The following is a 144,179-nucleotide window of genomic DNA, read 5'->3' as shown; positions in this document are numbered from 1 at the left end:
AACGAAGCATGTGTGTTTAGTTCGTCCGCCAGGTCAGAGGCAGTAGGGATGATGACCAGGTTCTCTTGATAAGTGTGTGAATTGGACCATTTTCCTGTCCTGCTAAGGATTCCAAAATTAAACGAGTAGTTTTAGGTGTCAGGATAAATGTAGGTGTCAGGATAAATTATAGTACTGAATATAGAGGATTCATGGTTCATGGTTAGAGGAGAAGGTTGTAGACTACTGAATATAGAGGATTCATGGTTAGAGGAGAAGGTTGTAGACTACTGAATATAGAGGATTCATGGTTAGAGGAGAAGGTTATTATAGACTAGAAGGTTAGAGGAGAAGGTTAAAAGTATAGTATTTTCTTTAGGAATGTAGGGGAGAAGGGGTTATAGACTACTGAATATAGAGGATTCATGGTTAGAGGAGAAGGTTATAGACTACTGAATATAGAGGATTCATGGTTAGAGGAGAAGGTTGTAGACTACTGAATATAGAGGATTCATGGTTAGAGGAGAAGGTTGTAGACTACTGAATATAGAGGATTCATGGTTAGAGGAGAAGGTTAGAGGAGAAGGTTATAGACTACTGAATATAGAGGATTCATGGTTAGAGGAGAAGGTTGACTACTGAATATAGAGGATTCATGGTTAGGGGAGAAGGTTATAGACTACTGAATATAGAGGATTCATGGTTAGAGGAGAAGGTTGTAGACTACTGAATATAGAGGATTCATGGTTAGAGGAGAAGGTTGTAGACTACTGAATATAGAGGATTCATGGTTAGAGGAGAAGGTTATAGACTACTGAATATAGAGGATTCATGGTTATTATAGACTACTGAATATAGAGGATTCATGGTTAGAGGAGAAGGTTGTAGACTACTGAATATAGAGGATTCATGGTTAGAGGAGAAGGTTATAGAATATAGAGGATTCATGGTTAGAGGAGAAGGTTATGAACTGAATATAGAGGATTCATGGTTAGAGGAGAAGGTTATAGACTACTGAATATAGAGGATTCATGGTTAGAGGAGAAGGTTATAGACTACTGAATATAGAGGATTCATGGTCAGGGGAGAAGGTTATAGACTACTGAATATAGAGGATTCATGGTTAGAGGAGAAGGTTGTAGACTACTGAATATAGAGGATTCATGGTTAGAGGAGAAGGTTATAGACTACTGAATATAGAGGATTCATGGTCAGGGGAGAAGGGGTTATAGACTACTGAATATAGAGGATTCATGGTTAGGGGAGAAGGTTAGAGGAGAAGGTTAGACTACTGAATATAGATTATTCCTGGCCAGGGGAGAAGGGGTTATAGACTATTGATTATAGATTATTCCTGGTCAGGGGAGAAGGGGTTATAGACTACTGAATATAGATTATTCCTGGTTAGGGGAGAAGGTTGTAGACTACTGAATAGAGATTATTCCTGGTTAGGGGAGAAGGTTGTAGACCATTGAATATAGAGGATTCCCGTTGCAGTTAGAGCAGCTATTGTGCTGTTTCCTCCCTCATGTTGTTGGAAACCAAAGTGAAAGTGTTGTAGACCATTGAATATAGAGGATTCGTGTTATGAAGATCGGGAAAGTGATGCTTCATGATAATCATAAATGTGAATTTTTTTGTCCAATAAACTAATGACTTGCATGGACACATAGTTATGATGTTCAGGATGGGGGGGGGGGGGGGGGGGGGTCAAATGTGAAACAATACCGGACCAAATGAACAAATAATCAAACTCTGATTTCAAGGTATTGCTCAAAAATGTGTGTGAAATTCCATTTATACGAACATGGGAGTGTCCTAACAATCATGCATATCAGTTCAGTACCCACAGCGTAACAGAGAAAATAAAAATTGAGAACATATTTATTTGGGAGATATATATTTATTTGGGAGATATATATTTATTTGGGAGATATATTTAGAAGAACAGACATGCTTCTGTGTTGGACTGTCATCAACACCCAAACAGATTTTTAAAACAGAAATCCGTTGCAGTGCGTCTGGTTTAAAGTAACCTATTTTTCCCAAATGAGAACCATCCCACCCATCTGACACTCTAGGCAGGCTTTCAAGCAAATGTTCAACACTATTTGAAAGATTTTGAATAGTATTTGAACCCAGCGTGTCCGCTGCTCTCCCACGGGTCCTGGCTCTGAGCCAGCCCTGCAGGATTAACACTGTGGCCCGCCCCTGCAGGAGAGACAGACCAGCCAATGGGAGAGCGATTCAGAGCTCTGACTAATTCAACTGGTCGACTAGGGACAAGGGGGTGGGTGTTCCTGTCTAGATACTGTGGGATGTTGACAGATAATCACTGACGGAGGAGGAGAAAGGAGAGGATGACACTGGAGGATCGAGGAGGACGGAGGAGAAGAAGAGAGGACCAGAGGAGGAGGAAGAGGAGAAGAAGAGAGGACCAGAGGAGAAGGAGAGGACCAGAGGAGGAGGAGAGGACCAGAGGTCCAGAGGAGGAGGAGGAGAGGACCAGAGGAGGAGAGGACCAGAGGAGGAGAGGACCAGAGGAGGAGAGGACCAGAGGAGGAGAGGACCAGAGGAGGAGAGGACCAGAGGAGGAGAGAACCAGAGGAGGAGAGAACCAGAGGAGGAGGAGGAGAGGACCAGAGGAGGAGGAGGAGGAGGAGAGGACCAGAGGAGGAGAGGACCAGAGGAGGAGAGGACAAGAGGACCAGAGGAGGAGAGGACCAGAGGAGAAGGAGGACCAGAGGAGAAGGAGGACCAGAGGAGAAGGAGGACCAGAGGAGAAGGAGGACCAGAGGAGGAGAGGACCAGAGGAGGAGAGGACCAGAGGAGGAGGAGGAGAAGAGAGGACCAGAGGAGGAGGAGAAGAGAGGAGAGAGTGGCTGGTGTTACTTACAGCTGATCTCTGAGTGAGTTCTCTCTGGTCTGGGGTGTTTGTTGATGGAACGGATGGTGTGTCTCACGACTGAAAGAGACTGAGGAGGGAGGGGAAGAATAAGGGGGGAGAAAGAGAGTAGACAGACTTCAAAATTAGATATGTTTCAAAGTGAAGGAATAAACTACTCAGACCCCTTGACTTTCTCCACATTTTGTTACATTACAGCCTTAGTATAAAATTGATGTTTTTCCTTATCAATCGACAAGCAATACCCCATAATGTCAAAGCAAAAAGGTTTTTAGAAATAATAACAAACTAATCACATTCACATTTAAGTATTCAGACCCTTTACGCAGTACTTTGTTGAAGCACCTTTGGCAGCGATTACAGCCTCGAGTCTTCTTGGGTATGACGCTACAAGCTTGGCACACCTGTATTTGGGGAGTTTCTCCCCATTCTTCTCTACAGATCCTCTTGAGCTCTGTCAGGTTGGATGGGGAGTGACGCTGCACAGTTATTTTCAGTTTGGGTTCAAGTCCGGGCTCTGGCTGGGCCACTCAAAGACATTCAGAGACTTGTCTTGTCACTCCTGCGTCGTCTTGGCTGTGTGCTCCGGGTCGTTGTCCTATTGGAAGGTGAACCTTCGCCCCAGTCTGAGGTCCTGAGTGCTCTGGAGCAAATTTTCATCAAGGATCTCTCTGAACTTTTCTCTGTTCATCTTTTCCTCAGTCCTGACTAGTTTCCCAGTCCCTGCCACTGAAAAACATCCTCACAGCATGATGCTGCCACCACCAACATGCTTCAGGGTAGGGATGGTGCCAGGTTTCCTCCGTACGTGATGCTTGGCATTCAGGCCACAGAGTTTCATCAGAACAGAGAGTCTTGTTTTTCATGGTCTGAGAGTCCTTTAAGTGTCTTTTGGCAAACTCCAAGCGGGCTGTTATGTGCCTTTGACTGAGGAGTGGCTTCTATCTGGTCACTAACATAAAGGCCTGATTTTTGGAGTGCTGCAGAGATGGTTGCCCTTCTGGAAGGTTCTCCCATCTCCATAGAGGAAGTCGTGAGCTCTGTCAGAGTGACCATCTCCCTGACCAAGGCCCTTCAAACCTGATTGCTCAGTTTGACCGGGCGGCCATCTCTAGGAAAAGTCTTGGTGGTTCCAAACTTCTTCCGTTTAAGAATGATGGAGGCCACTGTGTTCTTGGGGGGCCTTCAATGCTGCAGAAATGTATTGGTACCCTTCGCCAGATCTGTGCCTCGACACAATACTGTCTCGGAGCTCTACGGACAAATCCTTCGACCTCATGGCTTGGTTTTTGCTCTGACATGCACTGTCAACTGTGGGACCTTATATAGACAGGTGTGTGCTTTTCCAAATCATGTCCAATCAATTGAATTTACCAGAAGTCCACTCCAATCAAGTTTTAGAAACATCTCAAGGATGATCAATGGAAACAGGATGCACCTGAGCTCCATTTTGAGTCTCATAGCAAAGGGTCTGAATACTTATGTAGATAAGGTATTTCTGTTTTCAATTTTTTATAAATTTGAAAATAATTCTAAAAACCTTTTTTCGCTTTGTCATTATGTGGTATTGTGATATTGTATTGTGTTTATAGAGTGCTGAGCATTTAAAAAAAATCTATTTTAGAAACAGGCTATAACTTAACGGCACAGCCAGAAGAGTTCTGGCCACCCCTCATAGCCTGGTTCCTCTACAGGTTTCTTCCTAGGTTCTGGCCTTTCTAGTGAGTTTTTCCTAGCCACCGTGCTTCTACACCTGCATTGCTTGCTGTTTGGGGGTTTTAGGCTGGGTTTCTGTACAGCACTTTGTGACATCAGCTGATGTAAGAAGGGCTTTATAAATACATTTGATTGGTTGATTAACAACATGTGGAAAACGTGAAAGGGTCTGAATGCTTTCACTGTAAATGCATAGCATGACACCACAAGAGTAAACAATGTCATAACGGTGAGAGAGACAGAGAAAGTTATTGGAATGCACTGTATATGGGGAATAGGGAACCATTTTAGCCACAGACAAACAGACAGACAGAGCTGTGGTTAGTTTTAGTACCAGACAGACAGGGCTGTGGTTAGTTTTAGTCCCAGACAGACAGGGCTGTGGTTAGTTTTAGTCCCAGACAGACAGACAGGGCTGTGGTTAGTTTTAGTCCCAGACAGACAGACAGGGCTGTGGTTAGTTTTAGTCCCAGACAGACAGACAGGGCTGTGGTTAGTTTTAGTCCCAGACAGACAGACAGGGCTGTGGTTAGTTTTAGTCCCAGACAGACAGACAGGGCTGTGGTTAGTTTTAGTCCCAGACAGACAGACAGGGCTGTGGTTAGTTTTAGTCCCAGACAGACAGACAGGGCTGTGGTTAGTTTTAGTCCCAGACAGACAGACAGGGCTGTGGTTAGTTTTAGTCCCAGACAGACAGACAGGGCTGTGGTTAGTTTTAGTCCCAGACAGACAGACAGGGCTGTGGTTAGTTTTAGTCCCAGACAGACAGACAGGGCTGTGGTTAGTTTTAGTCCCAGACAGACAGACAGGGCTGTGGTTAGTTTTAGTCCCAGACAGACAGACAGGGCTGTGGTTAGTTTTAGTCCCAGACAGACAGACAGGGCTGTGGTTAGTTTTAGTACCAGACAGACAGGGCTGTGGTTAGTTTTAGTACCAGACAGACAGGGCTGTGGTTAGTTTTAGTCCCAGACAGACAGGGCTGTGGTTAGTTTTAGTCCCAGACAGACAGACAGGGCTGTGGTTAGTTTTAGTCCCAGACAGACAGACAGACAGGGCTGTGGTTAGTTATTTACCTCCAGGTCATCGTCATCCACCTCAGAGAAGTGTTGGTGGTTGTCTGGGTTGTTCATCTTGTCCAGCAGCTCCACAGCTACTCTCCTGGTCAGCCCTGTCTGATCTATAAACAAATGCTTCAGCACAGACAGATGGGAGTGACAGACAAGTGGAGGGGGACAGACAGACAGGTGGAGGGGTACAGACAGACAGACGGAGGGGTACAGACAGACAGACGGAGGGGTACAGACAGACAGACGGAGGGGTACAGACAGACAGACGGAGGGGTACAGACAGACAGACGGAGGGGTACAGACAGACAGACGGAGGGGTACAGACAGACGGAGGGGTACAGACAGACAGACGGAGGGGTACAGACAGACGGAGGGGTACAGACAGACGGAGGGGTACAGACAGACGGAGGGGTACAGACAGACGGAGGGGTACAGACAGACGGAGGGGTACAGACAGACGGAGGGGTACAGACAGACGGAGGGGTACAGACAGACGGAGGGGTACAGACAGACGGGAGAGACAGACAGACTTTATTAGTAATCTTGTGACAATAACACAAGATGGCCGGCACACTAACGCTCTGAATAGCAGCTTTCAGAACGGACAACTATTAACTAGGATCAACCTCTGACAGTCCAGAAGCACGAGAAAGAAGAGATTAACACTTTCCTTTTCATCTCAGAGGAAGAGTCTTGTCAACACTAATGATCCAGAACATTTGTAATGATTAACTTGATTAATTAGAGACGGTCTAAACTGGTTTCCCCCCCGACCCTATTCCTCAACCAAGAAGCCCTTTCGATGAGGATTTGTTACTTACCGATAGGAGCTTCTCTGCTGTCGGTCTCTTCTTTGGGTTCTTGGTCAGAGAGACTTTCACAAAGTTATGGAAGGCTGTGGACCTGGAGGAGGGGGGGGGGGGGGGGGAGAACTGTTACTGACTGCAGCAGTATAACAGAATAAACAAACAGGGGGGGGGGGAGAGAACTGTTACTGACTGCAGCAGTATAACAGAATAAACAAACAGGGAGGGGGGGGGGGGCTGTTACTGACTCTAGTAGTATAACAGAATAAACAAACAGGGGGGGAGAGAACTGTTACTGACTGCAGCAGTATAACAGAATAAACAAACAGGGAGGGGGGGGGACTGTTACTGACTGCAGCAGTATAACAGAATGAACAAACAGGGAGGGGGGGGGGGACTGTTACTGACTGCAGCAGTATAACAGAATAAACAAACAGGGGGGGGGGGGGGGACTGTTACTGACTGCAGCAGTATAACAGAATAAACAAACAGGGAGGGGGGGGACTGTTACTGACTGCAGCAGTATAACAGAAACATTAAACGAACAGGGAGGGGGCGGGGGGGGTAAATGTTCCAGGTCACAGGTGTAACAGTATAACTTTAGACCGTCCCCTCGCCCCATACCCGGACGCGAACCAAGGACCCTCTGCACACATCAACAACAGTCACCCCTCAAAGCATCGTTACTCATCGCTCCACAAAAGCCGAGGCCCTCGCAGAGCAAAGGGGGAACCACTACTTCAAGGTCTCAGAGGAAGTGACGTCACCGATTGAAACGCTATTTAGCGCTGCACCAGCGCTAACTAAGCTAGCCGTTTCACATCCGTTACACAGGCGTACTGTACTCACCACTTAATTTTATCTTTCAGCTTGGGAGGCTGAAAGCTGCTCTTTGACATGAGAAACAAGGCCCTGGAACACAACACATCAAATCCTGTTATAAAACATTCTCTTACTTCACCACCACCAGTGTTCGTTCTGAGGTGAGTTTCCCAAAAACCTTGCTAGCATTAAGCTCGTCTTAAAGGGCCAAATGGTAGACATTAGAGATCTTAGGGCTACAACATTTTTAGGAAACTCGACCCCTGTCGTTTTAATTGCATCAGATCAGAGAACGGCTTAGTGATGAAAAGATCAGAGGGAACATTATCAGAATACAAAAGCAGGAATTGGATCAAATCTGGGACAGAAGTTGATTATTAGATGGGTGAGGAATTGGGGCAGATACAGCAGTTGATTGGTGGATGACATGTGTATGGAAGTGGAGGGGCAGGAGCGTGACTCATTGGCTGACGAGGAAGAAATGAACGTAACAGACATAAAGAGACGCCTGAGCGGAGTTTCCTCTTCCTCTTTTCAGGGGAAAAATACTGTATCCCTGAAAACAGGCAACATCCGCTTTCTGACAACACCTCCAAGGCTGATGAGGAAGTGGAGCAGAAACGGCACTGATGAGTGAGGAAGTGGATGGCAGAGTTAGCCCCGATTGGCTGATAAATGAGGAAGTGGAAAAAGAACAGTACCTCATTGGGTGCAGGTCAAACATAGGGGGCTGCAGCTCGGCCAGTTCTATGGAGGTGATGCCCACGGCCCAGATGTCACACAGCTGGTTGTAACCTCCGTTCTTCTCTACTGCTGCTACCTCCGGGGCCATCCTGCACAGATAACACACATATTACACATCTCAATCTGCTGCCCCCTGTGGGGTAGTTAAATTATCACACTGCTGCCCCCTGTGGGGTAGTTAAATTATCACACTGCTGCCCCCTGTGGGGTAGTTAAATTATCACACTGCTGCCCCCTGTGGGGTAGTTAAATTATCACACTGCTGCCCCCTGTGGGGTAGTTAAATTATCACACTGCTGCCCCCTGTGGGGTAGTTAAATTATCACACTACTGCCCCCTATGGGGTAGTTAAATTATCACACTGCTGCCCCCTGTGGGGTAGTTAAATTATTACACTGCTGAACCCTGTGGGGTAGTTAAATTATCACACTGCTGCCGCCTGTGGGGTAGTTAAATTATCACACTACTGCCCCCTATGGGGTAGTTAAATTATTACACTGCTGCCCCCTGTGGGGTAGTTAAATTATTACACTGCTGCCCCCCTGTGGGGTAGTTAAATTATCACACTACTGCCCCTTGTGGGGTAGTTAAATGCCCCCTGTGGGGTAGTTAAATTATTACACTGCTGCCCCCTGTGGGGTAGTTAAATTATTACACTGCTGCCCCCTGTGGGGTAGTTAAATTATTACACTGCTGCTCCCTGTGGGGTAGTTAAATTATTACTGCTGCCCCCTGTGGGGTAGTTAAATGCCCCCTGTGGGGTAGTTAAATTATCATACTGCTGCCCCCTGTGGGGTAGTTAAATGCCCCCTGTGGGGTAGTTAAATTATCACACTGCTGCCCCCTGTGGGGTAGTTAAATGCCCCCTGTGGGGTAGTTAAATTATTACACTGCCTCTCCCTGTGGGGTAGTTAAATTATCACACTGCTGCCCCCTGTGGGGTAGTTAAATTATTACACTGCTGCCCCCTGTGGGGTAGTTAAATGCCCCCTGTGGGGTAGTTAAATTATCACACTACTGCCCCCTGTGGGGTAGTTAAATTATTACACTGCTGCCCCCTGTGGGGTAGTTAAATGCCCCCTGTGGGGTAGTTACATTATTACACTGCTGCCCCCTGTGGGGTAGTTAAATGCCCCCTGTGGGGTAGTTAAATTATTACACTGCTGCCCCCTGTGGGGTAGTTAAATGCCCCCTGTGGGGTAGTTACATTATTACACTGCTGCCCCCTGTGGGGTAGTTAAATGCCCCCTGTGGGGTAGTTACATTATCACACTGCTGCCCCCTGTGGGGTAGTTAAATTATCACACTGCTGCCCCCTGTGGGGTAGTTAAATTATCACACTGCTGCCCCCTGTGGGGTAGTTAAATTATCACACTGCTGCCCCCTGTGGGGTAGTTAAATTATCACACTGCTGCCCCCTGTGGGGTAGTTAAATGATCACACTGCTGCCCCCTGTGGGGTAGTTAAATTATCACACTGCTGCCCCCTGTGGGGTAGTTAAATTATCACACTACTGCCCCCTGTGGGGTAGTTAAATTATCACACTACTGCCCCCTGTGGGTGGGGGAGGGATGGAGAGAAAGGATGTGTCCCGAATGGCACGCTATAAAAGTAGCTCCCTATAATGGGAACAGGGAGCCATTTGGGACGAACAGCCTCAGGGAAAGACTCACCATTAAGGAGTCCCGACAGAGGACTGTCTCAGAGAAAGACTCACCAGTAAGGAGTCCCGACGGAAGACTGTCTCAGAGAAAGACTCACCAGTAAGGAGTCCCGACAGTGGACTGTCTCAGGGAAAGACTCACCAGTAAGGAGTCCCGATGAAGGACTTCCTCTTGGCAATGGTGGCTGTTATTTTGGCTGCTACTCCAAAATCCGCTGGAACAACAAGTGACAGGTCCTTTCAGATTATATAAACACATTACACACAGCTGAGGGTCATGAGATCGACCTTTACGGGTCTTCAAGCATGGATGAATAGCTCACCTAGTTTCACATCCCCGTTGTCTGTTAAGAGGATATTAGCACCCTGAAGAAAAGAGACCAAAACAACAAACTGTTAAAGTCTCTCAGCAGCACAGCAAAGATCCTACAGAACTTTAATTACTGATCAAACAAGATGGTGATTTTGTGGAAAGAGGACATGTGCGGTGTTATTGCATCTTTGACTGGTTGTGATAAAGTGATTGTAATTCCGTAGCTAGCAGGTATTGTATTTTCACTGTGGGGCCACTGTGAGAGAGTTGGTATTGTGTGGTGACTGGGTTGGCTTTTATTGACAGCTGTGTCTGGATGCATTCTGCAGCGAGAGAAAGAGGAGAGAGAGAGGATGAGGAGGAGAGAGGGCAAGAGAGAGCAGAGGAACGAGAGGAAAAGAGAGAGGTCGAGAGCACAGAGAGAGAGAGAAGAGGGCGAGAGAGCACAGAGAGAGAGAGAAGGGGGCGAGAGAGCACAGAGAGAGAGAGAGGAGAAGAGAGTGCGAGAGAAAGAGAGGAGAAGAGAGGGCGAGAGCACTGAGAGAAAGAGGGCGAGAGAGGAGGAGAGAGGAGAGGGCGAGAGAGCACAGAGCGAAAGAGAGAAGAGAAGGCGAGAGAGCAAAGAGAAAGAGAAGAAGAGAGAAGAGGGCGAGAGAGCAACGAAAGAAAGAGGAGGAGCGGGTGAGAGCACAGAGAGAAAGAAAGAAGAGGGCAAGAGAGATGGAGCGAAAGGAGCAACAGAGAGCGCGAGAAAGATTGGTAAAGAGAGCAGAAATAAACATTTGTTTCCCATGCCAATAAAGCCCTGTGAATTGTGTGTGTGTGTGTGAGAGAGAGAGCGCACAGACAGTGGAAACAGGAAACGACTTTCTCTGTGTACGATGGTAAAGCTGAGAGATCCTCTGTTAAACACCACCACAAGAGAACAGATATGACACTTTGGGCCGAGAGTCACGAACTGGGACGTGGCCAGTAAGTCACAGAAACACAACTTGTAAAAGTGTGTTTCTTATTGGATAAGCCCAGGTAAAACGCCCTCTGTGTTTCAGTCCCTTCTCTACCATCTGAAGTCTAATAGTTCTGAGTGGTTCGTGCTATTTTGGAGGTCGGGGGTTCGGTTTCTGTTCGATTTGTTTAAAAGATGTCGATGTCGGTTTTGATTGAGTTGAATGCTGTTAACACAGAATAAAACAATTAATACAATTAAGTCCCATGATGGTATTAACCATCATTTATTCACATTAATAAAATATGACATTTGTTTTATTCGATGACTATTATTATTATTATTATTATTATTATTTCAGTCCAAGTCATCATCTAACCTGTATAGAGATGCTGCCTGTGCTGTCTGACAAAATCAGTCACACGCAACCACAGTACCCTACTCCATACCCCCAGTTAGCCACTCATTCTTCCTGTGGTTTTTACTCAGTCTGCAGACATTATATGCCACCATGCTTCTCAGGTAGCCTAGTGGTTAGAGCGTTGGGAGTTGTAACTGAAAGGTTGTAAGATAAAAATCCTCGAGCTGACAAGGTATAAAAATCTGCCGTTCTGCCCCTGAACAAGGCAGTTAAAACCCCCACTGTTCCCTGGACGGCCGTCATCGTAAATCACAATATGTTCTTAACTGACTTGCCCTAGTTAAATAAAAGGTTCAAAAACATTTTTTTTTTTTATTGAGGTTAAGATTGAAGACCGTGTTCTGACACTGTAAGTCACACCTCTGTCTACAAGCGAAGAAGAAGGTGTGAGAACAGCCAGACAAGACCTTCTTTCCTTTTCGTTATGAACTAGCGGCGACGTTTCAGTGAGCCAGTCTAAAGAAGACAGATGGTTTGGTGCCAAACCTTGATGTCACGGTGCATCTTCCCCTTGCTGTGAAGGTATCCCAAACCCTGTGAATGAAAACAGTCACGTGAGACTGGGTTGGGATGACCAACGTTGGACACATCCAGAAGAGTAAAAGTAACAAGTTAGTGTGTAACTAGGGCTGATTTCCTGGATCGAGATTAAACCTAGGTCTATTTCTTATGTATCAGGCATCAAAGTGCTGATCTAGGATCAGATCATCCCTGTCCATATAACCTATTTCTTATGTATCAGGCATCAAAGTGCTGATCTAGAATCAGATCATCCCTGTCCATATAACCTATTTCTTATGTATCAGGCATCAAAGTACTGATCTAGGAACAGGTCCTCCCTGTCCATATAACATCATTCATTGTGATGTAAAAAAATAAATAAATAAAAAATAAAATAAAACTCTGATCCTTAAAATCAGCTGCTCTGAGAGGGCTGCAGGAGTAGGCTGAATCTATGTCCAGGAAACTGGCCCTAAGAGGGTTGAACTCAGTGTAAATTACCTGTATGGTCTCTCGGCAGACGTAGGCGATCTGTGGCTCTGACAGAGGCCCCGTCACTGGGAAATTAAAACATGATGCTTATTCTGCTGCCATTCCTATAGTTTATTACACACAGTATATACCAAAAGTATGTGGACACCCCTTTAAATTAGTTTTTCCCCCAGCTATTTCAGCCACACCCGTTGAAGACAGGTGTATAAAATGATCGAGCACACAGCCATGCAATCTCCATAGACAAACATTGGCAGTAGAAAGGCTGACAAACATTGGCAGTAGAATGGCCTGACTGAAGAGCTCATTGACTTCCAATGCGGCACCGTTGAAAGTCACTGAGTCAGTTAGACACATTTCTGTCCTGCTAGAGCTGCCCCCCATTCAATATTAAGTGCTGTTATTGTGAAGTGGAAACGTCTAGGAGCAACAACGGCTCAGCCGTGAAGTGGTAGGCCACAAGCTAACAGAACGGGATCGCAGAATGCTGAAACGCGTAAAAAAATGTGTCTGTCCTCGGTTGCAACACTCACTACTGAGTTCCAGACTGCCCATGGAAGCAACCTCAGCACAATAACTGTTCTTCAGGAGCTTCATGAAATGGGTTTCCATGGCCGAGCAGCCGCACACAAACCTAAGATCACCATGAGCAATGCCGAGCGTCGGCTGGAGTGGTGTAAAGCTCGCCACCATTTGACTCTGACGGAGTGGAAAAGCGTTCTCTGGAGTGATGAATCACACTTCACCATCTGGCAGTCCAACGGATGAATCTGGGTTTGGCGGATGCCAAGGAGAACACTACCTGCACCATAGTGCCAACTGTAAAGTTTGGTGGAGGAGGAATAATTGTCTGGGGCTGTTTTTCATGGTTCGGGCCTCTTAGTTCCAGTGAAGGGAAATCTTAACGCTTCAGCATACATTCGAGAAGATTCTGTGCTTCCAACTTTGTGGCAACAGTTTGGGGAAGTCGCTTTCCTGTTTCAGAGTGACAATACCATCATACATAAAGTAAGGTGCATACAGAAATGGCTTGTCGAGATCAGTGTGGAAGAACTTGACTGGCCTGCGCGAGAGAGAGAGAGACAGCGAGAGAGACAGACAGCGAGAGAGAGAGAGAGACAGACAGCGAGAGAGAGAGAGAGACAGACAACGAGAGAGAGAGAGAGACAGACAGCGAGAGAGAGAGAGAGACAGACAGCGAGAGAGAGAGCGAGAGACAGACAGCGAGAGAGAGAGCGAGAGAGACAGCGAGAGAGAGAGCGAGAGAGACAGCGAGAGAGAGACAGCAAGAGAGAGAGACAGCAAGAGAGAGAGACAGCAAGAGAGAGAGACAGCAAGAGAGAGAGACAGCAAGAGAGAGAGACAGCAAGAGAGAGAGACAGCAAGAGAGAGAGACAGCAAGAGAGAGAGACAGCAAGAGAGAGAGACAGCAAGAGAGAGAGACAGCAAGAGAGAGAGACAGCAAGAGAGAGAGACAGCAAGAGAGAGAGTGGTTAAGAGCGTTGGGCCAGTAACCAAAGACTTGCCGGTTCAAATCCCCGAACCGACTAGGTGAAAAATCTGCAGATGTGCCCTCGAGCAATCCACTTAACCCTAATTTGCTACTTGTAAGTGGCTCTGAATAAGAGCGTCTGCTAAATGATTAAAACGTAAAAAAAGAAACGAGAGCGATATGAGCAGAATAACAACTCACCGTGATATATGTCCTGTAGAGATCCTCCACCACAGTACTCCATACAGATCCACAGCTTCTCCCGGCTGATACAGGGAGGGAGAGGAGACAGTTTACAATGACTTCAGAATACTAGTGTGTAGAAGACAGACACAAAGGAACATTATACGTCTCTGATTTACAGTGGATTGGTAGTGTCACGGCCCCTCTGCATTGCAGGGGCAGTTCCTCCTGCAGGCAGAGGAGGGTCGTTAGTGATTGGAGCCACCTGGGCTCAGGGCATTTAAACTGCTGCTTTACTAATCACTCGTTTCTCCCTCTGCTCCTCCAGGTATGATCCTGTTTTGTTTGTTCCTTTGTAGTTTTACATAGTTTTCCCTCAGTCAAATTCACACACACAGATTCACGCATCTCTGCACTTTACATACACCTCACATTATGATACTTTCACACCTCATTCCTTTTCCTTTGTTAAAAGTTAATAGTTTTCGGTTTATAATAAAGAACCTTTTTGATTGGCCGATACCTGTTCGTGTCCCCTCATTTTTTGCCACAGGCTATGAGCCGGGCCTGTGACCGTAGGAACCACGTAGCTATGAAAGACCTGGCCTTACTATTCTCTGAGCTGACTGGTCTGTAAAGCTACATTATTGTGCTCTGCTGGTTGGCCTGCTGTGATAAAGCGTAGGTTTCCTCCTGACTAAATGGACATATAAACCAGATCAGAAGCTCTTAAGTCCTGTTCAACCTGCTGGAGGCCCCAGTTCCTGGCAGTACAGGGCTGGGTCTGTGTACAGTGCCAGTATGCTCTTCCTGCTGAGCATTTTCCAACAGATTGTTTTAATCAGCTTTTCCTCCTCATAAACCCAAAGTAGGGGGATTGTAATCACTTCACTATTAAAATAGAATAATGGATTTTTGTCAGATATCTGGATAGTGGAAATATGTTTGTTATTTATACAGTACCAATCAAAAGTTTAGACAGCTACTCATTCAAGGTTTTTATTTGTACTATTTTCTACATTGTAGAATAATAGTGAAGACATCAAAACTATGAAATTACACATATGGAATCATGTAGTAACCCTAATAAAAAGTGTTAAATCAAAATATATTTTATATTTGAGATTCTTCAAAGTAGCCAGTACCCTTTGCCTTGATGACAGCTTGGCATTATCTCAACCAGCTTCATGAGGTAGTCACCTGGAATGCATTTCAATTAACAGGTGTGCCTTGTTAATTTGTGGAATTTCCTTATTTAATGCGTTTGAGCTAATCAGTTGTGTTGTGCTTCTACACCTGCATTGCTTGCTGTTTGGGGTTTTAGGCTGGGTTTCTGTACAGCACTTTGAGATATCAGCTGATGTAAGAAGGGCTATATAAATACATTTGATTTGATTTGATTTGTGACACGGTAGGGGTGGTATACAGAAGATAATCCTATTTAGTAAAATACCAAGTCCAAATCATGGCAAGAACAGCTCAAATAAGCAAAGAGAAACAACAGTCCATCATTGCTTTAACACATGAAGGTCAGTCAATACGGAACATTTCAAGAACTTTGAACGTTTCTTCAAGTGCAGTCGTAAAAACCATCAAGCGCTATGATGAAACTGGCTCTCATGAGAACCGCCACAGGAAAGGAAGACCCAGAGTTACCTCTGCTGTAGAGGATAAGTTCATTAGAGTTACCAGCCTCAGAAATTGCAGGCCAAATAAATGCTTCAGAGTTCAAGTAACAGACACAAACATCAACTGTTCAGAGGAGACTGTGTGGAATCAGACTTAAATGGTTGAATTGCTGCAAAGAAACCACTACTAAAGGACACCAATAAGAAGAAGAGACTTGCTTGGGCCAAGAAACGAGCCATGGACATTAGACTGGTGGAAATCTGTCCTTTGGTCTGGAATTTAAATATGAGATTTTTGGTTCCAACCGCCGTGTCTTTCTGAGACGTAGAGTAATCGAACGGATGATCTCCGTGAAGCATGGAGGAGGAGGCGTGATGGTGCTTTGCTGGTGACACTGTCGATGATTTATTTAGAATTCAAGGCACACTTAACCAGCATGGCTACCACAGCATTGTGCAGTGATACACCATCCCATCTGGTTTGGACAATGAGGCTGTGTAAGGGACATTTGACCAAGAAGGAGAGTGCTGGAGTGCTGCATCTGATGACTTGGCCTCCACAATCACTCAACCTCAACCCAACTGAGATGGTTTGGGATGAGTTGGACCGCAGAGTGAAGGAAAATCAGCCAACAAGTGCTCAGCATATGTGAGAACTCCTTCAGGACCGTTGGGAAAGCATTCCAGGTGAAGCAGGTTGAGAGAATGCAAAGCTGTCATCAAGGCAAAGGGTGGCTACTTTGAAGAATCTAAAATATAATTCAGACCCTTTACTCAGTACTTTGTTGAAGCACAATTGGCAACGATTACAGCCTTGGGTCCTCTTCGGTATGAGGCTACAAGCTTGGCACACCTGTATTTGGAGAGTTTCTCCCATTCTTCTCTGCAGATCCTCAATGGAAACAGGATGCACCTGAACTCCATTTTGAGTCTCATAGCAAAGGGTCTGAATACTTCGTTAGTTTTTTTTGATAAACACCTGTGTTTTCCGTTTGTCATTATGGGTTATTGTTTATTGTTTGTTAATCAATTTTAGAATAAGGCTGTAACATAAAATGTGGAAAAAGTGAAGGGGTCTGAATACTTTCGGAATGCACTGTACATCTATGAGCAGGGCTGGGCCTATATAAGTCTATCATCATGGCTGGCATCACGTCACTCAGCCACAGACCTTCACCCCCTGACGTCACTCAGCCACAGACCTTCACCCCCTGACGTCACTCAGCCACAGACCTTCACCTGCTGACGTCACTCAGCTACAGACTGCTAGAAGGTATTGAGGTAGCTCTGGGCCCCTGGTATTGAGTGTGGTCTTGGCTCTTACCAGAGGTAGCTCTGGGCCCCTGGTATTGGAGTGTGGTCTTGGCTCTTACCAGAGGTAGCTCTGGGCCCCTGGTATTGGAGTGTGGTCTTGGCTCTTACCAGAGGTAGCTCTGGGCCCTTGGTATTGAGTGTGGTCTTGGCTCTTACCAGAGGTATCTCTGGGCTCCTGGTATTGGAGTGTAGTCTTGGCTCTTACCAGAGGTAGCTCCCGAAGTAGGCCACTATGTTGTGGTGCATGCATTCCTTCACCATGAAGATCTCCTGCTGGATGATGGAAAAGTCATCCCCTGGAAGCAGAGAGACAAACGCAGCCAAATCAGATGTAGAAAAACACACAGACAGAGAGACACGCAGAGAGAAAGCCAATAATATTCCCCTTTGAGTAATGATAGGACTTGACAGAACTACAGCAACAGCAAACCATAATGTTATCCTTCTAGACTTCATATTGAAACAGTGACCATCAGACCATAATGTTATCATTCTAGACTTCATACTGCAACAGTGACCATCAGACCATAATGTTATCCTTCTAGACTTCATATTGCAACAGTGACTATCAGACCATAATGTTATCATTCTAGACTTCATACTGCAACAGTGACCATCAGACCATAATGTTATCATTCTAGACTTCATATTGCAACAGTGACCATCAGACCATAATGTTATCCTTCTAGACTTCATATTGCAACAGTGACTATCAGACCATAATGTTATCATTCTAGACTTCATATTGAAACAGTGACCATCAGACCATAATGTTATCATTCTAGACTTCATATTGCAACAGTGACCATCAGACCATAATGTTATCCTTCTAGACTTCATATTGAAACAGTGACCATCAGACCATAATGTTATCATTCTAGACTTCATATTGAAACAGTGACCATCAGACCATAATGTTATCCTTCTAGACTTCATATTGCAACAGTGACTATCAGACCATAATGTTATCATTCTAGACTTCATTTTGCAACAGTGACCATCAGACCATAATGTTATCATTCTAGACTTCATATTGAAACAGTGACCATCAGACCATAATGTTATCGTTCTAGACTTCATATTGCAACAGTGACTATCAGACCATAATGTTATCATTCTAGACTTCATATTGAAACAGTGACCATCAGACCATAAATGTTATCATTCTAGACTTCATATTGCAACAGTGACCATCAGACCATAATGTTATCATTCTAGACTTCATATTGCAACAGTGACCATCAGACCATGTTATCCTTCTAGACTTCATTTTGCAACAGTGACCATCAGACCATAATGTTATCATTCTAGACTTCATATTGAAACAGTGACTATCAGACCATAAATGTTATCCTTCTAGACTTCATATTGCAACAGTGACCATCAGACCATGTTATCCTTCTAGACTTCATATTGCAACAGTGACCATCAGACCATAAATGTTATCCTTCTAGACTTCATATTGCAACAGTGACTATCAGACCATAAATGTTATCCTTCTAGACGTCATATTGAAACAGTGACTATCAGACCATAAATGTTATCCTTCTAGACTTCATATTGCAACAGTGACCATCAGACCATGTTATCCTTCTAGACTTCATATTGCAACAGTGACTATCAGACCATGTTATCCTTCTAGACTTCATATTGCAACAGTGACTATCAGACCATAAATGTTATCCTTCTAGACTTCATATTGCAACAGTGACCATCAGACCATGTTATCCTTCTAGACTTCATATTGCAACAGTGACTATCAGACCATGTTATCCTTCTAGACTTCATATTGCAACAGTGACTATCAGACCATAAATGTTATCCTTCTAGACTTCATATTGCAACAGTGACTATCAGACCATAAATGTTATCCTTCTAGACTTCATATTGCAACAGTGACTATCAGACCATAAATGTTATCCTTCTAGACTTCATATTGCAACAGTGACCATCAGACCATGTTATCCTTCAAGACTTCATATTGCAACAGTGACTATCAGACCATGTTATCCTTCTAGACTTCATATTGCAACAGTGACTATCAGACCATAAATGTTATCCTTCTAGACTTCATATTGCAACAGTGACCATCAGACCATAATGTTATCATTCTAGACTTCATATTGCAACAGTGACCATCAGACCATAATGTTATCCTTCTAGACTTCATATTGCAACAGTGACTATCAGACCATAATGTTATCATTCTAGACTTCATATTGCAACAGTGACCATCAGACCATAATGTTATCATTCTAGACTTCATATTGCAACAGTGACTATCAGACCATAAATGTTATCCTTCTAGACGTCATATTGCAACAGTGACTATCAGACCATAAATGTTATCCTTCTAGACGTCATATTGCAACAGTGACTATCAGACCATAAATGTTATCCTTCTAGACTTCATATTGCAACAGTGACTATCAGACCATAAATGTTATCCTTCTAGACTTCATATTGCAACAGTGACCATCAGACCATGTTATCCTTCAAGACTTCATATTGCAACAGTGACTATCAGACCATGTTATCCTTCTAGACTTCATATTGCAACAGTGACTATCAGACCATAAATGTTATCCTTCTAGACTTCATATTGCAACAGTGACCATCAGACCATAATGTTATCATTCTAGACTTCATATTGCAACAGTGACCATCAGACCATAATGTTATCCTTCTAGACTTCATATTGCAACAGTGACTATCAGACCATAATGTTATCATTCTAGACTTCATATTGCAACAGTGACCATCAGACCATAATGTTATCATTCTAGACTTCATATTGCAACAGTGACTATCAGACCATAAATGTTATCCTTCTAGACGTCATATTGCAACAGTGACTATCAGACCATAAATGTTATCCTTCTAGACGTCATACTGAAACAGTGACTATCAGACCATGTTATCCTTCTAGACGTCATATTGAAACAGTGACTATCAGACCATAATGTTATCATTCTAGACTTCATATTGAAACAGTGACTATCAGACCATAATGTTATCATTCTAGACGTCATATTGAAACAGTGACTATCAGACCATAAATGTTATCCTTCTAGACTTCATACTCAGTGGAGGAAAAGTTAAAAACACGTTGAACTGGACACCCACAATATTTGACAGATCACTAAATCTTTCCCCTTGCCTTGCCAAGCTCCAAACCACAGACCATTTTACTCCTCCGTTTCAATAACGACTGGACGAATGACTACTTGTACAGGTTTATCATAGCACAGCACGCAGCATTTAAACTAAAAAACCATGTCCTATATACTATCATGTACAGTGTTCACGTAATATCTAGTGCAGACAGTCTGTGACTCGCTTGAATTCCTAGAAATACACACTTGAGTGTTTAGCTAGCTTCTAGCTGCTGTAAAGAATAAAGTACCACTACTACCACTAACATCTAGACTGGGTATCGGTTTAGTTGTGTGGACTTAATGCATCCCTTTATTTACTATAATATATAATTCTATATTATTTTTGTCACCCCTTTCGGTAACAGGAAGTAAGAGTCTAAAACTACGCACTGCAGCGACACCATCTGCTCTCAATTCAGCAACAGTGAGATGGCGTGTGAGACAGAGGTTTGGCATCTCAACTGGCACCTTATTCCCTATGGGCTCTGGCCAAAAGTAGTGCACTATACAGGGAATAGGGTGGCATTTGACAGTCTCCTTCTTGGGTCTGTCTCTGGCTAAGAGACCGGGCCCTGGAACATACCAACCAGGGCGCTAGTTGGCGCTAGTTGGAGACCAACCAGGGCGCTAGTTGGAGACCAACCAGGGCGCTAGTTGGAGACCAACCAGGGCGCTAGTTGGAGACCAACCACGGCGCTAGTTGGAGACCAACCACGGCGCTAGTTGGAGACCAACCACGGCGCTAGTTGGAGACCAACCACGGCGCTAGTTGGAGACCAACCACGGCGCTAGTTGGAGACCAACCACGGCGCTAGTTGGAGACCAACCACGGCGCTAGTTGGAGACCAACCAAGGCGCTAGTTGGAGACCAACCAAGGCGCTAGTTGGAGACCAACCAAGGCGCTAGTTGGAGACCAACCAAGGCGCTAGTTGGAGACCAACCAAGGCGCTAGTTGGAGACCAACCAAGGCGCTAGTTGGAGACCAACCAAGGCGCTAGTTTGAGACCAACCAAGGCGCTAGTTGGAGACCAACCATGGCGCTAGTTGGAGACCAACCAAGGCGCTAGTTGGATACCAACCAAGGCGCTAGTTGGATACCAACCAAGGCGCTAGTTGGATATCAACCACGGTGCTAGTTGGAGACAAACCAGGGAGCTAGTTGGAGATCAACCACGGCGCTAGTTGGAGACCAACCACGACGCTAGTTGGAGACCAACCACGACGCTAGTTGGAGACCAACCACGACGCTAATTGGAGACCAACCACGACGCTAGTTGGAGACCAACCACGACGCTAGTTGCTTCCTCACTCTGCTAGGAGACGACCATCAGCTGTGGTTTGTAGACTAGAGAGCTGCGGACACATCATCATGTACCAGGATTGTTTTTAACGTGGTGGTACTGCTGAGTAAGGCGTTACATCTAGGAGCTACAATATTTACACATATTATTTTTAAAAAGGGTGGCGAAACATCTCTATATTCGTTGGAGAGAACCCCGTCATATATAGTTATTAAGATCGTTGTGTGTGTGTGTGTGTGTGTGTTGTGTGTGTGTGGTGTGTTGTGTGTGTGAAGTGTGTGTCTGTGTGTGGTGTGTGTGTTGTGTGTAAAAAGCTCAGTAAAAAGAGCAGCATAGCTACAAGCTGCAGCAGACTCAAGTAAAAGGTTTGCTGCCTTTGGACTAGGGGGATGTGCACGGACTAGGGGGGATGTGCACGGACTAGGGGGATGTGCACGGACTAGGGGGATGTGCACGGACTAGGGGGATGTGCACAGGGGGGGATGTGCACGGTTATTTGAATATTCAAACAGATGTCGGTGTTCGAATACTGGTGTGAAAAATGATAGGCCTATTTTAAAAACACTGAAAAGGCTTATTCTAAATTAAATGTAAAAAAAATATCCATGTGACATTGTTACATTACAATGGATATACTGTACCGTGACATTTTAAATTATTAATTGAATAAAACAAAACTTGTCAAATGTAGTTATGTGCGCCCGAGAAAAATAAATGAAAAGATCGGGTAGCCTTCACGTGTGTAGCTTGTTGTTTATCTTGGCCAATCAAAGCAGCAAAGAGGTGTAACGTGTAGCAAGTGGAGTGCGAGTTCACTAATACAATATAAGATGGAATAAAATGACAGGATTTATAAGTTAGTGAAATGAGAAGGAGCAGGCTTCAGCAAGGGGCAAACAACAGGTAGGCTGCTTTATCTGAAAGGGGTTGGGAAGGAAAAAAAAGAACATGAGACCTCAATTAGCCTAGCTAGCTATAGCTGTCTAGGTTCTCTAGGCTCCTCCAGTCAAGACAGACAGTATTACACGGGCTGATGAATACACTGAACAAAAAAATATAAAAAAAGGCAACATGCGACAATTTAAAAACATTTGACTGAGTTACAGTTCATAAGGAAATCTGTCAGTTGAAATAAATAAATTAGGGCCACGGAGAGGCGCAGCGGTCTAAGGCACTGCTTGAGGTGTCACTACAGACCCGGGTTCGATCCTAGGCTGTGTCACAAACTGCCGTGACCGGGAGTCCCACTGGGCGGCGCACAATTGGCCCAGCATCGTTCAGGTTAGGGGAGGGTTTGGCCTTAAGGGGATTTACGGGGTTCTTATCGCGCTCTAGTGACTCCTTGTGGTGGGGCCGGGCGACTGCAGGCTGACAATGGTCATCAGTTGAACAGTGGTTCCTCCGACACATTGGTGCTGGCTTCCTGGTTAAGCGGGCGGGTGTTAAAGAAGCGCGGTTTGGCGGGTCCTGTTTTAAGGGGATGCGTGACTCGACCGTCGCCTCTCCCGAGCCCGATGTAGAGTTGCAGTGATGAGACAAGATTGGATATCACAAAGTTGGGGAGGAAAAGGGGAGAAAAAAAATAATAAACTGCTAAAATAATTTCCTAATAAAATAATATTTACCACCAAAATTATCTATAGACTTCACATGACTGGGAATACAGATACAAATCTTTTGGTTACAGGTGCTTAAAAAAAAAAAAAAGTAGGGGCGTGGATCAGAAAACCAGTCAGTCTGACATCTCCTTTGCATAGAATTGATCAGGCTTGTACACAGTGTCACTCTACCGTGACAGACAATCACCATTTACTGCTGCAGAAGTGATACTTTGCCTTCATTTTTTCAATTCGGTCAGGGGAGAGAGGGACAGGTCTAGCCTGGTCCCAGATCTGTTGTCTCCTCCTAGCGCCCTGGTTGGTCTCCAACCCATGCCCTGGTTGGTCTCCTCTATAGCCTGGTCCCAGATCTGATGTCTCCTTCTATAGCCTGGTCCCAGATCTGTTGTCTCCTTCTATAGCCTGGTCCCAGATCTGTTGTCTCCTTCTATAGCCTGGTCCCAGATCTGTTGTCTCCTTCTATAGCCTGGTCCCAGATCTGTTGTCTCCTTCTATAGCCTGGTCCCAGATCTGTTGTCTCCTCCTATAGCCTGGTCCCAGATCTGTTGTCTCCTTCTATAGCCTGGTCCCAGATCTGTTGTCTCCTTCTATAGCCTGGTCCCAGATCTGTTGTCTCCTTCTATAGCCTGGTCCCAGATCTGTTGTCTCCTCCTATAGCCTGGTCCCAGATCTGTTGTCTCCTTCTATAGCCTGGTCCCAGATCTGTTTGCTGCTCATTGTCAAGCAAGTGACAAGGGAGTTGGTGTGATAGCACAAACACTAAGGCTGGCACTAAGGAGATAAAGAGGACCGGTTCACAGACAGGGCGGGTTTGATAAATGGGGAAGATGAAGAGCTGGGCCAGTATTAAAGTGTCTCAGAAGAAGAAGTGCTGATTTAATCGTATTCATAACCCGTCCTATGCTTTTATGGATACAGCCCTGACGTTCCAGTGGGGAACATTTTGAATAGAAGACGGCTAGTGTGACTTAAAAAAAAGAGTCAGGGGCCTCCCGGGTGGCGCAGTGGTTAAGGGCGCTGTACTGCAGCGCCAGCTGTGCCACCAGAGACTCTGGGTTCGCGCCCAGGCTCTGTCGTAACCGGCCGCGACCGGGAGGTCTGTGGGGCGACGCACAATTGGCGCACGTCGTCCGGGTTAGGCCGGTAGGGAACCAGCGAATCCTGTGGCGGGCCGGGCGCAGTGCGCGCTAACCAAGGTTGCCAGGTGCACAGTGTTTCCTCCAACACATTGGTGCGGCTGGCTTCCTGGGTTGGATGCGCGCTGTGTTAAGAAGCAGTGGTTGGGTTGTGTATGGGAGGACGCATGACTTTCAACCTTCGTCTCTCCCGAGCCCGTACGGGAGTTGTAAGCGATGAGACAAGATGGTAGCTACTAAAAACAATTGGAGACCACGAAATTGGGGAGAAAAAGGGGTACATATTCACAAATTAGCAGCCCTGTCTACTGAAGTGAAGACGTCCTCCTGTGGGCTCTGTGGCAGAAACACAGACAACCGGATGTCTGTTGCAACGGGCTACCACAAAAATGGCACCCTTGTTTCTTTTTTTTTTTAAACGTAAGTAACTTTTCTCAGAGCTGTGAGAGCAAGGTAAAGCTGCGTGTGGCGGGCCGGGCGCAGTAACCAAGGTTGCCAGGTGCACGGTGTGTGTGTGGTGTGAATGGCCCATCAGCGTTAGCGAGCTAGAGAAACAAACAAGCTTTATGAATAGCTCTCATTACTGAGAATCACCCGGCGAAGCTCAATTTAACGCTAAGCTTTAAATCCTCTTAGCAGTACTGTAACGCTCTCGTCTCTACTGACACTAGACAGACACATACACTAAATCTGTACTACACTACTCCATCCTCAAGACAAGAGGGGCTTCACAGTTCAGTGTTTTTACTGGCAGAAACTGAGGAATTCTACAGAAACCAGTAACATACATACATAACAACTGCTAGAAATAGGCGAATGTAGTAGTTACCATTCATATAAAGCACTTCTGAGATGGCTTACATTTATAGGAGGTGAGTCCATAGGCCTACAAATAGAGGTAAGAGCCCAATGTCAATACAACGGCCGTTCTTATTGCCCAGAACTGTAAATGTCTTGTTTTAACAGGGCAGAGATCACCTGTTGACCCTGCCATTACAGATTTAGAGCAAATAAGTAGTCAGGGAAACATAAACATTTGAGCAAGAGGCCCATTTCAGTGAGTTATTGGAGACGCCGAAGAGCACAACAAGGTCTTCCTCCCACATGGCACCCTACTCTCTAATATAGGGACAACATACCCATAGGTAACAATATATATATATATTTTTTTAAACAGTACCACATCTAGAGGGAATAGCAGAGAGAGAGCGACCAACAAGTAAAACAACCCAATGTTCTCATGTTGCTGGAAGCCTCAAAGACAGGTCACTTCCTGTCAGAATGAGCACTTCCCTAAGAGATTAAGAAACCAGTTGTGAGTCTTAAACGGCACCCTAGTACCTATGGGGGCTCTGGTCAAATGTAGTGTACTATATAGGGAATAGGGTGCAGTCTTTGGACGTAGGCACCAGCCCTACGCAACAACCACACAACTTTTTAAGAGACATGTTGTTTTTCTCACACCTCTAGTCAGCGTAGCAGAAGCGGTGAAATTGGAGGAACACAAACGATATATTATTTATTTTAAACTTTTATAGCACTTTTCAAATTCAATTTCAAAATGGCATTACAATAAAATAAAATAAAAACATTGAAATGCTGGAGATTGAAAGCCTACTAGGGCGGCTTCAGAGGAAGTTTCGCCGATAAGCGATATTCAATCATTTAAAAAAATGAAAGAAAAGATCTCCTTATCTGAACAGAAGCATACGATTCCCTTGGTTACTGACAATCTCATGATGTGTCATTATGGTCATAATGTAAGAAAACACTTGAAACATTATTTCTTGGACAATTGTGCTTTTGGATGGCAATTTGAGAAATGGCACTAATTTCCCCACTGTAAAACAGTATATCGGTAAAGTTTTGTATACAGGTTAAAAACTTTTTAATTATTATTTTAAAAATTTAAGAGCAGTTTGAAAGATATGGCAAATAGAAATCAAACCGGATGGACATCAGAAAAAGATGGGAGAGGTTGGAGGTAGAGGAAGGACAGGAGAAAAAATGAACAAAATAGAACTATTGTAAAATAGAGTGTCCATGATATGTATAAAGTATGTATGAGCTGAAAATACAGGCCTCAGCGCTGATGTTCACTAGTTTACTCCAATTGGGGGAGGGTAATTAAGAAAAACATATATTTTTTTAAGATGTGACTATTTATATGTGTATGTACAGTTGAAGTCAGAAGTTCACATACACTTAGGTCGGAGTCATGAAGTCTCGTTTTTCAACCACTCCACAAATTTCCTGTTAACAAACTATAGTTTTGGCAAGTTGGTTAGGACATCTACTTTGTGCATAACACAAGTCATTTTTAAAACAATAGTTTACAGACAGATTATTTCACTTATAATTCAGTGTATCACAATTCCAGTGGGTCAGAAGCTTACATACACTAAGTTGACTGTGCCTTTAAACAGCTTGGAAAATTCCAGAAAAATGTCATGGCTTTGGAAGCTTCTGATAGGCTAATTGACATCATTTGAGTCAATTGGAGGTGTACCTGTGGATGTATTTCAAGGCCTACCTTTAAACTCAGTGTCTCTTTGCTTGACATCATGGGAAAATCAAAAGAAATCAGCCAAGACAGAGAAAAAGATTGTAGACCTCCACAAGTCTGGTTCATCCTTGGGAGCAATTTCCAAATGCCTGAAGGTACCACGTTCATCTGCACAAACAATAGTACGCAAGTATAAACACAAGAGACCACGCAGCAATCATACCGCTCAGGAAGGAGACGCATTCTGTCTCCTACAGATTAACTTACTTTGGTGCGAAAAGTGAAAATCAATCCCAGAACAACAGCAAAGGACCTTGTGAAGATGCTGGAGGAAACATGTACAAAAGTATATACATCCACAGTAAAACGAGTCCTATATCGATGTAACTTGAAAGGCCGCTCAGCAAGGAAGAAGCCACTGCTCCAAAACCGCCATAAAAAAGCTAGACTACAATTTGCAACTGCACATGGGGACAAAGACCGTACTTTTTGGAGAAATGTCCTCTGGTCTGATGAAACAAAAATAGTAATGTTTGGCCATAGTGACCATTGTCATGTTTGGAGGAAAAAGGGGGAGGCTTGCAAGCCGAAGAATACCATCCCATGATGGCATCATCATGTTGTAGGGGTGCTTTGCTGCAGGAGGGACTGGTGCACTTCACAAAATAGACGGCATCATGAGGAAGGGAAAGTATGTGGATATATTGGAGCAACATCTCAAGACATCAGTCAGGAAGTTAACTTATTTGGGATAGGGGGCAGCATTTTCACTTTTGGATGAAAAGCATGCCCAGAGTAAACTGCCTCCTCCTCAGTCCCAGATGCTACTCATATGGCAGGCAAAAACCTGAGAAAAAATCCAAATAGGAAGTGGGAAATATGAGGTTTGTAGTTTTTGAACTCAGCCCTATCGATGTACACCAATGTAACAGTATAACTTTCATCTGTCCCCTCGCCCCTACCTGGGCTCGAACCAGGGACCCTCTGCACACATCAACAACAGTCACCCACGAAGCATCGTTACCCATCGCTCCACAAAAGCCGCGGCCCTCGCACAGCAAGGGGAACCACTACTTCAGGTTTTAGAGCGAGTGACGTCACACGATTTAAACGCTATTAGCGCGCACCACCGCTAACTAGCTAGCCATTTCACATCAGTTACACTCACCCCCCTTTTGACCTCCTCCTTTTCCGCAGCAACCAGTGATCCGGGTTAACAGCATCAATGTAACAGTTTAGACATCAGTCAGGAAGTTAAAGCTTGGTCGCAAATGGGTCTTGCAAATGGACAATGACCCCAAGCATACTTCCAAAGTTGTAGCAAAATGGCTTAAGGACAACAAAGTCAAGGTATTGGAGTGGCCATCACAAAGCCCTGACCTCAATCCTATAGAAAATGTGGGCAGAACTGAAAAAGCGTGGCCTACTAACCTAACTCAGTAACACCAGCTCTGTTAGGAGGAATGGGCCAAAATTCACCCAACTTATTGTGGGAAGCTTGTGGAAGGCTACCAGAAACATTTGACCCAAGTTAAACAATTTAAAGGCAATGTTACCAAATACTAATTGAGTGTATGTAAACTTCTGACCCACTGGGAATGTGATTAATGAAATAAAAGCTGAAATAAATCATTCTACTATTATTCTGACATTTCACATTCTTAAAATAAAGTGGTGATCCTAACTGACCTAAAACAGGGAATCTTTACTAGGATTAAATGTCAGGAATTGTGTAAAACTGAGTTTAAATGTATTTGGCTAAGGTGTATGTAAACTTCAAACTTCAACTGTATGTATGTATGTATGTATGTATGTATGGGCACCGGTTTGAACTTGTTATCAGTATAAAAGACACCTGTCCACAACCTCAAACAGTCACACTCCAAACTCCACTATGGCCAAGACCAAAGAGCTGTCAAAGGACACCAGAAACAAAATTGTAGACCTGCACCAGGCTGGGAAGACTGAATCTGCAATAGGTAAGCAGCTTGGTTTGAAGAAATCAACTATGGGAACAATTATTATGAAATGGAAGACATACAAGACCACTGATAATCTCTCTCGATCTGGGAATCCACGCAAGATCTCACCCCGTGGGGTCAAAATGATCACAAGAACAGTGAGCAAAAATCCCAGAACCATACGGGGGGACCCAGTGAATGACCTGCAGAGAGCTGGGACCAAAGTAACAAAGCCTACCATCAGCAAGGGCATTGAAGATGAAACGTGGCTGGGTCTTTCAGCATGACAATGATCCCAAACACACCGCCCGGGCAACGAAGGAGTGGCTTCGTAAGAAGCATTTCAAGGTCCTGGAGGGGCCTAACCAGTCTCCAGATCTCAACCCCATAGATAATCTTTGGAGGGAGTTGAAAGTCTGTGTTGCCCAGCAACAGCCCCAAAACATCACTGCTCTAGAGGAGATCTGCATGGAGGAATGGGCCAAAATACCAGCAACAGTGTGTGAAAACCTTGTAAAGGCTTATAGAAAACGTTTCACCTCTGTCATTGCCAACATAGGGTATATAACAAAGTATTGAGATAAACTTTTGTTATTGACCAAACACTTATTTTCCACCATAATTTGCAAATAAATTCATTCAAAATCCTACAATGTGATTTTCTGGATTTTTTCTCTCTCGTTTTGTCTGTCATAGTTGAGGTGTACCTATGATGAAAATTACAGGCCCCTCCCATCTTTTTAAGTGGGAGAACTTGCACAATTGGTGGCTGACTAAATACTTTTTTGCCCCACTGTATGTATGTATGTATGTATGTATGCATGAATGAATGTAAGTACACACACACACACACGGTCAAACATTTTACAACACCTACTCATTCAATGATATTTATTTGTACTATTTTCTACATTGTAGAATAATAGTGAAGACATCAAAACTATGAAATAACACATATGGAATCATGTAGTAACCTAACAAGTGTTAAACATATACAAATATATTTTTATATTTCAGATTCTTGAAATAGCCACCCCTTTGCCTTGATGACAGCTTTGCACACTCTTGGCATTCTCTCAACCAGCTTTATAAAAGGTACCGGGAATGTATTTCAATTATCAAGTGTGCCTCCTTAAAATGTTAATTTGTGGTATTTCTTTCCTTCTTAATGCATTTTTATTTAACCTTCATTTAACGAGGCAAGTCAGGTAAGTTGTACCTAAGAAGGTAAACTAAACTATTCACTGTCATATTTATACAGGACATAGTTGTTTTTTTTGGTGGATATTGGGCTCCCGAGTGGCGCAGAGGTCTAAGGCACTGCATGTCAGTGCTCGAGGCTTCACTACAGAGCCTGGTTCGATTCCAGGCTGTATCACAACCGGCCGTGATTGGGAGTCACATAGGGCGGCGCACAGTTGCCCCAGCATCATCCCGGTTTGGCTGGGGTAGGCCATCATTGTAATGAAGAATTTGTTCTTAACTGACTTGCCTAGTTAAATAAAGGCTAAATTTAAAGAAAATATCCTGTAAACCACAAATAAATGTTCTTAAAATAATGTTTAATATTTTGAGTTTCTTTAAATCCTTCAGAGTTAATTCAAAAGGGTCATTTTCATGCATATTCGTAAGTAGAGAGGAATTGTAGTTATATCCAACTCACCTGGCTCCAGTTTAATAATCTTGACAGCAGCAAGCTCTCCCGTTTGGATGTTTCGAGCCTGAAAGAGAGAGAGAAGAGAGTGTGAGAGAGACATCACCAGACAGTCCAGCATTAGGTCATGATTCAGTGTTTCCATCTGGGCCGGAGGAAGTTGGTCGCCATCAACCTCAAATCCAGCTCAAGACGCTAGGCTAGGATATGTCTCCTAAAGGCATCCTCGTACAGAGCATTCAATGGGGCTGCGGTTTTTCATACCGGTACTGACCAAACCAGAGAGACATCACCAGACAGTCCAGCATTAGGTCATGATTCAGTGTTTCCATCTGGAGGAAGTAGGTCGCCATCAACCTCAAATCCAGCTCAAGACGCTAGGCTAGGCTGTCTCCTAAAGGCGTCCTCGTACAGAGCATTCGGGAAAGCATTCAGAGCCTTTGACTTTCCCACATTTTGTTACGTTACAGCCTTATTCCAAAATGGATTAAATCGTATTTTTCATCAATCCACACAATACCTCATAATGCTGAAGCAAAAACAGGTTTTTAGATAAACATTTTTTTTTTATACAAACTATCACATTTACACAAATATTCAGCCCATTTACTCAGTACTTTGTTGAAGCACCTTTGGCAGCGATTAGCCTCAAATCTTCTTGGGTATGCCGCTACAAGCTTGTCACACCTGGATTTGGGGAGTGTCTCCACGTTCTTCTCTGCAGATTCTCAAGCTCTGTCGGGTTGGATGGGGAGCGTCGCTGCAAAGCTATTTTCAGGCCTCTCTAGAGATGTTTGATCGGGTTCAAGTCCGGGCTCTGGCTGGGTCACTCAAGGACATTCCGACTTGTCCCGAAGCCACTCCTGCGTTGTCTTGGCTGTGTGCTTAGAGCCGTTGCCCTGTTGGAAGGTGAACCTTCTGCCCAGTCGGAGGTCCTGAGTGCTCTGGAGAAGCTTTTCATCAAGGATCTCTGTACCTCTTTCCCTCGATCCTGACTAGTCTCTCAGTCCCTGCTGCTGAAAAACATCCCCACAGCATGATGCTGCCACCAAGATTCACCATAGGGATGGTGCCAGGTCTCCTCTAGATGTGACGCTTGCATTCAAGTCAAAGAGTTCAATCTTGGTTTCATCAGACCAGAGAATCTTGTTTCTCATGGTTTGAGAGTCTTGAGATGCCTTCTGGCAAACTCCAAGCGGGCTGTCATGTGCCTTTTACAAAGAAGTGGCTTCCGTCTGGCTACTCTACCATAAAGGCCTGATTGGTGGAGTGCTGCAGAGATGGGAGAACCTTCCAGAAGGACAAACATCTCCACAAAGGAACACTGACAGAGTGACCATTGGGTTCTTGGTCACGTCCCTGACCAAGGCCCTTCTCCCCCAATTGCTCGGTTTGGCTGGGCGGCCAGCTCTAGGAAGAGTCTTGGTGGTTTCAAACTTCTTCCATTTAACGATGAAGGCCACTTTTCTTGGGGACCTTCAAATGGCACAGAAATGTTTTGGTACCCTTGTGCCTTGACACAATCCTGTCCAAGAGCTCTACGGACAATTCCTTCAACCTCACGGCTTAGTTTTTACTCTGACATGCACTATCAACTGGGGGACCTTATATAGACAGGTGTGTGCCTTTCCAAATCATGTCCAATCAATTGAATTTACCACAGGTGGACTCCAAACATGTTGTAGAAACATCTCAAGGATGATAAATGGAAACAGGATGCACCGGAGCTCAGTTGAGTCTCATAAAGGGTCTGAATACTTATGTAAATAAGGTTTCATGCCTTCCGAGTGGCGCAGTGGTCTAAGGCACTGCATCGCAGTACTAGCTGTGCCACTAGACATTCTGGGTTCGAGTCCAAGCTCTTTCGCAGCAGGCCGTGGCCGGGAGACCAATGGGTCGACGCACAAGTGTCCCAGCGTCGTCCGCTTTAGGGGAGGGTTTGGCCGGCAAGGATGTCCTTGTCTCATCGCGCACTAGCGACTCCTGTGGCGGGCCGGGCGCAGTGCACGCTGACCAGGTCGCCAGGTGCACGGCGTTTCCTCCGACACATTGGTGCGGCTGGCTTCCGGGTTAAGATGGCGGTGTGTCAAGAAGCAGTGCGGCTTGGTTGGGTTGTGTTTCGGAAGACGCACGGCTCTCGACCTTCGCCTCTCCTTCGCCTCTCCTTTGTCTTAGCCAAGTCCCACCACCCCCACACAGCCAAGTCCCACCACCCCCACACAGCCAAGTCCCACCACCCAAGTCCCGCCACCCCCACACACACACACAGCCAAGTCCCACCACCCAAGTCCCGCCACCCCCACACACACACAGCCAAGTCCCGCCACCCCCACACACAGCCAAGTCCCGCCACCCCCCACACACACACACACAGCCAAGTCCCGCCACCCCCACAGCCAAGTCCCGCCACCCCCACAGCCACACAGCCAAGTCCCACCACCCCCAAGTCCCGCCACCCCCCCACACACACAGCCAAGTCCCGCCACCCCCACACACACAGCCAAGTCCCACCACCCCCCCCCCCCCCACCCACAGCCAAGTCCCACCACCCACACACAGCCAAGTCCCACCACCGCCACACATGGCCAAGCCCCCCCCCCCCCACCACGCACACGTCTCCCTCTCTGGTATTGCACTCTGATAGAGATGCTCAGTCTACTTTCATTGAATTTCCACAAAGGGAGGATTCATCGCTCCAAGTGGTCCAGGAACTACCTTCCTCTTCAAACCGGTGTGACATTTCTCAAATTTAAGTTTGCATATTACAACAAAATCAGCCCAGGATAAAATCTGAATAAGCAAAATATTGTCAGTTTAATCTTCAGTACTAACCCCCCCCCCCCCCCCCCATATTTATGGACTTGGGACAATAAACAGACAGAGATAGCTGAAAGTCCAGGGATAGAATTGAAGGATTTTGGGCACTGTCAAGCCTGGCTAGTAGACCACAATGTTATCTAGATCAGTTATAAAAACCTGTGCTATGAGATATCTTAAAAAGACCCAATTGTACTTTTTGGCAGGCTAGTTGGAAACATTTTCTACGAGCCTGGTCTGATAAGTACTAGCTTCGGGCTAGCTTAAAATGTCCATCCCTGGATGAAACACACTCATGAAAAGAGAGAAGAGCCAAGTAACAAAACAACCAATCAAACTCAACCCTCATGGGTTTACTTCCTGGTCCTCTCAATTTGACAAATATCTCTGTCACATGGGGCGGCTCTAGCGGTTAGAGCGTTGGACTAGTAAGCGGAAGGTTGCAAAGTTCAAACCCCCGAGTTGACAAGGTACAAAATCTGTCGTTCTGCCCCTGAACAAGGCAGTTAACCCACTGTTCCTAGGCTGTCATTGAAAATAAGAATTTGTTCTTAACTGACATGCCTAGTTAAATAAAGGTTAACAAAAAAAAAATCAGTGCCCTACAGCAGACCAAAGTCATTGTTTATGGGAAGGACTTTTCAAATTTGAAGTATTTCCCGCTGACAGTACGGCAAAAAACACTCCCATTCTTGGGCACATGTTTAGACAAGGACCTGATCGCCTTTCACTCTGCCTGCCGTAGTCCCGGACCGCATGTCAAATGGTACCCTATTCCCCTATTTAGCCCTAAGTGTCCTGGTCAGAAATAGTGCACTAAAAAAAATGGGGAATAGGGTGCCATTTGGAACTTGGCGTACGTGTTCACGGCTCGGGGGAAAATACCAGGCACTGCATTCCGCCAGTGGACTGCCTCGGCTGTGGGGGCTCTGTGTCTGGGGTGGGACTAGCCTTCCACAGATTACTTAGTGAGGCGAGGGCTTGACAGACTGGCTGCTTCAACTATCACACACGGGAGCAAATTGGTAGCCAAGTCATCCATTACAAAGAGGTAAACAAGAACACTTAAAAAAAAGAAAAAAATAAGAAAAATAAAAAAGTTTGAAATGCTGTCTGCACACTTGTGATTTTGAACTTGGGAACAGACAGGAAAATGTCTCGATTGGAAGGCTCAAATTTCGATCCAATAAATTGTCCCTTTGTTAATACTCTCTCCTCATAGCTTTGCCAGGAAAATGAGAAACTGGCGCTGGATCGCACCTATCTTTCACTACCAATCCATCTAACTTCTACTATAGCCACATGCTCCAAAAAACAATAACTGAGGGGGGGGGGGGGGGGTTGCAGTACAATGCTTTATTACATGGGTTATTTCCCAAATGGCACCCTATTCCCTAAATAGTGCACTACTTTACCAGGGCCCATAGTGCTCTGGTCAGAAATAGTGCACTATATAGGGAATAGGGTGCCATTTGGGAAATAACACCCTATTCCCTATATAGTGCACTACTTTACCAGGGCCCATAGTGCTCTGGTCAGAAATAGTGCACCATATAGGGAATATGGTGCCATTTGGGAAATAACCATGGGTTACAGATGCATCCTACAATAAATAAGTCTGGTGGTCCATACTGGGGAAACCAAATACAACACAGGGTTACTATGATAAATGACCTGACAAAGTTCATGTTTTTCTGGCAGCGAATAACATCAGAAAGGCATTGGGTTGCCCAAATGAATCCTTCTTCCCAGTTTTAAAGCAGTGTACTGTGTATATCATCGCTACCATAGAATGATTCTGGTTTCCGACTGTACATCCAAGTATGTGGAACTGCTAAGCAATGTTCTGACAACGTCATCGAAACATACGAAATACCTTTTTTTTCAATTTTACCTTTATTTAACTAGGCAAGTCAGTTAAGAACAAATTCTTATTTTCAATGACAGCCTAGGAACAGTGGGTTAACTGCCTGTTCAGGGGCAGAACGACAGAATTGTACCTTGTCAGCTCGGGGGTTTGAACTTGCAACCTTCCGGTTACTAGTCCAATGCTCTAACCACTAAGCTACCCTGCCGCCCCCACCTTCAGAGTAAAGATATTGGTTCAATCCAACGGTGTAGCTACTATCGGATATAAAAATAGGTTAGACGTAAAAACTTCTATTCAATGTCGTTGCTACATCACGTGTGGAATTTTCCTTGTTGCACATAAAAGACAACAAAAAAAACAGGAAATCAGCTCCAAGTGATTTTTTAAATTTAAGAAATCTGTTCATGTATTCCCACGCAATAGTACAAATGTAAGCAAGGTTTGAAATGACTGTTTTAGTCAAACATATCTGTTTGTGGCTTCTTGCGGTCAATTTGCCAGTCTACAAATGATTTGTAATTACGTTCCGCCCCAACTCACCCTCCAACTATCCGCTCCAGAAAAAAAACGAAGAAGAAAAAGAAACAGCCAGCGGGTGAATCTAGTTGAAGATCCCTGGGGTAGACTGCCGTGTCCTTCAGCTACTGTATTTGGAACCCAAAACACCAGAGCGATAACATGGTGGGGGGGGGGGGGGGCAGATGCTAAACTCATTAGGAGTAAATGAAAAGGTAAATGAAAGCCTTTGTGGTAGGTGACTCACCACTCTAAATAAATCCTCTATAAAACTCCACAAGACAGGTCCCGTCAAAACAGGCAAAAGTGAATTAAGAAAAACGGATAACTAAGAGCTTGATAACATACCTAGGTATATGTTTCCTATTGACGTCAGGCTGCAAAGACATAGTTTAAAACAGATAACGAAATACTTCACATGCCATGTAGACGAGCATTCACTTTAGTTTCCATTCAAAAACTAAAATGCCCCTGTAACTACTGGCAAACTGGCAACAGTAAAGGTTCAGTGCTTTGCATCAATGTGCTAGTAGGCTATACAACATACACACCGCCATCGCAGAACTTCACTAACATCTTGGATATAAAAGCTTTAACACATTGAGAGAAAGAGAAATGAACTACGGGCCTGGGGGAGTGTAATCCTACCTTGACAACTTCATGTCAGTAGCTCTGGCCAGATTTCAATAGGAATTAGATAGGGGATAGAAGCACTCAAGCACAGGGATCTCGTGCCTCCCAACAGATGTGTGTGCTTGTTTTGGTTAGACAGAGATCTAAATTCAGAACACCCAAATCTAATACAGACTGTTTATTCAGTTTGATGGTAGCTTAAAAAAAATACCTTGTACACATCTCCATATGTGCCGCTCCCAACTCGTTGAATAAGCTCGAAATCCTGCTGTGGGTTTTTTCTTTGAATTTCTCCACTAGGTCTTGGAAAGATATCCATAGCAGCTAGCTAATTGGCTGGATAGCTTGTCAACACCTAGCTACTTTACATTTAGCTAGCTAGTTAGCTTGTGCAAATACACGTCACTATCATTCGAGAGGAGTACTTCAAGTTGTGATAACTTGCTTCTCTAAAGCTGCAGAAGTGCTGCTTCCAAATCTGGCCTCTGGTCCATTTCCTGCCAATGAGACAGAGAAGAAAAGTTAATGAGGAAACCTCTAGCTAATAGCTTGGTGCCTTGAACTGCACACACACAGTGTTGCTAAATACTGCACAATTTAAACACTTTCCAACCAACCCCCTCCCCACCCCCCTCCCAAAAACACGTTAAAATTGGACTATAAATTGTGCCTTCCATTATTATACTAATGCTATAATGTTTATTATACTTTGAGATTTACTTTATGTTCGTATTCTTATGTTTTGTCATTTATTTTTGTTGTTGCATTGTTGAGAAGGTACGTGCAAGTAAGCATTTCGTTGGACGTTGTATAGTAAGTTATACTATGTGTATCCTGTACATACTAACGTTATTAATGAAACTTTAAGCTACAAACCACAGATATAATTTCACAACAAAGACCGTCAAGAATCAACTGATTTGCTGACCAGCCGGTTAGGTAGAGGATAGCAAGCTAGCTAACAGTAACTAACTTCCAAACGGCTAACGTTAGCTTACGAAAAAAAGTCAGCAGATAAATAGAGATTGATAATTGAATGTATATAACGTTATAGTTCAACAAAATTGCTTAACCCTCTGTAACGTTAGAGAGTTAATCAAATTAGCTGGTTACTATAGCTACCGGAGCGATATTATTAAACTGTTTTTTCCAAAACATTAGCTAAACTTCTGGTTTTCATCCTTCTTCTCTAATAAAATATACTAATTCAGAAAATGGGACACCAGACGAGTGCAATTAACTACCATGTAGAAACTAACAAGTGTTTCGGCCTTCCACTCCATGACCAAGAATAGTCAGCCTGGCTAGCTATCTATTTAGCATTACCCCGCAACTAACATGCGCTAACTAGCCGTTAGCTAATCCAACGTCTGCTCCACTTACCAATTACTCCATATACGTTTGACATACGAAAAGTCATATGTTCAATTCCTTTTCATCCCCCCAAAAAAACAAAACAAAAAAACATACAAGTATTATTTATAGAAGTGTAAACTTTTTGCTGGCTGCTCACTCAGCAACGGCAACAAAAAAAACGTATCTCGGCTGGAAGTCCCAACCTCACGTTTTCGACGTTAACACGTCATTTCCTCCTGTTGACAGTACGAGCTGCTACTAACTAGGGGAAATATACTTTATTGTCACCTCACGTTTTCGACGTTAACACGTCATTTCCTCCTGTTGACAGTACGGGCTGCTGCTACTAACTAGGAGAAATTTACTTTATTGTCACCCATGCGTTCAACTGTAAACGCTAACTAGATTGCAAGAATAACAACAACTAACATCATTGAATCGATCAAAAAAAATCTATTGAAAGCATTGTTTTTGTCCAGACGAAATGACTGTCACTCTGATATATGACGCGCGACTACTGCCACCTAGTGATGCAAGCAAGCAACTGTAACAGAGAAGAATAAAACAATTCCTGTAGATATTACAAATAAAATTAGAGATTAATTTGGGATCTTCTGTGATGAGACCATTCATATTTAATTGTTGAATTGTATTATTTTTTAGAGTGGTAATTACACTTTCTTCTTCAGCTCTCTACTCTACTCACATATTTTCATAAATATTTTCCAACCTCATATTTAAAAAGCTCCCAGTTATTACTGTATGAATTGTCATTTATAGTTCTAAGTATTGTGAGGTGTCCTCAAATCTTCTTTTTTTTGACTCTCTGGGGGATGTGAAATCAATTGGGGAGGCTGAGGGGGAACAGTTTAATCACCCTATTATATTTGAACACATCATTTATTCTATTGAACACCTTAAAAATAATAAGTCTCCTGGGACTGATGGTATACCTGCTTAGTTTTACACAACGTTTTCTCAATTTCTGTTAGAGGTCTTTTCTGAAAGCATTGCAAATAATGCTCTCCCTCCCAGTTTGACTCACGGTCTGATTACATTAATACCTAATCCCAAGAAAGACTTGCTTCTCCTCAATAATTGGCGTCCAATCTATCTGGTCAATAACGACTACAATAACGACTACAAAATATTAGCCTCTATATTTGCAAAAAGAATAAAGGCAGTATTGGACTCAATTATAGAAGAGACCCAATCTGGCTTCACGAGGAACAAACATATATGTAATCATATCCGACTGGTGACTATTCTGATCTAATCTTCAAAGATAGTTTTATTGTCTTCATAGACTTTTATACAGCCTTCGATACAGTGGAACATGAGTTTATATTTCTCTCCCTGGAGAAATTTGGTTTTGGGGAATTATTTTGTAGTACTATTAAAACTATTTTTAATCAAATCAAATCAAATTGTATTGGTTGCATACACATGGTTAGCAGATGTTATTGCGAGTGTAGCGAAGTGCTTCTAGTTCCTCCAGTGCAGTAGTATCTAACAAGTAATCTAACAATTCCCCAACAACTACCTAATACACACAAAACTAAAGGGGTGAATGAGAATCTGTACATATAAATATATGGATGAGTGATGGCTGAGCGGCATAGGCAAGGTGCAATAGATGGTATTTTTTTTATACCATATACAGTATTTACATGTGAGATGAGTAATGTAAGATATGTAAACATGATTAAAATGGCATTGGTTTAAAGTGACTAGTGATCCATTTATTCAAGTGGCCAGTGATTGGGTCTCAATGTAGGCAGCAGCCTCTCTGAGTCAGTGATGTCTGTTTAGCACTCTAATGGCTTTGAGATAGAAGCTGTTCTTCAGTCTCTCTGTCCCCGCTTTGATGCACCTGTACTGATCTCGCCTTCTGGATGGTAGCGGGGTGAACAGGCAGTGGCTCGGGTGGTTGTTGTCCTTAATTATCTTTTTTGCCTTCCTGTGACATCAGGTGTTATAGGTGTCATGGAGGGCAGGTAGTTTGCCCCCGGTGATCCATTACATGAATGGGAACAGCTCCGTGAAGCATGGCACTTCTCCTAGATTTGATTTGAAAAGAGGAATTAGGCAAGTGTGCCCACTTTTGCCTTACCTCTTCCTGCATGCAACCCAACTTCTTACAAGTTTTGTTAAATCAAGTGATATAAAATGGATCTCTATAGCTGACAGAGATATTAAAAGGGATCTCTATTGCTGACAGAGATATTAAAAGGGATCTCTATTGCTGACAGAGATATTAAAAGGGATCTCTATTGCTGACAGAGATATTATCATAAGTCAGCTTGCAGATGACACCACCCTCATTTTGAAAGATGCTGACCAGATTCCTAGAGCAGTCGATGTGATAAATATTTTTTCCAAAGCATCTGATCTTTGTCTAAACCTTAATAAGTGTTAATTGTTTGCCCTTAAAGACATGTGATATGCAATATTCTAGTCTAGGAAAAAGTAACGTACCTTGGGATAACCATATGTAAAGATGCTCATTCAATTAAATACCTATTATTGAAAAAAAAAAAAAGTTCAGAGGGATTTATCCTTGAAAGGCCGAGTATTGCTTTCTAAAGCAGAAGGTATCTCCAGACTTACTTATGCAGCCCAGTCCCTACATACAGCCCAGTCCCTATATACAGCCCAGTCCTTATATGCCTCCCAGTCCCCTACATGCAGCCCAGTCCCTACATACATCCCAGTCCCTACATGCAGCCCAGACCCCTACATTTAGCCCAGTCCCCTACATACAGCCCAGTCCCTACATACAGCCCAGTCCCCTACATGCAGCCCAGTCCCCTACATGTGTAACGGATGTGAAACGGCTAGCTTAGTTAGCGGTGCGCGCTAAATAGCGTTTCAATCGGTGATGTCACTTGTTCTGAGACCTTGAAGTAGTAGTTCCCCCTGCTCTGCAAGGGCCGCAGCTTTTGTGGAGCGATGGGTAACGATGCTTCGTGGGTGACTGTTATTGATGTGTGCAGAGGGTCCCTGGTTCGCGCCAGGGTATGGGCGAGGGGACGGTCTAAAGTCGCAGTACAGCGCCCTTAACCACTGCGCCACCCGGGAGGCCTGAATAATACTTTTAAGTGTCACGGTTCTCTTCTGGTGAAAGAGAGACAGACCGAATAAAGATGAAAATAGAACACTATACAAAAACAAGAAATGTGGAACAACCGAAAACAGCTCCCAATCAGAGACAATGACTAACACCTGCCTCTGACTGAGAACCATATCAGGCCCAAACACAGAAACAGACAAACAAGACATCCAACATAGAATGCCCACTCAGATCACACCCTGACCAAACAAAACATAGAAACATACAAAGCAAACTATGGTCAGGGTGTGACATTAAGATAAAGATGAAAGAATCCAACTTCAATTTGGAATTTCGTCCCTCATTATATCTTCTCTCGTTACTTTGTAACTATAGTAACTATAACATTAAACAGATTCCTACTAAATGATCTGCTTTTCATAGACTAATATTCTTAGCGTGGTTGTTAATATATAAACATAATTTTCCCCTGCGTAGGTATTTCATATGTAACAATAACAATGTTTTGTAGAGAAACAAGTTTTTATTTTTAAAGAACTGGTTTAATAATCATATCCTGCTGGTGAGTCAAATTTTGAATGCAGAAGGATTGTTACACAATTATGAGGATTTTTTAAAATCTTGTTACAATATCCCTGTTACACCTAGAGAGTTCGCCATAGTCTTTAATGCTATTCCATCTGGAACTCTCATGTTGTTTAGAAGTGTAACCAGACCTCTATGTCACAACTTACTGGAATACATTTGTCAATAATATCGGTTGGGGAAAAAAGTATGTTTAGTACCACACAAACACCTGCTTGTTAACAAGGTGAAAGAGGTCTCTTTCAGAGCGATCCATAAGTATGACCCTGTGAATCATTACCTGAAAAAACTCAACAAAAAAAAAGACATTAACATTAACTGTAGTTTTTGTGTTGAGCATCCAGAAACAGTTTAGCATTTATTTTGGCAATGTCTACATTTAAAGAAACTATGGAAAGATATTCATAGATTTATAATTGTTAATATTCTTGATGACTTTTGTTTTTATGGTAAAATGTGCTGCTTGGTTTCCTTAACTATAAAAAGGATATAGAAAAACAATTTTACCTCATAAATCTAATTATGCTAATGAAAAAGGTAATATTCATATATGTAAATTCACTAATATAAAACCACTCTTCTGTGTTTCCTGTAAGGAATTCTAGCAGTACATTAAGACCATTCAACATTTGTCTAATAAGAACGCTCTTAAAACAATCCACATGTGTGCATCCTCTAAGGTCTTTGTATAATCTGTCATTTGTTGCATATATTATCATTGTCTGTTTGTATACTTCTTGTATGTATTGTTTACTGTTTTCTTCTGCAATAATTAAAATATATATATACATACACTACCGGTCAAAAGTTTTAGAAGACCTACTCATTCAGTCCAACTCATCCAAGCCATCTCAGTTGGGTTGAGGTCAGGTTATTGTGGAGGCCAGGTCATCTGATGCAGCACTCCATCACTCTCCTTGGTAAAATAGCCCTTACACAGCCTGGAGGTGTGTTGGGTCATTGTCCTGTTGAAAAACAAATTATTGTTCCACTAAGGCCAAACCAGATGGGATGGCATATCACTACCTAATGCTGTGAAAGCTATGCTGTTTAAGTGTGCCTTGAATTCTAAATAAATTTCAGACAGTGTCACCAGCAAAGCACCCCCACAACATCACACCTCCTCCTCCATGCTTCACGGTGGGAAATACACATGCAGAGATCATCCGTTCACCCACACCGCGTCTCACAAGGAAACAGCGGTTTGAACCAAAAATCTCCAATTTGGACTCCAGACCAAAGGACAGATTTCCACCGGTCTAATGTTCATTGCTCGTGTTTCTTGGCCCAAGCAAGTCTCTTCTTCTTATTGGTGTCCTTTAGTAGTGGTTTATTTGCAGCAATTTTACCATGAAAGCCTGATTCACGCAGTCTCCTCTGAACAGTTGATGTTGACATGTGTCTGTTACTTGAACTTGAAGCATTTATTTGGCCTGCAATTTCTGAGACTGGTAACTCTAATTAACATATCCTCTGCAGCAGAGGTAACTCTGGGTCTTCCTTTCCTGTGGCGGTCCTCATGAGAGACAGGTAACTCTAATGAACATATCCTCTACAGCAGAGGTAACTCTGGGTCTTCCTTTCCTGTGGCGGTCCTCATGAGAGACAGGTAACTCTAATGAACATATCCTCTACAGCAGAGGTAACTCTGGGTCTTCCTTTCCTGTGGCGGTCCTCATGAGAGACAGGTAACTCTAATGAACTTATCCTCTACAGCAGAGGTAACTCTGGGTCTTCCTTTCCTGTGGCGATTCTCATGAGAGCCAGTATCATCACAGCACTTGATGGTTTATTCGACTGAACTTGAAGAAATGTTCAAAGTTCCTGAAATGTTCCGTATTGACTGACCTTCGTGTGTTAAAGCAATGATGGACTGTCATTTCTCTTTGTTTATATGAGCTGTTCTTGCCATAATATTGACTTGGTCTGTTACCAAATAGGGCTATCTCCTGTATACCACCCCTAACCTTGTCACAACACAACTGATTGGCTCAAACGTATTAAGGAAAGAAATTCCACAAATTAACTTTTAACAAGGCACACCTGTTAATTGAAATGCATTCCATGTGACTACCTCGTGAAGCTGGTTGAGAGAATGCCAAGAGTGTGCAAAGCTGTCATCAAGGCAAAGGGTGACTATATCAAGAATCTCAAATATGAAATATATTTTTTATATGTTTAACACTTTTTTGGTTACTACATGATTCCATATGTGTTATTTCATAGTTTTGATGTCTTCACTATTATTCTACAATGTAGAAAATAGTACAAATAAAGAAAAACCTTTGAATGAGCAGGTGTTCTAATACTTTTGACCGGTAGTGTATATTGTTTAAAAAAAAAATGTTTTTTTTAGTTAGCAGTATCTTTATAACGCCCCCCGCGCACCCCCCACACAGCACCTACTGGCGGAGGATACAGATACTGCACACCCAACTCCCGTCAGCTTCAGCATCCTCCCTTTTATGAGCCTTCTCCCTCGGTGTCGGATTGAATAGGCTCATCCATTGGTCCGGTGTCTACATGACAGCCGTTTAGGATTGCACATACAGTCAACAGCAAGGAACACCATGGCGAGAAACCGTAAAGACAGAGACAGCTGGGGTGAGTGGTTCATAATTATGAAGACTACTAAATTGGTCATCTGCAGACCGCATAATGAGGGGTTCACTAGGCTACGGAGAGGCTCAGCAATGCAGCTGAAGGGGTTTGTGTAGGAATCGTGATGTAGCAGTCGTTGCCATGTTTGCATGTTGTTGTCAGAACAAATCGTTATTATATATCTATTCAATTCTCAAACACAGCGGAAACGCTGGCCTGGACCAGACCCAACCAAGTCCCACTGATAAACTAATATAAACCCAAGCCAAGCGTCTACTATATTCACTCTACAGGCCAGTGCAGTGTCTGTCTAAGCATCCCGATCCACGCACCCTTTGGAATTATTCCGGCATAGAATAACGAACGACAGCAGTACAAACACAACTCTAGAATGAACCAGTATTGGATAATGAAATACCTGTCAAGGCGATGCTACAGGCGATAGGGGGTACGGGTGAACCTGAAGCAAACAGATGACATCGTCCTTACCGTTACATTTCACTCACAGCCATCGACATGTATATCTTTGGTTTTTTTCTATTGATGTTTTTCTCATATCTGTTTGATAAACACCAATTGTGCCACATCATTTGGGTCTGTTATCACATAGTACAAACGAGCTTGTTATAACCATCGTCATTAGACAGACTAAGAGCTGCCCAGGCATAATGTAGCATATTATGATAGCTAAGAAGACTGGGTTGGAAACCGTAGGGTGGTATGAAATGCTATTGCTTATTATCCGAGAGAACTGAGTAACCATGAGCATGGACCCAGTTACATTTACCGTAGAGTAGACCTAGACTCTGGCTCGACTGATGTCTGAAGCTGCGCTGAAACAAGAGCATGGACCGAGTTACATTTACCGTAGAGTAGATCTAGACTCTGGCTCGACTGATGTCAGAGGCTGCGCTGAAACAAGAGGAACCATGAGCATGGACCCAGTTACATTTACCGTAGAGGGCCCAAATGACACCCTGTTCCCTATGTAGTGCACTTCTTTTGACTGTGGATAAGGGCCCAAATGGCAACCTATTTCCCTGTGGGCCCTGGTCGAAAGTAATGGACCACATAGGGAATAGCTATTTGGGTTTGTAGCATTGGGTTCCAGAGTGGCGCAGCGGTCTAAGGCACTGCATCTCAGTGCTCGAGGCGTCACTACAGACCCTGGTTTGATTCCAGGCTGTATCACAGCGGTCTAAGGCACTGCATCTCAGTGCTCGAGGCGTCACTACAGACCCTGGTTTGATTCCAGGCTGTATCACAGCGGTCTAAGGCACTGCATCTCAGTGCTCGAGGCGTCACTACAGACCCTGGTTTGATTCCAGGCTGTATCACAGCGGTCTAAGGCACTGCATCTCAGTGTTCGAGGCGTCACTACAGACCCTGGTTTGATTCCAGGCTGTATCACAGTGGTCTAAGGCACTGCATCTCAGTGCTCGAGGCGTCACTACAGACCCTGGTTTGATTCCAGGCTGTATCACAGCGGTCTAAGGCACTGCATCTCAGTGCTCGAGGCGTCACTACAGACCCTGGTTTGATTCCAGGCTGTATCACAGCGGTCTAAGGCACTGCATCTCAGTGCTCGAGGCGTCACTACAGACCCTGGTTTGATTCCAGGCTGTATCACAGCGGTCTAAGGCACTGCATCTCAGTGCTCGAGGCGTCACTACAGACCCTGGTTTGATTCCAGGCTGTATCACAGCAGTCTAAGGCACTGCATCTCAGTGCTCGAGGCGTCACTACAGACCCTGGTTTGATTCCAGGCTGTATCACAGCAATCTAAGGCACTGCATCTCAGTGCTCGAGGTGTCACTACAGACCCTGGTTTGATTCCAGGCTGTATCACAGCGGTCTAAGACACTGCATCTCAGTGCTCGAGGCGTCACTACGGACCCTGGTTTGATTCCAGGCTGTATCACAGCGGTCTAAGACACTGCATCTCAGTGCTCGAGGCGTCACTACAGACCCTGGTTTGATTCCAGGCTGTATCACAACCGGCCGTGAGTCCTATAGGACGGTGCTCCAGTTGGCCCAGGCGTCGTCCGGGTTAGGATTTGGTCGGGGGGAGGTCGTCATTGTAAAATAAGAATTTATTCTTAACTGACTTGACTAGCTAAATAAAGGTAAAATAAAATAAATTTAAAAAATAACATTTATGTGGAGAGAACAAGTTTGTCTGTTAATTTCTGACAGGCATTGTTGCTATGGCCTTTTGTTAGTGAGAATAAATACATGCCCCAGTCTAGTCCAGACCTGAGAAACATCGGAGGATAGGACTGTTTAAATTATTAGCTGTATTCTGAACCCTTCATTCATTTTAATGCTCCAAAACAGTCCCTTCCCACCTACAGTATTAGTCAGTTTTGGTTTAATGTGATTTGGTAACTGTCCCAAATTACACCCTATTCCCTATGTAGTGCACTACCTGTGACCAGGGTCCAACAGGGCTAGTATGTAACGTGGTGCACTTCATAGGGAATAGGGTGCTATTTGGGACACACTTTGCTATGTTTGTTATGTCATACAAATCTCTCATCTCTTACGTCATCTGATCTTACAAATGCAGAATTAGAGCTTGGAGTGGTTGTGGTTGATGATATCCTTAGATTGTTGTCAGAGAGAGAGAGAGTTCTGTCTATCAACACTTCTCTGTGTTAGCAGCCAGCTAACCTGTTCAGGCTAACCCAAGACATTACTTCGAGGAAGGAACATGATGAAATATTGGCTATTGTTAACCACACACACCGATGGACAGCCACCAACACCGTACCGTGACTCTATGTCCCTCAGTCTTCTCCCTGTTAGTACACTAGACTAGCTAGGAATTTGCAGCCTACATAACCACCAGGCCTCTGGAGACTGTGGAGAGGCAGGCAGATTGGAGACTGTGGAGAGGCAGGCAGATTGGAGACTGTGGAGAGGCAGGCAGATTGGAGACTGTGGAGAGACAGGCAGATTGGAGACTGTGGAGAGGCAGGCAGATTGGAGACTGTGGAGAGACAGGCAGATTGGAGACTGTGGAGAGGCAGGCAGATTGGAGACTTTGGAGAGGCAGGCAGATTGGAGACTGTGGAGAGACAGGCAGATTGGAGTCTGTGGAGAGGCAGGCAGATTGGAGACTGTGGAGAGGCAGGCAGATTGGAGACTGTGGAGAGACAGGCAGATTGGAGACTGTGGAGAAGCGGGTCTCTAGAGACTGTGGAGAGGCAGGCAGATTGGAGACTGTGGAGAGGCAGGCAGATTGGAGACTGTGGAGAGGCAGGCAGATTGGAGACTGTGGAGAGGCAGGCAGATTGGAGTCTGTGGAGAGGCAGGCATATTGGAGACGCAGGCAGATTGTAGGCAGACTGAGTCACTGCCTTCCCGGAAAGGAAAGCTTTTCTCTCTCTCTCTCTCTCTCTCTCTCTCTCTCTCTCTCTCTCTCTCTCTCTCTCTCTCTCTCTCTCTCTCTCTCTCTCTCTCTCTCTCTCTCTCTCTCTCTCTCTCTCTCTCTCTCTCTCTCTCTCTCTCTCTCTCTCTCTCTCTCTCTCTCTCTCTCTCTCTCTCTCTCTCTCTCTCAGTCCAAATGCGCAAGGGTTACATCCCAAATAGCACTATATTCCCTCTGTAGTACACTACTTGTGACCAAGGCACATGGGGCTCTGGTCAAATGTAGTGTACGATGGTAAGGAAGAGGGTGCCTTTTGGGAAACAAACTATATGGGCTGAGATGATATCGATGTGTTAACCACACCGGATAGACAGCTATTATGGTATTAACAAGCCTCTAACACGGCCTGTCATTACTAAAAGGGGTCATTTCCGTATTTGAATTACATTCGCACACAGTATACTGTGAATGGTGTATTGTTTGGGTTGATTAGACTATGTCTGTAAAGTATAAAATTGATCAATTTTGTTCGCTTTTGATGGCTACCTCTTTGCAGCTTCTTCTTTCTCTGTTTATAGGATATAAAGTGTTTCCCCATTTCCCCTGTACCTCACAGGAAGGCATCGGGGTGCCTAATGTTGATTGGTCAATCGATAACTGAGGGTATTATAGAGTGTGCAGTTGTGTCAGAAATGGCATCCTTTTTCCTGCAGGGCACTATCAGGTTTTGAAGGTGAGACCCAGATGCAGTCTGTGTCAGAGTAACAATGTTTATTATGGCAACAGGTCAAGGCAGGTAGGGGTCGATAACTAGAGTAGTGGGGGAAAGGATCAGGACGGCAGGCAGGCTCAGGGGCAGGCAGAGTGGTCAGGCAAGCGGGCTCAGTGACAGGACAGGCAGAGTGGTCAGGCAAGCGGGCTCAGAGACAGGACAGGCAGAGTGGTCAGGCAAGCGGGCTCAGAGACAGGGCAGGCAGAGTGGTCAGGCAAGCCGGCTCAGAGACAGGACAGGCAGAGTGGTCAGGCAAGCGGGCTCAGAGACAGGGCAGGCAGAGTGGTCAGGCAAGCCGGCTCAGAGACAGGACAGGCAGAGTGGTCAGGCAAGCGGGCTCAGAGACAGGGCAGGCAGGCAGAGTGGTCAGGCAAGCCGGCTCAGAGACAGGACAGGCAGAGTGGTCAGGCAAGCTGGCTCAGAGACAGGACAGGCAGAGTGGTCAGGCAAGCTGGCTCAGAGACAGGACAGGCAAGGCTCAAAACCATGAGGGCGAGGAAAAAGCGAGACTCGGGAACAGCAGGCGTTGAGACAAAAACCGCGTGTTGACTTGACAAACAAGAAGAACTGGCAACAGACAAACAGAGAACACAGGTATAAATACACAGGGGATAATGTGGAAGATGGGCTACACCTGGATGGGGGTGGAGACAATCACGAAGACAGGTGAAGCAGATCAGGGTGTGACAGGGCACAACAGCTGACCAGAGCATCCTAAATGGCACCACATACAGTCGGGCTCTGGTCAAGAGTTGTTCATTATACAGGGAATAGACAGCCATTTCAGCTGCACTTGGGAACGTTACAAACATAGGATGTGCAATATTCTTTCATTTTTACATTCCCTCCCCCATCATGTGACATCCCACATCATGTGACATCCCCCATCATGTGACAGGGTCCTTCACAGACAAAGCCACCTATGACTGGAGCTCGGAGGAGGAGGAGCCTGATGGAAGTGCGCGGCCCATCCAGGTGCTGGTTGTCAAGGACGACCACACCTTCGAGTTGGACGAGGCGGCGCTGAGCCGCATCCTATTGGCCGAAGAGGTCCAGAACAGGGAAGTGGTGGCCATATCTGTGGCTGGGGCGTTCCGCAAGGGCAAGTCCTTCCTCATGGACTTCATGCTGCGTTACATGTACAGCCAGGTGAGTTCAAAGGTCATGCTTGTGTAAATGATGGGGATTGGTAACCTCACTCCAGGTTGAAATGTCTCCACCCACGCCGCCAAATGATCAAATCAACTCAAAGTTTATTTGTCACGTGCGCTGAATACAACAGGTGTAGTAGACCTTACAGTGAAATGCTGAATACAACAGGTGTAGTAGACCTCACAGTGAAATGCTGAATACAACAGGTGTAGTAGACCTTACAGTGAAATGCTGAATACAACAGGTGTAGTAGACCTCACAGTGAAATGCTGAATACAACAGGTGTAGTAGACATTACAGTGAAATGCTGAATACAACAGGTGTAGTAGACCTCACAGTGAAATGCTGAATACAACAGGTGTAGTAGACCTTACAGTGAAATGCTGAATACAACAGGTGTAGTAGACCTCACAGTGAAATGCTGAATACAACAGGTGTAGTAGACCTTACAGTAAAATGCTGAATACAACAGGTGTAGTAGACCTTACAGTGAAATGCTGAATACAACAGGTGTAGTAGACCTTACAGTGAAATGCTGAATACAACAGGTGTAGTAGACCTTACAGTGAAATGCTGAATACAACAGGTGTAGTAGACCTTACAGTGAAATACTGAATACAACAGGTGTAGTAGACCTTACAGTGAAATGTTGAATACAACAGGTGTAGTAGACCTCACAGTGAAATGCTGAATACAACAGGTGTAGTAGACCTTACAGTGAAATGCTGAATACAACAGGTGTAGTAGACCTTACAGTGAAATGCTGAATACAACAGGTGTAGTAGACCTCACAGTGAAATGCTGAATACAACAGGTGTAGTAGACCTCACAGTGAAATGCTGAATACAACAGGCTCTAACCAACAGTGCCAAAAAGGTATTAGGTGAACAATAGGTAGTTAATAGGTAAAGAAATAAAACAACAGTAAAAAGACAGGCTATATACAGTAGAGAGGTTATATACAGTAGAGAGGCTACATACAGTAGAGAGGCTATATACAGTAGAGAGGCTATATACAGTAGAGAGACTATATACAGTAGAGAGACTATATACAGTAGAGAGGCTATATACAGTAGAGAGACTATATACAGTAGAGAGACTATATACAGTAGAGAGACTATATACAATAGAGAGACTATATACAGTAGAGAGGCTCTATACAGTAGAGAGACTATATACAGTAGAGAGACTATATACAGTAGAGAGGCTATATACAGTAGAGAGACTATATACAGTAGAGAGACTATATACAGTAGAGAGACTATATACAGTAGAGAGGCTATATACAGTAGAGAGACTATATACAGTAGAGAGACTATATACAGTAGAGAGGCTCTATACAGTAGAGAGGCTATATACAGTAGAGAGACTATATACAGTAGATACAGTAGAGAGACTATATACAGTAGAGAGGCTATATACAGTAGAGAGGCTATATACAGTAGAGAGGCTATATACAGTAGAGGGCCATATACAGTAGAGAGACTATATACAGTAGAGAGACTATATACAGTAGAGATACTATATACAGTAGAGAGACTATATACAGTAGAGAGGCTCTATACAGTAGAGAGGCTATATACAGTAGAGAGACTATATACAGTAGACAGGCTATATACAGTAGAGAGGCTATATACAGTAGAGTGGCTATATACAGTAGAGAGGCTATATACAGTAGAGAAGCTATATACAGTAGAGAGGCTATATACAGTAGAGAGGCTATATACAGTAGAGAGGCTATATACAGTAGCGAGGCTATATACAGTAGCGAGGCTATATACAGTAGGGAGGCTATATACAGTAGAGAGGCTATATACAGTAGAGAGGCTATATACAGTAGAGAGGCTATATACAGTAGAGAGGCTATATACAGTAAAGAGGCTATATACAGTAGAGAGGCTATATACAGTAGGGAGGCTATATCCAGACACCGGTTAGTCAGGCTGATTGAGGTAGTATGTACATGTAGATATGGTTAAAGTGACCATGCATTTATGATGAACAGAGAGTAGCAGAAGTGTAAAAGAGGGGTTGGCGGGTGGTGGGACACAATGCAGATAGCCCTGTTAGCCAATGTGCGGGAGCACTGGTTGGTCGGCCCAATTGAGGTAGTATGTACATGAATGTTTCGTTAAAGTGACTATGCATATATGATAAACGGAGAGTAGCAGGCAGCTTTTTGGGTGGTGCAGCTGGCTTAAACGTTTGGGAGGGTCACATGTATTTGTGAGATAGTGGTTCTCAGCTCCAGACCCAGTGCTGGAGATACAGGAAGTGTTAATGTTCAGAGAACACAGTGATGTCATGACTGGCATGGGTTCGTGTCTCTTTGATCCAGCAGTCATACTTGGCTTTTGGGACTGGCATGGGTTCGAGTCCCTTTGATCCAGCAGTCATACTTGGCTTTTGGGACTGTCATGGGTTCGAGTCCCTTTGATCCAGCAGTCATACTTGGCTTTTGGGACTGTCATGGGTTCGAGTCCCTTTGATCCAGCTGTCATACTTGGCTTTTGGGACTGGCATGTGTTCGTGTCCCTTTGATCCAGCAGTCATACTTGGCTTTTGGGACTGGCATGGGTTCGTGTCCCTTTGATCCAGCAGTCATACTTGGCTTTTGGGACTGGCATGGGTTCGTGTCCCTTTGATCCAGCAGTCATACTTGGCTTTTGGGACTGGCATGGGTTCGTGTCCCTTTGACCTGGTTAGGACCCAACTCTCAGCATGAAAGCCACATGCTGTAAACTTTCCATCAGCGTCCTGCAGTGACATAATGTGATGATTAAGATTATCGGATGATGTGGGATTTAGGTTAGGGAGTATTGGTGCATTCCCAGAAGCATTTAACTGTGCTGTCTTTCCCTGCTTTTAGTCTCTGAATTCACTCATTTGTGTATATATATCATTGGCTGGCCTGTATCTATGTATTGTCTCATGCTGGTCTATATTGGGGCGACACGGTAGCCTAGTGGTTAGAGCGTTGGACTAGTAACCGAAAGGTTGCAAGTTCAAATCCCCGAGCTTACAAGGTAAAAATCTGTTGTTCTGCCCCTGAACACTGTTCCTAGGCTGTCATTGAAAATAAGAATTTGTTCTTAACTGACTTGCCTAGTTAAATAAAGGTCAAATTAAAAATAAATAAATTAAATATCATTGGCTGGCCTGTATTGTCTCATGCTGGTCTATATCATTGGCTGGCCTGTATCTATGTATTGACTCATGCTGGTCTATATCATTATCTATGTATTGACTCATGCTGGTCTATATCTGTGTCCATACTCCCCAGGCATCTGAAGAGTGGCTGGGGGAGGCAGAGGAGCCTCTGACTGGGTTCTCCTGGAGGGGTGGATCTGAGAGAGAGACCACAGGGATTCAGATCTGGAGCGAAGTCTTTCTGGTGGACAAGCCAGATGGACGCAAGGTACCAGAGCCTGACCTGTTGTCACTGTTTGGTTTTGTACCAAATGGCACCCTATTCTCTACACCGTGCCCTACTTTTGACCAGAGCCCTATTCCCTATATAGTGCACTACTTTAGACCAGGGCCTTATTCCCGATGTAGTGCACTACTATAGACCAGAACCCTATTCCCTATATTGTGCACTACTTTAGACCAGAGCCCTATTCCCTATATAGTGCACTACATTAGACCAGAGCCCTATTTCCTATATAGTGCACTGCTTTAGACCAGAGCGTAGTGCACTACTTTAGACCAGAGCCCTATAACCTATATAGTGCACTACATTAGACCACAGCGTAGTGCACTACTTTAGACCAGAGCCCTATTTCCTATATAGTGCACTACTTTAGACCAGAGCCCTATTCCCTATATAGGTCACTACTTTAGACCAGAGCCTTATTCCCTATGTAGTGCACTACATTAGACCAGAGCCCTATTCCCTATGTAGTGCACTACTTTAGACCAGGGCCCTACTCCCTATGTAGTGCACTACATTAGACCAGAGCCCTATTCCCTATGTAGTGCACTACATTAGACCAGAGCCCTATTCCCTATGTAGTGCACTAAATTAGACCAGAGCCCTATTCCCTATGTAGTGCACTACTTTAGACCAGAGCCCTATAACCTATATAGTGCACTACATTAGACCAGAGCGTAGTGCACTACTTTAGACCAGAGCCCTATTTCCTATATAGTGCACTACTTTAGACCAGAGCCCTATTCCCTATATAGGTCACTACTTTATACAAGAGCCTTATTCCCTATGTAGTGCACTACATTAGACCAGAGCCCTATTCCCTATGTAGTGCACTACTTTAGACCAGGGCCCTACTCCCTATGTAGTGCACTACATTAGACCAGAGCCCTATTCCCTATGTAGTGCACTACATTAGACCAGAGCCCTATTCCCTACATAGTGCACTACTTTAGATCGGAGCCCTATTCCCTATGTAGTGCAGTACTTTAGACCAGAGCCCTATTCCCTACATAGTGCACTACTTTAGATCGGAGCCCTATTCCCTACGTAGTGCACTACTTTAAATCGGAGCCCTATTCCCTATGTAGTGCACTACTTTAGATCGGAGTCCTATTCCCTACGTAGTGCACTACTTTAAATCGGAGCCCTATTCCCTATATAGTGCACTACTTTAGACCAAAGCCCTATTCCCTATGTAGTTCACTACATTAGATCGGAGCCCTATTCCCTACATAGTGCACTACTTTAGATCGGAGCCCTATTCCCTATATAGTGCACTACTTTAGATCAGAGCCCTATTCCCTACATAGTGCACTATTTTAGACCAGAGCGTAGTGCACTACTTTAGACCAGAGCCCTATTCCCTGCATAGTGCACTACTTTAGATTGGAGCCCTATTCCCTACACAGTGCACTACTTTAGATCGGAGCCCTATTCCCTATATAGTGCACTACTTTAGATCAGAGCCCTATTCCCTACATAGTGCACTATTTTAGACCAGAGCGTAGTGCACTACTTTAGACCAGAGCCCTATTCCCTACATAGTGCACTACTTTAGATCAGAGCCCTATTCCCTATATAGTGCACTACTTTAGATCAGAGCCCTATTCCCTACATACAGTGCCTTGCGAAAGTATTCGGCCCCCTTGAACTTTGCGACCTTTTGCCACATTTCAGGCTTCAAACATAAAGATATAAAACTGTATTTTTTTGTGAAGAATCAACAACAAGTGGGACACAATCATGAAGTGGAACGACATTTATTGGATATTTCAAACTTTTTTAACAAATCAAAAACTGAAAAATTGGGCGTGCAAAATTATTCAGCCCCCTTAAGTTAATACTGTGTAGCGCCACCTTTTGCTGCGATTACAGCTGTAAGTCGCTTGGGGTATGTCTCTATCAGTTTTGCACATCGAGAGAGTGAAATTTTTTCCCATTCCTCATTGCAAAACAGCTCGAGCTCAGTGAGGTTGGATGGAGAGCATTTGTGAACAGCAGTTTTCAGTTCTTTTCACAGATTCTCGATTGGATTCAGGTCTGGACTTTGACTTGGCCATTCTAACACCTGGATATGTTTATTTTTGAACCATTCCATTGTAGATTTTGCTTTATGTTTTGGATCATTATCTTGTTGGAAGACAAATCTCCGTCCCAGTCTCAGGTCTTTTACAGACTCCATCAGGTTTTCTTCCAGAATGGTCCTGTATTTGGCTCCATCCATCTTCCCATCAATTTTAACCATCTTCCCTGTCCCTGCTGAAGAAAAGCAGGCCCAAACCATGATGCTGCCACCACCATGTTTGACAGTGGGGATGGTGTGTTCAGCTTTGTTGCTTTTACGCCAAACATAACGTTTTGCATTGTTGCCAAAAAGTTCAATTTTGGTTTCATCTGATCAGAGCACCTTCTTCCACATGTTTGGTGTGTCTCCCAGGTGGCTTGTGGCAAACTTTAAACGACACTTTTTATGGATATCTTTAAGAAATGGCTTTCTTCTTGCCACTCTTCCATAAAGGCCAGATTTGTGCAATATACGACTGATTGTTGTCCTATGGACAGAGTCTCCCACCTCAGCTGTAGATCTCTGCAGTTCATCCAGAGTGATCATGGGCCTCTTGGCTGCATCTCTGATCAGTCTTCTCCTTGTATGAGCTGAAAGTTTAGAGGGATGGCCAGGTCTTGGTAGATTTGCAGTGGTCTGATACTCCTTCCATTTCAATATTATCGCTTGCACAGTGCTCCTTGGGATGTTTAAAGCTTGGGAAATCTTTTTGTATCCAAATCCGGCTTTAAACTTCTTCACAACAGTATCTCGGACCTGCCTGGTGTGTTCCTTGTTCTTCATGATGCTCTCTGCGCTTTTAACGGACCTCTGAGACTATCACAGTGCAGGTGCATTTATACGGAGACTTGATTACACACAGGTGGATTGTATTTATCATCATTAGTCATTTAGGTCAACATTGGATCATTCAGAGATCCTCACTGAACTTCTGGAGAGAGTTTGCTGCACTGAAAGTAAAGGGGCTGAATAATTTTGCACGCCCAATTTTTCAGTTTTTGATTTGTTAAAAAAGTTTGAAATATCCAATAAATGTCGTTCCACTTCATGATTGTGTCCCACTTGTTGCTGATTCTTCACAAAAAAAATACAGTTTTATATCTTTATGTTTGAAGCCTGAAATGTGGCAAAAGGTCGCAAAGTTCAAGGGGGCCGAATACTTTCGCAAGGCACTGTAGTGCACTATTTTAGACCAGAGCGTAGTGCACTACTTTAGACCAGAGCCCTATTCCCTATATAGTTCACTACTTTAGACCAGGGCTCTATTCCCTATTTAGTGCACTACTTTAGACCAGAGCCATATTCCCTATATAGTGCACTCCTTTAGACCAGAGCCCTATTCCCTATATAGTGCACTACTTTTGACCAGAGCCCTATTCCCTATATAGTGCACTCTTTAGACCAGAGCCCTATTCCCTATGTAGTGCACTACTTTAGACCAGTGCCCTATTCCCTACATAGTACACTACTTTAGACCAGAGCCCTATTCCCTATATAGTACACTACTTTAGACCAGAGCCCTATTCCCTACATAGTACACTACTTTAGACCAGAGCCCTATTCCCTATGTAGTGCACTACTTTAGACCAGGGCCCTATTCCCTACATAGTGCACTACTTTAGACCAGGGCCCTATTCCCTACATAGTGCACTACTTTAGACCAGAGCCCTATTCCCTATATAGTGCACTACTTTAGACCAGAGCGTAGTGCACTACTTTAGACCAGGGCCCTATTCCCTACATAGTGCACTACTTTAGACCAGAGCCCTATTCCCTATATAGTGCACTACTTTAGACCAGAGCGTAGTGCACTACTTTAGACCAGGGCCCTATGGGTAGATTCTGTATGATGACTACAGTTAAAGGTCCAATCTGTGATTTTTGTCTTTACAGGTGTTTTTTCATCATGTTAATGTATCATACAGACGGTTCTATTGACATGTAGAGGTAACTGCCAAAGTAAAGGAAACGCCTGAGTAAATGAGGGTTCTGGTGGCTCTGTTATGGTGCCGGGGGGGTTTGCATTTTCCTGGCATGGTTCAAGGTCCACTCAGCGCCTTAGAGGACAAAGGTAAACACCAATAAAAAAGGACTGCACAGCCATTCTGAGTGATCCCCTTCAACCAATGGGAAATCATTTCTATCCAGATGGGAGTGGTCTCTTTCAGGATGATAAACGCCCCCCATCCTCATGGCCACCAGTGGTTACTGAATGGTTTGAGGAGCATGAAAAAATACGTGTACCATATTTCAGTTTTCGTGGAAGGATTGGTGTCGCATCCTTCCTATAGAGTTCCAGACACTTGTAGAATCTATACCAAGGCGCATTGAAGCGGTTCTTGGGACTCGTGGTGGCCCATCACCCTATTAAGCCACTTTATGTGTGTGTGTGTGTGTGTGTATGTGTGTGTGTGTGTGTGTGTATGTGTGTGTGTGTATGTGTGTGTATGTGTGTGTGTATGTGTGTGTGTGTGTGTGTGTGTGTGTGTGTGTGTGTGTGTGTGTTCGGTGTTCTTCATTTTGGCGGTTACCCGTACACACCAATTGATACTTAAAGAATATCCCTTATGAATTCAAGGACACCAACCGGTGTTCAGTGAAGACTTAACGTTCTCCTGTCTCGTCCCTCAGGTGGCTGTTCTACTGATGGATACTCAGGGCACGTTTGACAGCCAGTCGACGTTGAGGGATTCAGCCACCGTGTTCGCACTAAGCACCATGATCAGCTCCATGCAGGTACAATAGCTCTTGATAGACCTTGACGAGGGTAAGATGAACATAAATAATGACATTTCTTAGAGACCTTGACGAGGGTAAGATGAACATAAATAATGACATTTCTTAGAGACCTTGACGAGGGTAGATCTTCTCTGCTATCCAGGATTACCTTTGTTAGCCCCCCCAAAAAATAAGACATTTTTTTAATGTAGAAAATGTAATAACTTTCAAACACTTGTATGTTATATTATTATTATTATTATTATATATTATGTTATATTTCCCAGGTGTACAACATCTCCCAGAATGTCCAGGAGGATGATCTTCAACACTTGCAGGTACAGTAGACGGATTGATTACATCACCTACGGTATCACTGAGGTCTTTTACTGTGGAGACGTTCAGATAGAGGATGACCCCCACCCCACCCCACAGAAAGGAACTGTTTCTCCTAACATGTTCAATAAATTCACTTTACTTTAAAATTCCTGATTGTGATCGATGTTGTCTTCTCCTGTTTGTAGCTCTTCACTGAGTATGGTAGACTGGCCATGGAGGAGACATTCCTCAAGCCATTCCAGGTAGGACATTTCCCTTCCTGTTCTTCCGTTCTGGCCTTGCGCAACCAGACCATAGACTTTGATAGACATCTCTAGTGACCCAAACGCCTGTTTTTGCACGGGCAGCGCCATTGAAGACTTGAAGTAATCAACTGAGTGGGACTTCCTATGGATTAAGAAAGAATCGCATCAGGAGGGATCAGCCAATGAATGTAACTCCTGCGCAAACATTCCATAACAGCAGGATGAAGTAAATCACCAACCTTGTCTTTATACCTGTTCAGACAACACCCTCCAGGGGGCAGTATGCACCTTTTCAGTTTGTTTACCGACTCATACAAGTAGTAGAAGAAGAAATTGACTACTTTAAAATTGAGAATTCCCCTAATGGCGCTGCCCATCCTGTCACAGAAGCCATTATCATACAGATACAAATAAATGCCCTCTATCTACCTCTATGAACCAGACTGCATGCTGTGAAACAGAATTATGAGCTTACGCAATAAGGCTGGTTTAACAAGGCTAATTGGGGCGGCAGGTAGACGAGTAGTTAGAGCGTTGGGCCAGTAACCGAAAGGCTGCTAGATCGAATCCCTGAGCCGACAAGGTGAAAAACCTGTTGTTCTGCCCCTGACCCACTGTTCCCCTGAACAAGGCAGCTAACCCACTGTTCCCCTGAACAAGGCAGCTAACCCACTGTTCCCCTGAACAAGGCAGCTAACCCACTGTTCCCTGAACAAGGCAGCTAACCCACTGTTCCCCTGAACAAGGCAGCTAACCCACTGTTCCCCTGAAAAAGGCAGCTAACCCACTGTTCCCCTGAACAAGGCAGCTAACCCACTGTTCCCCTGAACAAGGCAGCAAACCCAATGTTCCCCTGAACAAGGCAGCTAACCCACTGTTCCCCTGAACAAGGCAGCTAACCCACTGTTCCCTGAACAAGGCAGCTAACCCACTGTTCCCCTGAACAAGGCAGCTAACCCACTGTTCCCCTGAACAAGGCAGCTAACCCACTGTTCCCCTGAACAAGGCAGCTAACCCACTGTTCCCCTGAACAAGGCAGCTAACCCACTGTTCCCCTGAACAAGGCAGCTAACCCACTGTTCCCCTGAACAAGGCAGTTGACCCCACTGTTCCCCTGAACAAGGCAGTTAACCCACTGTTCCCCTGAACAAGGCAGTTAACCCACTGTTCCCCTGAACAAGGCAGTTGACCCCACTGTTCCCCTGAACAAGGCAGTTAACCCACTGTTCCCCTGAACACGGCAGCTAACCCACTGTTCCCCTGAACACGGCAGCTAACCCACTGTTCCCCTGAACAAGGCAGCTAACCCACTGTTCCCCTGAACACGGCAGCTAACCCACTGTTCCCCTGAACAAGGCAGCTAACCCACTGTTCCCCTGAACAAGGCAGCTAACCCACTGTTCCCCTGAACAAGGCAGTTAACCCACTATTCCCCTGAACACGGCAGCTAACCCACTGTTCCCCTGAACACGGCAGCTAACCCACTGTTCCCCTGAACAAGGCAGCTAACCCACTGTTCCCCTGAACACGGCAGCTAACCCACTGTTCCCTGAACAAGGCAGCTAACCCACTGTTCCCCTGAACAAGGCAGCTAACCCACTGTTCCCCTGAACACGGCAGCTAACCCACTGTTCCCCTGAACAAGGCAGTTAACCCACTGTTCCCCTGAACACGGCAGCTAACCCACTGTTCCCCTGAACAAGGCAGTTATCCCACTGTTCCCCTGAACACGGCAGCTAACCCACTGTTCCCCTGAACAAGGCAGCTAACCCACTGTTCCCCTGAACAAGGCAGTTAACCCACTGTTCCCCTGAACAAGGCAGCTAACCCACTGTTCCCCTGAACAAGGCAGTTATCCCACTGTTCCCCTGAACAAGGCAGCTAACCCACTGTTCCCCTGAACACGGCAGCTAACCCACTGTTCCCCTGAACAAGGCAGCTAACCCACTGTTCCCCTGAACACGGCAGCTAACCCACTGTTCCCCTGAACAAGGCAGTTAAACCCACTGTTCCCCTGAACACGGCAGCTAACCCACTGTTCCCCTGAACAAGGCAGTTATCCCACTGTTCCCCTGAACACGGCAGCTAACCCACTGTTCCCCTGAACAAGGCAGCTAACCCACTGTTCCCCTGAACACGGCAGCTAACCCACTGTTCCCCTGAACACGGCAGCTAACCCACTGTTCCCCTGAACACGGCAGCTAACCCACAGTTCCCCTGAACAAGGCAGCTAACCCACTGTTCCCCTGAACAAGGCAGCTAACCCACTGTTTCCCTGAACAAGGCAGTTGACCCCACTGTTCCCCTGAACACGGCAGCTAACCCACTGTTCCCCTGAACACGGCAGCTAACCCACTGTTCCCCTGAACACGGCAGCTAACCCACTGTTCCCCTGAACAAGGCAGTTAACCCACTGTTCCCCTGAACAAGGCAGCTAACCCACTGTTCCCCTGAACAAGGCAGCTAACCCACTGTTCCCCTGAACAAGGCAGTTAACCCACTGTTCCTAGGCTGTCATTCTTAATTGACTTGCCTACTTAAACAAAAACAAATTATTTAAAAAATAATTCAGTTTACCAGAGCAGGAACTATTTACAGAGCCTTCAGAAAGTATTCAGACCCCTTTGACTTATTCCATATTTTGTTGTGTTGCAGCCTTTTTTTTCTTCTCAGGACAGTGACACAATCTCAATTTAATCTTTTAAAAATATATTTTTTTAAGTCAAGGGGTGTGAACACATTCTGAAGGAACTGTACATCCTCTCTACTTTGGTTTGTGTAACAGTATAACTTTACGTCCGTCCCCTCGCCCATACCCGGGCGCGAACCAGGGACCCTCTGCACACATCAACAACAGTCACCCCTCGAAGCATTGTTACCCATCGCTCCACAAAAGCCGCGGCCCTCGCAGAGCAAAGGGGAACCACTACTTCAAGGTCTCAGAGCGAGTGACGTCACCGATTGAAACGCTATTTAGCGCTGCACCACCGCTAACTAAGCTAGCAGTTTCACCTCCGTTACAGTAGCATCTTGCTGTCACAAACTTGCCTTGTTTATTTTGAAACACTTTACTCTATGTTAGTCAGCGCACCTCTACATACATTTTTAGAGGTACTGTACATCAGCTCATGCTGTTTACTTCCTACTGCGTGGTAACTTAGTGAACCTGTGTGTCGTTTCAGTCCATGATATTCCTAGTCCGGGATTGGAGTTTCCCTTACGAGTTTGGCTATGGACAGGAAGGAGGCATGAAGTTCCTGGAGAAGAGGCTCAAGGTCAGAGGTCACAGATTATTTTTCGTGGAGCATCTAAAGATAAAAACAACAACAACAACAACAGTTATATTAACAGTTTGTCATTCATTGAAACTGAAAGGGATGCTATTTATTCTACATAATTATGTAAGCTGTAATAATAATAATAATAATAATAACAATAATAATAAGAATAATATAAGCAGATGTTTTCATCCGAAGAAACATACAGATCCCTGTGATCCCCTGCAGGAATGGATCTCACAGCCTCGGCATCAGTAGTAACAACACTGTTACCAACTGTGGTTGTGTCTCTGTCTGTGGTTGTGTCTGTGTCTGTGGTTGTGTCTCTGTCTGCGGTTGTGTCTCTGTCTGCGGTTGTGTCTCTGTCTGTGGTTGTATCTGTGTCTTTCTGGGGTTGGTCTGTGGTTGTGTCTCTGTCTGTGGTTGTATCTGTGTCTTTCTGGGGTTGGTCTGTGGTTGTGTCTCTGTCTGTGGTTGTATCTGTGTCTTTCTGGGGTTGGTCTGTGGTTGTGTCTCTGTCTGTGGTTGTATCTGTGTCTTTCTGTGGTTGTGTCTCTGTCTGTGTTTGTCTGTGTCCGTCTGTGTCTGTGGTTGTATCTGTGTCTTTCTGGGGTTGGTCTGTGGTTGATGTGTGTCTGTGGTCATGTCTGTGCATGTCTGTGGTCACGCGTGTCTATGGTTGTACGCGTCTGTGGTTGTCTGTGTGCCCATGGGTGTCTGTCTGTGGTTGGTCGGTGGTTGTACGTGTCTGTGGTCGTCTGCGCGTGTCTGTGGTTGTCTGTCTGTGGTTGGTCTGTGGCCGTACGTGTCTGTGGTTGTGTGTGTCTGTGTTCTAGATCTCTGAGAATCAGCATGAGGAGCTGCAGAACGTTCGTAAACACATCCACTCCTGCTTCACCAACATCTCCTGCTTCCTGATGCCCCACCCCGGACTCAAAGTGGCCACCAACCCCAACTTCGACGGCAGACTCAAAGGTAAACTACGTCACGATCACCCGGTCTTAATACACACACAGCACAGTTTGTTTCCTACAAAAAATATACAGTAACTGTCTGATCAAATTCCATATAATAGAGAAGGTTCAAGGAATTATGAAATTGTCACACCATGACAAGAAGGACACTAGTAGTTTATTTTTCTATAGGCCGACTATTCCTCTCCCTAACCTGTGTGCAGAGGGTCGTTGGTTATCGCCCAGCTCAGGGTCATCAGCACTACTGTTATACATAACGACCTTTCCAATCTTCTCCCTAACCCGTGTGCAGAGATCGACCGTGAGTTCATCAACAACCTGCAGGTGCTGGTCCCGTGGCTGCTGAGTCCCAGGAACCTGGATGTCAAGGAGATCAACGGCAGCAACATCACCTGCAGAGGCCTGCTGGAGTACTTCAAGGTTAGAGACAGAGATTTTAATTGAAGAGATGATACTGTATGTATCTATATGATACAGTATGTATCTATATCTATATGATACAGTATGTATCTACATCTATATGATACAGTATGTATCTATATCTATATGATACAGTATGTATCTATATCTATATGATACTGTATGTTTCTACATCTATATGATACAGTATGTATCTATATCTATATGATACAGTATGTATCTATATCTATATGATACAGTATGTATCTATATCTATATGATACTGTATGTTTCTACATCTATATGATACAGTATGTATCTATATCTATATGATACAGTATGTATCTATATCTATATGATACAGTATGTATCTATATCTATATGATACTGTATGTTTCTACATCTATATGATACAGTATGTATCTATATCTATATGATACAGTATGTATCTATATCTATATGATACAGTATGTATCTATATCTATATGATACAGTATGTATCTATATCTATATGATACAGTATGTATCTATATCTATATGATACAGTATGTATCTATATCTATATGATACAGTATGTATCTATATCTATATGATACAGTATGTATCTATATCTATATGATACAGTATGTATCTATATCTATATGATACTGTATGTATCTATATCTATATGATACAGTATGTATCTATATCTATATGATACTGTATGTATCTATATCTATATGATACAGTATGTATCTATATCTGTATGATACAGTATGTATCTATATCTATATGATACTGTATGTATCTATATCTGTATGATACAGTATGTATCTATATCTATATGATACAGTATGTATCTATATCTATATGATACAGTATGTATCTATATCTATATGATACAGTATGTATCTATATCTGTATGATACAGTATGTATCTATATCTATATGATACAGTATGTATCTATATCTATATGATACAGTATGTATCTATATCTGTATGATACAGTATGTATCTATATCTGTATGATACAGTATGTATCTATATCTATATGATACAGTATGTATCTATATCTATATGATACAGTATGTATCTATATCTATATGATACAGTATGTATCTATATCTATATGATACAGTATGTTTCTATATGATACCGTATGTATCTATATCTATATGATACAGTATGTTTCTATATGATACTGTATGTTTCTATATCTATATGATACAGTATGTTTCTATATCTATATGATACAGTATGTATCTATATCTATATGATACTGTATGTATCTATATCTATATGATACTGTATGTTTCTATATCTATATGATACTGTATGTTTCTATATCTATATGATACTGTATGTATCTATATCTATATGATACAGTATGTATCTATATCTATATGATACAGTATGTATCTATATCTATATGATACAGTATGTATCTATATCTATATGATACAGTATGTATCTATATCTATATGATACAGTATGTATCTATATCTATATGATACAGTATGTATCTATATCTATATGATACAGTATGTATCTATATCTATATGATACAGTATGTATCTATATCTATATGATACAGTATGTATCTATATCTATATGATACAGTATGTATCTATATCTATATGATACAGTATGTATCTATATCTATATGATACAGTATGTATCTATATCTATATGATACAGTATGTATCTATATCTATATGATACTGTATGTATCTATATCTATATGATACAGTATGTATCTATATCTATATGATACTGTATGTATCTATATCTATATGATACAGTATGTATCTATATCTGTATGATACAGTATGTATCTATATCTATATGATACTGTATGTATCTATATCTGTATGATACAGTATGTATCTATATCTATATGATACAGTATGTATCTATATCTATATGATACAGTATGTATCTATATCTATATGATACAGTATGTATCTATATCTGTATGATACAGTATGTATCTATATCTATATGATACAGTATGTATCTATATCTATATGATACAGTATGTATCTATATCTGTATGATACAGTATGTATCTATATCTGTATGATACAGTATGTATCTATATCTATATGATACAGTATGTATCTATATCTATATGATACAGTATGTATCTATATCTATATGATACAGTATGTATCTATATCTATATGATACAGTATGTTTCTATATGATACCGTATGTATCTATATCTATATGATACAGTATGTTTCTATATGATACTGTATGTTTCTATATCTATATGATACAGTATGTTTCTATATCTATATGATACAGTATGTATCTATATCTATATGATACTGTATGTATCTATATCTATATGATACTGTATGTTTCTATATCTATATGATACTGTATGTTTCTATATCTATATGATACTGTATGTATCTATATCTATATGATACAGTATGTATCTATATCTATATGATACAGTATGTATCTATATCTATATGATACAGTATGTATCTATATCTATATGATACAGTATGTATCTATATCTATATGATACAGTATGTATCTATATCTATATGATACTGTATGTTTCTACATCTATATGATACTGTATGTATCTACATCTATATGATACTGTATGTATCTATATGATACTGTATGTATCTATATAATACTGTATGTATCTATATAATACTGTATGTATCTATATGATACTGTATGTATCAATATGATACTGTATGTACCTACATCTATATGATGAAGTATGTTTTATTAAGAAACATTCAAATGTATAGTACCTGTCAAAAGTTTGGATACATCTACTCATTCAAGTTTTCTTTTTTTTTACTATTTTCTACATTGTAGAATAATAGTGGAGCCATCAAAACTATGAAATAACACACATGGAATCATATAGTAACCAAACAAAAGTGTTAAACAAATCCAAATATAGTTAATATTTGAGATTCTTCAAAATAGCCACCCTTTGCCTTGATGACAGCTTTGCACCCTCTTGGCATTCTCTCAACCAGCTTCACTTGGAATGCTTGGAATTTCATAGTTATTTAATTGGTCAGCAGCATTATATCCTGCATCCCACTGCTGGCTTGCTTCTGAAGCTAAGCAGGGTTGGTCCTGGTCAGTCCCTGGATGGGAAACCAGATGCTGCTGGAAGTGGTGTTGGAGGGCCAGTAGGAGGCACTCTTTCCTTGGACCAAAAATAAAAAATATCCCAGGGTAGTGTTTGGGGACATTGCCCTGTGTAGGGTGCTGTCTTTCATAGGGGTGTTAATAACCCCAGTGTCCTGGCTAAATTCACAATCTGGTTTTCATACTGTACCATTGTGGCCACCTAATCATCCCCAGCTTACAATTGACTCATTCATCCCCTGTAACTATACCCCAGGTTGTTGCTGTAAATGAGAACTTACCTGGTAAAATAAAAATGCTTTTCCAACAGTCTTGAAGGATTTCCCACATATGCTGAGCACTTGTTGGCTGCTTTTCCTTCACTCAGCAGGCCAACTCATCCCAAATAGTCCCTTCACAGCCTGGAGGTGTGTTTTGGGTCATTGTCCTGTTGAAAAACAAATGATCGTCCCACTAAACGCAAACCAGATGGGATGGTGTATTGCTGCAGAATGCTGTGGTAGCCATACTGGTTAAGTGTCCCTTGAATTGTAAATAAGTCACAGACTGTCACCAGCAAAGCACCCCACACCATAACACCTCCTCCTCCATGCTTCACGGTGGGAACCACACATGCTGAGATCATCCGTTCACCTACTCTGTCTCACAAAAACATGCCGGTTGGAACCAAAAATCTCAAATTTGGACTCATCCGACCAAAGGACAGATTTCCACCGGTCCATTGCTTATGTTTCTTGGCCCAAGCAAGTCTCTTCTTCTTTTTGGTGTCCTTTAGTAGTGGTTTCTTTGCAGCAATTTGACCATGAAAGCCTGATTCCCGCAGTCTCCTCTGAACAGTTGATGTTGAGATGTGTCTGTTACTTGAACTCTGTGAAGCATTTATTTCGGCTGCAATCTGAGGTGCATTAACTCTAATGAACTTATCCTCTGCAGCAGAGGTAACTCTGGGTCTTCCTTTCCTGTGGCGGTCCTCATGAGAGACAATTTCATCATAGTGCTTGATGGTTTTTGCGACTGCACTTGAAGAAATGTTCAAAGTTCTTGAAATGTTCCGGATTAACTGACCTTCATGTCTTAAAGTAATGATGAACTGTCGTTTTTCTTTGCTTATTTGAGCTGTTCTTACTGCTGTTATTATTTGAGCTGTTACTACATGATTCCATGTGTGTTATTTCGTAGTTTTGATGTCTTCACTATTATTCTACAATGTAGAAAATAGTACAAATATAGAAAAACCCTGGAATGTTTTTTTAAAAATGAAACTTTTAACTGGTAATGTAGGTGTTTGGTGATATTATCTTTTTTCTTTCAGGCATACATCAAAATCTACCAGGGTGAGGAGCTGCCACACCCTAAGTCCATGCTGCAGGTACACAATTACCTCCTTGTCTTATAGCTTATAGTGTTATGCCTAAAGGTGGCCTTGTGGCTAGAACGTCTGCCCTGAGATTGGAAAGTTCGGAGTACAGTCCCCGGCCAAATCATACTAAATACTGAGTCATATTAAAGACAAAAAATGGGGCACAATGCGTCTCTGCTTGGCACTCGTAGTTGTGCAGTTATTGTCAGTAGTTTTGACCGGTAGTGGTGGTCGGTAGTTGTGTGGTTGTGGTCAGTAGTTTTGGTCAGTAGTTGTATGGTTGTGGTCAGTATTTGTGTGGTTGTGGTCAGTAGTTGTATGGTTGTGGTCAGTAGTTTTGGTCAGTAGTTGTGTGGTTGTGGTCAGTAGTTGTGTGGTTGTGGTCAGTAGTTGTATGGTTGTGGTCAGTAGTTGTGTGGTTGTGGTCAGTAGTTGTGTGGTTGTGGTCAGTCGTTTTATGGTTGTGGTCAGTAGTTGTGTGGTTGTGGTCAGTAGTTGTGTGGTTGTGGTCAGTAGTTGCGTGGTTGTGGTCAGTAGTTGTATGGTTGTGGTCAGTAGTTTTGGTCAGTAGTTGTGTGGTTGTGGTCAGTAGTTGTGTGGTTGTGGTCAGTCGTTGTATGGTTGTGGTCAGTAGTTGTGTGGTTGTGGTCAGTAGTTGTGTGGTTGTGGTTAGTGGTTGTGTGGTTGTGGTCAGTAGTTGTATGGTTGTGGTCAGTAGTTTTGGTCAGTAGTTGTGTGGTTGTGGTTAGTGGTTGTGTGGTTGTGGTCAGTAGTTGTATGGTTGTGGTCAGTAGTTTTGGTCAGTAGTTGTGTGGTTGTGGTCAGTAGTTGTGTGGTTGTGGTCAGTAGTTTTGGTCAGTAGTTGTGTGGTTGTGGTCAGTAGTTGTGTGGTTGTGGTCAGTAGTTGTGTGGTTGTGGTCAGTAGTTGTGTGGTTGTGGTCAGTAGTTGTGTGGTTGTGGTCAGTGGCTGTGTGGTTGTGGTCAGTAGTTGTGGTCAGTAGTTGTGTGGTTGTGATCAGTAGTTGTGGTCAGTAGTTGTGGTCAGTAGTTGTGTAGTTGTGGTCAGTATTTGTGTGGTTGTGGTCAGTAGGTGTGTGGTTGTGGTCAGTAGTTGTGTGGTTGTGGTCAGTAGTTGTGTGGTTGTGGTCAGTAGTTGTGTGGTTGTGGTCAGTAGTTGTGTGGTTGTGGTCAGTAGTTATGTGGTTGTGGTCAGTAGTTGTGTGGTTGTGGCAAGTAGTTATGGTCAGCGGTTGTGTGGTTGTGGTCAGTATTTTATTTGATTGTGGTCAGTAATTGTGGTCACTAGTTGTGTGGTTGTGGTCAGTATTTGTGGTTGTGGTCAGTATTTGTGGTTGTGGTCAGTATTTGTTGTTGGTAGTTGTGTGGTTGTGGTCAGTAGCTGTGGTTGGTAGTTGTGTGATTGTGGTCAATAGTTGTGGACAGTAGTCGTGTGGTTATGGTCAGTAGTTGTGGACAGTAGTTGTGTGGTTGTGGTCAGTAGTTATGTGGTTGGTAGTTGTGTGGTTGTGGTCAGTAGCTGTGGTCAGTAGTTGTGTGGTTGTGGTCAGGAGTTGTGTGGTTGTTGTCAGTAGTTGTGGTCAGTAGCTGGGTTAAGTAATTGTGTGGTTGTGGTCACTAGTTGTGTGGTTGTGGTCATTAGTGTGTGGTTGTGGTTGATAGTTGTGTGGTTGTGGTCAGTAGTTATGGTCAGTAGTTGTGTGATTATGGTCAGTAGTTGTGTGGTTGTGGTCAGTAGATTTGTGGTTGTTTATTTATTTTATTTTTATTTCACCTTTATTTAACCAGGTAGGCTAGTTGAGAACAAGTTCTCATTTACAACTGCGACCTGGCCAAGATAAAGCATAGCAGTGTGAACAGACAACACAGAGTTACACATGGAGTAAACAATTAACAAGTCAATAACACAGTAGAAAAAAAAGAGAGGTATATACATTGTGTGCAAAAGGCATGAGGAGGTAGGCGAATAATTACAATTTTGCAGATTAACACTGGAGTGATAAATGATCAGATGGTCATGTACAGGTAGAGATACTGGTGTGCAAAAGAGCAGAAAAGTAAATAAATATAAACAGTATGGGGATGAGGTAGGTAAATTGGGTGGGCTATTTACCGATAGACTATGTACAGCTGCAGCGATCGGTTAGCTGCTCAGATAGCAGATGTTTGAAGTTGGTGAGGGAGATAAAAGTCTCCAACTTCAGCGATTTTTGCAATTCGTTCCAGTCACAGGCAGCAGAGAACTGGAACGAAAGGCGGCCAAATGAGGTGTTGGCTTTAGGGATGATCAGTGAGATACACCTGCTGGAGCGCGTGCTACGGGTGGGTGTTGCCATCGTGACCAGTGAACTGAGATAAGGCGGTCAGGTTGTGGTCAGCTGTAATCACTACCAAAGGTGGTCAGGAGTTGTGGTCAGTAGTTGTGTGGTTGTGGTCAGTAGTTGTGTGGTCGTGGTCAGTAGTTGTGTGGTTATGGTCAGTAGTTGTGTAGTCGTGGTCAGTAGTTGTGTAGTCGTGGTCAGTAGTTGTGTGGTTGTGGTCAGTAGTTGTGTGGTTGTGGTCAGTAGTTGTGTGGTTGTGGTCAGTAGTTGTGTGGTTGTGGTCAGTAGTTGTGTGGTTGTGGTCAGTAGTTGTGTGGTTGTGGGTATAGTTGTGTGGTTGTGGTCAGTAGTTGTGTGGTTGTGGTCAGTAGTTGTGTGGTTGTGGTCAGTAGTTGTGTGAATGTGGTCAGTAGTTGTGTGGTTGTGGTCAGTAGTTGTGTGGTTGTGGTCAGTAGTTGTGTGGTTGTGGTCAGTAGTTGTGTGGTTGTGGTCAGTAGTTGTGTGGTTGTGGTCAGTAGTTGTGTGGTTGTGGTCAGTAGTTGTGTGGTTGTGGTCAGTAGTTGTGTGGTTGTGGTCAGTAGTTGTGTGGTTGTGGTCAGTAGTTGTGTGGTTGTGGTCAGTAGTTGTGTGGTTGTGGTCAGTAGTTATGTGGTTCAGTAGTTGTGGTCAGGGATTGTGGTCAGTGGTTTGTTCAATAGTTATGGTTAGTAGTTGTGTGGTTCAGTAGTTGTGTAGTAGTGGTCAGGGATTGTGGTCAGTGGTTTGTTCAATTGTTATGGTCAGTAGTTGTGTGGTTCAGTAGTTGTGTGGACACAAGGCGAAATATACACTTGAGTTGCTTACCAAGACGACATTGAATGTTCATGAGTGTCCTAGTTACAGTTGACTTAAATCGGCTTGAAACTTTGTGGCATGTCTTGAAAATGGCTGTCTAGCAATGATCAACAACCAACTTGACAGAGCTTGACGAATTACAATAATTATAATGTGCAAATATTGTACAATCCAGGTCTGCAAAACTCTTAGAGACTTACCCAGAAAGACTCACAGCTGTAATCACTCTTAGAGACTTACCCAGAAAGACTCACAGCTGTAATCACTCGTAGAGACTTACCCAGAAAGACTCACAGCTGTAATCACTCTTAGAGACTTACCCAGAAAGACTCACAGCTGTAATCACTCTTAGAGACTTACCCAGAAAGACTCACAGCTGTAATCACTCTTAGAGACTAACCCAGAAAGACTCACAGCTGTAATCACTCTTAGAGACTTACCCAGAAAGACTCACAGCTGTAATCACTCTTAGAGACTAACCCAGAAAGACTCACAGCTGTAATCACTCTTAGAGACTAACCCAGAAAGACTCACAGCTGTAATCACTCTTAGAGACTTACCCAGAAAGACTCACAGCTGTAATCACTCTTAGAGACTAACCCAGAAAGACTCACAGCTGTAATCACTCTTAGAGACTAACCCAGAAAGACTCACAGCTGTAATCACTCTTAGAGACTTACCCAGAAAGACTCACAGCTGTAATCACTCTTAGAGACTAACCCAGAAAGACTCACATCTGTAATCACTCTTAGAGACTTACCCAGAAAGGCTCACAGCTGTAATCACTCTTAGAGACTAACCCAGAAAGACTCACAGCTGTAATCACTCTTAGAGACTTACCCAGAAAGACTCACAGCTGTAATCACTCTTAGAGACTCACCCAGAAAGACTCACAGCTGTTATCACTCTTAGAGACTTACCCAGAAAGACTCACAGCTGTAATCACTACCAAAGGTGATTCTAACATGTAGCAAATCCAAATCAAATCAAATTTTATTGGTCACACACATATTTAGCAGATGTTATTGCGGGTGTAGCGAAATGCTTGTGTTCCTAGCTCCAACAGTGCAGTAGTATCAAAAAACGATTAACAACAATACACACAAATCTAAAAGTAAAATAATTGGAATTAAGAAATATATAAATATTAGATTGAGCAATGTCGGAGTGGCATTGACTAAAATACAGTAGAATAGAATACAGTATATACATATGAGATGAGGAAAGCAGTATGTAACATAATTTAAACATTATTAAAGTGACCAGTGTTCCATTATTAAAGTGACAAGTGTTCCATTATTAAAGTGACCAGTGTTCCATTATTAAAATGACCAGTGTTCCATTACTAAAGGGACCAGTGTTCCATTATTAAAGTGACCAGTGTTCCATTATTAAAGTGGCCAGTGTTCCATTATTAAAGTGACCAGTGTTCCATTATTAAAGTGGCCAGTGTTCCATTATTAAAGTGACCAGTGTTCCATTATTAAAGTGGCCAGTGTTCCATTATTAAAGTGACCAGTGTTCCATTATTAAAGTGACTAGTGTTCCATTATTAAAGTGACCAGTGTTCCATTATTAAAGTGGCCAGTGATTCCAAGTCTATGTATATAGGACAGCAGGGGTGTGAATACTAATGTAAAGTATTTTTTTTTAATGAATGTAATCCATTTTGAATTCAAGTTGTAACACAACAAAATGTGGAACAAGGAAAGGGTTAGCGTCATGTCCAGTTGGTGTTTTTTTTACCCGGTAAGTTGACTGAGAACACATTCTCATTTACATCAACGACCTAGGGAATAGTTATAGGGGAGATGAATGAGCCAACTGGAATGATTAGGTGACTGTGATGATATGAGGGCCAGATTGGGAATTTAGGCATGGACACCGAGGTTAGAGTCAGGACACCTGTTTAATGTCCTAGCTGAAAGATGGCACCCTACACAGGGCAATGTCCCCAATCACTACACTGGGGCATAGGGATATTTGTTTTAAACCAGAGGGAAGAGTGCATCCCACTGGCCCTCCAACACCACTTCCAGTAGCATCTGGTCTCATACAGGGACCAATCAGGACCTACCCTGCTTAGCTTCAGAGGCAAACCAACAGTGGGATGCAGGGTGGTATGCTGCTGGTACTTGAACATCATGCTGCCTCGCACTACAGAAACAGGAGATAGACCCCCTATGAGCCGTTCTCATCAAGCTGCCTCACTACAGAAACAGGAGATAGACCCCCTATGAGCCGTTCTCATCAAGCTGCCTCACTACAGAAACAGGAGATAGACCCCCTATGAGCTGTTCTCATCAAGCTGCCTCACTACAGAAACAGGAGATAGACCCCCTTATGAGCTGTTCTCATCATGCTGCCTCACTACAGAAACAGGAGATAGACCCTTGCTCCTATGAGCCGTTCTCATCAAGCTGCCTCACTACAGAAACAGGAGATAGACCCCCTATGAGCTGTTCTCATCAAGCTGCCTCACACTACAGAAACAGGAGGTAGACCCCCTATGAGCCGTTCTCATCAAGCTGCCTCACACTACAGAAACAGCAGATAGACCCCTGCCTCGCACTACAGAAACAGGAGATAGACCCCTGCCTCAGTACAGAAACAGGAGATAGACCCCTGCCTCAGTACAGAAACAGCAGATAGACCCCCGCCTCAGTACAGAAACAGGAGATAGACCCCTGCCTCAGTACAGAAACAGGAGATAGACCCCTGCCTCAGTACAGAAACAGCAGATAGACCCCTGCCTCACACTACAGAAACAGCAGATAGACCCCTGCCTCAGTACAGAAACAGGAGATAGACCCCTGCCTCAGTACAGAAACAGGAGATAGACCCCTGCCTCAGTACAGAAACAGGAGATAGACCCCTGCCTCACACTACAGAAACAGCAGATAGACCCCTGCCTCAGTACAGAAACAGGAGATAGACCCCTGCCTCAGTACAGAAACAGGAGATAGACCCCTGCCTCACACTACAGAAACAGGAGATAGACCCCTGCCTCGGTACAGAAACAGGAGATAGACCCCTGCCTCAGTACAGAAACAGGAGATAGACCCCTGCCTCGGTACAGGAACAGGAGATAGACCCCTGCCTCAGTACAGAAACAGGAGATAGACCCCTGCCTCAGTACAGAAACAGGAGATAGACCCCTGCCTCAGTACAGAAACAGGAGATAGACCCCTGCCTCACACTACAGAAACAGGAGATAGACCCCTGCCTCGGTACAGAAACAGGAGATAGACTCCTGCCTCAGTACAGAAACAGGAGATAGACCCCTGCCTCGGTACAGGAACAGGAGATAGACCCCTGCCTCAGTACAGAAACAGGAGATAGACCCCTGCCTCAGTACAGAAACAGGAGATAGACCCCTGCCTCACACTACAGAAACAGGAGATAGACCCCTATGAGCTGTTCCGGCTCAGACAAGCCAAGGCTTACCGCATTACAATGCATTATGCCACATATATACTGTATATTCCCAACGAAGATATAACATGTGTTTTGTTGTCTTTCCTCAGGCCACAGCGGAGGCCAACAACCTGGCAGCAGTGGCAGCAGCCAGGGACCTGTACAACAGGAAGATGGAGCAGGTACTGTAAGAAGGTTGTTTCCTCCAATTCAAATGCTGTTTCCTTCCTGAGAGCTTCTGTTGTCCCTCCCGGATCCAGAAACGTTTTTGACCCCCCCCCCCGGCTAATGTCCCCCCCAGCCAATAGTCGCTGTCGTTGTCCCGGCCAATAGTCGGCGCCCCCCCCCCCCCAATAGTCATCCCCCCTGGCCAATAGTCGTTCTCCTAGAGAGTTAATACTCTTTTTCAGGCGTTTTTCAAACCTCTCCTCGGGGGGACACCCAGCCGTTCCATGTATTTGATCTATTCCAGAGCTAGCGCACCTGATTCAACTTGTCAACTAATCATCAAGCCCTTGACCAGGTTAACCAGGTGAGCTAGTTCAGGGCTACAACAATGTTGTGAAAAGTCTGGGTGTCCCCCAAGGAGATGTTTAAGAACCACTGCTCTATTATCACACTATGGTGAAGGTATCTAATAACCCTCCCTCCCTCCCTCTCCAGGTGTGTGGTGGGGACCGGCCCTTCCTGGCCCCGGCAGAGCTCCAGGCCAGACAGAGTGACATCAGAGAGGAAGCCCTCCAGGTGTTTCGGGGGGTGAAGAAGATGGGAGGGGAGGAGTTCAGCCGACGGTACCTGCTACAGCTGGAGGGTGAAGTACGTCACCGCGGTCTCCCCACTCGGGTGAACAATATCTTTCATAACCGTTAGCCCAATTACGGAAATTCCCTCTTGGGTCGAGGGTCAGGCGACACCGATTTTAAGTCTCGAAGAAGTAAGGCTACCTCACTTACTGACTTTATTGTCCCCATGGGGACATTTTGTTGCAGTGTCATGTGCACATTTAAAGTGGCGTTTAAGTACAAAACAAATTGGACAATACAACTTTCATAACAGTTACGCACAAATAAAAATAATAATAGTAAAAAAAAAGAAGAAACGACTAGCCTTGCTGGCCTTACGGAGTCGATGGGAACATTCGCACCTCATCACGAGAGTGTATGTCTTGAGTCACCTCTGCTTCATTCAGCATTTCAAACAATCCACTTGAATACATAAACATAGACTAAGGACTTAATCTGTGCCCTGAACCCGCCCGTTAAATACATATTTGGCAAGTGGCAACCCAGCTAGCACATAACGTTCTGAGAACCATATTTTTCTTAGAGTTTGGTGAAAGCCGATGGATATTTGTTGTAAGATACCCAGTTATATTCTGTTCTCAGGCAGCAACAAAACTCTCTCTATCCTCTATCTTTTTTTAACCGTGTTCAAGTGCGTTGGCCACACCTCATCTTTAGGAGTGCTTGTTTTCCTTTGAAATGGGGTCTGTTTGAATAGACTCAAATTTGTATGAATAAAAAAAACATTGCAAGCTATCTTCATCCTGGCGGCACAGATGACTCATTCCATGGATAGAGAACAGAAGATCATAGTCTTGAATCTCACTGATGCCATGCCACAATAAAAAAAGAAACGCGTTTTAATGTTTTATCTGTGCTTGGAGTTTAAATCAGATAACCTAACCCAGATAACCCATAACTAGCAGTGTTATTACAAGTTCTCAGAACATTATTTACCTATCTTCTCAGAACGTTAATAAGACCTCCCAGGAAAACGTTCAGGGAACCATAGTTAAATGTTCTCGGAACCTCCCTGGAACCATAGTAAAACGTTCTCAGAACCTCCCTGGAACCATAGTAAAACATTCTCAGAACCTCCCTGGAACCATAGTAAAATGTTCTCAGAACCTCCCTGGAACCATAGTAAAACGTTCTCAGAACCTCCCTGGAACCATAGTAAAACGTTCTCAGAACCTCCCTGGAACCATAGTTAAACATTCTCAGAACCTCCCAGCAACCTAAAAATGTATGTTCCCAGAACAGGCGAAGTTTTCACTACCGTTCTCAGATTTTTTTTTTTTTAAGTTCATTTTTACCCGTCAAGCAATGTCTTTCGTTCTCAGAACCAATGAGAAACCAAAAACGTACATTCCCACAACTTCCAAGGAACCAAATGTGCTAGTTGGGAAGTGGAACCAATCACCATAACTAGTGTTGCTTTGCCAGAATTCCGGTTTTCCAGAAATCCTGGTTGAAGGATTGCAGATTTTCCCTCCTGATTCCTGGATTTCTGAAAAACCCGGACATTTACTTGACTTTTGCAAACCTAAACATAACCAACCTTGTTTCAGGTGGACGAGGTGTTCGTCCAATACATCAAGCACAACGACTCCAAGAACATCTTCCACGCCGCCCGCACCCCGGCCACGCTGTTCGTGGTCATCTTCAGCATGTACGTGGCGGCGGGGATCACGGGCTTCGTGGGGGTGGACATCATCGCCAGCGTGTGTAATATGATTCTGGGCCTGGCGTTGATCACCCTGTGTACCTGGGCCTACATACGCTACTCTGGGGAGTACCGAGAGCTGGGTCAGGTCATCGACCAGGTGGCTGGAGCCCTCTGGGACCAGGTAAGTCCCAGAACTTGCTTTATATATGGCCAAGAGGAGTAGCGTGAAGTTGCGCCTTAGACCCGGATCTTGGTTCAAATCAAATCAAATTTATTTATATAGCCCTTCGTACATCAGCTGATATCTCAAAGTGCTGTACAGAAACCCAGCCTAAAACACCAAACAGCAAGCAATGCAGGTGTAGAAGCACGGTGGCTAGGAAAAATTCCCTAGAAAGGAAAAAAAAACCTAGGAAGAAACCTAGAGAGGAACCAGGCTATGTGGGGTGGCCAGTCCTCTTCTGGCTGTGCCGGGTTCAGTTTATAGTTTTCCCCACTAATGGATAAAGTTACAATTGGGGGAAAGGAAGCTGATCCTAGAACTCTACCAAGGGGAAAGTTCAGTGTGTCAAAATAGATAAGGTGTCCATTTTAGGACATTGTCACCTTACTTCACCTCTAATTGAGTCGATCCGGTATTTTATTTCTGACCATGCACTTGTAACAGTGTAGCTTCCGCCCCTCTCCTCGCCCCTACCTGGGCTCGAACCAGGGACCCTCTGCACACATCAACAACAGCCACCCTCGAAGCATCGTTACCCATCGCTCCACAAAAGCGGAGGCCCATGCAGGGCAAGGGGAACAACTACTTCAAGGTCTCAGAGTGAGTGATGTCACCGATTGAAACGCTATTAGCGCGCACCACCGCTAACTAGCTAGCCATTTCACATCGGTTACATACTCTACGGTGTTATCTTTTAAATGTGTACCTTAACCCAATGAGTCTCACCATAACGGCGGGCACATTTTGGACTCCTAACCACTTTGTAAACATTGTGTGATTGGTTTATACCATTGGATTTGTCTATTTCTTCTGCATCCGTAGAAAACAATTAGTCTGTGTGATTAATGGTGGCTGAGCAAGAGAGGGTTGTGTGACAAGGGCGTATCCGGAAAGGGCTCGGGGGGAGGGTCTTTTTGCAGGAAAGTCCAATTGGTTAGAGCTACAAATTATTATAACATTTCTATGATACTCACAAGCTACACAAGAGTGATTAGGGGCGGCAGGGTAGCCTAGTGGTTAGAGCGTTGGACTAGTAACCGGAAGGTAGCAAGTTCAAATCCCCGAGCTTACAAGGTAAAAATCTGTTCTTAGGCCGTCATTGAAAATAAGAATTTGTTCTTAACTGACTTGCCTCGTTAAATTAAAAAAATTGAAGGTAAGGGCTCCTTCTACATAGAAGATCATAGGAAATAGCGTCTATAATACTGTAAGGGTTTCTTCTACATAGAAGATCATAGGAAATCCCAGGACATAGTGTCTATAATACTGTAAGGGGTTCTTCTACATAGAAGATCATAGGAAATCCCAGGACATAGTGTCTATAATACTGTAAGGGGTTCTTCTACATAGAAGATCATAGGAAATAGCGTCTATAATACTGTAAGGGGTTCTTCTACATAGAAGATCATAGGAAATCCCAGGACATAGTGTCTATAATACTGTAAGGGGTTCTTCTACATAGGAAATCCCAGGACATAGTATTATAGTGTCTATAATACTGTAAGGGGTTCTTCTACATAGGAAATCCCAGGACATAGTATTATAGTGTCTATAATATTGTAAGGGTTTCTTCTACATAGACATCCCAGGACAATACTGTAGCTTACATTGTTGCTGTCGCAAACTCCGAACTCCACCCAGCTGTCACTGACTAGTTGGATATTCATTTCTCACTGAGCAAATAATTTCTGTACTTACAGCGTTCATGTAAATTCATTTTTTTATCAGGTTGTTGTTTTGGCAGACCTTATGTTATTGACATTTGTCAGTAAAACTCATGAAATCAACTGTTTGCCCTTTTTTTGTTTAAACACTTCATTGTGAGGGTAAATATAAGGGCTGGACTTGCAGATAACTGAAAAGAGGATTTTTGCTGGGGTATCGGGACAAGATACAGGTAAAGTGGTTCAAGATTTGGAGAGTCCTAGACCACAGGGTAACCCAGGTAACCCAGAAACGTCTCGGGGCAAAGGAATGCCCCAGTTTTACCTAGACCAGGGGTCTCCAACAGGTTGACTGCTACCAGTAGCACGCAGACTACCTATGAGTAGCTCGCCAAACAGTTCTGTGTCACGATCGTTGTCCTCCTCGTCTGAGGAGGAGTAGTTGGAAGGATCGGAGGACTAAAATGCAGCGTGGTATGTGTTCATGATGATATTTTAATTAAAGAAAGCGCTGAACACTGAATACCAAAACAATAAACAAATAACAACCGTGAAGCTATAATAAGAACTGTGCTGACACAAGCAACTAACATAGACAATCACCCACAAGCCACAATGACAAAACAGGCTACCTAAATATGGTTCCCAATCAGAGACAACGACTAACACCTGCCTCTGATTGAGAACCATATCAGGCCCAAACACAGAAACAGACAAACTAGACATCCAACATAGAATGCCCACTCAGATCATTCTGAAAGTACATTCAGTTTTCACTTGTTCCACTGCAAACTGTCACTAACAGGTTTAAGACTCTGCGAGCTCCCAGCTACTATCTAATCAACATTATCCCACCCCTGGTTAGCTTAAAAAGCCAAACTTAACACAATTAAATTGCCAATTCATTTCCAGGAATATTGCCCGTCTGTCTGTGTGGTGCGTGCGTTTGTCGATCTCTCCGTGTGTAGTCAGTTGATGTGATAACTGTCTTGTGGGTTGACAGAAATACTTTCCCCCAACACTTTCTCTAGTCAATGTTAACTATAAAGTAGGCTAACCTTACCTGTTTGCAAGCTTTGCCACGGAATGAGCAGCAGCATTACAGAACCATTGTTAGACTGGCACATTAGACAGAACATTCCTCACCTGTTAGATGTGCAATTAAAGAGCTAGATGCACAATGATGGGGAATTACACAATGTGTTAATTTTGTTCCAGACCAAAATGGTATTCTGTTGTGATTTAAGCATGGACATGGACTCAGAACATCCAATGTTGTTGTTTCTCTATGAATTATTGTAATTTTAAGAAGAATACATAATTTGGTGAAAAAATCTTAGATTTTATAGAGCCCCCCTTAGAGTTGTTTATGAACCATTATTTGACCAGGTATATTGACAGAAAACATAGTGAACTACTTCCTCTTGTACACTAAGGACCAGGGGAAGAGTTGCAGGGAGAAGAGAATGTTCCTATTTGAAAGCTATAAAAAAAATCAGCAGTTAATTTCTTTAAAGTAGCTCTCATGGTAGAAAAGACCCCTGACCTAGAGACTTGTATTTATAGGGCATCCAAACCACTAGGTGGCGACATACACCCAGATGACCGCGTTGAACAATACAACGTCTGGAAATGATCAAAGCCTTCTGAAGAGTTTCTGAAAGAAACAAATATTGATAACACGTTCATATTTATTTTACACTTGATATTTTTATTATTTGTCTAAGACTGTGTTTTTGTTGTTGTTTTGCTCTATATGTTTTGCAACAGGGAAGCACAAATGAGGTAAGTACACTGGGGGAGGAGTTGTGTCAGTGTAGGACTATTGTATGTTTTCCTATCTATCTTTAGCATTCCAATAATGGTTAAAGTCCCAAATGCAACCTCTTGCTCTTTGTTCAGGCTCTGTATAAGTCTACATCTGACCTAGGATGTACCCTTTCTGTATTTCGCCATATTGCACATTTGAAACAAATTATCCTTAGCATCCTGTCAATGATTAATATGTAGAATTCCGCCCCTCTTTTTTTTTGCCAGATAGTGACGACCCCTCTCTCTCTCTCTCTCCTCTTTTCCCCTCTCCTCTCCTATTCGCCTTTCCAGGCTCTATATAAGCTGTATACTGCTGCAGCCAGTCACAGGCACCTGTACCACCATGCATTCCCTGGCCCCCAGGCCCGTGGAGAGACGAGCGATACCCACCAGGAACCCACCAGGAAGAGGAACTGACCTGGCGACCTGATTGGCCAGAGCACAGCAGGGACTGCTGGGTATCTTTTCAGTAGCATGATGGATAGAGGAGGGGGAGGAGAAGCAGGAAGGAGGAGGGAGGCATCCTCACCCGTTGGACACTCTTTTACTATGGTATTGGCCGGAACAGTCCAGCGACGCGTTCACTATTTTAAATCTAAACGTGGACAGTTGTAATGTCCCAGAGGTAGTGGCATAATCTGCCCTTTGAACTGGGTTGCTTGGCCTGTTGCCTTCAAATAATGTGTATTTCACATATCCATTGTCTTTCACAAACCACATTCAACCTTTTCTATCTGTTTGTAAGAAAAGACATCTGTAAATACACGCAGAACAGCAGGAAAGGAGGAGTACAGATCGCACTCCACAATGCAAATTCCTATCAGCAGTTTGTCTGGGCGGAGGTGCAGTAAGTTACAGTTAACCGCTGATTTCATTGTGTTACGTGAGATAGCATGACGGCCGTCAGCACCGACAGGTCATCATCATCACCATCGCTTTAGAATGTCATCTGTCCGGAATGACAATGCTTCGGATTTCATGAATGGAAGATTTCCTGAGTATGCCATTGAGGAGAAGTTTAAATCAAATTGACCTCTGACCTATAAACAGAATGGCGGTCCATGTATATTGATTATCAGGTTAAGTGCTGCTTCTCTAAGGAAATTATTCTATGTTTGAAAGCCAATGGTTTTGCCCCAAATGGCTCCCTCTTCCTTATATAGTCCACTACTGTTTCTTTTACCAGGGCCCATAGTGCTCTGGTTAAAAGTCATTGTATTTTACTAGGCAAGTCAGTTAAGAACAAATTATTTTTTAACAATGACTGTCTACCCCCCCCCGGCCAAACCCTAACGACACTGGGCCAATTGTGCGCCGCCCTAAGTGGACTCGCGGCCGGTTGTGATACAGTCTGGAATCGAACCAGGGACTGTAGTGACGCCTCTAGCACTTAGACCACTGTGCTACTCAGGAGCCCAATGTGCTCTGTAGGGAATAGGATGTCATTAAGGACACGGGCAACGTCTTTGTTTAAATATACCTATTTTCTGTCAGCTTGGTGAATCATGTGTCTACCATTTTAGATCCTCCAAGCTTATCTTCAGTGCACTGTATTTCTTGACATTTCACACATGTTTAGGGCTTGACCTTGACCTGGCATTTTTGCTTGTTTTTTTTTTTTGTAATATAGGTACTGCGTAGCCCATGTCATGCAACTACAGTTTCACATAGCTACGACAGCACTCACACGTCTTGCTGCATCATGATGCCACGTGTTGGGCAGAACGTAACCATCCACTGTCTATGGTCTATAAAACATACCCCCTCATACATGTTTTGGTTTGGGGAGGTGTGGGGGGGGGGTCAGCTGTCTGTGCTCCTTTTGACATCATGGACGCAGACTGAGTGTCATACACACAGATTCAAATAGGACCCTATATTCAGACTTGAGATAAGTTGACTTTAAAAGAAAACACTAAAAAATATGCTGATTTAAGTCCATGTTCTCTGAATCGGGCCGATATAGCCTATGGTGTCTCTATGGTCACACATTTAGCCTGGAACAGAATTGACTACCGGGGATGAGATTAAGAGTAAGTCACTGGATAGTTTAGTAGACATGGACCAGTGTGTAGGTTGTGACGGGCTTTGCTAGGTGAGTAGGTTGTGACGGGCTGGCTAGGTGAGTAGGTTGTGACGGGCTTTGCTAGGTGAGTAGGTTGTGACGGGCTGGCTAGGTGAGTAGGGTGTGACGGGCTGGCTAGGTGAGTAGGGTGTGACGGGCTGGCTAGGTGAGTAGGTTGTGACGGGCTGGCTAGGTGAGTAGGTTGTGATGGGCTGGCTAGGTGAGTAGGGTGTGACGGGCTGGCTAGGTGAGTAGGGTGTGACGGGCTGGCTAGGTGAGTAGGTTGTGACGGGCTGGCTAGGTGAGTAGGTTGTGACGGGCTGGCTAGGTGAGTAGGGTGTGACGGGCTGGCTAGGTGAGTTGGATGTTGTCGACTGGCTAGGTGAGTAGGTTGTGACGGGCTGGCTAGGTGAGTTGGATGTTGTCGACTGGCTAGGTGAGTAGGTTGTGACGGGCTGGCTAGGTGAGTAGGTTGTGACAGGCTGGCTAGGTGAGTAGGGTGTGACGGGCTGGCTAGGTGAGTTGGATGTTGTCGACTGGCTAGGTGAGTTGGATGTTGTCGACTGGCTAGGTGAGTAGGTTGTGACGGGCTGGCTTAGAGGTAGACAGAGAAATGTAAAACATTATAAACAGTTTCACTGCAGTTGACTATATTATATTTGTCTCTATCACTTCATGCTAGTCTGCTTCTTGAACAGTTTGGTAAATAAATGATATTTTAAACTGGATAATGAGGGCTGGGGGAATAGATGTTAGTAGATAGTGAGGTAATAGATGTTAGTAGATAGTGAGGTAATAGATGTTAGTAGATAGTGAGGGCTGGGGGAATAGATGTTAGTAGATAGTGAGGTAATAGATGTTAGTAGATAGTGAGGTAATAGATGTTAGTAGATAGTGAGGTAATAGATGTTAGTAGATAGTGAGGGCTGGGGGAATAGATGTTAGTAGATAGTGAGGTAATAGATGTTAGTAGATAGTGAGGTAATAGATGTTAGTAGATAGTGAGGGCTGGGGGAATAGATGTTAGTAGATAGTGAGGTAATAGATGTTAGTAGATAGTGAGGTAATAGATGTTAGTAGATAGTGAGGTAATAGATGTTAGTAGATAGTGAGGTAATAGATGTTAGTAGATAGAGGTAATAGATGTTAGTAGATAGTGAGGTAATAGATGTTAGTAGATAGTGAGGGCTGGGGGGAATAGATGTTAGTAGATAGTGAGGTAATAGATGTTAGTAGATAGTGAGGTAATAGATGTTAGTAGATAGTGAGGTAATAGATGTTAGTAGATAGTGAGGTAATAGATGTTAGTAGATAGTGAGGACTGGGGGAATAGATGTTAGTAGATAGTGAGGTAATAGATGTTAGTAGATAGTGAGGTAATAGATGTTAGTAGATAGTGAGGTAATAGATGTTAGTAGATAGTGAGGTAATAGATGTTAGTAGATAGAGGTAATAGATGTTAGTAGATAGTGAGGGCTGGGGGGAATAGATGTTAGTAGATAGTGAGGTAATAGATGTTAGTAGATAGTGAGGGCTGGGGGAATAGATGTGAGGTAATAGATGGTAGTAGATAGTGAGGTAATAGATGTTAGTAGATAGTGAGGTAATAGATGTTAGTAGATAATGAGGGCTGTGGGGAATAGATGTGAGGTAATAGATGGTAGTAGATAGTGAGGTAATAGATGTTAGTAGATAGTGAGGGCTGGGTGGAATAGATGTTAGTAGATAGTGAGGTAATAGATGTTAGTAGATAGTGAGGTAATAGATGTTAGTAGATAGTGAGGAAATAGATGTTAGTAGATAATGAGGGCTGTGGGGAATAGATGTGAGGTAATAGATGGTAGTAGATAGTGAGGTAATAGATGTTAGTAGATAGTGAGGTAATAGATGTTAGTAGATAGTGAGGTAATAGATGTTAGTAGATAGTGAGGTAATAGATGTTAGTAGATAGTGAGGTAATATATGTTAGTAGATAGTGAGGTAATAGATGTTAGTAGATAGTGAGGTAATAGATGTTAGTAGATAGTGAGGTAATAGATGTTAGTAGATAGTGAGGGCTGGGGGGAATAGATGTTAGTAGATAGTGAGGTAATAGATGTTAGTAGATAGTGAGGGCTGGGGGGAATAGATGTTAGTCCATTGTACAGAAAGAAGAGTGAGACCATTCCCAGCTAGCACATAACGGTCTGAGAACCATATGTTTCTTAGATCTTGGTGAGAGCGTTGTCTTGTCCTAGTTATTTCGCATAAAACCTTCCCACAGTGTTCTGGGAATAATACAGGATATCCAGCTAGCACATAACCAGAACCCTATTTTCCTATGTGGGAATGTCATTAAATCAGCATAACATTATTTTTTATACCCCTTTTTCGTGGTATCCAAATTGTTACAATCTTGTCCCATCGCTGCAACTCCTGTACGGACTCAGGAGAGGCGAAGGTCGAGAGCCGTGTGTCCTCCGAAACACAACCTAGCCAAGCCGCACTGCTTCTTGACACACTGCTCGCTTAACCCGGAAAGGCAGCCGCACCAATGTGTCGGAGGAAACACTGTATACCTGAGGAAACACTGTATACCTGAGGAAACACTGTATTCCTGAGGAACCACTGTATACCTGGCGACCGTGTCAGCGTGCATTGCGCCTCTGCCCGCCACAGGAATCGCTAGTGCGCGATGGGACAAGAACATCCCTGCCGGCCAAACCTCCCCTAACCCGGACGACAATTGTGCGCCGCCAGAGCCTGGACTCGAACCACTGAGCCAGTTGCGAGGCCCAGCATAACATTTTCTACGGGTTTCCTCGTGGTTCTATTTAAAGTTATGTTCTCAATACATTCAGAGAACGTTAAGAAACAACGTTCTTCTGTGGGAATTTCAGTACTTCATTATGGTCCTATTTAAAATGACGTTCTCAGAACGTTTGCATAAAAAACTCAAAGTACATTATAATAATGTTCTTTAAAAACCTATACATTCTGTTCTCTGCATCAACAAAACTCTCTCTATCCTCTATCTTGTGTGTTCAGGTGTGTTGGCCGCGCCCACTAATTGGCCACACCTGATATTAATGAGTGCTTGTTTGTTTTGAAATGGGGTCTGTTTGAATAGACAAAATGGAACAGATTTGTATGAGTTAAAAAAACAACATGGCATTCTAGCGCCATCCTTGTGGCGCAGTGGACTAATTCCACGGATAGACAATAGAAAATCATAGGTTAAAATCTCACTGATGCCGTGCCACAAAAAAAAACAGTTAACCTAAGCTAGCAGTATTATTAAAAGTCTTATTGAAACATGTTGTCAGAACGTTATTTAATTACCGTCAAATAACCAATAATTTCCGTTCTCATAAGGTTAATAAAACCTCCCAGGAAAACTTTCAGGGAACCGTAGTAAAAGGTTCTCAGAACCTCCCTGGAACCATAGTTAAACGTTCTCAGAACCTCCCTGGAACCATAGTTAAACGTTCTCAGAACCTGCCTGGAACCATAGTAAAATGTTCCCAGAACCTCCCTGGAACCATAGTAAAACATTCTCAGAACCTCCCTGGAACCATAGTTAAACATTCTCAGAACCTCCCTGGAACCATAGTTAAACATTCTCAGAACCTCCCTGGAACCATAGTAAAACATTCTCAGAACCTCCCTGGAACCATAGTTAAACATTCTCAGAACCTCCCTGGAACCATAGTTAAACATTCTCAGAACCTCCCCGCCCAATAAAAATGTACGTTCCCAGAACAGGCAAAAATGTAACTTCCGTTCTCAGAACGTTTAAAAAAAACTTCAGTTTTACAGGTCATGAAACTTACGGACACGTTCCCAGAACCAATGGGAAATCAAAAACGTAGGTTCCCACAACTTCCAAGGAACCAAATGTGCTAGCTGGAATGTTGTTGGTTCACATTGAATGGTATAGCAGTGGAACATTCAGAATCAGAATGAGTTCTAGAAGTACTGTACTGGTCATTAATCTAGGAAACCTGGTTGAGAAATATCTCCCCCCCCCCTTCTTACTAGGCTGGTCCCAGATCCATTTGTGCTGTCTTACCAACTCCCATGGTCAATGTCATGCCACTGTGATAACGACCATAGGCGTCTATCTGTACTACTGCATGGTAAAGAACCAGAGGGGTGTACTATAACACAGGATCAATGAGTTAGCCAGGGACTTTGATAAACAAAACAGAAATAACTGGATTTTCTGATTCAAAGAAAAGCTAATACAGTATGTGTTTTTGGTTGTTGAGTCAGTTAGACTATAACCATTTCAAGGTTATCTTCCTAAGAAATAGAAGTATATTTTAGAGTATTCAGGCAAGTTAACTCCTTGATTATGCTGTGTGGTATTCCCTTCTGAAAAGCCACAGTTTCCCAAACAGCTTGTACTCGTTAACCAGTAGAGGTTGTGTTATTGTTGGGAACGCTTTTTCATGTTCGCAAAAACAATATATCAGTGGGCTTGGTGGACTGTTAAAATGTGTAGATTGTGTTAAATTTGATGAGGAAAAACAACGATCCATGTGTATATTACTACAGTTGAAGGATAATCTAATCAAAGTTATTGTATACGCAAAAATATAAAACAGCTTATTTTTCGGCGGGGTCATTTTAGTTGTTTCCATGTTTTATGTAATCTGTAAGGTCGTTGTTATGGTTACGTGTCGAGCAGGATGTCTATAAAAAGGTCTGACCAAAGAGGTTTGTCCTGTAACAATCTCCCAGAGAGCCATGAACACGCTAGCCCAGGTCTGAGTCCAAAATGGCCCCCTATTCCCTTTACAGTGCACTACTTTTGACCAGGGTCCATAGGGAGTAGGGATGCCATTTGGGACGGACACAGACACAAACACACAGCAGCATCAAAGTGGTTTCTTCCTCGTGGTCTTCCCCACTACAGTATAATGTAACGTCACCGTTCACAACAAGTCATCGTCATCATTTTTTATTAAAAAATGGGAGAAAAAAAAACGTCTCTGTTGTCTGAGCTTCAGTATATACAGTGAATAATGAAGGAGAACGTCAAAATGTCCCTGCTGTACATCTGGGCCGTGCCTGAAACAGGAAGGGGAGGAACTGCAACCTGCAGGCTGCAATTGTGTAATAAGAAAATGTTCATTGTTGTTTTCCGTTACAAAACGTTACTGAGCACGACCCAGGTATTGACTTGTGAAGAAAATAAAAACAAATAGATATTGGTCTGTTTTAGTACATGTACCTGCCGGTATGGGTGTTACAAACAACTATGAAACCAGGATCATCTCCAAACTAGGATTAAATTATTTATTGATAGGTGCTTTTCCAAAAGCCAATGATTACAAGAACAGAATAGTAAATGACAACAGCCAATAAGTGGTTTGTGTGAATCGTTTGAGGAGTAGCTACATAGTTGGGGGTTTTGAAGGAAAAGTCACATTTTTAGGCCCTCTTCACAGGCTTGAAACGTATATTATTATTTTATCACAGCAGATGTTGTGTTTGTCCTGGATCTGCCCTGCACAAAGGGTTAAATACCAGCCCTACGGTGACGTTCTGAACCGATGGGTTAAATACCATCCATACGGTGACGTCATTCTAAACCGATGGGTTGGAGCTAGCCGTACGGTGACGTCATTCTGAACCGATGGGTTGGAGCTAGCCCTACGGTGACGTCATTCTGAACCGATGGGTTGGAGCTAGCCGTACGGTGACATTCTGAACCGATAGGTTAAATACCATCCATACGGTGACGTCATTCTAAACCGATGGGTTGGAGCTAGCCGTATGGTAACATTCTGAACCGATGGGTTGGAGCTAGCTGTATGGTAACATTCTGAACCGATGGGTTGGAGCTAGCCGTAAGGGTGACGTCATTCTGAACCGATGGCTTGGAGCTAGCCGTACGGTGACGTCATTCTGAACCGATGGGTTGGAGCTAGCCCTACGGTGACATCATTCTGAACCGATGGGTTGGAGCTAGCCCTACGGTGACATCATTCTGAACCGATGGGTTGGAGCTAGCCCTACGGTGACGTCATTCTGAACCGATGGGTTGGAGCTAGCCCTACGGTGACATCATTCTGAACCGATGGGTTGGAGCTAGCCCTACGGTGACATCATTCTGAACCGATGGCTTGGAGCTAGCCGTACGGTGACGTCATTCTGAACCGATGGGTTGGAGCTAGCCGTAAGGGTGACGTCATTCTGAACCGATGGGTTGGAGCTAGCCCTACGGTGACGTCATTCTGAACCGATGGCTTGGAGCTAGCCGTACGGTGACGTCATTCTGAACCGATGGGTTGGAGCTAGCCGTACGGTGACGTCATTCTGAACCGATGGGTTGGAGCTAGCCGTAAGGGTGACGTCATTCTGAACCGATGGGTTGGAGCTAGCCCTACGGTGACGTCATTCTGAACCGATGGCTTGGAGCTAGCCGTACGGTGACGTCATTCTGAACCGATGGGTTGGAGCTAGCCGTACGGTGACGTCATTCTGAACCGATGGCTTGGAGCTAGCCGTACGGTGACGTCATTCTGAACCGATGGGTTGGAGCTAGCCCTACGGTGACATCATTCTGAACCGATGGGTTGGAGCTAGCCCTACGGTGACATCATTCTGAACCGATGGGTTGGAGCTAGCCCTACGGTGACGTCATTCTGAACCGATGGGTTGGAGCTAGCCCTACGGTGACATCATTCTGAACCGATGGGTTGGAGCTAGCCCTACGGTGACGTCATTCTGAACCGATGGCTTGGAGCTAGCCGTACGGTGACGTCATTCTGAACCGATGGGTTGGAGCTAGCCCTACGGTGACGTCATTCTGAACCGATGGCTTGGAGCTAGCCGTACGGTGACGTCATTCTGAACCGATGGGTTGGAGCTAGCCGTACGGTGACGTCATTCTGAACCGATGGCTTGGAGCTAGCCGTACGGTGACGTCATTCTGAACCGATGGGTTGGAGCTAGCCCTACGGTGACATCATTCTGAACCGATGGGTTGGAGCTAGCCCTACGGTGACATCATTCTGAACCGATGGGTTGGAGCTAGCCCTACGGTGACATCATTCTGAACCGATGGGTTGGAGCTAGCCCTACGGTGACATCATTCTGAACCGATGGGTTGGAGCTAGCCCTACGGTGACGTCATTCTGAACCGATGGCTTGGAGCTAGCCGTACGGTGACGTCATTCTGAACCGATGGGTTGGAGCTAGCCGTAAGGGTGACGTCATTCTGAACCGATGGGTTGGAGCTAGCCCTACGGTGACGTCATTCTGAACCGATGGCTTGGAGCTAGCCGTACGGTGACTTCATTCTGAACCGATGGGTTGGAGCTAGCCGTAAGGGTGACGTCATTCTGAACCGATGGGTTGGTGCTAGCCGTAAGGGTGACGTCATTCTGAACCGATGGGTTGGAGCTAGCCGTAAGGGTGACGTCATTCTGAACCGATGGGTTGGTGCTAGCCGTACGGTAACATTCTGAACCAATGGGTTGGTGCTAGCCGTACGGTGACGTCATTCTGAACCGATGGGCTGGAGCTAGTCCTACGGTAACATTCTGAACCGATGGGTTGGAGCTAGCCCTACGGTAACATTCTGAACCGATGGGTTGGAGCTAGCCCTACGGTGACGTCATTCTGAACCGATGGGTTGGAGCTAGCCCTACGGTGACGTCATTCTGAACCGATGGGTTGGAGCTAGCCGTACTGTGACGTCATTCTGAACCGATGGGTTGGAGCTAGCCGTACGGTGACGTCATTCTGAACAGATGGGTTGGAGCTAGTCCTACGGTGACGTCATTCTGAACTGATGGGTTGGAGCTAGCCGTATGGTAACATTCTGAACCAATGGGTTGGAGCTAGCTGTATGGTAAAATTCTGAACCGATGGGTTGGTGCTAGCCGTACGGTAACATTCTGAACCGATGGGTTGGAGATAACCCATCGGTTCAGAATGATGTCACCGTAGGGCTGGAGCTAGCCGTACGGTGACGTCATTCTGAACCGATGGGTTGGAGCTAGCCCTACGGTGACGTCATTCTGAACCGATGGGTTGGAGCTAGCCATACGGTGACATCATTCTGAACCGATGGGTTGGAGCTAGCCCTACGGTGACATCATTCTGAACTGATGGGTTGGAGCTAGCCCTACGGTGACGTCATTCTGAACCGATGGGTTGGAGCTAGCCGTACGGTGACGTCATTCTGAACAGATGGGTTGGAGTTTGTCCTACGGTGACGCCATTCTGAACCGATGGGTTGGAGCTAGCCGTATGGTAAAATTCTGAACCGATGGGTTGGAGCTAGCCGTACGGTGACATTCTGAACCGATGGGTTAAATACCATCCATACGGTGACGTCATTCTAAACCGATGGGTTGGAGCTAGCCGTATGGTAACATTCTGAACCGATGGGTTGGAGCTAGCTGTATGGTAACATTCTGAACCGATGGGTTGGAGCTAGCCGTAAGGGTGACGTCATTCTGAACCGATGGCTTGGAGCTAGCCCTACGGTGACATCATTCTGAACCGATGGGTTGGAGCTAGCACTACGGTGACATCATTCTGAACCGATGGGTTGGAGCTAGCCCTACGGTGACGTCATTCTGAACCAATGGGTTGGAGCTAGCCCTACGGTGACATCATTCTGAACCGATGGGTTGGAGCTAGCCCTACGGTGACGTCATTCTGAACCGATGGCTTGGAGCTAGCCGTACGGTGACGTCATTCTGAACCGATGGGTTGGAGCTAGCCGTAAGGGTGACGTCTTTCTGAACCGATGGGTTGGAGCTAGCCCTACGGTGACGTCATTCTGAACCGATGGTTTGGCGCTAGCCGTACGGTGACGTCATTCTGAACCGATGGGTTGGAGCTAGCCGTAAGGGTGACGTCATTCTGAACCGATGGGTTGGTGCTAGCCGTAAGGGTGACGTCATTCTGAACCGATGGGTTGGAGCTAGCCGTAAGGGTGACGTCATTCTGAACCGATGGGTTGGTGCTATCCGTACGGTAACATTCTGAACCGATGGGTTGGTGCTAGCCGTACGGTGACGTCATTCTGAACCGATGGGCTGGAGCTAGTCCTACGGTAACATTCTGAACCGATGGGTTGGTGCTAGCCGTACGGTAACATTCTGAACCGATGGGTTGGAGCTAGCTGTATGGTAACATTCTGAACCGATGGGTTGGTGCTAGCCGTACGGTAACATTCTGGACCGATGGGTTGGAGATAACCCATCGGTTCAGAATGATGTCACCGTAGGGCTGGAGCTAGCCGTACGGTGACGTCATTCTGAACCGATGGGTTGGAGCTAGCCCTACGGTGACGTCATTCTGAACCGATGGGTTGGAGCTAGCCATACGGTGACATCATTCTGAACCGATGGGTTGGAGCTAGCCCTACGGTGACATCATTCTGAACTGATGGGTTGGAGCTAGCCCTACGGTGACGTCATTCTGAACCGATGGGTTGGAGCTAGCCGTACGGTGACGTCATTCTGAACCGATGGCTTGGAGCTAGCCCTACGGTAACATTCTGAACCGATGCGTTGGAGCTAGCCCTACGGTAACATTCTGAACCGATGGGTTGGAGCTAGCCGTACGGTTACATTCTGAACCGATGGGTTGGAGCTAGCTGTATGGTGAAGTCATTCTGAACCGATGGCTTGGAGCTAGCCCTACGATGACGTCATTCTGAACCGATGGGTTGGAGCTAGCCGCACGGTGACATCATTCTGAACCGATGGCTTTGAGCTAGCCGTACGGTGACGTTTCTGAACCGATGGGTTGGAGCTAGCCGTACGGTGACGTCATTCTGAACCGATGGGTTGGAGCTAGCCCTACGGTGACGTCCTTCTGAACCGATGGGTTGGAGCTAGCCGCACGGTGACATTCTGAACCGATGGGTTGGAGCTAGCCGTATGGTGACGTCATTCTGAACCGATGGCTTGGAGCTAGCCTTACGGTAACATTCTGAACCGATGGGTTGGAGCTAGCCGTTCAGTAATATTCTGAACCAATGGGTTGGAGCTAGCCGTATGGTGACGTCATTCTGAACCGATGGCTTGGAGCTAGCCCTACGGTAACATTCTGAACCGATGCGTTGGAGCTAGCCCTACGGTAACATTCTGAACCGATGGGTTGGAGCTAGCCGTACAGTAACATTCTGAACCGATGGGTTGGAGCTAGCCGTACAGTAACATTCTGAACCGATGGGTTGGAGCTAGTCCTACGGTTACATTCTGAACCGATGGGTTAGAGCTAGCTGTATGGTGAAGTCATTCTGAACCGATGGCTTGGAGCTAGCCCTACGGTTACATTCTGAACCGATGGATTGGAGCTAGCCGTACGGTTACATTCTGAACCGATGGGTTGGAGCTAGCCGTACGGTTACATTCTGAACCGATGGGTTGGAGCTATCCGTATGGTGAAGTCATTCTGAACCGATGGGTTGGAGCTAGCCGTACAGTAACATTCTGAACCGATGGGTTGGAGCTAGCCGTTCTTACGTCGCTTAGTAGCGACGGTCACACCAGGAACAGAGCTGAGACAATATCAATCCATTAAAAACAAGGCATTACAAAATCCACAACAAGAAAATAACCAGTTATCGGAGGGTTCATCCCAAAAGGCACCCTATTCCCTACATAGTGCACTACTTTATACTAACTCTATGGGACTAGTGCACTACGGGATAAGGTGTCATGTGGGACGTAGCCAGAGCCCATCTACATCCAGAGGAAAATGCACTTCAGTTGTTTGGAAAAGATAAGGCATCTGAATCATTAGTGATGTACAGTGCATTCAGAGTCCTGGACTTTTTCCACATTTTGTTAAGTTACAGCCTTATTCTAAAATGGATTAAATACATTTGTTTCCTCATCAACCTACAAACAATACCACATAATGACAGACTAAAAAACAGGTTTTTAGAAATGTTTGCAAGTTATTTTTAAATAAAAAAACAACAAGTTATGTAAATAAGTATTCAGACCCTTCGTTATGAGACTCGAGATCAGGTGCATCCTGTTTCTATTGATCATCCTTGAGATGTTTCTACAACATGGAGTCCACCTGTGGTCAATTCAATTGATTGGACATGATTTGGAAAGGCACACACACCTGTCTATGTAAGGTCCCACAACACAGGAGTGGCTTCGGGACTAGTCTCTGAATGTACTTGAGCGTCCAACAAAGTACTGAGTAAAAGGGTCTGAATACTTACGTAAATATGATATTTCAGTTAAATAAAAAATAAACAGTTTTTGCCTTGTCATTATTTGATAGTGTGTAGATTGAGGGGAAAAAAAACCCATCCATTTTAGAATAAGGCTGTAACGTCACAAAATGTGGAGAAAGTCAAGGGGTCTGAATACTTTCCACTGTATATAAACTATGCCAAATGGCACCCTATTCTCTTTATAGTGCACTTCTTTAGACCAGGGTCCTATTCCCTACATAGTGCACTACTTTAGACCAGGGTCCTATATAGTACACTACTTTAGACCAGGGCCCTATATAGTACACTACTTTAGACCAGGGTCCTATTCCCTATATAGTGCACTACTTTAGACCAGGGTCCTATTCCCTATATAGTGCACTACATTAGACCAGGGCCCTATTCCCTATATAGTGCACTACTTTAGACCAGGGCCCTATATAGTACACTACATTAGACCAGGGTCCTATTCTCTCTATAGTGCACTTCTTTGGACCAGGGCCCAGAGTGTCTTTTAAAAATAAACAAATCCCATTATAATAAGGATATTCCTGATGTACAGTGATGCAGACAACCCTGAGTCACACCAATGACTACCATCAAATATGATAATTTTTCCTACAGTTTCAAGTCTTCAAAATAAAAGAGTACACATCAAAAATGTACATTTCTTGTACAGCAATTACACATTTTAGAGGATTGTCTTATTAAAAAAAATTATAATAATGAAGTTTGAAAAAACAACAATGGATCACATTTTTATTGTTAAAGAAATCTTCAGTTTTAGGGGCTACAAATGTTTACAAAGAAATACAATGATAAATTCTGCTCCATAAATGGTTTTATCTGGAAACATACATTTATTAAAAAAAGGTGAAGCTGCCAGTCCTTCTCTCCCAACTTAAGAAAAAAAAAAGAACAGATTCCATACAACAACCCAGGGATGTGTTCAGTGGGGCACACTGTAGCAAAACCTTTTGGAAAAACGAGAGTCCCGGTAGTCCCTCCCCATGTTGCAGTCTGTTCTTCCATTTGTTGCCTAATGAACACGACCCCAGTTCTCAGATGACATTTTCTGTAAGCAACTTTAGTGTAAACATCTCTCTCTCCAGCTGGAGAATCATTTTCTTTCTTCATTGGAGCGTTCACATAGTCGCTCGTCCTTGGTCCCGAATCATCACGAAGGGAGGGGGACCTGCGTAACCACATGATGTGAGCAGCATCTGGACATTTGGCTGATATAAACGGGGAGACGACGACATCGGTTTGGGTGAGGAGGAGACGGAAATAAGGAGGTCAATCATAAAGAGGTGAACCCTGACCTACTGGGGCAGGGCGGAAACCTCTAAAGGGGCGGACTTCCTTGTTGTAGAAACCTCAGACGGGTGGAGCTCTGTACTGTAAGCAGCTTCAGGGGGAGAACTTCATAGGAACAATGTATAAAGAGAACGGTTGAAGTCTCAGGTCCAGCTATCCACAGGCTCCATTCCTCTGTCCTGTCAGTTCAGGGTCGTATTCATTAGTGCACACTGTAGCCACCCCCCACCACCACTTTGTCTTGTTTGCTTCCTAGTGAATAGGGCCTACTTCCCTGTGAAGTTCTTGTCCCGAGTGCTCCTGGGCCCCCCCCCGAGTGCTCCTGGGCCCCAAGTGCTCCTGGGCCCCAAGTGCTCCTGGGCCCCAAATGCTCCTGGGCCCCTGAGTGTACCACTGTTACCTCGGTCTCCTTTGGTCCACCTCAGACAGCAGGGCCTGACGGTAGGCCTCGTAGGACTTGACGATGCGCTCCAGTTCCTTCATGAAGAGCAGCTTCAACATGCCCTGGTACGTGTCCAGATCCACCAGCTGGAACAGCGCCCACTTCAGGATGTGGTCATACCTGGAGCAGAAAGGGAAGACAGATTTTTTTATTTGACAACAAAACATGGCTGCATGTCACAATGGTAAAATATAAAAACAAAAACTGGAGACACGACAGAGCTAGTGTAGCTAACAAAATACTTTAGATCTGTAAACTATTTTAGCAGGTTACCTAAGCATCTTGGTTGAGGTGAAACAATTCACTTATTATACCGTTAATTAGCTAGAAATGCAACACCGTCTCCAAAATCGCAAAGTGTCTCCAATACCGTTCATTTTTTAAAAATATTACATTATTTTTCAAATCAATCAAACCTCTGAAGTTATGAGCCAGTATATGTGAGAAATGCCAGGTACGGTCTACTCACTTGAGTGGGGCGCGGGCATACACCTGTAGCCAGTCAGGGATCTCTGCCGTGTGGTACGGGTTGGCTGGTACCAGAACCGGATGGTTCCGCTCGGCTGGGCGAGGCCGGTATACAACGGGAGGGGGCTGGTCATATTGGAGCACGCTGGAAATGGAAAAGTACAAATAATAGAATTATGTTTTTTTTAAATGCATTCCCTTTTTTGTTTTTAAAGGGACTACAAATTGACTGACTGTGTCAGTGTACAACCGGAGTGGGCTGGTCATAGTGAGGAACACTGGAATAGAAGGAGGGTTACACAGTTACAATGAAGAAAAATCTTTGGGAAAAAAAACACACAACGTGCAACATTTTCAAACATTTTACTGAGTTACAGTTCATTTAATAAGGACATCAGTCAATTGAAATGAATTCATTAGGCCTTAATCTAAGGATTAAACACGACTGGGAATACAGATATGCATCTGATTAAACCTTTTTAAAGGTAAAGTAGGAGAGTTGATCAGAAAACTTGTCAGTATCTGGTGTGACCACCATGTGCCTCATGCAGCGTGACACGTCTCCTTCACATAGAGTTGATCAGGCTGTTGATTGTGGTCTGTGGAATGTTGTCCCACTCCTCTTCAATGGCTGTGCGAAGTTGCGGGAACTGGAACACGCTGTCGTACACGTTGGTCCAGAGCATCCCAAACATGCTCAGTGGGTGACATGTCTGGTGAGTATGCAGGTCATGGAAGAACTGGGACATGTTCAGCTTCCAGAAATTGTGAAACATGAGGTGATGGCGGCGGATGAATGGCACGACAATGGGCCTCAGGATCTCGTCATGGTATCTGTGAATTCAAATTGCCATCGATAAAATGCAATGGAGTTTGTTGTCCGTAGTTTATGCCTGCCACATACCATAACCTCACCATGGGGCACTCTGTTCACAATGTTATCAGCAAACCGCTCACCCACACAACACCATACACTCTGTCTGCCATCTGCCCGGTGCTGTTGAAGCGTGGATTCATCCATAAAGAGGACACTTCTCCAGCGAGGCCAATGGCCATCAAATGTGAGCATTTTCTCACTGAAGTCAGTTACAATGCAGAGCTACAGTCGGGTCAAGACCATGGTGAGGACGACGAGCACGCAGAGGAGCTTCCCTGAGACGGTTTCTGACAGTTTGTGCAGAAATTCTTCGGCTGTGCAAAACCCACAGTTTAATTAGCTGTCCAGGTGGCTGGTCTCAGACCATACCGCAGATGAAAAAGCCGGATGTAGAGGTCCTGGGTTGGCATGGTTACACGTGGTCTGCGGTTGTAAGGACAGTTGGACGTACTGCAAAATTCTCTAATGGGGCTTAACAGCTCTGGTGGACATTCCTGCAGTCAGCATGCCAATTGCACTCTCCCTCAAAACTTGAGACATCTTTGGCATGGTGTTGTGTGACAAAACAGCACATTTTAGAGTGGCCTTTTGTTCCCAGCACAAGGTTCACCTGTGTAAATGATCATACTGTTTAATCAGCTTCTTGATATGCCACACCTGTCAAGTATAGATGGATTATCTTGGCAAATGAGAAATGCTCACTAACAGGGATGTAAACAAATTTGTTTGTTTATGTTTTTTTTTGTGCGTATTGAACATTTCTGGAATCTTTTATTTCATCTCATGAAACCAACATGTTACTTTTATATTTTGGTATTGGCAGAGGCTAGGAGTCAAGTTACTATATCAGAATAAAGTTATTTGACTGAACAAAATTCTCACTTTTTAAAAAGACTTGAATACCAAAATGTGTGCGAGTTTCCCTTAGGTACAGATCTAGGATAGGTGTCCCCTGCTCCAATCCTAACCATTAGTGACTAACTGACCCAAGATCAGAGTTAAAGGGCAACTTCATCTTACACCGTGTGTGTGTCTCTCTCTAAAACGCTACCTAGGAGCACAGGGGTGGACTATCTCTGTCTACAGTTTACCTAGGAGCACAGGGGTGGAGTATCTCTGTCTCTACAGTTTACCTAGGAGCACAGGATCTCTGTCTCTACAGTTTACCTAGGAGCACAGGGGTGGAGTATCTCTGTCTACAGTTTACCTAGGAGCACAGGGGTGGAGTATCTCTGTCTCTACAGTTTACATGGGGGCACAGGGGTGGAGTATCTCTGTCTCTACAGTTTACCTAGGGGCACAGGGGTGGAGTATCTCTGTCTCTACAGTTTACCTAGGAGCACAGGGGTGGAGTATCTCTGTCTACAGTTTACCTAGGAGAACAGGGGTGGAGTATCTATGTCGCTACAGTTTACCTAGGGGCACAGGGGTGGAGTATCTGTCTCTACAGTTTACCTAGGGGCACAGGGGTGGAGTATCTCTGTCTACAGTTTACCTAGGAGCACAGGGGTGGAGTATCTCTGTCTCTACAGTTTACCTAGGGGCACAGGGGTGGAGTATCTCTGTCTCTACAGTTTACCTAGGAGCACAGGGGTGGAGTATCTCTGTCTACAGTTTACCTAGGAGCACAGGGGTGGAGTATCTCTGTCTCTACAGTTTACCTAGGGGCACAGGGGTGGAGTATCTCTGTCTCTACAGTTTACCTAGGGGCACAGGGGTGGAGTATCTCTGTCTCTACAGTTTACCTAGGGGCACAGGGGTGGAGTATCTCTGTCTCTACAGTTTACCCAGGGGCACAGGGGTGGAGTATCTCTGTCTCTACAGTTTACCTAGGAGCACAGGGGTGGAGTATCTCTGTCTCTACAGTTTACCTCGGAACACAGGGATGGAGTATCTGTCTCTACAGTTTACCTAGGAGCACAGGGGTGTCTATACTGAGCCCTCTTGTTGACGTGGTCCACGTAGTAGGGTCCAAACTCAGCCGACTCCACCTTCTCCCAGCCAGGGGGCAGACCCTCTCTCTCCAGGGGGTGGGACCAGTGGGTGGTGTTGGTGTTGTGGTCGATGTAGTACTTCCTGCCTCGGATGGTCCAGTCTACCGTCCAACCACGGGGCAGGGAGAGGTCCTCATAGCTCAGACTGGACATGTTCCCCAGAGACTTGGACTGCATTCGACCAATACCTGAGGGGAGGAGTTAGATACCTTAAACCTTCAGAGGATGGATGGCTAGCTGGTCAAACAAATGGTCCCAAATGACACCCTATTCCCTATGTAGTGCCCTACTTTTGACAAGAGCCCTATGGGGAATAGGGTGCCACTTGGGACATACACTTAAAAACCCTAAACCTGGCCTCCCGGGTGGCACAGTGGTCTAGGGCACTGCATCGCAGCACTAGCTGTGCCACCAGAGACTCTGGGTTCATGCCCAGGCTCTGACGCAGCCGGCCGCGACCGGGAGGTCCGTGGGGCAACGCACAATTGGCCTAGCATCGTCCGGGTTAGGAAGGGTTTGGCCGGTAGGGATATGCTTGTCTCATCGCGCACCAGCGACTCCCGTGGCAGCCCGGGCGCAGTGCGCGCTAACCAAGGTTGCCAGGTGCACGGTGTTTCCTCCGACACATTGGTGCGGCTGGCTTCCGGGTTGGATGCGCGCTGTGGGGAGAAAAGGGGGTAAAATTTAAAATGTATTTAATAAAAAATATAAATAATATTAAACCTTCAAGTATCCTGGTGCCGGGCCCTGGTACCGTCCTGTAGTAAAACCTGCTGCCAGGCCCTGGTACCATCCTGTAGTAAAACCTGCTGCCAGGCCCTGGTACCGGCCCTGGTACCATCCTGCAGTAAAACCTGCTGCCAGGCCCTGGTGCCGGGCCCTGGTACCATCCTGCAGTAAAACCTGCTGCCGGGCCCTGGTACCGTCCTGTAGTAAAACCTGCTGCCGGACCCTGGTACCATCCTGTAGTAAAACCCTGCTGCCGGGCCCTGGTATCATCCTGTAGTAAAACCTGCTGCCGGGCCCTGGTACCGTCCTGTAGTAAAACCTGCTGCCGGGCCCTGGTACCGGCCTGTAGTAAAACCTGCTGCCGGGCCCTGGTACCGGGCCCTGGTACCGTCCTGTAGTAAAACTCTGCTGCCGGGCCCTGGTACCATCCTGTAGTAAAACCCTGCTGCCGGGCCCTGGTACCATCCTGCAGTAAAACCTGCTGCCGGGCCCTGGTACCGTCCTGTAGTAAAACCTGCTGCCGGGCCCTGGTACCATCCTGTAGTAAAACCCTGCTGCCGGGCCCTGGTACCATCCTGCAGTAAAACCTGCTGCCGGCCCCTGGTACCGTCCTGTAGTAAAACCCTGCTGCCGGGCCCTGGTACCATCCTGCAGTAAAACCTGCTGCCAGGCCCTGGTACCGGCCCTGGTACCATCCTGTAGTAAAACCCTGCTGCCGGGCCCTGGTACCATCCTGCAGTAAAACCTGCTGCCGGCCCCTGGTACCGTCCTGTAGTAAAACCTGCTGCCGGGCCCTGGTACCATCCTGCAGTAAAACCTGCTGCCAGGCCCTGGTACCGGCCCTGGTACCGTCCTGTAGTAAAACCTGCTGCCAGGCCCTGGTACAGTCCTGCAGTAAAACCTGCTGCCGGGCCCTGGTACCATCCTGTAGTAAAACCCTGCTGCCGGGCCCTGGTACCATCCTGCAGTAAAACCTGCTGCCAGGCCCTGGTACCGGCCCTGGTACCATCCTGCAGTAAAACCTGCTGCCAGGCCTTGGTGCCGGGCCCTGGTACCATCCTGCAGTAAAACCTGCTGCCGGGCCCTGGTACCGTCCTGTAGTAAAACCTGCTGCCGGACCCTGGTACCATCCTGTAGTAAAACCCTGCTGCCGGGCCCTGGTACCATCCTGCAGTAAAACCTGCTGCCGGGCCCTGGTACCGTCCTGTAGTAAAACCTGCTGCCGGGCCCTGGTACCGTCCTGTAGTAAAACCTGCTGCCGGGCCCTGGTACCATCCTGCAGTAAAACCTGCTGCCGGGCCCTGGTACCATCCTGTAGTAAAACCTGCTGCCGGGCCCTGGTACCGTCCTGTAGTAAAACCTGCTGCCAGGCCCTGGTACCGGCTATAGCCAACTCTCATTGCCTGACCCTGTGCTGCTGTCAGCCTCTCATCTAGGGTGTCTGCATGTCTGTTCTAGCCTATTCTTTGCTATTACATACACTATGCCTCTATGAGGAAAGAGTAGGGGACAGCATCCATTTACAGAGGAGGAATCATGTCCTCCGGGGACAGCGTCCATTTACAGAGAAGGAATCATGTCCTCCGGGGACAGCGTCCATTTACAGAGGTGGAGTCATGTCCTCCGGGGACAGCGTCCATTTACAGAGGAGGAATCATGTCCTCTAGGGACAGCGTCCATTTATAGAGGAATCATGTCCTCTGGGGACTGCGTCCATTTACAGAGGAGGAATCATGTCCTCTGGGACAGCGTCCATTTACAGAGGAGGAATCATGTCCTCTGGGGACAGCGTCCATTTACAGAGGAGGAAACACGTCCACTCCTATTTAAAAAGAGACATTCTGACACACCAACTGTACAAACACTGAAACACAGCGTTGCTGCCGATCCCTCTCTGACACACACACACAGTGATTTGTGACCCACCTCTCTTGATGAATGGTAGGAAATGGGAGAGTAAATGTATTGAAATGGACAGGAAAGCGTGGGTAGAAATCTGAGCTCAAATTCAAACAGAGCATATGTCCCTTCTCCTGAAGTGTGCACGCCTCTCCACACAATAAAAACACATTGGATTGTTGGAAGCATAGGCCAAGAGCCCACGTTGGCCCACCATAGTACTTCTACATTACCAAAAGTATGTGGACACTTGGCTCGCAGTCGGTGTTCCAATTCATCCCAAAAGGTGCTTGATGGAGGTTGAGGTCAGGGTTCTGTGCAGGCCAGTCACGTTTTTCCCACACCGATCTCAACAAACCATTTCTGTATGGACCTCGCTTTGTGCACGGGAGGTCTTGTCATGTTGAAACAGGAAAGGGCCTTTCCCAAACTGTTGCCACAAAGTTGTAAGCACAGAATAGTCTAGAATGTCATTTTATGCTGTAGTGTTAAGATTTCCCTTCACTGGAACTAAGGGGCCTGAACCATGAAAAACAGCCCCAGACAATTATTCCTCCTCCACCAAACTTTACAGTTGGCACTATGCATTGGGCAAGCAGCATTCTCCTGGCATCCGCCAAACCCAGATTCATCCGTTGGACTGCCAGATGGTGAAGCGGGATTCATCACTCCAGAGAACACGTTTCCACTGCTCCAGAGTCCAATGGTGGCAAGCTTTACACCACTCCAGCCGACGCTTGGCATTGCGCGTGGTGATCTGAGGCTTGTGTGCGGCTGCTCGGCCATGGAAACCCATTTCATGAAGCTCCCGACCAACAGTTATTGTGCTGACGTTGCTTCCAGAGGCAGTTTGGAACTCTGTAGTGAGGGTTGCAACCGAGGACAGATGGTTTTCACACTCTTTAGCGCTCAGCAGTCTCGTTCTGTGAGCATGTGTGACCTACCACTTTGAGGCCGAGTCATTACTCCTAGATGTTTCCACTTCACAATAACAGCACTTACAGTTGACCAGGGCAGCTCTAGCAGGGCCAGGGCAGCTCTAGCAGGGCCAGGGCAGCTCTAGCAGGGCCAGGGCAGCTCTAGCAGGGCCAGGGCAGCTCTAGCAGGGCCACTCGTAGGGCAGCTCTAGCAGGGCCAGGACAGCTCTAGCAGGAATGTGTCCATGTTCTCAACACTGAAAACACCATCAACATCCCTCCTGATGCACCAGTGGGAATTCACATCAAGACTCACATTCTAGAGTCTATTGAAGTACCGTGTGTACAATGTCATGTGTTTAACACAGAAGACAGGTAAAAGACAACAGATGACGTGAACCAGTCTGGGGATTTAGTCATGTGACTTGAGGTAGTCCCAGTCCCATCTGCCAATAACTAGTTTGTAGCGAGACTGTTTTTGAAGATACAAACAGTGAGGTGGATTGAACCGGCACCACTCCTTTCCCTTAAGGCTCTATCCAAACTAAAAACCAGGATCTGTTAGTCGAGCAGCCGGAAACACGGTAGCAACAAAGACCTTCTTTTAACTCCGGTTCCGAAGAGGAGTTCAACTGGTTAAACTATAGCCAACGCATTTCATACTCATACCGAGGAGCGGCAGTCCAGGAATGACCCCGTGGATATGTAGCCCAGTCACCACATCCAATAAGCAAGGGTACCTCCCTATTGGCACCATGTTTTACCTATAAAAGCCCCAACTCTACCTACATGTACATATTACCTCAACTAACCCGTGTCCCCGCACATTGACTCTGTACCGGTACCCCCTGTATATAGCCTCCACATTGACTCTGTACCGGTACCCCCTGTATATAGCCTCCACATTGACTCTGTACCGGTACCCCCTGGTATAAAGTCTCGCTCTTATTATTTTACTGCTGCTCTTTAATAACTTGTCACTTCTAAATGTTCTATTCGTACTGCATTGTTGTTTAGGGGCTCATAAGCATTTCACATTCGGTGCCTGTGACTAATACCATTTGATAGGCCACTACTTTTGACCGAGGCTCATAGTGAACAAGTGTAGAGCCCTACCGGCACCACCTTCATGGCATTACCGACTCACGTTCTAAAGACAATTCCAAGCCTTTCGCCATCATTTTGTTTTTGTTCACTAAACTTCCATGCCATCTAATAAACAAGTTCTTATAAAGACACTTCGTCAATGTTAAAATTGGTTCCACTGATTTGACTATTATGACTACGGATATTGACTTGAGTAAGACTGGTTTATGTTTCACCTGCTGCCGGTCCGTTGGGGGCCGGGGGAGTGTGTTGTCGTGGTGGTTGGCTTTGATGATGTTCACTCTGTTCATAGTATCTATAGTCCTCATGTAAGTGGTCAGGAGCTCTGGGCTGCTGATGTGGCTGAGGCAGTCTCTGCTGCTGCTGGCTGTCGGAGTAAGGCTCCGGAGTCAGGGGGCGGTAGTAGAGCCCAGCATCCTCATTCTCAGCCATGGAGCTCACGTCTGTGAGGAAGGACTGTGAGGAGCCTCCGTACTCGTGGGTTATATCGCCCAGGTTTCCAGGTAGGTACGGAGGGGCTGACATCCGGTGGCGTTCCCGCAGAGCCGCCTCGTGGGGTGACCTCTGCACAGTGGGGGAGCGTAGGAAGCTCTTGTTGCCGGCCAACACAGGCCCCACGGGATAGGCTGAGCCAGGCTCCGGCAGAGGAACCACAGTGCGTCTGGGGATAGTGGGTCCATGTCGGATGAACGAGGGCATGAGATCTGAAACAGGACCAACAGGTGTAGGTCAAGACAAAAGAATGCTACTAATTATCGTCCAAAAGATGACTGACTATTCTACAATATATTGTAATTACTTCGCCACCATGGCCCATTTATTACCTTACCTCCCTTATCTCACCTCATTTGCACTCACTGTATATAGATTTTCCCCTACTGTATTATTGACTGTATGTTTTGTTTATCCCATGTGTAACTCTGTGTTGTTGTATGTGTCGAACTGCTTTGCTTTATCTTGGCCAGGTCGCAATAGTAAATGGGAACTTGTTCTCAACTGGCCTACCTGGTTAAATAAAAAAAATAACTGACCAATACACCAAATCTGATTATTGATTTTAAAAATATCGCAATAGTGTAACCTTCCAGAAATATGTCCATGTTCTCTACACTGACTCAGAATACATCTATTCTACAGGTAACTTAGCATGTAGCACAACAAACCATATTTTGACGTTTAGACGGCTAGCTAACTACCCGTTGTCCATGAGTATGCTATGGACAGTTAGCACATAGAGAAACAACAAGGTTTGTCAACACTCCAGCAACATCTTTACATTGGTGGGTAACGGAAGTAAATTGAAGCCTGTCACATAACAAAGTCAGGGGGGGGGGGGAAATCCACAATGGATGGATGAATGTAGAGCTACAGGGGGGGATCCACAATGGATGGATGAATGTAGAGCTACAGGGGGGGGGGGAATCTACAATGGATGGATGGATGTAGAGCTACAGGGGGGGGGGGGGGGGGGATCCACAATGGATGGATGAATGTAGAGCTACAGGGGGAGAATCCACAATGGATGGATGGATGTAGAGCTACAGGGGGGAGAATCCACAATGGATGGATGAATGTAGAGCTACAGGGGAGGAATCCACAATGGATGGATGAATGTAGAGCTACAGGGGGAATCCACAATGGATGGATGGATGTAGAGCTACAGGGGAGGAATCCACAATGGATGGATGAACGTAGAGCTACAGGGCTTTGAGAAGGCTCAATAGACACATGTAACAGTCTGGACCAGAGCTAGCTACATCTCAACTTTGGCTAACGCTAGCAAGCTAGATGCTAGTCAGCCATAATAACTATTAGATAGTAGAATACAGTTTACCAAACATGTTATGCTTGGGTATCATCATAGGACCTAAAACGTGTGAATTGTATAAAGTGTTTTTATGAAGAGACATTGCTAGCAGCAGCCGGCTACTCAACCCTGCACCTTAGAGGCTGCTGCCCTATACTATCTACATAGACATGGAATCACTGGTCACTTTAATAATGTTTACATACTGCTTTACTCATTTCATATGTATAACGTTAGTGTATTTTAGTCTATGCCATTCCGACATTGCTCATCCTAATATTTATATATTTAATACTTCTGCACTGCTGAGAATAGGAACACAGTCATTTCGCTGGTAGGTATAATGTGTGTTACTTTCCAACAGGAATCAGTTCCAAAAAAAACTTGGTCAATAACAAGGTTTCCAACAAATAACGCATATAGAAAATTGTATAGCGGCAGAATAAGATACCGGGTAATGAACTACGTTTCTCACTCCCCAGGTTTACTCTGGTAGCCTATGGACAAACATTAAGAATTAACTACGTGATGAGTTGATGTCGTTATTTAGCTCATGTTAGGTGAATTAATCATGACACTTTTCTATGCGTTGTTTGTTGGCAACCTTGTACTTTACGAACGTTTTTGGAACAGATTCATGTGGAAATGTTCCACAAATTATACCCACCCGCAATGACATCTGCTAAATATGTGTATGTGACCAATACAATTTCAATTTGGCTAGATAACCAACTATCTAGCGAATGTATCTACTTAACCACCGTACTTTTCAGGAGTGGTGATGTCTCCTTCTTCACAGATCTTCTATGTGCCTCGGCTGGTGTCGACGCTTCGTTTTTACCCTTCTTTCTTGGAAGCATAACTCAAACAAAAAGGAGAGAGACATCAATGCAATGTGAGAAACTCGTACAAAGTTCCCCCAAAACTACCAGAGTCCCTTCCGATCTGCAGCGTGTACATTTTAGCTGGTTAGGGACTTGATTAGTTAGTTTCACACTTGTTATTTGTCTGGTAATTTAGACAAAAAGCCCGAAACAGAACGATTGTTTGTATCAAGTAACGTTAGCCAGTTACTCTGAAGTAAACTGTTTTCGCCCAGTTAAAAAAAAAAAAATCACAAATTGTCTCCAAGGCACTTGAAGTCAGCTGTTTTTCCTATTCAGTGCGTTTATTCAGCACCCAGCCCATGTCATCACATCACAAAAACTGCTCAACGCCTCTACAAGTCATTCTAGCCAGCCCGCCGAGGGTTGTGGGATGGGAATGGTGAAGGGGTAGAGTTTCACATTTTGAACAAAAATTTGTATAAACATATAAAACTACTTACTAACTTCGTCCCCTTCTTCTGTGATTTGAAGCATTTACAAAATTAACCAGTGGTCCAAAGCAAAGCCCAACAACCCCTTCTCAAAGTTAGTTCCCCTTCTGAAAACAAACCTAAAAATATCCAACCGTATGAGACTGGGCTGTCATTCAAAGCTGGGACAAACAGTCACAAGGTCAAGCAAGACCCATTGGATTAGCATGGGAAGGTTTGATGTGTTGTTGTTTTATTTCTGCTTCCTAGCATTGCTGAGGGATGTGTCAACTGATACCCTACATCCTTTTATACTACACAACATTTGACCAGGACTTATAGGGTGCCATTTTGGACACACACTGAGATGCATTGAACATAAGAAAGTGCACCATACAGCTTTGATTCTTAGTGTGTAACCTGAGTGAGAAGTGTGCTCTTGGTAACTAGAGGTTATAATATAAACGCAGTGTGATTCCGAAATGGCACCCTATTCCCTATATAGTGCTCTACTGGCACCCTATATAGTGCACTACTGGCACCCTATTCCCTATATAGTGCACTACTGGCACCCTATTCCCTATATAGTGCACTACTGGTACCCTATTCCTTATATAGTGCACTACTTTAGACATCCAGTTAAGAGCGTCGGGCTTGTAACCGAAAGGTTGCTGGTTTGAATCCCTGAGCCGACTAGGTGAAACATCTGCCGATGTGCTCTTGAGCAAGGTGTAACCGATGTGAAATGGCTGGCTAGTTAGCGGGGGTGCGTGCTAATAGCGTTTCAATCGGTGACGTCACTCACTCTGAGACCTTGAAGTAGTTGTTCCCCTTGCTTTTTAAAATGTATTTCACCTTTATTTAACCAGGTAGGCTAGTTGAGAACACCTTTATTTAACCAGGTAAGCCAGTTGAGAACAAGTTCTCATTTACAACTGCGACCTGGCCAAGATAAAGTGTAGCAATTCGACACATACAACAACACAGAGTTACACATGGAATAAACAAACAAACAGTCAATAATACAGTAGAACAAAAGAAAACAAAAAGTCTATATACAGTGAGTGCAAATGAGGTAAGTTAAGGAAATAAATAGGCCATGGTGGTGAAGTAATTACAATATAGCAATTAAACACTGGAATGGTAGATCGGCAGAAGATGAATGTGCAGGTAGAGATACTGGGGTGCAAAGGAGCAAGATAAATAAATAAATACAGTATGAGGATGAGGTAGATAGATGGGCTGTTTACAGATGGGCTAAGTACAGGTGCAGTGATCTGTAAAATGCTCTGACAGCTGGTGCTTAAAGCTAGTGAGGGAGATGTGAGTCTCCAGCTTCAGAGATTTTTGCAATTCGTTCCAGTCATGGGCAGCAGAAAAAAAGACGACCAAAGGAGGAATTGGTTTTGGGGGTGACCAGTGCGATATACCTACTGGAGCGCGTGCTACGAGTGGATGCTGCTATGGTGACCAGTGAGCTGAGATAAGGTGGGGCTTTACCTAGCAAAGACTTGGGTTTGGCGACGAGTATGAAGCGAGGGCCAACCAACGAGAGCGTACAGGTCGCAATGGTGGGTAGTATATGGGGCTTTGGTGACAAAACGGATGGCACTGTGATAGACTGCATCCGATTTGTTGAGTAGAGTGTTGGAGGCTATTTTATAGATGACATCACCGAAGTCGAGGATCCGTAGGATGGTCAGTTTTACGAGGGTATGTTTGGCAGCATGAGTGAAGGATGCTTTGTTGCGATACAGGAAGCTGATTCTAGATTTAATTTTGGATTGGAGATGCTTAATGTGAGTCTGGAAGAAGAGTTTACAGTCTAACCAGACACCCAGGTATTTATAGTTGTCCACGTATTCTAAGTCAGAGCCGTCCAGAGTAGTGATGCTGGACGGGCGAGCAGGTGCGGGCAGCTGAAAAGCATTAATTTAGTTTTACTTGCGTTTAAGAGCAGTTGGAGGCCACGGAAGGAGAGTTGTATGGCATTGAAGCTCGTCTGGAGGTTAGTTAACACAGTGTCCGAAGAAGGGCCAGAAGTATACAGAATGGTGTCGTCTGCGTAGAGGTGGATCAGAGAATCACCAGCAGCAAGAGCGACATCATTGGTGTATACAGAGAAGAGAGTCGGTCCAATAATTTAAACCTGTGGCACCCCCATAGAGACTGCCACAGGCCCTCCGATTTGACACACTGAACTCTATCAGAGAAGTAGTTGGTGAACCAGGCGAAGCAATCATTTGAGAAACCAAGTCTGTTGAGTCTGCCGATGAGGATGTGGTGATTGACAGAGTCGAAAGCCTTGGCCAGGTCAATGAATACGGCTGCACAGTATTGTTTCTTACCGATGGTGGTTATGATGTCGTTTAGGACCTTGAGCGTGGCTGAGGTGCACCCATGACCAGCTCTGAAACCAGATTGCAGAGCGGAGAAGGTATGGTGGGATTCGAAATGGTCATTGATCTGTTTGTTAACTTAAGTCTACCCCCTCCTTTTTCGAACATTCTGTTAAAAATCACGCAACTTTTCAGCGTCCTGCTACTCATGCCAGGAATATAGTATATGCATATGATTAGTATGTGTGGATAGAAAACACTCTGAAGTTTCTAAAACTGGTTAAATCACGGCTGTGACTATAACAGATCGTGTGTTTCATCGAAAAGCGCAAGAAAAACTGCTCTCTGAAAGCTAAAAATAATTTCCATGCGTCACTTTCATGGGTTGTTAAAAGGGCACAAAATTAATTATGGACCTGCATGCAATTCCTACAGATTCCACACGATGTCGCCATTGTCGTCATTTTCCAGGGACTTTTTTGTTGGTAAATCCAACTAACAGGATTCAATTTCTTCCGGTCTCCGCCAGGATGTTGTGAGGTGCACATTTTCAGCCATTGATTTGAAGACGAGGAGCTATTGAATATACATCGCCCTGTAATCATTTTGATAGATTATAAACGTTTACTAATACCTAAAGTTGGATTACAAAAGTATTTCGAAGTGTTTTGTGAAAGTTTATCGTCGACTTTTTTAATTTAAAAAAATGACGCTGCGTTTTAAAACAATGTTTTTTTCTGAATTACACAGCTTCCATAGAAAGCTATTTTGGGTATATATGGACCGATTTAAACGAAAAAAAAACCCAATAGTGATGTTTATGGGGCATATAGGAGTGCCAAGAAAGAAGCTCGTCAAAGGTAATGAATGTTTTATATTTTATTTCTGCGTTTTGTGTAGTGCCGGCTACGCTAAATCTTTGTTTACGTCGCATTCAGGCATTTTGGGGTGTTGCATGCTATCAGATAATAGCTTCTCATGCTTTCGCCGAAAAGCATTTTAAAAATCTGACTTGCTGGCTAGGTTCACAACGAGTGTAGCTTTAATTCAATACCCTGCATGTGCATTTTGATGAACGTTTGAGTTTTAACGAGTACATTTAGCATCTGCGTCTCAAGTAGGAGCAAGAAGTTCTTGGCTTTCGAAGACCTCAGACAGCTAGCCGGGCCATGGGTAGCAAGCTAGCAGAAGATGGAGGTCTGTTATTAGCCACCTCTTGCGTTTCCGTCGGTAGATTAGTGGGGTTCCGTGTGGTAGAGGGGACCAATTCTATTGTCAAAATAGTTATAGTTTTAGTGGCCCAAGAAGATTGTTCGATAGACCTGTTCAGATAGCAGCCGATATGCGATTTGATTCCCAAGCTCTCACACATTTTATTGAGCATGATCTATGATGAAATAGACTAGAAGCATTTATATAACATGGCTTGTATGTCCAAATAATGTCTCCATAGTAATCTGTCTCCATAGTAATCTGTCCCCATAGTAATCTGTCTCCATGGTAATCTGTCCCCATGGTAATCTGTCTCCATAGTAATCTGTCTCAATAGTAATGTCTCCATAGTAATGTCTCCATAGTAATCTGTCCCCATGGTAATCTGTCTCCATAGTAATGTCTCCATAGTAATCTGTCTCCATGGTAATCTGTCTCCATAGTAATCTGTCTCCATTGTAATCTGTCTCCATAGTAATCTGTCTCCATAGTAATCTGTCTCCATAGTAATCTGTCCCCATGGTAATCTGTCTCCATAGTAATCTGTCTCCATAGTAATCTGCCTCCATAGTAATGTCTCCATAGTAACGTCTCCATAGTAATCTGTCTCCATAGTAATCTGTCTCCATAGTAATGTCTCCATAGTAATCTGTCTCCATAGTAATGTCTCCATAGTAATCTGTCTCCATAGTAATGCCTCCATAGTAATCTGTCTCCATAGTAATCTGTCTCCATGGTAATCTGTCTCCATAGTAATCTGTCTCCATTGTAATCTGTCTCCATGGTAATCTATCTCCATAGTAATCTGCCTCCATGGTAATCTGTCTCCATAGTAATCTGTCTCCATGGTAATCTATCTCCATAGTAATCTGTCCCCATGGTAATCTGTCCCCATGGTAATCTGTCTCCATAGTAATCTGCCTCCATAGTAATGTCTCCATAGTAATGTCTCCATAGTAATCTGTCTCCATAGTAATGTCTCCATAGTAATCTGTCTCCATAGTAATCTGTCTCCATAGTAATGTCTCCATGGTAATTTGTCTCCATAGTAATCTGTCTCCATAGTAATGTCTCCATAGTAATCTGTCTCCATAGTAATGTCTCCATAGTAATCTGCCTCCATAGTAATGTCTCCATAGTAATCTGTCTCCATAATAATCTGTCCCCATAGTAATCTGTCTCCATAGAAATGTCTCCATAGTAATTTGTCTCCATAGTAATGTCTCCATAGTAATCTGCCTCCATAGTAATCTGTCTCCATATTAATTTGTCTCCATAGTAATGTCTCCATAGTAATCTGTCTCCATAGTAATGTCTCCATAGTAATTTGTCTCCATAGTAATCTGTCTCCATAGTAATCTGTCTCCATAGTAATCTGCCTCCATAGTAATCTGGTTCCATAGTAATGTGTCTCCATAGTAATCTGTCTCCATAGTAATCTGTCTCCATAGTAATATGTCTCCATATTAATCTGTCTCCATAGTAATCTGTCTCCATAGTAATCTGCCTCCATAGTAACGTATCCATAGTAATGTCTCCATAGTAATGTCTCCATAGTAATGTCTCCATAGTAATCTGCCTCCATAGTAATGTCTCCATAGTAATCTGTCTCCATAGTAATCTGCCTCCATAGTAATGTCTCCATAGTAATCTGTCTCCATAGTAATCTGTCTCCATAGTAATCTGTCTCCATAGTAATGTCTCCATAGTAATCTGTCTTCATAGTAATCTGTCTCCATAGTAATCTGCCTCCATAGTAATGTCTCCATAGTAATGTCTCCATAGTAATCTGTCTCCATAGTAATCTGCCTCCATAGTAATCTGTCTCCATGGTAATCTGTCTCCATAGTAATCTGTCTCCATGGTAATCTGTCTCCATAGTATTCTGTCTCCATTGTAATCTGCCTCCATAGTAATCTGTCTCCATAGTAATCTGTCTCCATAGTAATCTGTCTCCATAGTAATCTGCCTCCATAGTAATGTCTCCATAGTAATCTGTCTCCATAGTAATGTCTCCATAGTAATCTGTCTCCATAGAAATGTCTCCATAGTAATCTGCCTCCATAGTAATTTGTCTCCATAGTAATGTCTCCATAGTAATCTGTCTTCATAGTAATGTCTCCATAGTAATCTGTCTCCATAGTAATGTCTCCATAGTAATCTGTCTTCATAGTAATCTGTCTCCATAGTAATGTCTCCATAGTAATCTGCCTCCATAGTAATGTCTCCATAGTAATCTGTCTCCATAATAATCTGTCCCCATAGTAATCTGTCTCCATAGAAATGTCTCCATAGTAATTTGTCTCCATAGTAATGTCTCCATAGTAATCTGCCTCCATAGTAATCTGTCTCCATATTAATTTGTCTCCATAGTAATGTCTCCATAGTAATCTGTCTCCATAGTAATGTCTCCATAGTAATTTGTCTCCATAGTAATCTGCCTCCATAGTAATCTGTCTCCATAGTAATCTGCCTCCATAGTAATCTGGTTCCATAGTAATGTGTCTCCATAGTAATCTGTCTCCATAGTAATCTGTCTCCATAGTAATATGTCTCCATATTAATCTGTCTCCATAGTAATCTGTCTCCATAGTAATCTGCCTCCATAGTAACGTATCCATAGTAATGTCTCCATAGTAATGTCTCCATAGTAATGTCTCCATAGTAATCTGCCTCCATAGTAATGTCTCCATAGTAATCTGTCTCCATAGTAATCTGTCTCCATAGTAATCTGTCTCCATAGTAATCTGTCTCCATAGTAATGTCTCCATAGTAATCTGTCTCCATAGTAATCTGTCTCCATAGTAATCTGCCTCCATAGTAATGTCTCCATAGTAATTTGTCTCCATAGTAATCTGTCTCCATAGTAATCTGCCTCCATAGTAATCTGTCTCCATGGTAATCTGTCTCCATAGTAATCTGTCTCCATGGTAATCTGTCTCCATAGTATTCTGTCTCCATAGTAATCTGTCTCCATAGTAATCTGTCTCCATAGTAATCTGTCTCCATAGTAATCTGCCTCCATAGTAATGTCTCCATAGTAATGTCTCCATAGTAATCTGTCTCCATAGTAATGTCTCCATAGTAATCTGTCTCCATAATAATCTGTCCCCATAGTAATCTGTCTCCATAGAAATGTCTCCATAGTAATTTGTCTCCATAGTAATGTCTCCATAGTAATCTGCCTCCATAGTAATCTGTCTCCATATTAATTTGTCTCCATAGTAATGTCTCCATAGTAATCTGTCTCCATAGTAATGTCTCCATAGTAATTTGTCTCCATAGTAATCTGCCTCCATAGTAATCTGTCTCCATAGTAATCTGCCTCCATAGTAATCTGGTTCCATAGTAATGTGTCTCCATAGTAATCTGTCTCCATAGTAATCTGTCTCCATAGTAATATGTCTCCATATTAATCTGTCTCCATAGTAATCTGTCTCCATAGTAATCTGCCTCCATAGTAACGTATCCATAGTAATGTCTCCATAGTAATGTCTCCATAGTAATGTCTCCATAGTAATCTGCCTCCATAGTAATGTCTCCATAGTAATCTGTCTCCATAGTAATCTGTCTCCATAGTAATCTGTCTCCATAGTAATCTGTCTCCATAGTAATGTCTCCATAGTAATCTGTCTCCATAGTAATCTGTCTCCATAGTAATCTGCCTCCATAGTAATGTCTCCATAGTAATTTGTCTCCATAGTAATCTGTCTCCATAGTAATCTGCCTCCATAGTAATCTGTCTCCATGGTAATCTGTTTCCATAGTAATCTGTCTCCATGGTAATCTGTCTCCATAGTATTCTGTCTCCATAGTAATCTGTCTCCATAGTAATCTGTCTCCATAGTAATCTGTCTCCATAGTAATCTGCCTCCATAGTAATGTCTCCATAGTAATGTCTCCATAGTAATCTGTCTCCATAGTAATGTCTCCATAGTAATCTGTCTCCATAGAAATGTCTCCATAGTAATCTGCCTCCATAGTAATTTGTCTCCATAGTAATGTCTCCATAGTAATCTGTCTTCATAGTAATGTCTCCATAGTAATCTGTCTCCATAGTAATGTCTCCATAGTAATCTGTCTTCATAGTAATCTGTCTCCATAGTAATCTGCCTCCATAGTAATGTCTCCATAGTAATTTGTCTCCATAGTAATCTGTCTCCATAGTAATCTGCCTCCATAGTAACGTCTCCATAGTAATCTGCCTCCATAGTAACGTCTCCATAGTGATCTGTCTCCATAGTGATCTGTCTCCATAGTAATCTGCCTCCATAGTAATGTCTCCATAGTAATTTGTCTCCATAGTAATCTGTCTCCATAGTAATCTGTCTCCATAGTAATCTGTCTCCATAGTAATCTGTCTCCATAGTAATCTGCCTCCATAGTAATATCTCCATAGTAATTTGTCTCCATAGTAATCTGTCTCCATAGTAATCTGCCTCCATAGTAATCTGCCTCCATAGTAATCTGCCTCCATAGTAATCTGCCTCCATAGTAATCTCTCCATAGTAATCTGTCTCCATAGTAATCTGTCTCCATAGTAATATGTCTCCATATTAATCTGTCTCCATAGTAATCTGTCTCCATAGTAATCTGCCTCCATAGTAATGTCTCCATAGTAATGTCTCCATAGTAATCTGCCTCCATAGTAACGTCTCCATAGTGATCTGTCTCCATAGTAATCTGCCTCCATAGTAATGTCTCCATAGTAATCTGTCTCCATAGTAATCTGCCTCCATAGTAATATCTCCATAGTATTTTGTCTCCATAGTAATCTGTCTACATAGTAATCTGCCTCCATAGTAATCTGCCTCCATAGTAATCTGCCTCCATAGTAATCTGCCTCCATAGTAATCTGCCTCCATAGTAATCTGTCTCCATAGTAATCTGTCTCCATAGTAATCTGTCTCCATAGTAATCTGCCTCCATAGTAATGTCTCCATAGTAATCTGCCTCCATAGTAATCTGTCTCCATAGTAATCTGCCTCCATAGTAATCTGTCTCCATGGTAATCTGTCTCCATAGTAATCTGTCCCCATGGTAATCTGTCTCCATAGTATTCTGTCTCCATAGTAATCTGCCTCCATAGTAATCTGTCTCCATAGTAATCTGTCTCCATAGTAATCTGTCTCCATAGTAATCTGTCTCCATAGTAATCTGTCTCCATAGTAATGTCTCCATAGTAATGTCTCCATAGTAATTTGTCTCCATAGTAATCTGTTTCCATAGTAATGTCTCCATAGTAATCTGCCTCCATAGTAATGTCTCCATAGTAATGTCTCCATAGTAATCTGTCTCCATAGTAATGTCTCCATAGTAATGTCTCCATAGTAATCTGCCTCCATAGTAATCTGCCTCCATAGTAATCTGTCTCCATAGTAATGTGTCTCCATAGTAATCTGTCTCCATAGTAATCTGTCTCCATATTAATCTGTCTCCATAGTAATCTGTCTCCATAGTAATCTGCCTCCATAGTAACGTATCCATAGTAATGTATCCATAGTAATGTCTCCATAGTAATGTCTCCATAGTAATCTGCCTCCATAGTAATGTCTCCATAGTAATCTGTCTCCATAGTAATCTGTCTCCATAGTAATCTGCCTCCATAGTAATATCTCCACAGTAATTTGTCTCCATAGTAATCTGTCTCCATAGTAATCTGCCTCCATAGTAATCTGCCTCCATAGTAATCTGTCTCCATAGTAATCTGTCTCCATAGTAATCTGTCTCCATAGTAATCTGCCTCCATAGTAATGTCTCCATAGTAATGTCTCCATAGTAATCTGTCTCCATAGTAATCTGCCTCCATAGTAATCTGTCTCCATGGTAATCTGTCTCCATAGTAATCTGTCTCCATGGTAATCTGTCTCCATAGTAATCTGCCTCCATAGTAATGTCTCCATAGTAATGTCTCCATAGTAATGTCTCCGTAGTAATCTGCCTCCATAGTAATGTCTCCATAGTAATGTCTCCATAGTAATCTGCCTCCATAGTAACGTCTCCATAGTGATCTGTCTCCATAGTAATCTGCCTCCATAGTAATGTCTCCATAGTAATTTGTCTCCATAGTAATCTGTCTACATAGTAATCTGCCTTCATAGTAATCTGCCTCCATAGTAATCTGCCTCCATAGTAATCTGCCTCCATAGTAATCTGCCTCCATAGTAATGTCTCCATAGTAATTTCTCCATAGTAATCTGTCTCCATAGTAATCTGCCTCCATAGTAATCTGTCTCCATGGTAATCTGGCTCCATAGTAATCTGTCCCCATGGTAATCTGTCTCCATAGTATTCTGTCTCCATAGTAATCTGCCTCCATAGTAATCTGTCTCCATAGTAATCTGTCTCCATAGTAATGTCTCCATAGTAATCTGCCTCCATAGTAATGTCTCCATAGTAATGTCTCCATAGTAATCTGTCTCCATAGTAATGTCTCCATAGTAATGTCTCCATAGTAATCTGTCTCCATAGTAATGTCTCCATAGTAATCTGCCTCCATAGTAATTTGTCTCCATAGTAATGTCTCCATAGTAATCTGTCTTCATAGTAATGTGTCCATAGTAATCTGTCTCCATAGTAATGTCTCCATAGTAATCTGTCTTCATAGTAATCTGTCTCCATAGTAATCTGCCTCCATAGTAATGTCTCCATAGTAATTTGTCTGCATAGTAATCTGTCTCCATAGTAATCTGCCTCCATAGTAACGTCTCCATAGTAATCTGCCTCCATAGTAACGTCTCCATAGTGATCTGTCTCCATAGTAATCTGCCTCCATAGTAATGTCTCCATAGTAATTTGTCTCCATAGTAATCTGTCTCCATAGTAATCTGTCTCCATAGTAATCTGTCTCCATAGTAATCTGTCTCCATAGTAATCTGCCTCCATAGTAATATCTCCATAGTAATTTGTCTCCATAGTAATCTGCCTCCATAGTAATCTGCCTCCATAGTAATCTGTCTCCATAGTAATCTGTCTCCATAGTAATCTGTCTCCATAGTAATCTGCCTCCATAGTAATGTCTCCATTGTAATGTCTCCATAGTAATCTGTCTCCATAGTAATCTGCCTCCATACTAATCTGTCTCCATGGTAATCTGTCTCCATAGTAATCTGTCTCCATGGTAATCTGTCTCCATAGTATTCTGTCTCCATAGTAATCTGCCTCCACAGTAATCTTTCTCCATAGTAATCTGTCTCCATAGTAATCTGTCTCCATAGTAATCTGTCTCCATAGTAATCTGCCTCCATAGTAATGTCTCCATAGTAATGTCTCCATGGTAATTTGTCTCCATAGTAATCTGCCTCCATAGTAATCTGCCTCCATAGTGATCTTTCTCCATAGTAATCTGTCTCCATAGTAATCTGTCTCCATAGTAATCTGTCTCCATAGTAATCTGTCTCCATAGTAATCTGCCTCCATAGTAATGTCTCTATAGTAATCTGTCTCCATAGTAATCTGCCTCCATAGTAATCTGTCTCCATGGTAATCTGACTCCATAGTAATCTGTCTCCATGGTAATCTGTCTCCATGGTATTCTGTCTCCATAGTAATCTGCCTCCATAGTAATCTGTCTCCATGGTAATCTGTCTCCATAGTAATCTGTCTCCATGGTAATCTGTCTCCATAGTATTCTGTCTCCATAGTAATCTGCCTCCATAGTAATCTGTCTCCATAGTAATCTGTCTCCATAGTAATCTGTCTCCATAGTAATCTGCCTCCATAGTAACGTATCCATAGTAATGTCTCCATAGTAATCTGTCTCCATAGTAATCTGCCTCCATAGTAATTTGTCTCCATAGTAATCTGTCTCCATGGTAATCTGCCTCCATAGTAATGTCTCCATAGTAATGTCTCCATAGTAATTTGTCTCCATAGTAATTTGTCTCCATAGTAATCTGCCTCCATAGTAATCTGCCTCCATAGTAATGTCTCCATAGTAATGTCTCCATAGTAATGTCTCCATAGTAATTTGTCTCCATAGTAATCTGTCTCCATAGTAATCTGTCTCCATAGTAATCTGGTTCCATAGTAATCTGTCTCCATAGTAATGTCTCCATAGTAATCTGTCTCCATTGTAATGTCTCCATAGTAATTTGTCTCCATAGTAATGTCTCCATAGTAATCTGCCTCCATAGTAATGTCTCCATAGTAATGTCTCCATAGTAATCTGTCTCCATAGTAATGTCTCCATAGTAATCTGTCTCCATAGTAATGTCTCCATAGTAATCTGCCTCCATAGTAATGTCTCCATAGTAATGTCTCCATAGTAATATGTCTTCATAGTAATGTCTCCATAGTAATCTGTCTCCATAGTAATGTCTCCATAGTAATGTCTCCATAGTAATTTGTCTCCATAGTAATCTGTTTCCATAGTAATGTCTCCATAGTAATCTGCCTCCATAGTAATGTCTCCATAGTAATGTCTCCATAGTAATCTGTCTCCATAGTAATGTCTCCATAGTAATGTCTCCATAGTAATCTGCCTCCATAGTAATCTGCCTCCATAGTAATCTGTCTCCATAGTAATGTGTCTCCATAGTAATCTGTCTCCATAGTAATATGTCTCCATATTAATCTGTCTCCATAGTAATCTGTCTCCATAGTAATCTGCCTCCATAGTAACGTATCCATAGTAATGTATCCATAGTAATGTCTCCATAGTAATGTCTCCATAGTAATCTGCCTCCATAGTAATGTCTCCATAGTAATCTGTCTCCATAGTAATCTGTCTCCATAGTAATCTGCCTCCATAGTAATATCTCCACAGTAATTTGTCTCCATAGTAATCTGTCTCCATAGTAATCTGCCTCCATAGTAATCTGCCTCCATAGTAATCTGTCTCCATAGTAATCTGTCTCCATAGTAATCTGTCTCCATAGTAATCTGCCTCCATAGTAATGTCTCCATAGTAATGTCTCCATAGTAATCTGTCTCCATAGTAATCTGCCTCCATAGTAATCTGTCTCCATGGTAATCTGTCTCCATAGTAATCTGTCTCCATGGTAATCTGTCTCCATAGTAATCTGTCTCCATAGTAATCTGTCTCCATAGTAATCTGTCTCCATAGTAATCTGTCTCCATAGTAATGTCTCCATAGTAATGTCTCCATAGTAATTTGTCTCCATAGTAATCTGTTTCCATAGTAATGTCTCCATAGTAATCTGCCTCCATAGTAATGTCTCCATAGTAATGTCTCCATAGTAATCTGTCTCCATAGTAATGTCTCCATAGTAATGTCTCCATAGTAATCTGCCTCCATAGTAATCTGCCTCCATAGTAATCTGTCTCCATAGTAATGTGTCTCCATAGTAATCTGTCTCCATAGTAATATGTCTCCATATTAATCTGTCTCCATAGTAATCTGTCTCCATAGTAATCTGCCTCCATAGTAACGTATCCATAGTAATGTATCCATAGTAATGTCTCCATAGTAATGTCTCCATAGTAATCTGCCTCCATAGTAATGTCTCCATAGTAATCTGTCTCCATAGTAATCTGTCTCCATAGTAATCTGCCTCCATAGTAATATCTCCACAGTAATTTGTCTCCATAGTAATCTGTCTCCATAGTAATCTGCCTCCATAGTAATCTGCCTCCATAGTAATCTGTCTCCATAGTAATCTGTCTCCATAGTAATCTGTCTCCATAGTAATCTGCCTCCATAGTAATGTCTCCATAGTAATGTCTCCATAGTAATCTGTCTCCATAGTAATCTGCCTCCATAGTAATCTGTCTCCATGGTAATCTGTCTCCATAGTAATCTGTCTCCATGGTAATCTGTCTCCATAGTAATCTGCCTCCATAGTAATGTCTCCATAGTAATGTCTCCATAGTAATGTCTCCATAGTAATCTGCCTCCATAGTAACGTCTCCATAGTAATGTCTCCATAGTAATCTGCCTCCATAGTAACGTCTCCATAGTGATCTGTCTCCATAGTAATCTGCCTCCATAGTAATGTCTCCATAGTAATTTGTCTCCATAGTAATCTGTCTACATAGTAATCTGCCTCCATAGTAATCTGCCTCCATAGTAATCTGCCTCCATAGTAATCTGCCTCCATAGTAATCTGCCTCCATAGTAATCTGTCTCCATAGTAATCTGTCTCCATAGTAATTTCTCCATAGTAATCTGTCTCCATAGTAATCTGCCTCCATAGTAATCTGTCTCCATGGTAATCTGGCTCCATAGTAATCTGTCCCCATGGTAATCTGTCTCCATAGTATTCTGTCTCCATAGTAATCTGCCTCCATAGTAATCTGTCTCCATAGTAATCTGTCTCCATAGTAATGTCTCCATAGTAATCTGCCTCCATAGTAATGTCTCCATAGTAATGTCTCCATAGTAATCTGTCTCCATAGTAATGTCTCCATAGTAATGTCTCCATAGTAATCTGTCTCCATAGTAATGTCTCCATAGTAATCTGCCTCCATAGTAATTTGTCTCCATAGTAATGTCTCCATAGTAATCTGTCTTCATAGTAATGTGTCCATAGTAATCTGTCTCCATAGTAATGTCTCCATAGTAATCTGTCTTCATAGTAATCTGTCTCCATAGTAATCTGCCTCCATAGTAATGTCTCCATAGTAATTTGTCTGCATAGTAATCTGTCTCCATAGTAATCTGCCTCCATAGTAACGTCTCCATAGTAATCTGCCTCCATAGTAACGTCTCCATAGTGATCTGTCTCCATAGTAATCTGCCTCCATAGTAATGTCTCCATAGTAATTTGTCTCCATAGTAATCTGTCTCCATAGTAATCTGTCTCCATAGTAATCTGTCTCCATAGTAATCTGTCTCCATAGTAATCTGCCTCCATAGTAATATCTCCATAGTAATTTGTCTCCATAGTAATCTGCCTCCATAGTAATCTGCCTCCATAGTAATCTGTCTCCATAGTAATCTGTCTCCATAGTAATCTGTCTCCATAGTAATCTGCCTCCATAGTAATGTCTCCATTGTAATGTCTCCATAGTAATCTGTCTCCATAGTAATCTGCCTCCATACTAATCTGTCTCCATGGTAATCTGTCTCCATAGTAATCTGTCTCCATGGTAATCTGTCTCCATAGTATTCTGTCTCCATAGTAATCTGCCTCCACAGTAATCTTTCTCCATAGTAATCTGTCTCCATAGTAATCTGTCTCCATAGTAATCTGTCTCCATAGTAATCTGCCTCCATAGTAATGTCTCCATAGTAATGTCTCCATGGTAATTTGTCTCCATAGTAATCTGCCTCCATAGTAATCTGCCTCCATAGTGATCTTTCTCCATAGTAATCTGTCTCCATAGTAATCTGTCTCCATAGTAATCTGTCTCCATAGTAATCTGTCTCCATAGTAATCTGCCTCCATAGTAATGTCTCTATAGTAATCTGTCTCCATAGTAATCTGCCTCCATAGTAATCTGTCTCCATGGTAATCTGTCTCCATAGTAATCTGTCTCCATGGTAATCTGTCTCCATGGTATTCTGTCTCCATAGTAATCTGCCTCCATAGTAATCTGTCTCCATGGTAATCTGTCTCCATAGTAATCTGTCTCCATGGTAATCTGTCTCCATAGTATTCTGTCTCCATAGTAATCTGCCTCCATAGTAATCTGTCTCCATAGTAATCTGTCTCCATAGTAATCTGTCTCCATAGTAATCTGCCTCCATAGTAACGTATCCATAGTAATGTCTCCATAGTAATCTGTCTCCATAGTAATCTGCCTCCATAGTAATTTGTCTCCATAGTAATCTGTCTCCATGGTAATCTGCCTCCATAGTAATGTCTCCATAGTAATGTCTCCATAGTAATTTGTCTCCATAGTAATTTGTCTCCATAGTAATCTGCCTCCATAGTAATCTGCCTCCATAGTAATGTCTCCATAGTAATGTCTCCATAGTAATGTCTCCATAGTAATTTGTCTCCATAGTAATCTGTCTCCATAGTAATCTGTCTCCATAGTAATCTGGTTCCATAGTAATCTGTCTCCATAGTAATGTCTCCATAGTAATCTGTCTCCATTGTAATGTCTCCATAGTAATTTGTCTCCATAGTAATGTCTCCATAGTAATCTGCCTCCATAGTAATGTCTCCATAGTAATGTCTCCATAGTAATCTGTCTCCATAGTAATGTCTCCATAGTAATCTGTCTCCATAGTAATGTCTCCATAGTAATCTGCCTCCATAGTAATGTCTCCATAGTAATGTCTCCATAGTAATCTGTCTTCATAGTAATGTCTCCATAGTAATCTGTCTCCATAGTAATGTCTCCATAGTAATCTGTCTTCATAGTAATCTATCTCCATAGTAATGTCTCCATAGTAATCTGTCTCCATAGTAATGTCTCCATAGTAATCTGCCTCCATAGTAATGTCTCCATAGTAATGTCTCCATAGTAATGTCTCCATAGTAATGTCTCCATAGTAATTTGTCTCCATAGTAATCTGTCTCCATAGTAATGTCTCCATAGTAATCAGTAATCTGACATGAGGGCCAATTTGATATAGAAAAAAAACAAGAGTGTTTCTGTATTGAGGCAGCTTGATGAGAACGGCTCATAGGAGCAGGGGTCTATCTCCTGTTTCCGTAGTGTGAGGCAGGTGTCTATCTCCTGTTTCTGTAGTGTGAGGCAAGGGTCTATCTCCTGTTTCTGTAGTGTGAGGCAGGGGTCTATCTCCTGTTTCTGTAGTGTGAGTCAGCATGATGAGAACGACTCATAGGAGCAGGGGTCTATCTCCTGTTTCTGTAGTGTGAGGCAGGGGTCTATCTCCTGTTTCTGTAGTGTGAGGCAGCTTGATGAGAACAGCTCATAGGAGCAGGGGTCTATCTCCTGTTTCCGTAGTGTGAGGCAGCTTGATGAGTACAGCTCATAGGAGCAGGGGTCTATCTCCTGTTTCTGTAGTGTGAGGCAGCTTGATGAGTACAGCTCATAGGAGCAGGGGTCTATCTCCTGTTTCTGTAGTGAGGCAGCTTATGAGAACAGCTCATAGGAGCAGGGGTCTATCTCCTGTTTCTGTAGTGTGAGGCAGGGGTCTATCTCCTGTTTCCGTAGTGCGAGGCAGCATGATGAGAACAGCTCATAGGAGCAGGGGTCTATCTCCTGTTTCCGTAGTGTGAGGCAGGGGTCTATCTCCTGTTTCCGTAGTGTGAGGCAGGGGTCTATCTCCTGTTTCCGTAGTGCGAGGCAGCTTGACGTACAAGTACACCCCCTGGACATGACGCTCGTCCACAGTCTACCGTACCTCCGTACAAGAACAATACAACATCGACCGAACACTGAATATGAAAAGGAGATTCACTCAAACCAAATAGCTTCCCTGTATTCACAAAATGCCTTTATTTCCTGTCCTCAGTCATTCCCTCTTTAGTAGTGCATCACTGTGCGTAGTGTTTAGTTTACAACATCCCGTTGTGGTCCAATAGCAGCTGTTGTAGGAGCCACATTCCTCCTCACAAAATGTCAGGACTTCAATAGGAACTTGGGATGTTGTCAATATGGACAACGGCAGTAGGGGACACAATAGTCTCTGGGACAATGGCAATAGGGGACACAATAGTCTCTGGGACAATGGCAATAGGGGACACAATAGTCTGTGGGACAACGGCAGTAGGGAACACAATAGTCTCTGGGACAATGGCAATAGGGGACACAATCGTCTCTGGGACAATGGCAGTAGGGGACACAATAGTCTCTGGGACAATGGCAATAGGGGACACAAATGTCTCTGGGACAACGGCAGTAGGGGACACAATAGTCTCTGGGACAACGGCAGTAGGGGACACAATAGTCTCTCTGACAATGGCAATAGGGCACACAACAGTCTGTGGGACAATGGCAGTAGGGGACACAATAGTCTCTGGGACAATGGCAATAGGGGACACAAATGTCTCTGGGACAACGGCAGTAGGGGACACAATAGTCTGTGGGACAATGGCAGTAGGGAACACAACAGTCTGTGGGACAATGGCAGTAGGGACACAATAGTCTGTGGGACAATGGCAGTAGGGGACACAATAGTCTGTGGGACAACGGCAGTAGGGGACACAATAGTCTGTGGGACAAGGCTCATGCCTTGTTCTTATGCTATCAGAGTGACTCAAACATTATAACATAATTAATGGGGGCCCCATGACATAACACTGTGTGAAATTTAGATTCTCCCTGACTGTCTAGTTTTTATGTTGTTGGTTGTTAGTTCTCAAAGATGATCTTATTTAAATATATATATATATATATATATATATATATAGGTCCATTATCTTGTTTACATACTTTATATCTGGTTTTTGTCATTTAAGTTTAAACTGAAAACATTTGACTATCTTCTATAGGACTTTCTCCTTAACTAACTTTGAATTCTTAATGTCTTAACTCATTTATCAATATGCTTTTTAAAAGACAGCTTTTCGTCAATCCAGACACCCAGATATTTATAGCCGGGGACACAATCAATGAGGGCACCATCCAAAACACGAATGCATTAAATCCTCAGATACATTTTTTTAATGCAATTTGGAAAATAACATATGCTTGGTTTTTACCCACTTTAAGTTCCAATTTCAGATCAACAAAGGCTTTCAGTAGGGCAATTAAAGGCAGATTGAAGCTCTGACACAGCCTGGTCAGCTGTGGGGGCAATAGCAGTGTCATCTGCATACAGGTGAAACCTTTAGTTGATTAACAATATTGTTCAAGTAAATAGTGAAAAGAACCGGACCAAGAATTGATCCCTGTGGACCTTTGTAACACAATATACAGTTCCAGTCAAAAGTTTGGACACACCTACTCATTCAAGGGTTTTTCTTTATTTGTACTATTTTCTACATTGTTGAAAAATAGTGAAGACATCAAAACTATGAAATAACACATATGGAATCATGTAGTAACCAAAAAAGTGTTAAACAAATCTAAATATATTTTATATTTTTCAATGTAGCCGCCCTTTGCCTTGATGACAGCTTTGCACACATTTTGCATTCTCTCAACCAGCCTCATGAGGTAGTCACCTGGAACGCATTTCAATTAACAGGTGTGCCTTGATAAAAGTTAATTTGTGGAATTTCTTTCCTTCTTAATGCGTTTGAACCAATCAGTTGTGTTGTGACAAGGTAGGGGTGGTATACAGAAGACAGCCCTATTTGGTAAAAGACCAAGTCCATATTATGTCAAGAACAGCTCAAATAAGCAAAGTGAAACGACAGTCCATCAATACAATAAGACATGAAGGTCAGTCAATCCAGAAAATTTCAAGAACTTTCTTCAAGTGCAGCCACAAAAAAGTGTGTCCAACTTTTTGACTGCTTTGTATATGTACAGCTGAAGTCGGAAGTTTACATACCCCTTAGCCAAATACATTTAAACTCAATCGTTCACAATTCCTGACATTTAATCCTAGTAAGATTCCCTGTTTTAGGTCAGTTGGGATAATCACTTTATTTTAAGAATGTGAAATGTCAGAATAATAGTAGAGAGAAGGATTTATTTCAGTTTTTATTTATTTCATCACGTTCCCAGTGGTTCAGAAGTTTACATACACTCAATTAGTATTTGGTAGCAATGCCTTTAAATTGTTTAACTTGGGTCAAACGTTTCAGGTAGCCTTCTACAAGCTTCCCACAATAAGTTGGGTGAATTTAGGACCATTCATTCTGACAGAGCTGATGTAACTCAATCAAATCAATCAAATTGATTTATGAAGCCCTTCTTAGATCAGCTGATGTCACAAAGTGCTGTACAGAAACCCAGCCTAAAACCCCAAACAGCAAGCAATGCAGGTGTAGAAGCATGGTGGCTAGGAAAAACTCCCTAGAAAGGCCAGAACCTAGGAAGAAACCTAGAGAGGAACCAGGCTATAAGGGGTGACCAGTCCTCTTCTGGCTGTGCCGGGTGGAGATTATAACAGAACATGGCCAAGATGTTCAAATGTTCATAGATGACCAGCAGGGTCAAATAATAATAATCACAGTGGTTGTAGAGGGTGCAACAGGTCAGCACCTCAGGAGTAAATGTCAATTGGCATTTCATAGCAGATCATTCGGAGTATCTCTACCGCTGCTGCTGTCTTTAGAGAGTTGAAAACAGCAGGTCTGGGACAGGTAGCACGTCCGGTGAACAGGACAAGGCTTCCAGAGCCACAGGCAGAACAGTTACTGAGTCAGGTTTGTGGGCCTCCGTGCTTGCACACGCTTTTTAAGTTCTGCCCACACATTTTCTATAGGATTATGGTCAGGGCTTTGTGATGGCCACTCCAATACCTTGACTTTGTTGTCTTTAAGCTATTTTGCCACAACTTTGGAAGTATGCTTGGGGACATTGTCCATTTGGAAGACCCATTTGCGACCAAGCTTTAACTTCCTGACTGATGTCTTGAGATGTTGCTTCAATAAATCCACATATTTTCCTCACCCATGATGCCATCTATTTGGTGAAGTGCACCAGTCCCTCCTGCAGCAAAGCACCCCCACAGCATGACGCTGCCACCCTCGTGCTTCACGGTTGGGATGGTGTTCTTGGGTTAAAAGCGCCCCCCTTTTTCCTCCAAACATAACGATGGTCATTATGGCCAAACAGTTCTATTTTTATTTCATCAGACCAGAGGACATTTCTCCAAAAAGTACAATCTTTGTCCCCATGTGCAGTTGCAAACCGTAGTCTGGCTTTTTTATGCCGGTTTTGGCGCAGTGGCTTCTTCCTTGCTGAGCGGCCTTACAGGTTGTCGATATAGGACTCGTTTTACTGTGGATATAGATACTATTGTGCCTGTTTCCTCCAGCATCCGCACAAGGACCTTTTCTGTTGTTCTGGGAATGATTTGCACTTTTCACACGAAAGTACGTTCATCTCAGGAGACAGAACGCTTTTTGATGGTAGGCCTTGAAATACATCCACAGGTAAACCTCCAATTGACTCCAATGATGTCAATTAGCTTATCAGAAGCTTCTAAAGCCATGACATAATTTTCTGGAAATTTCCAAGCTGTTTAAAGGCACAGTCAACGTAGTGTATGTAAACTTCTGACCCACTGGAATTGTGATACAGTGAATTATAAGTGAAATAATTTGTCTGTAAACAATTGTTGGACAAATTACTTGTGCCATGCACAATGTAGATGTCCTAACCGACTTGCCAAAACTATAGTTTGTTAACAAGACATTTGGGGAGTGGTTGAAAAACAAGTTGCAAAGGAAAAGCCATATCTGGCAAATAACAATAAAAGATTAAGATGGACAAAAGAACGCAGACACTGGACAGAGGAACTCTGCCTAGAAGGCCAGCATCCCAGAGTCGCCTCTTCACTGTTGTCGTTGAGACTGGACAGAGGAACTCTGCCTAGAAGGCCAGCATCCCAGAGTCGCCTCTTCACTGTTGACGTTGAGACTGGTGTTTTGCGGGTACTATTTAATGAAGCTGCCAGTTGAGGAATTGTGAGGCGTCTGTTTCTCAAACTAGACACTCTAATGTACTTGTCCTCTTGCTCAGTTGTGCACTGGGGCCTCCCACTCCTCTTTCTATTCTGGCTACAGACCATTTGCACTGTTCTGTGAAAGGAGTAGTACACAAGATTTTACGAGATCTTAATTTTCTTGGCAATTTCTCGCATGGAATAGCCTTCATTTCTCAGAACAAGAATAGACTGATGAGTTTCAGAAGAAAGGCCTTTGTTTCTGGCCATTTTGAGCCTGTAATCGAACCCACAAATGCTGATGCTCCAGATACTCAACGAGTCTAAAGGCCAGTTTTATTGCTTTTTTAATCAGTTTTCAGCTGTGCTAACATCATTGCAAAAGAGTTCCTAATGATCTATTAACCTTTTAAAATGATCAACTTGGATTAGTTAACACAACGTGCCATTGGAACACAGGAGTGATGGTTGCTGAAAATGGGCCTCTGTACACCTATGTAGATATTCCATAAAAAAATATGCAGTTTCCAGCTACAATAGTCATTTACAACATTAACAGTGTCTACAATGTATTTCTCATCAATTTGATGTTATTTAAATGGACACAAAATGTGCTTTTCTTTAAAAAACAAGGACATTTCTAAGTGACTCAACTTTTGAACGGTAGTGTGTATATGTATATATGTATATGTGTATATATACATATATATATATATGTATATATATGTATATATATGTCTATGTATATGTGTGTATATATATATATGTGTATATATATGTATATATATATATATGTGTATGTGTATATATATATATGTGTGTATATATAAAAGTATGTGGAAACCCCCCTCAAATTAGTGGATTCGGCTACAGGTGTATAATTGCTGACAGGTGTATAAATCAAGCACACAGCCATGCAATCTGCATAGACAAACATTAGCAGTAGAATGGCTTTACTGAAGAGTTCAGTGACATTCAACATGGCACCGTCATAGTATGCCACCTTTCCAACAAGTCAGTTCGTCAAATTTCTGCCCTGCTAGAGCTGCCCCTGTCAACTGTAAGTGTTGTCATTGTGAAGTGGAAATGTCTAGGAGCAACAACGGCTCAGCCGCGAAGTGGTAGGCCACACAAGCTCTCAGAACAGGACCACTGAGTGCTGAAGCGCATAAAAATCGTCTGTCCTCGGTTGCAACACTCACTACAGAGTTCCAAACTGCCTCTGGAAGCAACCTCAGCACAATAACTGTTCGTCGGGAGCTTCATGAAATGGGTTTCCATGGCCGAGCAGCCGCACACAAGCCTAAGATCACCATGCGCAATGCCAAGCGTCGGCTGGAGTGGTGTAAAGCTCGCGCGCCATTGGACTATGGAACAGTTCTCTGGAGTGATAAATTACAATTTTCCATCTGGCAGTCTGACAGACTTATCTGGATTTGGCAGATGCCAGGAGAACGCTACCTGCCACAATGCATAGTGTCAACTGTAAAGTTTGGTGGAGGAGGAATAATGGTCTGGGGCTGTTTTTCATGGTTCGGGCCCCTTAGTTCCAGTGAAGGGAAATCGTAACGCTACAGCATACACTGACATTCTAGATTATTCTGTGCTTCTTACTTTGTCGCAATAGTTTGGGAAAGGCCCTTTCTTGTATCAGCATAACAATGCCCCCGTGTACAAAGCAAGGTCCATACAGAAATGTCTTGTCGAGATCAATGTGGAAAAACTTGACTGGCCTGGACAGAGTCCTGACCTCACCCGCATCGAACACCTTAGGGATGAATTGGATCGTCGATTGCAAGCCAGGCCCAATCGCCCAACATCAGTGCCCGACCTCACTAATGCTCGTGGCTGAATGGAAGCAAGTCCCCGCAGCAATGTTCCAACATCTAGTGGAAAGTCTTCCCAGAAGAGTGGAGGCTGTTATAGCAGCAATGTTCCAACATCTAGTGGAAAGCCTTCCCAGAAGAGTGGAGGCTGTTATAGCAGCAAAGGGGGGGGGACCAACTCCATATTAATGCCCATGATGGTACCAGAACTAATTTTAAGGTTAAAAATACATGTTAATGATTCCACAATCAGGGCAGGCAATCGACTGGCTGTGACCAGGGTCAGTTAAACCACAATTTCTTTCAAATAAAACTGGCGAGATAAAATGCTGATTAAAAGCGTCACTTCTCATTTTTTCTCAGTGATGATGCCAGAGTTTGGCACAACTTGCTTTGGCAGGGAAAGCAGAGGATTTTCCACACTTCAGTGCATTAAAGTTTTTCCAAAATACTGAGCAATCACCAGCAATCTGAGATAGAACTTATAAAGTAGCTAGATTTCTAGATTTAGATTTCTAGATTGATCTTTCTAGATTGATCTTTCTAGATTTAGATTTCTAAATTTATCTTTCTAGATTCAGATTTCTAGATTCAGATTTTTAGATTTCTAGATGTACATTTCTAGATGTAGATTTTTAGATTCAGATTTCTAGATTCAGATTTCTAGATGTAGATTTCTAGATTCAGATTCTATATTTCTATTTCTATATTTCAATTTCTATATTCAGATTTCGTTATTGAGGAAGTGCATCTATTTCTCAATAGCCTGAAATACTGCCACTCAGTTACAGAGTCAGTTTTTCTTGGGGGGGGGGGGCCCAAAAATTGTATTTTGGCTTATGGCCACATCTATATCCAAAATCGGACATTTTTGGGGGGATGCCACAAGAGTTGATTTCACATATGTTGTAATGATGTTGTAATCAGCAATGTCAATATCCTTATCCGGGAATGAGCCCTTTAGCCAAGTATCTGTTATTGCAGCAGTTGAAATACCCTTTATTCCATTCACATAAGTAGTATGTGGGGCGGCAGGGTAGCCTAGCGGTTAGAGCGTTGGACTAGTAACCGAAAGGTTGCAAGTTGAAATCCCCGAGCTGACAAGGTACAAATCTGTCGTTCTACCACCTGAACAGGCAGTTAACCCCACTGTCCCTAGGCCGTCATTGAAAATAAGAATTTGTTCTTAACTGACTTGCCTGGTTAAATGAAGGTAAAATAAAAAATGTGTTGTCCTTCATATACAATTAAGTACATAACTTTGGACACAATACTTCCCTTTCTGTCTGTTAAATAAAACTGGTGACACTAACAACCATATATAACAAAACATACAGTTTATTCAATTTACAAAGTGATTTGTATACATGATTATACCATTTATTGTGCATTTAAATACACCCTCATTATTCCGGCTATAATAACTGAAAAGTGACAGTATTGATTCCCATAGTGTTGAACAGGGACCTTAAAATCTCTCAGACAACCAATTGTATCAGGGTTTGGGATTAATTCCATTTCAACTCCAATCAATTCAGGAAGTACACTGACATTCCAAATCTCTTCAATGCTTTTCAATTAGGAAAATGTGGAATTGGAATTTGGTTTACTTCCTGAATTGATTGTAACTGAAATGGAATGGACCCCCAACCCTGAAGTGCACTTCAGTATCTGGTTTAGTGTCATGGTAAAAAAAAAAACTTCATCAGTGACAACTTTTGTGATCAACTTAGTGCTCCGGTACTTTGGTGGTTGGGTATGGCAGTAGGGTAGAGGTCAACATAGACAGTAGTCTTGGTGTTCGGGGTATGGCAGTAGGGTAGAGGTCCCCATAGACAGTAGTCTTCGTGTTCGGGGTATGGCAGTAGGGTAGAGGTCACCATAGACAGTAGTCTAGTAGGGTAGAGGTCACCATAGACAGTAGTCTAGTAGGGTAGAGGTCACCATAGACAGTAGTCTAGTAGGGTAGAGGTCAACATAGACAGTAGTCTTCGTGTTCGGGGTATGGCAGTAGGGTAGAGGTCCCCATAGACAGTAGTCTTCGTGTTCGGGGTATGGCAGTAGGGTAGAGGTCAACATAGACAGTAGTCTAGTAGGGTAGAGGTCACCATAGACAGTAGTCTAGTAGGGTAGAGGTCACCATAGACAGTAGTCTAGTAGGGTAGAGGTCAACATAGACAGTAGTCTTGGTGTTCGGGGTATGGCAGTAGGGTAGAGGTCACCATAGACAGTAGTTTTCGTGTTCGGGGTATGACAGTAGGGTAGAGGTCAACATAGACAGTAGTCTTGGTGGTTGGGTATGACAGTAGGGTAGAGGTCACCATAGACAGTAGTCTAGTAGGCTAGAGGTCACCATAGACAGTAGTCTTGGTGTTTGGGTATGACAGTAGGGTAGAGGTCACCATAGACAGTAGTCTTGGTGGTTGGGTATGACAGTAGGGTAGAGGTCTGGACTGAGGACTGAGGGTTAAGGGGCTCAGCTGTTAGTAGTAGTGAGGACTGAGGGTTAAGGGGCTCAGCTGTTAGTAGTAGGGAGAACTGAGGGTTAAGGGGCTCAGCTATTAGTAGTAGGGAGGACTGAGGGTTTAGGGGCTCAGCTGTTAGTAGTAGGGAGGACTGAGGGTTAAGGGGCTCAGCTGTTAGTAGTAGGGAGGACTGAGGGTTTAGGGGCTCAGCTGTTAGTAGTAGGGAGGACTGAGGGTTAAGGGGCTCAGCTGTTAGTGGTAGAGAGGACTGAGGGTTACGGGGCTTAGCTGTTAGTAGTAGGGAGGACTGAGGGTTAAGGGGCTCAGCTGTTAGTGGTAGGGAGGACTGAGGGTTAAGGGGCTCAGCTGTTAGTAGTAGGGAGGACTGAGGGTTAAGGGGCTCAGCTGTTAGTAATAGGGAGGACTGAGGGTTAAGGGGCTCAGCTGTTAGTAGTAGGGAGGACTGAGGGTTAAGGGGCTCAGCTGTTAGTAGTAGGGAGGACTGAGGGTTTAGGGGCTCAGCTGTTAGTAGTAGGGAGGACTGAGGGTTAAGGGGCTCAGCTGTTAGTAGTAGGGAGGACTGAGGGTTAAGGGGCTCAGCTGTTAGTAGTAGGGAGGACTGAGGGTTTAGGGGCTCAGCTGTTAGTAGTAGGGAGGACTGAGGGTTACGGGGCTCAGCTGTTAGTAGTAGGGAGGACTGAGGGTTTAGGGGCTCAGCTGTTAGTAATAGGGAGGACTGAGGGTTAAGGGGCTCAGCTGTTAGTAGTAGGGAGGACTGAGGGTTAAGGGGCTCAGCTATTAGTAGTAGGGAGGACTGAGGGTTTAGGGGCTCAGCTGTTAGTAGTAGGGAGGACTGAGGGTTAAGGGGCTCAGCTGTTAGTGGTAGAGAGGACTGAGGGTTACGGGGCTTAGCTGTTAGTAGTAGGGAGGACTGAGGGTTAAGGGGCTCAGCTGTTAGTGGTAGGGAGGACTGAGGGTTAAGGGGCTCAGCTGTTAGTAGTAGGGAGGACTGAGGGTTAAGGGGCTCAGCTGTTAGTAGTAGGGAGGACTGAGGGTTTAGGGGCTCAGCTGTTAGTAGTAGGGAGGACTGAGGGTTAAGGGGCTCAGCTGTTAGTAGTAGGGAGGACTGAGGGTTACGGGGCTTAGCTGTTAGTAGTAGGGAGGACTGAGGGTTAAGGGGCTCAGCTGTTAGTAGTAGGGCAAAGGGGGAAGAGGACTGAGAGTTAAGGGGCTCAACTATTAGTGGTATGGAGGACTGAGGGTTAAGGGGCTCAACTATTAGTGGTAGGGATGACTGAGGGTTAAGGGGCTCAGCTGTTAGTGGTAGGGCAAGGGGGGAAGAGGACTGAGAGTTAAGGGGCTCAGGTGGAATGTTAATGTAACACTCGAGTTCCATGTTCCGTCCAGCTACTGGGGTCAGGGGTCAATGTGTAATATTAGATCCATGTTCCTTCCAGCTACTGGGGTCAGGGGTCAAAGTGTAATATTAGATCCATGTTCCTTCCAGCTACTGGGGTCAGGGGTCAAAGTGTAGTATTAGTTTCATGTTCCGTCCAGCTACTGGGGTCAGGGGTCAAAGTTTAGTATTAGATCCATGTTCCGTCCAGCTACTGGGGTCAGGGGTCAAAGTTTAGTATTAGATCCATGTTCCGTCCAGCTACTGGGGTCAGGGGTCAAAGTTTAGTATTAGATCCATGTTCCGTCCATCTACTGGGGTCAGGGGTCAAGGTGTAGTATTAGATCCATGTTCCGTCCAGCTACTGGGGTCAGGGGTCAAAGTTTAGTATTAGATCCATGTTCCGTCCAGCTACTGGGGTCAGGGGTCAAAGCGTAGTATTAGGAACAGGTGAAATGATAGGGCATGGGGGCTAGGGGTGAGGGACTTAGGTCTCTGACTATCTTGTTGAGGCTGGAGATCTTCTCTTCCAGTAGGTAGTTCTTCTTCTCTGATACTTTCTGTCTCCGCTCGGTCATCTCCAAGGCCTTCAGCAGCTGGGCGTTCTCCACGTACAGGTCCTTGATCAACGAATCAGCTTTGCCGTTCTTGTGGAGCTAGAGACAGAACGGAGAGGGAACCTCACCTTGGTACTGTGTATATAAATAGTCTATACCTTTTAATACAATTCTTTCCTTTGTCGTTGTCCCAGAGACGTGTGTTTGCTGTTAGCAAACTTCACCAGTAAAACTAATACTTACAGCAAACTGATTAACATAGAAATAAGACTGTTGAGATTACAGGAAACCTTTTCTTGATATTACAGCTGAACGTCGACATCAAAATAAAAAAACACATCGATAACAAGTGTACCTGATCTTTGAGTTGGCAGACCTTCTCCTTGAGCAGCAGCTTGACATTATGCAGTGACAGCTCTATCTCCCTCATGCGTTCCTCCATCTTCATCATCATCATCATCGTCGTCGCCCTCTCGTTCTGGTGACGGAGAAGAGGTACACAGATGAGACGGGGTATTAGGCTCCGTTGTAGAGAATGTAGGAAATGATCTGTGGCCTTAAATCACTTTGTGTCATTTACAGCAACTTGTTTGATATCGTTTAGTTCTGCCCCGTGTTTAGGGTACAACCATCTTATATATTATAACCATCTTTATCTTTATTTATCTTTATAACCATCTTTAACATATCATCTGCCATGTTAAAAAAGGAAAGAAAAATAAATCAATACACGGTTTAATTAATTAGGAAATCATTTTTAAAACACTATATATGTCTGGCTGTATGTACTGCAAAATACTCATAGCTGACTAATATGCTGTAAATACTCATAGCTGAGTGATATGCTATAAATACTCATAGCTGAGTAATATGCTGTAAATACTATTGCTGAGTGATATGCTATAAATACTCATAGCTGAGTGATATGCTATAAATACTCATAGCTGAGTGATATGCTATAAATACTCATAGCTGAGTGATATGCTATAAATACTCATAGCTGAGTGATATGCTATAAATACTCATAGCTGAGTGATATGCTATAAATACTCATAGCTGAGTGATATGCTATAAATACTCATAGCTGAGTGATATGCTGTAAATACTCATAGCTGAGTGATATGCTATAAATACTCATAGCTGAGTGATATGCTGTAAATACTCATAGCTGAGTGATATGCTATATATACTCATAGCTGAGTGATATGCTATAAATACTCATAGCTCAGTGATATGCTATAAATACTCATAGCTGAGTGATATGCTATAAATACTCATAGCTGAGTGATATGCTGTAAATACTCATAGCTGAGTGATATGCTATAAATACTCATAGCTGAGTGATATGCTGTAAATACTCATAGCTGAGTGATATGCTGTAAATACTCATAGCTTAGTAATATGCTGTAAATACTCATAGCTGAGTGATATGCTGTAAATACTCATAGCTGAGTGATATGCTATAAATACTCATAGCTCAGTAATATGCTGTAAATACTCCAAAAGATTGTGTTCTATGTGGTAATCTATTCTTACAATAGCAAAGATGTGTCAAGATAACATCTGAGCGAGGATACCATCAGATCCTGCGGTATATAATACCAAGGAAGGAGGCCGGTGAACACAAAAACGCATGAAACTAGATGCTTTATTAAGTCTTGATTCTCCTCCGGTGAAATACATTGTACTGCATTTATTACAAAGTGACATCACAGCTAAATAAATAGATAAAAAACAAACAAAAAACTAATATATAAATATAAAATTATTTGATCCAGAAACTTTAAAATACAATCTACAAAACAATCATAAACATAAGAAGTCAAACACACACACAGTGCAATAGAGAATAGAATCTTGACTTCTGAAGACCCTGAGACTTCTTATCTGAGCTTCTACAGTAAACAGGAAATGCTACATGAACATAATAAAACTGATGGAAGAACAGGAATCAAAACATTTGCATAATTACAAATGAAAATGTTTCCCATTTGTTTACTATCAAACTATTGTTGAGTTCAATACTGTTGGTAACTAACTGGTACCGCAAGAACGTTGGACTAGTAACCGGAAGGTTGCAAGATCGAATCCCCGAGCTGACAAGGTTAAAATCTGTCGTTCTGCCCCTGAACAAGGCAGTTAACCCACTGTTCCTAGGCCGTCATTGAAAATAAGAATTCGTTCTTAACTGACTTGCCTGATTGAATAAAGGTCAAAATAAATACAAATAAATAAATAAAAAGATAAAAACAAAAAACTATCGTTTTTAAAAATGTTAAATATCAATTTGCAGGTCTGGAAAAATACATCCAAGAATACATTCTGTTGAAACTAGGAATCTACTGCAAATCGGAGTATATTTCATGGATCTTTAAGGATAGTAGGTCGTTGTAGTTCACCTACTGTTACGGAGCTCAAAAAGCCCTTTGATCTGAGGAAAATAACCAAGGACTACCCTGTTTTACGCTGGTACACTGCCACCTAGTGGCGGCACCCCATCATTACACATTCATGCCCTTGCGGTTAAGTAGTTCTAACATCCCATTCCAATCACTGTCCACTGTACTGTAACACTCTGATTTTTTCTTCCAGTGCTTCAAGCATAAGTGGGGCCGGGGGACGAGGTCAGGGGACAGAGAATGGAGACTGGGTGGGGCAGGGGGACGAGGTCAGGGGACAGAGAATGGAGACTGGGTGGGGCAGGGGGACGAGGTCAGGGGACAGAGAATGGAGACTGGGTGGGGCAGGGGGACGAGGTCAGGGGACAGAGAATGGAGACTGGGTGGGGCAGGGGGGACGAGGTCAGGGGACAGAGAATGGAGACTGGGTGGGGCAGGGGGACGAGGTCAGGGGACAGAGAATGGAGACTGGGTGGGGCAGGGGGGACGAGGTCAGGGGACAGAGAATGGAGACTGGGTGGGGCAGGGGGACGAGGTCAGGGGACAGAGAATGGAGACTGGGTGGGGCAGGGGGGACGAGGTCAGGGGACAGAGAATGGAGACTGGGTGGGGCAGGGGGGACGAGGTCAGGGGACAGAGAATGGAGACTGGGTGGGGCAGGGGGACGAGGTCAGGGGACAGAGAATGGAGACTGGGTGGGGCAGGGGGACGAGGTCAGGGGACAGAGAATGGAGACTGGGTGGGGCAGGGGGACGAGGTCAGGGGACAGAGAATGGAGACTGGGTGGGGCAGGGGGACGAGGTCAGGGGACAGAGAATGGAGACTGGGTGGGGCAGGGGGACGAGGTCAGGGGACAGAGAATGGAGACTGGGTGGGGCAGGGGGGACGAGGTCAGGGGACAGAGAATGGAGACTGGGTGGGGCAGGGGGACGAGGTCAGGGGACAGAGAATGGAGACTGGGTGGGGCAGGGGGACGAGGTCAGGGGACAGAGAATGGAGACTGGGTGGGGCAGGGGGACGAGGTCAGGGGACAGAGAATGGAGACTGGGTGGGGCAGGGGGACGAGGTCAGGGGACAGAGAATGGAGACTGGGTGGGGCAGGGGGACGAGGTCAGGGGACAGAGAATGGAGACTGGGTGGGGCAGGGGGACGAGGTCAGGGGACAGAGAATGGAGACTGGGTGGGGCAGGGGGACGAGGTCAGGGGACAGAGAATGGAGACTGGGTGGGGCAGGGGGACGAGGTCAGGGGACAGAGAATGGAGACTGGGTGGGGCAGGGGGACGAGGTCAGGGGACAGAGAATGGAGACTGGGTGGGGCAGGGGGACGAGGTCAGGGGACAGAGAATGGAGACTGGGTGGGGCAGGGGGACGAGGTCAGGGGACAGAGAATGGAGACTGGGTGGGGCAGGGGGACGAGGTCAGGGGACAGAGAATGGAGACTGGGTGGGGCAGGGGGACGAGGTCAGGGGACAGAGAATGGAGACTGGGTGGGGCAGGGGGACGAGGTCAGGGGACAGAGAATGGAGACTGGGTGGGGCAGGGGGGACGAGGTCAGGGGACAGAGAATGGAGACTGGGTGGGGCAGGGGGACGAGGTCAGGGGACAGAGAATGGAGACTGGGTGGGGCAGGGGGACGAGGTCAGGGGACAGAGAATGGAGACTGGGTGGGGCAGGGGGACGAGGTCAGGGGACAGAGAATGGAGACTGGGTGGGGCAGGGGGACGAGGTCAGGGGACAGAGAATGGAGACTGGGTGGGGCAGGGGGACGAGGTCAGGGGACAGAGAATGGAGACTGGGTGGGGCAGGGGGACGAGGTCAGGGGACAGAGAATGGAGACTGGGTGGGGCAGGGGGACGAGGTCAGGGGACAGAGAATGGAGACTGGGTGGGGCAGGGGGACGAGGTCAGGGGACAGAGAATGGAGACTGGGTGGGGCAGGGGGACGAGGTCAGGGGACAGAGAATGGAGACTGGGTGGGGCAGGGGGACGAGGTCAGGGGACAGAGAATGGAGACTGGGTGGGGCAGGGGGACGAGGTCAGGGGACAGAGAATGGAGACTGGGTGGGGCAGGGGGACGAGGTCAGGGGACAGAGAATGGAGACTGGGTGGGGCAGGGGGACGAGGTCAGGGGACAGAGAATGGAGACTGGGTGGGGCAGGGGGACGAGGTCAGGGGACAGAGAATGGAGACTGGGTGGGGCAGGGGGACGAGGTCAGGGGACAGAGAATGGAGACTGGGTGGGGCAGGGGGACGAGGTCAGGGGACAGAGAATGGAGACTGGGTGGGGCAGGGGGACGAGGTCAGGGGACAGAGAATGGAGACTGGGTGGGGCAGGGGGACGAGGTCAGGGGACAGAGAATGGAGACTGGGTGGGGCAGGGGGACGAGGTCAGGGGACAGAGAATGGAGACTTGGAGGACTGGGTGGGACTGGGGTTAGTTGATGTGAGAAGGATGGACAGAGAGAAAGGAGGACTGGGTGGGGCTGGGGTTAGTTGATGTGAGAAGGACAGACAGAGAGAAAGGAGGACTGGGTGGGGCTGGGGTTAGTTGATGTGAGAAGGACAGACAGAGAGAAAGGAGGACTGGGTGGGGCTGGGGTTAGTTGATGTGAGAAGGACAGACAGAGAGAAAGGAGGACTGGGTGGGGCTGGGGTTAGTTGATGTGAGAAGGACAGACAGAGAGAAAGGAGGACTGGGTGGGACTGGGGTTAGTTGATGTGAGAAGGACAGACAGAGAGAAAGGTTTGGAGGACTGGGGGGGGCCGGGGTTAGTTGATGTGAGAAGGACAGACAGAGAGAAAGGAGGACTGGGTGGGGCTGGGGTTAGTTGATGTGAGAAGGACAGACAGAGAGAAAGGTTTGGAGGACTGGGGGGGGGGGGGGGGGGGGGCGGGGTTAGTTGATGTGAGAAGGACAGACAGAGAGAAAGGAGGACTGGGTGGGGCCGGGGTTAGTTGATGTGAGAAGGACAGACAGAGAGAAAGGTTTGGAGGACTGGGGGGGGGGGGGGGGGGGGGGCGGGGTTAGTTGATGTGAGAAGGACGGACAGAGAGAAAGGTTTGGAGGACTGGGGGGCGACATGTGAAGAGGACTGGACAATAATTCAGGGAGTCTTGAAGGATAGAGGCAGGATTTGGGGGTTAGATGAGTCAGGCAGGGGAAAAGGTTTGGAGGACTGGGGGAACGTGATGTTAGAAGCTGCCAAGTTGCTTGCTGTCTGTCAGAGTCCACCGATCCTCCGGTAGCTGTCTGCATGAGCGGCCCTCGGTTCTGGCATTGCAGCACCCTGGAGAGAGAAGGCAGGTACACTTCACCAGGGCTCACCCCTCCATCCAGTCCTCTAATACATGAAGCTTCTAAAGGCAGGGCTATGCAAATAGCACAGCTTTAAATAGTCCCCTCTGTCTGGGACAACTGAAGGACTCAGTGCAATCTGAGACCAGGGCTAAACAGTTAGATGACCAGACTATAGCAAAACTAACTAAAATTGGTAGATGGCATACAATTATGCCAGGCTATTTCTTTACCACCTCAAAATGTTAGAGAGGCCATGACAGAGACAAGGCCTACTGCTATTCAGAGGGAGGAGGATGGTTCTGCTTCATTAAACAGGAGACACATGAACAGTCCAGTATCACCAGTCCAGACTATAATCACCCCACACCATGAACACCCCACACTACGATCATCCCACACTACGATCATCCCACACTACGATCATCCCACACTACGATCACCCCACACTACGATCATCCCACACTTTGATTACCCCACACTACGATCATCCCACACTACGATCACCCCACACTACGATCATCCCACACTTTGATCACCCCACACCATCCCAGACTACGACCACCATATCAGAGCTCTACATCAAAGAACACTGCACCCAAAAACAACACACACACACACACACACACACACACACACACACACACACACACACACACACACACACACACACACACACACGTATGAGAACATGAAGCTGGTGTAGTGATGAAGGTGGTGTAGTGATGAAGGTGGTGTGGTGATGAAGGTGGTGTAGTGATGCAGGTGGTGTAGTGATGAAGGTGGTGTAGTGATGAAGGTGGTGTAGTGATGAAGGTGGTGTAGTGATGCAGGTGGTGTGGTGATGAAGGTAGTGTAGTGATGAAGGTGGTGTAGTGATGAAGGTGGTGTAATGATGTAGGTGGTGTAGTGATGAAGGTGGTGTAGTGATGAAGGTGGTGTAGTGATGCAGGTGGTGTAGTGATGAAGGTGGTGTAGTGATGAAGGTGGTGTAGTGATGCAGGTGGTGTAGTGATGAAGGTGGTGTAGTGATGAAGGTGGTGTAGTGATGAAGGTGATGTAGTGATGAAGGTGGTGTAGTGATGCAGATGGTGTAGTGATGAAGGTGATGTAGTGATGAAGGTGGTGTAGTGATGCAGATGGTGTAGTGATGAAGGTGATGTAGTGATGAAGGTGGTGTAGTGATGAAACCAGGATAAAATGTTCCAGCTACAGAAATAAAATAATAACATATTGAATGGCATGAAAATATATATTTATATTCCCCAACTGTTATAGAGGTAGAATATAATATATTTATATTATCCAACTGTTATAGAGGTAGAATATATAATATATTTATATTATCCAACTGTTATAGAGGTAGAATATAATATATTTATATTATCCAACTGTTATAGAGGTAGAATATACAATATATTTATATTATCCAACTGTTATAGAGGTAGAATATAATTTATTTATATTATCCAACTGTTATAGAGGTAGAATATAATATATTTATATTATCCAACTGTTATAGAGGTAGAATATACAATATATTTATATTATCCAACTGTTATAGAGGTAGAATATAATTTATTTATATTCCTCAACTAATATAGAGGCAGAATATGAAAGCCACATAATTTGTCACTTCTCTTATCAAATATTTATATTCCCCAAAGTTAAAAATGAGAGATATTTTGTCAGGTGTTAGTGGTTCAGGTCCCATCAGAGTGTAATCAACGTGTTTGTGGTTCAGGTCCCATCAGAGTGTAATCAACGTGTTAGTGGTTCAGGTCCCATCAGAGTGTAATCAAGGTGTTAGTGGTTCAGGTCCCATCAGAGTATAATCAACGTGTTTGTGGTTCAGGTCCCATCAGAGTGTAATCAACGTGTTTGTGGTTCAGGTCCCATCAGAGTGTAATCAACGTGTTTGTGGTTCAGGTCCCATCAGAGTGTAATCAAGGTGTTAGTGGTTCAGGTCCCATCAGAGTGTAATCAACGTGTTTGTGGTTCAGGTCCCATCAGAGTGTAATCAACGTGTTTGTGGTTCAGGTCCCATCAGAGTGTAATCAACGTGTTTGTGGTTCAGGTCCCATCAGAGTGTAATCAAGGCAGATCAGAAGGTCCAGGTCCCATCAGAGTGTAATCAACGTGTTAGTGGTTCAGGTCCCATATGAGTGTAATCAACGTGTTAGTGGTTCAGGTCCCATCAGAGTGTAATCAAGGTGTTAGTGGTTCAGGTCCCATCAGAGTATAATCAATGTTCTTGTGGTTCCGGTCCCATCAGAGTGTAATCAAGGTGTTAGTGGTTCAGGTCCCATCAGAGTGTAATCAACGTGTTTGTGGTTCAGGTCCCATCAGAGTGTAATCAACGTGTTTGTGGTTCAGGTCCCATCAGAGTGTAATCAAGGCAGAACAGAAGGTTCAGGTCCCATCAGAGTGTAATCAAGGCAGATCAGAAGATCCAGGTCCCATCAGAGTATAATCAACGTGTTTGTGGTTCCGGTCCCATCAGAGTGTAATCAACGTGTTTGTGGTTCAGGTCCCATCAGAGTGTAATCAACGTGTTTGTGGTTCAGGTCCCATCAGAGTCTAATCAACGTGTTTGTGGTTCAGGTCCCATCAGAGTGTAATCAACGTGTTTGTGGTTCAGGTCCCATCAGAGTGTAATCAACGTGTTTGTGGTTCAGGTCCCATCAGAGTGTAATCAACGTGTTTGTGGTTCCGGTCCCATCAGAGTGTAATCAACGTGTTTGTGGTTCAGGTCCCATCAGAGTGTAATCAACGTGTTTGTGGTTCAGGTCCCATCAGAGTGTAATCAACGTGTTTGTGGTTCAGGTCCCATCAGAGTGTAATCAACGTGTTAGTGGTTCAGGTCCCATCAGAGTGTAATCAAGGCAGATCAGAAGGTTCAGGTCCCATCAGAGTGTAATCAAGGTGTTAGTGGTTCAGGTCCCATCAGAGTGTAATCAAGGTGTTAGTGGTTCAGGTCCCATCAGAGTGTAATCAACGTGTTTGTGGTTCAGGTCCCATCAGAGTGTAATCAAGGCAGATCAGAAGGTTCAGGTCCCATCAGAGTGTAATCAAGGTGTTAGTGGTTCAGGTCCCATCAGAGTGTAATCAACGTGTTTGTGGTTCAGGTCCCATCAGAGTGTAATCAACGTGTTTGTGGTTCAGGTCCCATCAGAGTGTAATCAACGTGTTTGTGGTTCAGGTCCCATCAGAGTGTAATCAAGGCAGATCAGAAGGTCCAGGTCCCATCAGAGTGTAATCAACGTGTTAGTGGTTCAGGTCCCATCAGAGTGTAATCAACGTGTTAGTGGTTCAGGTCCCATCAGAGTGTAATCAAGGTGTTAGTGGTTCAGGTCCCATCAGAGTATAATCAATGTGTTTGTGGTTCCGGTCCCATCAGATTGTAATCAATGTGTTAGTGGTTCAGGTCCCATCAGAGTATAATCAATGTGTTTGTGGTTCCGGTCCCATCAGAGTGTAATCAACGTGTTAGTGGTTCAGGTCCCATCAGAGTGTAATCAAGGTGTTAGTGGTTCAGGTCCCATCAGAGTATAATCAACGTGTTTGTGGTTCAGGTCCCATCAGAGTGTAATCAACGTGTTTGTGGTTCAGGTCCCATCAGAGTGTAATCAAGGTGTTAGTGGTTCAGGTCCCATCAGAGTGTAATCAACGTGTTTGTGGTTCAGGTCCCATCAGAGTGTAATCAACGTGTTTGTGGTTCAGGTCCCATCAGAGTGTAATCAACGTGTTTGTGGTTCAGGTCCCATCAGAGTGTAATCAAGTTAGATCAGAAGGTTCAGGTCCCATCAGAGTGTAATCAAGGTGTTAGTGGTTCAGGTCCCATCAGAGTGTAATCAACGTGTTTGTGGTTCAGGTCCCATCAGAGTGTAATCAAGGCAGATCAGAAGGTCCAGGTCCCATCAGAGTGTAATCAACGTGTTAGTGGTTCAGGTCCCATCAGAGTGTAATCAAGGTGTTTGTGGTTCCGGTCCCATCAGAGTGTAATCAACGTGTTAGTGGTTCAGGTCCCATCAGAGTGTAATCAACGTGTTTGTGGTTCAGGTCCCATCAGAGTGTAATCAACGTGTTTGTGGTTCAGGTCCCATCAGAGTCTAATCAACGTGTTTGTGGTTCAGGTCCCATCAGAGTGTAATCAACGTGTTTGTGGTTCAGGTCCCATCAGAGTGTAATCAACGTGTTTGTGGTTCAGGTCCCATCAGAGTGTAATCAAGGCAGATCAGAAGGTCCAGGTCCCATCAGAGTGTAATCAACGTGTTAGTGGTTCAGGTCCCATCAGAGTGTAATCAACGTGTTAGTGGTTCAGGTCCCATCAGAGTGTAATCAAGGTGTTAGTGGTTCAGGTCCCATCAGAGTATAATCAATGTGTTTGTGGTTCCGGTCCCATCAGATTGTAATCAATGTGTTAGTGGTTCAGGTCCCATCAGAGTATAATCAATGTGTTTGTGGTTCCGGTCCCATCAGAGTGTAATCAACGTGTTAGTGGTTCAGGTCCCATCAGAGTGTAATCAAGGTGTTAGTGGTTCAGGTCCCATCAGAGTATAATCAACGTGTTTGTGGTTCAGGTCCCATCAGAGTGTAATCAACGTGTTTGTGGTTCAGGTCCCATCAGAGTGTAATCAAGGTGTTAGTGGTTCAGGTCCCATCAGAGTGTAATCAACGTGTTTGTGGTTCAGGTCCCATCAGAGTGTAATCAACGTGTTTGTGGTTCAGGTCCCATCAGAGTGTAATCAACGTGTTTGTGGTTCAGGTCCCATCAGAGTGTAATCAAGGCAGATAAGAAGGTTCAGGTCCCATCAGAGTGTAATCAAGGTGTTAGTGGTTCAGGTCCCATCAGAGTGTAATCAACGTGTTTGTGGTTCAGGTCCCATCAGAGTGTAATCAAGGCAGATCAGAAGGTCCAGGTCCCATCAGAGTGTAATCAACGTGTTAGTGGTTCAGGTCCCATCAGAGTGTAATCAAGGTGTTTGTGGTTCCGGTCCCATCAGAGTGTAATCAACGTGTTAGTGGTTCAGGTCCCATCAGAGTGTAATCAACGTGTTTGTGGTTCAGGTCCCATCAGAGTGTAATCAACGTGTTTGTGGTTCAGGTCCCATCAGAGTCTAATCAACGTGTTTGTGGTTCAGGTCCCATCAGAGTCTAATCAACGTGTTTGTGGTTCAGGTCCCATCAGAGTGTAATCAACGTGTTTGTGGTTCAGGTCCCATCAGAGTCTAATCAACGTGTTTGTGGTTCAGGTCCCATCAGAGTCTAATCAACGTGTTTGTGGTTCAGGTCCCATCAGAGTGTAATCAACGTGTTTGTGGTTCAGGTCCCATCAGAGTGTAATCAAGGTGTTAGTGGTTCAGGTCCCATCAGAGTGTAATCAACGTGTTTGTGGTTCAGGTCCCATCAGAGTGTAATCAACGTGTTTGTGGTTCCGGTCCCATCAGAG

General features: G+C 44.1%; 4 protein-coding genes across 8 annotated transcripts in view; 1 reads left to right on the top strand and 3 right to left on the bottom strand.

Moving 5' to 3' along the window:
- Positions 1-37,647, bottom strand: part of LOC139375446 (mitogen-activated protein kinase kinase kinase kinase 5) — a 98,141-nt gene extending 60,494 nt beyond the window's left edge. For 4 of the 5 annotated variants that reach the window (XM_071117236.1, XM_071117238.1, XM_071117237.1 and 1 more), the window contains exons 1-14: positions 37,548-37,647; positions 36,376-36,661; positions 30,338-30,395; positions 17,198-17,288; positions 14,069-14,133; positions 12,385-12,440; positions 11,869-11,916; positions 10,026-10,068; positions 9,845-9,917; positions 7,997-8,128; positions 7,323-7,385; positions 6,489-6,570; positions 5,674-5,790; positions 2,876-2,954 (exon numbers count right to left, since the gene is read on the bottom strand). In XM_071117236.1, the coding sequence (XP_070973337.1) occupies positions 2,876-2,954; positions 5,674-5,790; positions 6,489-6,570; positions 7,323-7,385; positions 7,997-8,128; positions 9,845-9,917; positions 10,026-10,068; positions 11,869-11,916; positions 12,385-12,440; positions 14,069-14,133; positions 17,198-17,288; positions 30,338-30,395; positions 36,376-36,483 (1,015 nt within the window). In that variant the 5' untranslated portion in view covers positions 36,484-36,661; positions 37,548-37,647. Of the gene's footprint in view, positions 1-2,875; positions 2,955-5,673; positions 5,791-6,488; positions 6,571-7,322; positions 7,386-7,996; positions 8,129-9,844; positions 9,918-10,025; positions 10,069-11,868; positions 11,917-12,384; positions 12,441-14,068; positions 14,134-17,197; positions 17,289-30,337; positions 30,396-36,375; positions 36,662-37,547 lie in introns of those variants that run through there. The other variant, XM_071117240.1, reaches the window with a different exon arrangement.
- A 5,978-nt stretch (positions 37,648-43,625) lies between these two features.
- LOC139374392 (atlastin GTPase 1) lies at positions 43,626-80,226 on the top strand. The gene is made up of 15 exons (XM_071115440.1): positions 43,626-43,782; positions 48,823-49,085; positions 52,360-52,494; positions 57,206-57,310; positions 57,580-57,630; positions 57,817-57,873; positions 61,059-61,151; positions 61,991-62,129; positions 62,421-62,548; positions 66,955-67,011; positions 73,703-73,774; positions 74,256-74,408; positions 75,946-76,224; positions 79,701-79,715; positions 80,034-80,226. Exons 1-15 carry the CDS (start codon positions 43,749-43,751, stop codon positions 80,157-80,159), a joined length of 1,707 nt encoding a protein of 568 aa, XP_070971541.1. The 5' UTR covers positions 43,626-43,748; the 3' UTR covers positions 80,160-80,226.
- Positions 80,227-93,743: 13,517 nt separating this feature from the next.
- LOC139374391 (salvador family WW domain containing protein 1) lies at positions 93,744-105,732 on the bottom strand. Its single transcript, XM_071115439.1, has 5 exons — positions 105,322-105,732; positions 102,964-103,452; positions 98,014-98,284; positions 95,227-95,370; positions 93,744-94,877 (listed from the first exon to the last, which is right to left on the bottom strand). Exons 1-5 carry the CDS (start codon positions 105,413-105,415, stop codon positions 94,712-94,714), a joined length of 1,164 nt encoding a protein of 387 aa, XP_070971540.1. The 5' UTR covers positions 105,416-105,732; the 3' UTR covers positions 93,744-94,711.
- Positions 105,733-131,901: 26,169 nt separating this feature from the next.
- LOC139375445 (ninein (GSK3B interacting protein)) overlaps positions 131,902-144,179 on the bottom strand; it is a 99,416-nt gene continuing 87,138 nt past the window's right edge. Inside the window, exons 30-31 of the mRNA XM_071117235.1 lie at positions 133,389-133,511; positions 131,902-133,132 (exon numbers count right to left, since the gene is read on the bottom strand). Coding sequence (XP_070973336.1) covers positions 132,917-133,132; positions 133,389-133,511 — 339 coding nt within the window. The 3' untranslated portion in view covers positions 131,902-132,916. The remainder of the gene's footprint in view (positions 133,133-133,388; positions 133,512-144,179) is intronic.

This window comes from Oncorhynchus clarkii, chromosome 19 (assembly GCF_045791955.1).
Source record: "Oncorhynchus clarkii lewisi isolate Uvic-CL-2024 chromosome 19, UVic_Ocla_1.0, whole genome shotgun sequence".
Lineage (NCBI taxonomy): Eukaryota > Metazoa > Chordata > Actinopteri > Salmoniformes > Salmonidae > Oncorhynchus > Oncorhynchus clarkii.
This window is presented reverse-complemented; position numbering and strand designations above follow the sequence as displayed.

Excerpts from the sequence above, each read along its gene's own strand:
- LOC139374392 (XM_071115440.1), top strand. The coding sequence starts at position 43,749 with ATGGCGAGAAACCGTAAAGACAGAGACAGCTGGG. Across the intron at positions 57,311-57,579 it reads CCATGATCAGCTCCATGCAG|GTGTACAACATCTCCCAGAA; the intron begins GTACAATAGCTC and ends TATATTTCCCAG. Across the intron at positions 62,130-62,420 it reads CTTCGACGGCAGACTCAAAG|AGATCGACCGTGAGTTCATC; the intron begins GTAAACTACGTC and ends ACCCGTGTGCAG.
- LOC139374391 (XM_071115439.1), bottom strand. The coding sequence starts at position 105,415 with ATGCTTCCAAGAAAGAAGGGTAAAAACGAAGCGTCGACACCAGCCGAG. Across the intron at positions 98,285-102,963 it reads CCCCAACGGACCGGCAGCAG|GTATTGGTCGAATGCAGTCC; the intron begins GTGAAACATAAA and ends TCCTCCCCTCAG. Across the intron at positions 95,371-98,013 it reads AGACACCCCTGTGCTCCTAG|CGTGCTCCAATATGACCAGC; the intron begins GTAAACTGTAGA and ends TTCCATTTCCAG.